At 40.7% G+C, this 144,179-nt stretch overlaps 1 protein-coding gene across 1 annotated transcript; it reads left to right on the top strand.

Annotated features, from left to right (window-relative positions):
• Positions 1-10,475: 10,475 nt before the first annotated feature.
• LOC126263526 (insulin receptor) lies at positions 10,476-113,059 on the top strand. The gene is made up of 19 exons (XM_049960620.1): positions 10,476-10,676; positions 25,927-26,125; positions 29,761-29,874; positions 30,028-30,175; positions 30,881-31,095; positions 34,957-35,137; positions 41,571-41,740; positions 54,991-55,161; positions 58,801-59,005; positions 61,971-62,149; positions 62,252-62,428; positions 71,476-71,624; positions 78,001-78,162; positions 80,638-80,803; positions 82,755-82,956; positions 88,836-89,001; positions 93,087-93,261; positions 104,159-104,295; positions 106,637-113,059. Exons 1-19 carry the CDS (start codon positions 10,476-10,478, stop codon positions 107,000-107,002), a joined length of 3,483 nt encoding a protein of 1,160 aa, XP_049816577.1. The 3' UTR covers positions 107,003-113,059.
• The last annotated feature ends 31,120 nt before the right edge of the window (positions 113,060-144,179 follow it).

Genomic DNA, 144,179 nt, shown 5'->3' on the forward strand with positions numbered 1-144,179 from the left:
ACAACCCCCCTGAAGTAGACGGAGCGACTGTTTACCGAGCAAAAAGCTATCAAACAGTTGCAAGAACATCCCGCGCTGCACTTCCTCTCACCGATATGATTTATAGTAACAACAATAATAATAATATTAAACTGAGTGTTCAATGGAAATGGAAATGAGCGTTTGGCGTCATTGGCCGGGCGGCCCCTTGCGGGGCAAGTCCGGCCGCCTTGGTGTAGCTCTTATTACATTCGACGCCACATTGGGTGACCTGCGCGCCGGATCGGGATGAATGATGATGCAGACAACACAACACCCATTCCCTGGATGATCTAGAAGCGGTGTGCTGCGACGTCCGCCAAGACCAAATGACGAGAACAATAACGAGCAAAATGGGGAAAAAAGAAAAGTACGCGCCTAGTTTCATAAGGGTGAGGTACCTGTATCGGATCTCATTAGTCCGCAGCTCGTGGTCGTGCGGTAGCGTTCTCGCTTCCCACGCCCGGGTTCCCGGGTTCGATTCCCGGCGGGGTCAGGAATTTTCTCTGCCTCGTGATGACTGGGTGTTCTGTGCTGTCCTTAGGTTAGTTAGGTTTAAGTAGTTCTAAGTTCTAGGGGACTGATGACCATAGATGTTAAAAGTCCCATAGTGCTCAGAGCCATTTGATCTCATTTCGGAGGTTCTTTTGCATGCCCACGTAATTTCATTGTGAACGTCCAGATTATCAGTATTTAATCATACGTTTATTATTTTCCTAACCTTTGTCCTGAAAAAAAAAGAAGTAAAGCTTTTTTCCTTAAGGAGATAGGAACTGAAAAAGGGATACACGCGAAAGATCAATCAAATCAATGTAGTCATTTCATTTTTATTATGTTTATTTATTTGCTACTAGTGTAATGCGCCGTCTTCGGAGCAGTGCAAGAATCAGTATAATTCTGATCCTAGATACATGAAGAACAATTCAATAATACCTGTTTGCATCGAACTGCAGTGGTGATAAAGTTTCTCGTGGCTGCAGACATCTACTCCATAGAGTAGCAACGCCGAATTTTTTGATGTGCATGTTTCTTTCAGTGTCCATTGCAAAACAAACTTCGTTTACATTCACACAATTTCGCGGTGTAGCACCCATTTCGAACCCTATCACCGAATACTGGTGCACACAACTGACAAAAAAGTTGTACCGTTAGCAAGATTCGAGCCACAGACCTCGCGCGTACGAAACTAAGCCCTTACTCGATCTGCTGCGGTCTGCTTACGTACTTGCGCCAAAAATTTTCGTAGTACATTTTATCGAAAACAGTTGAGAGTTGCGTCTTGGTGTAGTTGAAGTAGTAGTCGTGCCCCAATATCCTGTCAATATGAATTAATTCGGCGAGGGGAAGTTCGTACAGTCCCCTTGTTAGGTGAAATAACACCAACATAAATAAACGATTCCCACTTTCAGCGTAGCAAGGAGTACTGTAAATGTATACACTGATGGCGAAGTGCACCATAAATTAAGAGGGTATACACTACTGGCCATTAAAATTGCTACCCCAAGAAGAAATGCAGATGACAAACCGGTATCCAATGGACAAATATATCATACTATAAATGACATTTTCACATCAGTTTGGGTGCACAGATCCTGAGAAATCAGTACTCAGAACAACCACCTCTGGCCGTCATAACGGCCTTGATACGCATGGGCATTGAGTCAAACAGAGCTTGGATGGCTTGTACAGGTACAGCTGCCCATGCAGCTTCAACATGATACCACAGTTCATCAAGAGTAGTGACTGGCGTATTGTAACGCGCCAGTTGCTCGGCCACCATGGACCAGACGTTTTCAATTGGGGAGAGATCTGGAGAATGTGCTGGCCAGGGCAGCAGTCGAACATTTTCTGTATCCAGAAAGGCCCGTACAGGACCTGCAACATGCGGTCGCGCATTATCCTGCTGAAATGTATGGTTTCGCAGGGATCTAATGAAGGGTAGAGCCACGGGTCGCCGGCCGCGGTGGTCTAGCGGTTCTAGGCGCTCAGTCCGGAACCGCGCGACTGCTACGGTCGCAGGTTCGAATCCTGCCGCGGGCATGGATGTGTATGATGTCCTTAGGTTAGTTAGGTTTAAGTAGTTCTAAGTTCTAGGGGACTGATGACCATAGATGTTAAGTCCCATAGTGCTCAGAGCCATTTGAACCAAGCCACGGGTCGTAACACATCTGAAATGTAACGTCCACTGTTCAAAGTGCCGTCAATGTGAACAAGAGGTGATCGACACGTATAACCAATGGCACCCCAACCCATCACGCTGGGTGATACGCCAGTATGGCGATGACGAATACACGCTTCCAGTGCGCGTTCACCGCGATGTCGCCAAACACGGATGCGACCATCATGATGCTGTAACAGAACCTGGACTCATCGGAAAAAATGACGTTTTGCCATTCGTGCACCCAGGTTCGTCGTTGAATACACCATCGCAGGCGCTGCTGCCTGTGTTGCAGCGTCAAGGGTAACCGCAGCCATGGTCTCCGAGCTGATAGTCCATGCTGCTGCAAACGTCGTCGAACTGTTCGTGCAGATGGTGGTTTCTTGCAAACGTCCCCATGTGTTGACTCCGGGATCGAGACGTGGCTACACGATAAGTTACTGCCATGCGGATAAGATGCCTGTCATCTCGACTGCTAGTGATACGAGGCCGTTGGGATCCAGCACGGCGTTCCGTATTACCCTCCTGAACCCACTGATTCCATATTCTGCTAACAGCCATTGGATCTCAACCAACGCGAGCAGCAATGTCGCGATACGATAAACCGCAATCGCGATAGGCTACAATCCGACCTGTATCAAAGTCGGAAACGTGATGGTACGCATTTCTCCTCGCTACACGAGGCATCTCAACAACGTTTCACCAGGCGACGCCGGTCAGCTGCTGTTTGTGTATGAGAAATCGGTTGGAAACTTTCCTCATGTCAGCACGTTGTAGGTGTCGCCACCGGTGCCAACCTTGTGTGAATGCTCTGAAAAACTAATCATTTGCATATCACTGCATCTTCTTCCTGTCGGTTAAATTTCGCGTCTGTAGCACGTCATCTTCGTGGTGTAGTAATTTTAATGGCCAATAGTGTAGTTTACTGACGAGGAGATACACTGCAATCGGATTATCGTCATTTTTCATAGGTTTGTGGTACGTGAAGTTTAGAACTCAAATATCAAACTGCCAAAGGAATTCGATACAACGTCAAAAATTCTCTTGAAAATCGAGTTTGAAAATTCCCGCGCTTATTTAAATCACTAACTCATGGTGACTATGTTGGCGGACCGCGCGGGTCTCTGGTGGAATGTTTGCATGTAGTACCGGTGGCTCATGTTCGATTCCCGGCCGATGCAAATTTTTAAATGTAACGCATTGTCTATCAGCATTTCCATGAAGTGGAAAGTACTATTTAGAATTGTTCTGTTTGTCAAGTTTTTACTAAATATAGGTAATTAAGAATTTTTATTTTGTGTCCGGTATTTAAGTAGAAATAAAAAGAAATGCATTTTTCATAAAAAAGATAGCTAGATGTTAATTAGTATGTACTTGATGAATTTTGTATTTAAATGATGTATGTATTAGTTCTGAATGGAAACCACGAAAGAAAATAAAGATCCGAACGAGACTCGAACCAGTGATTACCAGTCTCGAACAAAAACGATTTTGTTTTTCTTCTTTTATATATTGTACAAGTCACGGAAACGCTCGTAGAACATGCACCATGATTAAAAAATTGCATTGGTCTGGAATCGGACCCAATTCGTCCACATTGCAATTGAGCATTGTACCACTTTTTCTTTAATTACAAAAAAGCTTCATTTCTATTTTTCTCAAAAAATCTGTAACCCACCATTTAATCGATTGTGCGTTGATTGTTGTTCTTCAGAGCCATGCGTTCCGTCCACAAATTTGCCGGGAATTATTGAGTAAAGGCGCTCGGAAAATTTCGAAGTCGATTTTCTAGAGAATTTTTGAGAGTTCAGCGAACACCGTTGGCGGATAATTATTTGAGTTCTAAGTCTTTTAACACTGTTATTTCATTCCCCCCCCCCCCCGCCCCCGCGGCCGGAAAGGGCAGAGGGGTGGACTGTCAGGGATACAGGCAACCACCTCCTCTTCAACCAAATGACAATAAAAAAAATGAGATGAAAGAGAAGAAACAGACAGTGGAGACATTTTCACGGAATTTAAAACTTTTTAAAGATGAAAAAGAAAATCGACGTTTTTCGATATGTGGTAGATGATTTCTTCCACTAGTAGTTAAAAACAATCTCTGGCACACTTGACAGCGTGGCTACAGTTGCCAGAGACTGCAATCGTGTGTGTGTGTGTGTTTTTTTGACGAGGGCCATACTGGCCGAAAGCTAATTTATCATAGTCTTTTTGTTGTGACTATCTGCGACTCGGCATCTCTGCTGTACGCTGAGTAGAATCTATCTTTTTCATAACATTGTTACATTCCATCCTGGATTGTTTGACACTCTCTCATATTTCTCTGTCTAAAAATTTGTGAACACCCAGAACGTGTACTGGCGAATCGCCACTGTGGGAGTCATTAAATACCGAGTAAGAAACGCAGATGGTGGAGTGATTAAAGATCTGTATAAAGGAAAGTGTGGACATCCTATTCCCCTGCGTTTGCTGCCGTCCGCTGTTCAGGATTGGTTGAAACCGCGTCACGTGACATTAGCATTAGCAGCCATCGTGGGCCCGAGCGTTACGTGTGAAGCCTAGAAAGTGTTGTGTATTTTCGAAGTTTTAAGTAGGATAATGCCCCAGTGCTGTGCTTTTGGCTGTTCGTTTCGAGACGAAAGGGGAGTAAGACTGTACAGAATTCCTTCCGAAGGGAGAGACGCAACAAGGAGGAGGATTTTGGTCGCAATGGGAAAGGTTGCAGGAACTCGACTTAACCATTCAGTTAATTTTATTCATTTCTGGCCTTTTGTCTACTTTTTGTATTTCTGTTACTTAGTTTCCAGTCCATTCGAACAGCAAAAAACGGTCAGAAGAGCTAATAGGATGGTTTAATGGTAATTTAATTACAAAACAGAAATCTTAGAAATAAAACTGCCACTGTTACCACATAAAACGGAAAAATAGTGAGTGGTACCGTACAAAGTTATCATGACTGGTAAAAAATTTGACCTGATTGACTGTACAGTATGGTTTAAACTTATATTTACGACGCTCACAGTAATAAATTGTACTTTGTTCCGCACAATATAATATATAAAAAGAAAAAAAATTGCAGTAGGCAAGTACCGAACCTGCGACCTCTCATTCAGTAGCCATTAAGGTTACCAGGAGATATTATTAAGCCGCGCGGGATTAGCCGAGCGGTCTGAGGCGCTGCAGTCATGGACTATGCGGCTGGTCTCGGCGGAGGTTCGAGTCCTCCCTCGGGCATGGGTGTGTGTGTTTGTCCTTAAGATAATTTAGGTTAAGTAGTGTGTAAGCTTAGAGACTGTTGACCTTGGTAGTTAAGTCCCATAAAACATTTTTGAAGATATTATTACTGTTGCAACCCGGCCGCTAATCTACAGTCTATTAATTCGAATATAGTTGTTCCTGTTTCCTACTGCCTACTTTTGATTGTAAGGCTAGTTTTATTCGAACAAGTTTTAAAAATATTGTATTAGACAAAATTTTATGGGATAGATCTGACAAAAATATGTAGCATTGGTAACCATATAGGCACGTTTATCAATTCATTTACTAAGGTACTGCGCATATATATTTGAATCCAATGCTTTATTTCGTATAACAAAAGAGATATTGACCGAATTTTCACATTACCGAGTAGCAGGAACAAGAAGTGAGTCAATATAGAACTTCAAATTAGCGATGGATTTTTTCCTTGCACTTGCGAACTAATATTGGTTTCCTTTTGTCATGCCGACTATTGGATAGGACCAATTTAACGCGAATTACGAAAACAGGCGTTCAAATTCGATACCGCAACAAGAACTGCGAAATCAACTTTCGCTATTAATAAAGGATAGCAGGGAAAAAATTGTGTTTTATGCTCGCCACACCGAGCGATGTGGCGCAGTGGCTAGCACACTGGACTCGTATTCGGGAGGACGACTGTTCAATCCCGCGTCCGGTCATTCTGGTTTAGGTTTTCCGTGATTTCCCTAAAATCACTCCAGGTAGATGCTGTGATGGTTCCTTTGGAAGGGATGGCCAACTTCCTTCCCCGTCCTTCCCTAATCCTATGAGACCGATGACCTCGCTGTCTGGTCTCCTCCCCCTAACAACCCCCCCCCACCCTCCCCCATGCTCGCCACAACAAATGCATTTTGTCTCATTTAGTTTAAATTTGTTGAGATTTTTTGTTGCAAAATATCCGACATGTTCCGTTTAAAGTCACTGACCAGTTTTAGCAGTGCATTAGACGGTTGACTGCACTTCTCTAATATACCGGATGATCAAAAAATCAGTATAAATTTGAAAACTTAATAAACCACGCAATAATGTAGATAGGGAGGTAAAAATTGACACACATGCTTGGAATACATGGGATTTTATTAGAACAAAAAAAAAAAGAAAAAAAACGCCATATTGCTAGACGCATGAAAGATCTCTGGCGCGCGTCGTTTGGTGATGATCGTGTGCTCAGTCGCCACTTTCGTCATGCTTGGCCTCCCAGGTCCCCAGACCTCAGTCCGTGCGATTATTGACTTTGGGGTTACCTGAAGTCGCAACTGTATCGTGATCGACCGACATCTCTAGGGATGCTGAAAGACAACATCCGACGCCAATGCCTCACCATAACTCCGCACATGCTTTACAGTGCTGTTCACAACATTATTCCTCGACTACAGCTATTTTTGAGGAATGATGGTGGACATATTGAGCATTTCCTGTAAAGAACATCATCTTTGCTTTGTCTTACTTTTTTATGCTAATTATTACTATTCTGATCAGATGAAGCGCCATCTGTCGGACATTTTTGAACGTTTGTATTTTTTTGGTTCTAATAAAACCGCATGTCATTCCAAGCATGTGTGTCAATTTGTACCTCTCTATCTACATTATTCCGTGATTTATTCAGTTTTCAAATTTGTTCTGACTTTTTGATCACCCGGCATACAGCTCAATATGCTGCAGAAGTCAATGTTTCACCTGCGGCGCAGTGGGCCCAAAATGGCGGCCACTGGCAAGTTGGCCGTACTTTCCCTATACAGGGCTTTAGGAGTGATTAGAGAGCCTATATAGGGAGAGAGTGGCTAACCGGACGATACGGCTGCCATTTTTCTGCCAAACTGCGGGCACGACTTTTGAATGGCCAGTAGTGGAGTAGTGGAGTACACACTCACCGAATCAAAAGCACAAGTCAATATAGCGAAATCATTCGTTAAATGCCTTTGTTTATAAGAATAATGTGTTATAATAATTTTCACACAGCCAATTTACAGGTCTGTTTTCAAATTTAACTATGTATATTGCAAGTTGTTTTATATGTAGAAAAAAGCACAAACGACTTACTTCGCATAGATAAGAGTACTTGGTTGGCTTCCACAAGGCTCCTGTTTGATTTATGTCAGCCCTGTTGGCTGCGACTGCCCACTGCTTTCGTCTTTCTTCATTGCGTGGAAATGCTAAGATGCGAAATCCACCTTCGCCTCTATTGGAACAACCAAATGCAGCACAACCTGGTTACTTCAAACATGTAGGCCTCCCGACTTCATCACAAAACGCTTCATTATTTCAACTCGTATTTAAGATCGCAAACGCTAATTACGTACTAAAAACGATATACAACTAAATCGAACATGCATACACAACACATAACAAGTCTTTCAATAATTCAAATACCTTTTAATCGTTTCCAAAAGTCCTCTGAACTTCAACTCAAAAGCACGGCGAACATAGGAAGCGCGAGAGACGTTTGGCGCCATTTTTCTGCCAAAGCTAATCAACCAATCACCTCTAGGAGTGATTAGAGAGGCTGTATACAGAGAGAGTGGCCATAGGTGAAGTTGCCCGTGATTGGTTGATTAGCTTTGGCGCCATTTTTCTGCCAATCGTCTCTCGCGCTTCCTATGTTCGCCGTGCTTTTGAGTTGAATTGAAGTTCAGAGGACTTTTGGAAACGATTAAAAGGTACAGTATCTGAATTATTGAGAGACTTGTTATGCGTTGTGCATGCATGTTCGATTTAGTTGTATATCGGTTTTTAAGCTATTATTTCTTTAACGGCTCGTGCATACTGGTAGCATCACAAGATTTTCTGAAGCCAATATCTTACAGCCTTGCTGGAAACGGTGACGCAGGCAAGTTTAAGCACGTTTTCCGCAGTTTTTGTGGTTGCTGAAACATTATTCGTAGTAAATAATTGTAGGTACTCTCGAAGACAGTTTTTAATAGGCCTACTTACTGTGGGGTAGAAGGGATACGGTAGTTTTCTTGTTATATTTGGTCATCATTACAGTAGCCTACATTTAACATTACCTGATTTTTTTAATCTTTTTCGTTTGTTATCTACGAGAGGTATTATATCAAAGAAAGTTGTAAGCAGTTGTTTACTTGTGACATGTAAAAAGTTTGAAGACGTGGCAAGAAGTACTAATACGTCTCACACTTTTTGCATGTCACAAGTAAACAACTGCTTACGACTTTCATTCATCTGACGTAATACAGGTACGTTAAATCTTTAGCGTTATGCACTTCCGATACGAAACAAATGGTATATACTATATTTTTTATGTACGTTATTTTCATTGCAATATGTCTAGTAAACGAACTTAAAAGGAGATAAATGCAAGTAACGAATAATTTTTACAGCCATTGTATCAAATTTTCCTGTGCTGCACGTAGTAGGCTGCTATGAGTATATTACAGCTGTAAAGAAAGGCATTTGACGAATGATTCCGCCATATTGCCTTGTGCTTTTGATTCGGTGAGTGTGTACTCCACTACTGGCCATTCAAAAGTCCCGCCCGCATTTTGGCAGAAAAATGGCCGCCGTATCGTCCGGATGGCCACTCTCTCCCTATACAGGCATTCTAGGAGTGATGGACTTGCAGCGCTCCAAGTGGCCTGGCAGAGAACCAAGGACGTATTACTGAAGGATCTATACCAGGGCTTCACAACATACGTGCTCGCGGAGCAAGCTGTGAGCAGCAAGGCGCGAGCACGGAGCAGCGCGAGCACGCTATCCCCACTACCGGACCAGAGCGGAGAGTGGGGAGAGTCACGTGGGGTACACAACAGCTGCAGCCAGTCGATGTAAATCCGCGGCCACCTGCAGGGATATCACTCACGAATTATTACTGCGACAAATGAAACAAATAGAGGAGAATGTACACGTGCCACATAATTTTGTTAGCTTAGTGTATGCCTCTACCATCTGTAGACACTGAAACTAAAGAATTCCACGACAATCCTATATTTTCAACACTTTCTTCAACACTGCTTAAAATATCACCTCCGGTTGTAGTGTTCTTCATGGCTACTACATCGAGGAGCTCCTCCCTCACCTGAAGATCTCTATTAACACCTCTAATAAATATGGCAAGCTGCGCTGTTCCAGTGATATCAACACTTTCGTCCAGAGCTAGAGAATACGCCATAAAATCTTTACAGATATTTGCAAGCTGGCTCTGACGTCGTCTGCCATGTCCTGTATGCGACGCATAATGGTCATGTTAGATAATGGCACAATCCGAAACTGTTCAACTTGAGATGGACACAAATGTTCCGCTGCAACTACCAAACATTCCTTTATTAAATCGCCATCAGTTAAGGGGCGCAGGGATTTTGCTAAAAGCAAAGCAATTTTGTAACCCACTCTGAGAGCTGCCTCAGTTGATTTTTCTTCGTCGTCCAGATCTTCTTCGGATAGCTTACTTTTAAGTTTAATAACTTCCTACGCACGATCGGGTCAATCACATTTTCCACGTCCGTAGTCTTTCGCGTGGTACGACATATAATGTCGCTGCAAATTAAATTTCGTAAAAGAATTCAGCGTTTTGTGACATACTAAACATTTTGCAACACCATCTTTTTCTGTAAACAGATACAATTCCCCCCAATTGGGGTTGAACTGCGAAAGCATGGTTGGGGTTACACAACGGCGACTTCACATGATTCCTAACCAGCGAAGTGACTGTTAAGAGCTGATCGTAGTACTTTAAACGTTACACAGTCGGCGCGAATTCAATAGGCACGCTGCGGCCCTATTCAAACGTGCGCGCGCATTTCCCCTCCCTCCCCACCCTCCCGACTCCGCGACCTTGCTGCTGCTCGCGAGCACGTGCCTGAGCAGACGCGAGTACTCGCGCTCAAAACCGGCCAGTTGTTAAGCCCTGATCTGTACAGTTGAAAATTCTCCCCCCGCCACTGCTGCGCACAATCCACGACTGCTGGACCACTCCCGCAGATGCGAGACAGCTATCACGAAAGTGTGCCGCGCTCGTAGGAACATACCTGTAGAAATGTTCGCCTAGTGCAGAGTTGGTCGGGAGATGAGCACAGAGAGTGGTGTGTGGCGTGTTGCAGGCTGCCCGGCGCAGTGCGAGGCGCGCGCGTGCGACTCGTCCGGCGGCTGCTGCCACGCCAGCTGCCTGGGCGGCTGCTCGGGGCCCAGCGACCGCGACTGCTTCGTCTGCCGGCACGTCGCCATACCGGGCCGCTGCGTCTCGCGCTGCCCGCACGGCCTCTACCAGGTGAGGGAACCCAGCCTCTGCTCCACTGTCTACTTACTGCTCACTAATCACACTCACCATTTGGTTGTACTGCTCTTGCTGATACAATTACCAAGTGCTACGTCCACCTCTTACGCAATCAACCGTAACCATTTTTTTTATACAGGATGTTACAAAAAGGTACGGCCAAACTTTCAGGAAACATTCCTCACACACAAATAAAGAAAAGATGTTATGTGGACATGTGTCTGGAAACGCTTAATTTCCATGTTAGAGCTCATTTTAGTTTCCTCAGTATGTACTGTACTTCCTCGATTCACCGCCAGTTGGCCCAATTGAAGGAAGGTAATGTTGACTTCGGTGCTTGTGTTGACGTGCGACTCATTGCTCTACAGTACTAGCATCAAGCACATCAGTGCGTAGCATCAACAGGTTAGTGTTCATCACGAACGTGGTTTTGCAGTCAGTGCAATGTTTACAAATGCGGAGTTGGCAGATGCCCATTTGATGTATGGATTAGCACGGGGCAATAGCCGTGGCGCGGTACGTTTGTATCGAGACAGATTTCCAGAACGAAGGTGTCCCGCCAGGAAGACGTTCGAAGCAATTGATCGGTGTCTTAGGGAGAACGGAACATTCCAGTCTATGACTCGCGACTGGGGAAGACCTATAACGACGAGGACACCTGCAATGTACGAGGCAATTCTTCATGCAGTTGACGATAACCCTAATATCAGCGTCAGAGAAGTTGCTGCTGTACAAGGTAACGTTGACCACGTCACTGTACGGAGAGTGCTACGGGAGAACCAGTTGTTTCCGTACCATGTACAGCGTGTACAGGCACTATCAGCAGCTGGTTGTCCTCCACGGGTACACTTCTGCGAATGGTTCATCCAACAATGTGTCAATCTTCATTTCAGTGCAAATGTTCTCTTTACGGATCAGGCTTCATTCCAACGTGATCAAATTGTAAATTTTCACAATCAACATGTGTGGGCTGACGAGAATCCGCACGCAATTGTGCAATCACGTCATCAACACAGATTTTCTGTGAACGTTTGCGCAGGCATTGTTGGTGATGTCTTGATTGGGCCCCATGTTCTTCCACCTACGCTCAATGGAGCACGTTATCATGATTTCATACGGGATACTCTACCTGTGCTGCTAGAACATGTGCCTTTACAAGTACGACATGGCCTCCACGCTCTCCTGACCTCAACCCTCTTGACTTTCATTTATGGGGGCATTTGAAAGCTCTTGTCTACGCAACCCCGGTAGCAAATCCAGAGACTCTTCGTGCTCGTATTGTGGACGGCTGTGATACAATACGCCATTCTCCAGGGCTGCATCAGCGCATCGGGGATTCCATGCGACGGAGGGTGGGTGCATGTATCCTCGCTAACGGAGGACATTTTGAACATTTCCTGTAACAAAGTGAAGTCGCGTTGGTACGTTCTGTTGCTGTGTGTTTCCATTCCATGATTAATGTGATCTGAAGAGAAGTAATAAAATGAGCTCTAACATGGAAAGTAAGCGTTTCCGGACACATGTCCACATAACATATTTTCTTTCTTTGTGTGTGAGGAATGTTTCCTGAAAGTGTGGCCGTACCTTTTTGTAACACCCTGTATACGAGGGTATTTTCGGAAAGTAAAGATACACCATACGCCAGAGGAACAGAAGAGTTTTGGCGAGCAAGTTGGCAACACTGGTGTTAACCATGAACCGTTAGCTTTCTCCTCGCGGTCGTTCGGCAGTTGAACGTTGCTTCTGATTGGAGTAGGGTGTTTAAAATGGCTCCGCCGATTCAGAATCCCGCCAAATGCGAAGTGCGCTCCGTCATACGTTTTCTTCATGCAAAAGGTCAGCGACCTGCGGATATTCACAAAGAAATTGTTTCTGTTTATGGGAACATTATGAATCGACAAAATGTAACGGAATGGTGTCGTCATTTCTCTGAAGGTAGGACCGATGTTCATGACGAACAAAGAACAGGTCGGCCGTCTGTGATCCCTGATGCCCTTCTTTGCAGAACGGAGCAAGCAGTTCGTGCGAATAGACGTCTCACATTGAAAGAATTACTTCAGATCATACCGGACGTGTCAATGACAACTCTTTATGACGTTGTGACTGTCAAGTTAGGGTACAGGAAATTGTGTGCACGCTGAGTTCCAAAACTGCTAACGGAAGAACACAAAAAGAAAAGGATGGGCTTTGCACTCGACTTCCTCACACGCTATTCTGAAGCAGGTGATGAGTTCCTTGATCACATTGTAACAGGTGACGAGATGTGGGTTTATCACCATACACCTGAATCCAAGCAACAATCAATGCAATGGCGTCATTCGAATTCACCAAAAGCCAAGAAATGCAAAACGTCGATTTCAGCGAAGAAAATCATGGCTTTTGTTTTTTGGGACAGACAAGGCATTCTTCTGTTGGAATTTATGCCTCCTGGAACGACAAAAAAAAATGCTGCTGCATATTGCCAGACATTGAAACGTCTTCGAAGGGCAATTCAAAACAAACGCAGGGGAATGCTGACAAGTGGAGTCCGCTTGCATCATGACAACGCTCGGCCTCACACAGCGCTCGTAACCAAAGCACTTCTCAAACAATTCAAATGAGACGTATTGGACCATCCACCATACAGCCCGGACCTTGTGCCCACCGACTTCCATGTCTTCCGTTACCTGAAGTCACATCTTTGTGGAAAATCATTCCACGATGATGAAGAGATCAAAGATGAAGTTGAAATGTGGTTCCGACAACAGGCGGCAGCCTTCTATGACTGTGGGATACAAAAGCTTGTGCACCGGCTTAACAAATGTTTGGATAGTGGGGGTGATTATGTCGAAAAATAACAAATAATCCAGTTAATAAGATGTAACTGACGTTTTCTAAATAAATGTTCTATTTAAGGACTGCGAGCCATTGTATCTTTACTTTTCGAAATGCCCTCGTATATCTAAACACAAACATGTTTCAGCACATTTGTGCCATGGTCATTCAGTGTACTTTAGTCAAATGTGTAAAACGTGAACATGTTTTGAGTGATAATTATTCTACGAAGAATAGGCCGAAAGCACGTTTTTGATATCTTTGTCGTTACCTTTACATTGTCGGGATCTGAGGGAACCACTGTACATTATCAGATAGCGGCAACTGCAACTACATGATGTTATCGTAAGTCTTGGTTGGAATTTTGTCTGCGAAAACATTTCGCGACTATATTTTCGATTATTTACTCTTAGATTTGAAAAATCCTTTTTAGTCTGCATTCCAATAAGTTATTGAGAAGCGACACAAAACAGTGCACATACATGGTCCAGTCACATTAATGTCACAGTCTCCTACACTATGTGATCAAAAGCATCCGGACCCCGCCAAAAACATATGTTTTTCATATTAGGTGCACTGTGCTGCCATCTACCGCCAGGTACTCCATATCAGCGATCTCAGTAGTCATTAGACATCGTGAGAGAGCAGAATGGGACGCTCCGCGGAACTCACGGACTTAGAACGTGGTCAGGTGACTGGGTGCCACATGTGTGACATGCCTGTACGCGAGATTTCCAAGCTCCTATACATCCCTAGGTCCACTGTTTCTGATGTGATGGTGAAGTGGAAACGTGAAGGGACTCTGTTGACTGACAGAGACCGCCGGCAGTTGAAGAGGGTCCAAATGTGTAATAGGCAGACCAGACCGTCACACAGCAATTCCATACTGCATCAGGATCCACAGCAAGTACTATGACAGTCAGGCGGGAGGTGAGAAAACTTGGACTTCACGGTCGAGCGACTGCTCATAAGCTCACGCCGAAACGCCAAACGACGCCTCGCTTGGTGTAAGGGGCGTAAACATTGGAACGATTGAACAGTGGAAAAAACGTAGTGTGGAGTGACAAATCACGGTACACAGTTTTGCGATCCGATGGCAGGGTGTGGGTATGGCTATTGCCCAGTGAACGTCATCTGTCAGCGTGTGTAGTGCCAACAATAAAATTCGGAGGCGGTGGTGTTATGGTGTGGTGGCGTATTTCATGGAGGGGGCTTGCACCTCTTGTTGTTTTGCGTGGCACTATCACAGCACAAGTCTTCATTCACGTTTTAAGCACCTTGTTGCTTCCCACTGTTGAAAAGCGATTGCATCGTTCAAAACGATCGATCACCTGTTCATAATGCACGGCCTGTGGCGGAGTGGCTACACAACAATGAAATCCCTGTAATGGACTGGCCCGCACGGAGTCCTGACCTGAATCCTATAGAACACCTTTGGGATGTTTTCGAACGCCGACTTCGTGCCAGGCCTCACCGACCGACATCGATACCTCTCCTCATTGCAGCACTCCGTGAAGAATGGGCTGCAATTCCCCAAGAAACCTTCCAGCACCTGATTAAATGTTTTCCTGCGACAGTGGAAGTTGTCATCAAGGTTAAGGGTGGACCAACACCATATTGAATTCCAGCATTACCGATGGAGGGCGCCACGAACTTGTAAGTCATTTTAAGCCAGGTGTCCGGATACTTTTGATCACATAATCGTACGTCGGAGACAACGTCCAATAACGACTCACAGACGGCGGGTGGAAGCACCAGCAGCGGAGAGTATATGAAGCGTATCGTGGGGATGCGATAAACAGTGCAGTCGGAGTCGTAATACGGAAACAGTGCGTTTTATCCGACGTCTAAAGGAGCACGGCCACTGGTGTTACCGTCAAATGTGGAAGCATTTCCAAAACGGCTTAATTTGTAAACTGTTCGCCTGGCACCGTGCATGCCAAAATGGCGCTGTCCAAAACCGGCGCCGAAGCAACGGTGGTGCACCACACTCCGTAAGTGTCAGGGGTGAAAGTTCGCGACTGCAGAGATGTGCAGAGGTGAACAGACGTGCAACTGTTGAGCAGCTCAACACCCACGTTAACCAAGACGATACCCAACAGTGTCACCCAACGACACTTCAGCAAACGTTTCTGCGTACGGGCCTCGCAGCAAGCACCTGGTTCGTGCACGCGTTTAAATGCGCCATCGGACAGATGACCATTGGCTTGCACAGCCCTGCAAAAATCGTTGTTTGCGTCCATAGTGCAGCTGGGAGCGTTGTTGTTGTTGTGGTCTTCAGTCCTGAGACTGGTTTGATGCAGCTCTCCATGCTACTCTATCCTGTGCAAGCTTCTTCATCTCCCAGTACCTACTGCAGACTACATCCCTCTGAATCTGCATTTGATATCCTCTCTACTTCGACCATCATCAGTTATTTTGCTCCCCAAATAGCAAAACTCCTTTACAACTTTGTCTCATTTCCTAATCTAATTCCCTCAGCATCACCCGACTTAATTCGACTACATTCCATTGTAGGTTCGAATCCTGCCTCGGTCATGGATGTGTGTGATGTCCTTAGGTTAGTTAGGTTTAAGTAGTTCTAAGTTTTGGGCGACTGATGACCTCGGAAGGTAAGTCCCATAGTGCTCAGAGCCATTTGAGCCAAAGGCACATTAAAGGAACTGTACAGATAAGACGATATATTGTGAATGTAGTATTTGTATTGTATTGAACTGGGAACCTAGAAACGACGGAGAGGGTTCGTCCCCGCCGCAGTGGTTCACAACTCCACAACAGGCTACAGCAATCCACTCACTCCACCGCCGCCCCACACCGAACCCGGGGTTATTGTGCGGTTCGGCCCACAGTGGACCCTCCGGTAACGTCTCACACCAGACGAGTGTAACCCCAATGTTTGTGTTGTAATTACACGTACATGGATGTTGCGCAGCAATCGCCGACATAGTGTAACCGAGGCGGAATAAGGGGAACCAGCCAGCATTCGCCGATGCAAATGGAAAACCACCTTAAAACCATTCACAGAGTGGCCGGCGCACCAGTCCTCGACACTAATCTGCCGGGCGGATTCGTGCCGGGGACCGGCACGCCTTCCCACGCGGAAAGCAGTGCGTTAGACCGCACGGCTAACCGGGCGGGCTGAATGTAGTAACCGAATGCTACTATTAATTCATCCCAAATATCCACAATAGCAAAAAACCCTCTATGGTTCACAGCCTTCGCACAGTAAGATTAAGTAAACACTTGCTGACAGAACACGTTATAACAGAAAAGTGGGAGCAAAATAAATAATAAAAATGACATTTATTAAGACTATGTTATAGATGTTACTTAACTTTGGCGCTGTTTGATGTGTGGCACTTGGCAATGATATCAAAATAACAGAATGAGATTTTCACTCTGCAGCGGAGTTTGCGCTAATATGAAACTTCCTGGCAGATTAAAACTGTGTGCCGGACCGAGACTCGAAAGTCGAAGGTCCGGAGTTCGAGTCTCGGTCCGGCACATAGTTTTGATCTGCCAGGAAGTTTCATGTCAGCGCACACTCCGCTGCAGAGTGAAAATCTCACTCTGGAAACATCCCCTAGGCTGTGGCTAAGCCATGTCTCCGCAATATCCTTTCTTTCAGGAGTGCTAGTCCTGCGTGGTTCGCAGGAGAGCTTCTGTAAAGTTTGAAAGGTAGGAGACGAGGTACTGGCGGAAGTAAAGCTGTGACGACGGGGCGTGTGTCGTGCTTGGGTAGCTCAGTTCGTAGAGCACTTGCCTGCGAAAGGCAAAGGTCCAGAGTTCGAGTCTCGGCCCGGCACACAGTTTTAATCTGCCAGGAAGTTTGATATCTAAATAATTTTGCCTCCTCTAGGCAGTCTCTATATTGTCACTATCCTTGATTGTAATTCGACAGGCACACTGTTACTGATTCTAGTTCTCTGTAAGTAGCAAGTGCTATGTCCGAAGGTAGTCTTCAAAGCACTGTACTGTGCGGGCTGCAGGCGCCGAACCGAATTGTCCAACTGCCGGTGCGGGACTGTCTCATTGTCCACAGCGCATCATGTGTCGGTGGAAGGATTTCCATGTCTGCCAGTACAAGTCGAAGCGTTCTCAATTGGCCATCCACACTATTGGCAGATGTGCGCGATGCACCGGAGAAATTGGCGCAGAAGCAGGAAGCGGTCCGTGCTTGTGAGCGTCTTCTGGAGTCTGCTGCACAGAATGGAGAGACTCCAGGCGAGAGGTTTGTTCCTTTGTCGTGGGAGCCTCTCGCAGTTCTTGTTGCGTGCCTCTTGCTTAGTACGCAACATCACACGCATGCACACACACACACACACACACACACACAGAGTGAGAGAAAGAGAAGGATGGGGAGAGAGAGAGAGAGAGAGAGAAAGAAAGGAAGAAAACAAAATTAAAATTCGGCGCCAAACCAACGTGAAGAGTGAACGCCAGCTGGAACTGGAAACACAAAGGCAACAGTAGCGCTCTGTTTTCTGGCGAAAACGTAACTTACGAAGTTCTGCTGGACGTGTCTAGAGTTTGCACATGCTTCTCAACAACTTATGGAGATGCAACTGAAAAAGTATTTTAGAAATCTAAACGTGAGTAATCGCAAATATAAACGCGAAATATTTCACACAAAATTACGTTTAGATATAAAATTGTTTGTTCACTCGTCAACCAAGACTCACATTAACATTATTTAGTTGCAGATGACAAACTACCAGAATCTGATGTTGTTCAGAGGGTCCTACACGACCCAATAATGAAAAAATAAGATAATGACAATCATAAAAGTATATATTTTAGGCCTAATTTTCGTAGAATAATTATCACTCAAATCATGATCACATTTAAGGGATCTGAATAAGCCTACCCGCTGACGATCGCACAAACGTGTTGAAATAAGTTTGCATTTACATGAAAAGACGGTTGTTTCTATAACAGGCGGGCCTTATATCCAGTAATTACTTACCAATGTTCTCCCACTACTTAGCTTTACTTTGGTGGCACAACTGCATTCACAATGCAGTTATGTTATTCGTGTGTACATAATACATTTGGATACCTCTAAAACGTACAAACACGGATGTTCTGTTTTCTGCTAACTAAAATTTCAGGTGGTAATCAGTTTATTACTGGTGTGACCGTTTTCGTCAATCATTTTTATGGGATGTTGCTGCTCTGGATCAGGTCGCATTGACTTGCGTGATATTGCAACAGAAGCAATAAAAAAGAAGTGTAACTTAAATTCGGAGTGCTGATTACTTTTTTACATCACCATTGTCCCGCAAAAGTGTAATCTGGTTTGTGAAGCGCATCTACAAAACTTTTTAATATCGCAGAATAAAACGTAGACCGCCGGCCGAAGTGGCCGTGCGGTTAAAGGCGCTGCAGTCTGGAACCGCAAGACCGCTACGGTCGCAGGTTCGAATCCTGCCTCGGGCATGGGTGTTTGTGATGTCCTTAGGTTTAACTAGTTCTAAGTTCTAGGGGACTAATGACCTCAGCAGTTGAGTCCCATAGTGCTCAGAGCCATTTTTGAAAACGTAGACCTCTTTGCATCCGAGCTTGGAATCATCACCACCTAGATTTTCGACGATTGAGCCATGATTTTACAACGAGACCAGCGTGGGAAACACGAAAAGATGAGTGCCTAGTTTATTCATTATTACATGAAATGACTTTTATTAACTGTGCTCTGATGACACCTGCCACATAATAACTTTGTTTTTGCCCGAAAATGCAGTATTTAGCAGCGTGAGCAACACCACACTCATTATTAAATTTTGGCCTTTGTTGTGGTAGGGTTGTTAGAAGTTGTCGGTGCCAACGGAAAGCAACACTACGTGAAGTAACCGCAGAAATCAGTGTGAGCGTATGGCGAACGTCTTCGTTAGGACAGTGCTGTGAAATTTGGCGTTAATGGGCTCTCGAGTGCCTTTTCTAGCGACACAATATCGCCTGCAGCACCTCTTCTGGGCTCGTGACCATATCAGCTGGACACTAGACGGCTGGAAAACCAAGGCCTGGTCAGATGAGTCCCAGTTTGAGTTGATGAGAGCGTATGGCTAAAGTTTGAGTGTGGTGCAGACCCCACGTAGCCAAGGACGCAAGTCGTCAACAAGGCACTGTGCAAGCTGGTGGTGGCTCCATAATGGTATGAGCTGTGTTTGCAGGGATTGGACTGACGATTGACTGGAAATGGTTATGTTCGACTACTTGTAAGACCATTTGCAGCCATTCATGGAGTTCATGTTCCCAAACAATGATGGAATTTTTATGGATGACACTGTGCTATGTCAGCGTGCCGTAATTGTTCGCGAGTAGTTTTGAAGAACATTTTGGACAATTTGAGCGAATGATATGGCCACCCGTATCGCTCGATATGAAACACATCGAACATTTATGGGACTTAATGGAGAGGCCAGTTCGTGCACAGAATCCTGCACCGGCAACACTTTCGCAATTGTGGACGGCTATAGAGGCAGCATGGCTCAATATTTCTGCAGGGGACTTCTACAGGTAGCTACTTGTTGAGTCCTTGCCACGCCAACTGCTGCACTATGTCTGGCAAAAGGAGGGCCGACACGATATTAGAAGCTGTCCCATGACTTTTGTCGCCTCAGTGTAATGTAGTACTCTCTTTTTGCCGACCGCTTGTACTGTTGGGGCAGTCAACTGGTTTTTGATAACCAATTGACCAGTCGATTGTAATTCGTTAAGTCATTTTTTTTCAGACGAAGAGAACAGCGAATGAATCTACTCTCTGCGCCCAAGTCAGCTATATGAATGTGATTCACTGACACTCCGGGTTCGAATAGTTTCATTGAATGTGAGACAACGGACTGAAACAATTATCCGACAGTTATATGAATTTTTTCACTCAGTTTCTTGGTATGAGCGATTGCATTTGAAACTTTTTTAGCGTTTTCGGTTGCCAACTTACTTCAGAGACAAATAAGGTATCTTATTTCAAGGAGAGGTGAATACAAGGTGTAGTTCCAAAAATGAAGTATTTTGAAAATGTATGTGTTTATTTACTTAAATACGAATTTTTCGTGCTTCTGGTATTTGTAACTATAGATTTGTTTGATTTTAAAAGCTTCATAACTCTCACTACATTATAAATTTATGTTTAAATAAAAAAAAACAATTTTTTAAATTTAAACTTGTGGAAGCTCAGTATCTCTCTTCCCGCTAGTTTGCACCCATCACCTGTAATTCTCTTTCGGTAAATGCTCAGATAACGTGAACAGAAGCCATATAAGATACAATTTTTAGAACTGTTTGGTGACTTCATTAGTTGCTTCTTGAGAACATACTGTCACTTGTCGGGAGTGTTTTTTGCGAGAAATATTTGTCGTCATTCGAATTTATTTCATTCAGTTAATCTTAATTTGTTAATTTCTTTAATTAACATTGTTTCATGACATGAATGCTGTACATTGCTTTGATTTGTATCCAGTCATATGATTTTTTCCAATCACATTGCCACTGTTTCAGCACTCTGAAAGACAAAGTTTCGTATTAACCCTACAGCGCTAAAAGGGGGGGGGGAGGATATATATATTGCACTGCTACTAAGACCTAGAACAATTTACTACTCCAAATTTTATTTAAACTAAGTCATAATTAAGTTTTTGAAAACAGCCACAAGTCGCACTTTGTATTTTTTATTGACCGGTTTCGCTCTTCAAATGAACAAGAGCATCATCAGAATATACAGTTTAATGTTGGCTGGCTGCGTTAAATATCGCCTTTAAAGCTGACGGACAGCTCTAAAGATTAATCTGGCTGTACCATAATACTTAAACTTACCGGTACGTTTAAAGATCAGTAGTAAATGTCATCATTTACTGCTGTACTCTACACGTAAGTTGAGCTGTCAGCCTGCTTTAAAAGCAATATTTAACGCAGTTAGACAATTTTAAACAGTATATTCTGATGACGCTGTGTTGTTCTTTGAAGTGCGAAACCGGTCAATAAAAAATACAAAGTGCGACTTGTGGATGTTTTCAGAAACTTAGTTTTGACAATCGCTCCCCCTGCAGGCAATGCCTGCTCTTGGTTTAATTGGCGAAGTCATAATTTATAGATTATGAACTAGTAACTAATTAATTAGGATTACTAGATCTGCAGTGGTATGTTAGAAACAACATAAGTACAAATTATTCCGTTTTACGCACTATAATGACAATTTTACTGCTCAAAATGTTATTGGAAAAAAAATGGTTCAAATGACTCTGAGCTCTATGGGACTTAACATCTGAGGTCATCAGCCTCCTAGAACTAACAACTACTTAAACCTAACTAACCTAAGGACATCACACACATCCAGGCCCAAGGCAGGATTCGAACCTGCGACCGTAGCGGTCGCGACCTAGCTCTGCATTCTGCACAAAGTGCTCTTGAGCAGTAGTTACTATACACGCATTATCTTCTTCAATGAAATCTTCCTATACACTAAATTCTCCATAGTCTGCGCCTGTATCAGCTTCTTTGGAAAAATCCCACAGTATAGTTGTGCCAATTTCAAAATCAGCACCATCCATATTACGCTAATTTATGTATTAAAAGAAGAGATTAGCACTGGAGAGGGCCTATCTGATATAAACTAACACTATCCCAATTTGACTGCTTGATATTTCACCGAAGATGCATCACCAAGACAAATAATAGATACTCCAGGTACGAATATCAACAATGTAGAAAAAGACGTTATTTACCGTTAAGATAACACGTCAAGTAGCACACACACACACACACACACACACACACACACACACACACACACACACACACACACTCAAAAAGAATACCACAACTTTAAAAATGTGTATTTAATGAAAGAAACATAATATAACCTTCTGTTATACATCATTACAAAGAGTATTTAAAAAGTTTTTTTTTTCACTCAAAAACAAGTTCAGAGATGTTCAATATGGCCCCCTCCAGACACACGAGCAATATCAGGCGTAACAGTTTGAATAGCTGCTGTTATTTCTCGTTTCAAATCATCAATGGTGGCTGGGAGAGGTGGCCGAAACACCATATCCTTAACATACCCCCATAAGAAAAAATCGCAGGGGGTAAGATCAGGGCTTCTTGGAGGCCAGTGATGAAGTGCTCTGTCACGGGCTGCCTGGCGGCCGATCCATCGCCTCGGGTAGTTGACGTTCAGGTAGTTACGGACAGATAAGTGCCAATGTGGTGGCGCTCCATCCTGCTGAAATATGAATTGTTGTGCTTCTTGTCAGCGTTGCCAATTTAGCGACTTTGTCGCTAGAAATGGCGACTTTTGCCTTCGTCTTAGCGACAAAAAAAACTTTTTAGCGACAAAAATTATTTAGCGACTTATATGGCGACTTTTGGAGTATTGAGGACTCAAAACTATTTTGGGCCAGTATTTTCATTAACAAAACTAAGATTTTAACTATAGAAATTCTCTGAGTCAAGTTTGTCTGAAGAAAATAAAGTTTATTTGAAGAAGATGCATTCAGTTTAGCCTGAAACTCATAAAAGAAATTCAACAAAGACTGCCAAGTAATGTTACGATCCTGAAAAAAATGTCAATGCTGAGTGTTGAAGAAACACTAAAAGAGAATAAAAATAATGCTGTAGCGGATGTAGCCAAAGAACTGGGTTCTAGTAGCGATTTCATAGACTGTATGTTGCAAGAATGGCATAATATCAACTTCATTAGGTGGAATAACACTACTAACACTGTTTTATTTTGGAGTAAGGTTTTGCAGTGTGAAAATACCGCAGGGGAGAATCCTTTTTCTTTGATTTCACAGCTAGCAATGACTGTTCTATGCCTACCGCATTAAAATGCAGAAATGGAAAGAATATTCAGTTCTATGAACATAAAAACTAAACAACGTAACAGATTATCGTTAAAGACAATTAATGCTTTGATCATATTGAGAGACCAGCTGAAGAAACAAAATAAAGATTGTGCATCTTTTGACATACCGTCGGACGTATTGGAGCTTGTTGGAACGAACAAAAGTTACCCTTTTGCGACAAAACCAGTCGAACTGCATCATCTGTTGAGCGACGTTCAACCCTCTACATCAACTACAGTTCTGTCAGAGCATGAAACAGAAGAGTTATTCGATCTTCTGAGTGACGACGATGAATAGCTGACATACCGGTATTCATATATTTTGTAACTGAATTTGTTTTCTTGCTTTCTTTTGTTACAAATATAGTTGTATATTTCTAGTATATTTGACTACTGTGATTGAAACAATTTATGTGTTGCGTCAATTATAACAACAAGTTTAATTAAACGTTAGCGTATTTTATATATATGTTGTTGCAAGCGATGCGTCGCTTAATTAAGACAATATAGCAATTACGTATGAGAGTTTTTATTAATATTTTACTCCCCCCCCCCTCCCCCACTGGCATATTGCACCATTCACAGTACGAAATTTTCAGTACACCCCTAGTAAAATCAGTTTTAGCGACTTTTGACATTGAATCTAGCGACTCGGGTTTTTTAGAGTTGGCAACACTGCTTCTTGTTCGAGCTGAGGGAACAGCCAATTCTCTAACATCTCCATATACTGTAGTCCAGTTACAGTAGCACCTTCGAAGAAAAAGGGACCAAAAACCTTATTGGCTCAAATGGCACAGAAAACGTTCACCTTAGGCGAGTCACGTTCATACTGAGTTGTTTCCCGCGGATTCTCAGTGCCTCATATACAGACATTGTGACGGTTGACTTTCCCCTTAGTGTGGAAAGTTGCTTCATCACTAAACAGAATCTTTGAAACGAAAGATTCATCTGTTTCCATTTGAGCAAGGATAAAATCACAGAAATCGATTCTTTTAATCTTATCAGCTGCAGACAGTGCTTGAACCAATTTCAGACGATAAGGTTTCATAACTAACCTTTTTCGTAGGACTCTCCATACAGTTGATTGTGGAATTTGCAGCTCTCTGCTAGTTCTGCGAGTCGATTTTCCTGGGCTGCGAACAAATGCTTGCTGGATGCGTGCTACATTTTCATCACTCGTTCTCGGCCGTCCAGAACTTTTCCCTTTGCACAAACACCCGTCCTCTGTAAACTGTTTATACCAACGTTTAATACACCACCTATCAGGAGGTTTAACACCATGCTTCGTTGGAAATGCACGCTGAACAACTGTCTTCGATTCACTTCTGCCGTACTCAATAACACAAAAAGCTTTCTGTTGAGCGGTCGCCATCTTAGCATCAACTGACGCTGACGCCTAGTCAACAGCGCCTCAAGCGAACAAATGTACAACTAAATGAAACTTTATAGCTCCCTTAATTCGCCGACAGATAGTGCTTAGCTCTGCCTTTTGTCGTTGCAGAGTTTTAGATTGCTAAAGTTGTGGTATTCTTTTTGAATCACTATATATATATGAGAGAGAAGTAAGCATACGTCACTCACACATGACCGCCATGGCGAACTGCTGAGTCAGGCAATAAATAATTCAACCATTGTTAACGAGAATGTTTGCCATGAATTTACTCGAGATGGCGTTTCGATCATTTATCAAGCCTACTGGCGCTCAGTAAAAAGCAAATATCGAAACGGCAAGAAAAGTGACGACAGGCGATAACAGAGTGCAGTCATCAGCAGTGATTAATAATAGCAAAACGAACGAATACTTCCGTTCAAACTTAATGCGCCGGTCTGCTTTACGCAAAAGAATGAACGAATAGACCAATCGATGCGTACAAAGCTACAATCGACTGATTCAATTATTTTCATTCAGTAGCTCCCATAGATTGGATTCATTCAAAGGAGCGAATGAATGATTCATCTGATACGTAAAACTATGAATGGTTCAGTAGATTGTTTTCCTTCAACCAGCTGAATCGACTGTTTTCATTCGATTGTTCCCATCACTGTGTGTGTGTGTAAATCACTATATAGAAAAAAGTGGCTTAAGACAATCACATAGAAAAAAGTGGCTTAAGACAATCACGCAAATGGAAGACAATCACCTAAATGGCCAGTTTGGAAGACAATCACCTAAATGGTCAGTTTGCTGTCATTGTTTTCATGAGCAAGTATGCTGTAATGGTAAAACTGACTCATTCGACTCATAGCGAGAGATCACGATTGTAATTAGTGGAACATGTAACAATCAACCAACTGCTTTTGACTTGAACAGCAGCACCCAGGTACTTTTGTAGTAGTTTCGAAGAATTTAATGTGATATGTCCGTAAAAATTCCGAGGGAATCATTAATGAAAATTGAACTAATAGAAAATGAAATATATGAGATGACCAATGAATCTTTGTAGGATACTTGTTTGTGTAGAAAAACTTTAATCCAAGTTCTAAGTATGTAAACTCGTCCTTATTCATAAGAGAACTGCTGCGTTTGCTCTCCAAAATAACTCCGTGTACGAGACCAGTTGACACGATCTTTTCGCTGTAATGTTACAGTACCTGAACCGGCGTTGTATCAACGAGTCGGAGTGTCGGCAGATGCCAATTCCCCCAGAGGCGGAGGGCGACCTGTCCAGTCTCAACTGGAAACCTTTCAACGTGACCGGCATGTGCCTGCTGGAATGCCCGCCTCTGTACGCCGAACATCTCGTCGACACACCCGAGGGCCGTCAGCCTGTTTGCCTGCCCTGTAAAGGTGTGTAGCGCAATCACTGCTAGCAGTTACTTCTCTAAGAAATTCGTAACTTTGCTGCCTGATAATTAGCTTACATAGAAGCTGTAGATTTTGTAGATACTTGTGTTTCTTTGTCACGATTTTATGGGGAAAATGTTCATTTCTGTTTCGACGCTCGTATAACTTCTCGTCTCTGTGCCAGATAGCCTTGTTTCAGATACAAATCTACATAAAACAGACTTTGCATAGTATTTCAAAACTTACCTCACACTGGCGGCTGTAATCATGTCTTTCCCGTAAAATAATTCTTAATAAGAGCTGTGAGCTCCATCTTAAGATCGCCAGCCAGAAAACACATGAAAATGAGATCCTATTGGGATTTTCTGCAGAGCAACGAACAAAAAAACAAATAGTTTTGTTCAAAACCTTTATTAATTTATGCGTAGACATTTACTTCCAGAAAACAATTTTTTCTGCATGCTTGTTTGGTGTAGTTTTTATAACATCAAATTTAATTTTTAACTTAAAATTTAAATGTAGACCAAATCATCTAATTTTTTTCCAACCACTAATTTGACAAAAACAATGAAGGTATGTTCTCAAGTTCTAATACATATATAATTCTTTTCACCAAGCGAGGTGGCGCAGTGGTTAACACACTCGACTCTCACTCTGGAGGACGACGGTTCAATCTCACATCCGGCCATCCTGATTTAGGTTTTCCATCATTTCCCTAGATCACTTCAGGCCCTTTCAATTCCTTTGAAAGGGCACGACCGATTTACTTCCCCATCCTTTCCTAATCTGAGCTTGTGCTCCATCTCTAATGACCTCGTTGTCAACGGGATGCTAAACTCTAATTTCCTCCTCCTTCTCCTCCTCCTCTAATTGTTTTCCTGTAAACTCTCTCGTGTGTGACCTTAACAATTAGCTTCATTGCGTCTTGGAATTAGTCTACCAAGAACATTTGTAGATTTTTATTTTGGCATTTATTTCCTACATTACACTATTGTTAAAGTATTCCACATCTTCTCGAGTGTATGTTCTTAACTCTTCTCCTCCACATTCTTACAGAATTCCCCCATAGAACTTTATAATTTTTCCAAAGGAATGCCTGTTAGCTGTAGTTATTCTGTTGGTTTTAAACAATACAAACAGCTTGTCTTTTGTAGATGCACAGTGTCCAGTAATCCATATTTGGATGCATTGCGGCCATCCTTTTAAGCAAATCCAAAGTGGGAAAGGAGATTTATAAATGGATTCTGCATGTATCCAATAATATAGTAAATGTTCTTGAACCCATCATTTGCTTCTAGTACTCTCAACATATGGTCATGTTTCTTTGGTATTTACAGGAAATGTTGGTATCTTGTATTCTCCAGATTTTTCTGTACACTGTATTTAAAGCAATATGTTAGCCTTGCTTGCACACCTGCAGTGGGGTGTTCTTTTTCCAGTGTTCCATTACACATATACAGCAGAGAGCCTGCATGTATGTTCAGAATTTCCTCCCAAGTTCCTGTGTTGATATCACCCAATTAGGCAGAGAAACATGGGGCCTCTGGAGTATCAGCACTGTGGGCTTAATAACCTCCTAGCTCGAACAGGAACACAGGTATGGGCAAAAATGTGTTTCTTTTCTAACCCTCGGTGTGTAGGCTGCCCTGCATGACAAGCAGGTTGTGTGGGAACATACTGACCTCCTAAATCGACCGGCTTTCTAGAGCAGCCAACATGTCGAGGGCAAGAAACGGTACCCAGACTCCTGACATATAGGCTGCCCTGAATGACAGGCATATTGTGTTGGATTAGTATTGCCCCACATTATCGACCTTCCGTGTGATGGGAGTTGTATCGGCCTGCTTCATTAAACTTTGTTGCATTGGCATCTTTGTGCCAATGAGCATGGCTGGGGACAGGTTGAGATGTATAGAGCAAGTGTGACAAGGAAGTTAACAGAGAGGGGAAAGGAGAGGGAGATACACGAGACAGGTAGAAGGTGTAGAATGGGAGTGGGCAGGTGGAAAAGGAAGAGGGGAGGTGGAGATGGTTAGGTGAAGGGGGGGGGGATATAGTCAGAAGGAGGGGACAGGAAGATATGGTTAGAGGGGAGGTGGAGGAAATGGACAAAGAGAGGGGAAGGAGATGATGTAGAGGTAGAGAGATTGTTGAGGATAGAGATAGAGGTGAGAGGAAGAGGAAGACAGAGAGAGAGAGAGAGAGAGGGGGGGGGAGGGAGGAAGAGGGACACAGAGAAGGAGAGATGAGGCATGTTCAGTGTATGTGTCACATGCAGACATGGGTGAAGCAACGGGGAAAAGGCTAGTAGTCTATATTCATCCTTCATGGCAGTTGTTTTCATCAAATACTCCAGTTTACATTTTTTTTCACTTTTATCTCTTCTATTTCCAGTTCTTTTTGCGTGCATGTGACACATTGACTGCATTTAAAGGAGTGATTTCTTTAATTGGGAATGGTCTCAGTACATTTGATACTTTTATCTCTTTTTCTTTAAGACCCAGACAACAACATTATTTGTGGGAAGAAATCCTAATTTGGCAACTTCTATATTTGACTTTATTGTGGAGAAAAATATGTTTCTCCAGTATTAATGTAGTACTTATATATAATACTTATGTCACATTTGCTGGCATCTTTGTTAATGATTTCCATATAGTGTACAGGTAAATAATTAAAACTATAGGCAGACAGAACATAGTTTGATATATTTTTTTCGTCATGACCGTCATGCATCAGTCAGAATTTGTGTATTCTTTTGCCATGGTAGACAAATTGTAAAACGCTGTTAAACACAACACAGCAACTGTTCTGTTATCCAATAGTTTACACTACACAGAAGTTATTGGCACAGAGTACACTGGAGCACATTATAAACATTGCTTGTTGGCATGTAATACACTTAGACACTCTTCCAAGTATCAAAAATACCATCCATTCTGAAGTTAAAAATCATAGTTTCCAGTATGGTAATACCATGTAACTTTGTCAATGAAGAGGTAAAAGTTTCTCACAGATGCATATCGTAGCACTTTATAAAATATGTAGGATGATTAATGAGAGCTGTGTTCACTCCTGGGCTTGCGATTTGACATATAAGTTTATCATGTATCCTGACTCTACATTCCAGGATGGAAACAGTAAGTAAAAACAGATAAAAGCAGATACATTCACAAAAAATAGCACACCAACACACCTGTGTGTGTGTGTGTGAGGGGGGGGGGGGGTTGTACGTGCTTGAACTGCAAAAAAGAGTAGTAGATTTCTCAAGCAGTAGTGAAATTTTTTGTGCTGTAATGAGCCTCATGTGGTATATATCAGTCAACTGCAGGAGAGTAGTTGGCTTTTATACTAGTACTGTATTTATTTAGTGCAGGGATGTAGATGTTTTGTGATTTAGCTTGTCGTTTTGACTGCTTTGTATTTCATTATTTCTTTTTACATTTTGTAAAAATATATTTTTTTCTGTAACTTCTCTCTGGTTAAAAATACCAAAACATCTATAAGATCAAGAAATTAATAATCTCCTTTTCTAACTTTTGCTCATGCTACAAAAAAATTTGTAGAAAACACAGCTTAAGTAAAGTAAACAATCAACATGAAAGAATTATTCTTTACTTTACACATTTTATTGGCAGGACCCTGTCGCAAGGAATGCAATCCGACCAATGTGGACAGTATAGCGTCTGCTCAAAGGCTGAGGGGTTGCACGTACATCAAAGGGGCCTTAGAGATCCAGATACGTGGTGGAAGTGAGTATTAAGTTTAATGTTTGCATTATTATGTTCACACGTAAAATTTGAAAAAGCAGATGATTTTATCTGTCTTACTATGAAAACTGATCTTTTTGTGATGTATTTCCTGTGATGATTATCGTATGGGAGTATTGCTTTCGTTTGTTACAGAAAATATTGTGAAGGAGTTGGAGGACAACCTTAATATGATTGAGGAAATAGAAGGTTACTTAAAAATTGTGCGGTCATTCCCACTCGTTTCCTTGAATTTTCTCAAGAGATTGCGTGTAATACGAGGAAAAATATTAGAAAGTGACAAGTGAGTTTGTGTACTCTGTATCATATCTGTTGACTGCTGAAGATATAAAATTCAGTATTAATGTTAAGAGAGGTTCCTTAAAGATACATTACAGGTAGATGGTTTTTTAACAAACATTTTGTATACCCACATTGTACCATATTGTGACTAGTTGACACTTTTCCTGTAATGTTTCTGGCACACAAGGAGAGAGGAGTAGGAGAAACTACCTGTTTCTTCATTGTATTCCATCTATGTATGTACACCCTGCATGCAAGCTTCCATATGTCTCCTCTACCTATATTACACATCTAGAACTAGAATTTGGATAGATTACTACTCACAACATGGAAAAGGAGTTGAACAGTGGTCTGATACATTCAAAAGTAGACTGTTGGACATTGTTACATTGTTAGCTAAGATTCAACAGTGTACTTATAAATGTACCTGACTGTTGTTCAACTTCTCCTCTAAAAGTAACAGTCTTTCCAATTCCTATTGTTATTCCTTTCTGCATTCTGCATTGTATTATCTCACATTTAGTACAGTCATACTAATTTACAAATAACTTTGTTCAGAGTTGACTGAAGAGTGTCAGGTTAATAAATAAATCTGTTCAGTTTGTTTCATACCAAAAGTTTGAAATAATGACACGCTCTCCTCCTTAACTTTTATAAACTTTATTTATTGTTCCTTCTGCTTATTACTGTTCAATTCATTCTTTAGGTACGCCTTGGTGGTCCTCGACAACCAGAATCTGCAGGAGCTGTGGGACTGGGACTCGAGGCCATATGCTCTGAACATTAGCAGAGGACGCCTGTTCTTTCATTTCAACCCTAAACTTTGCCTGAGCAGAATTGAGAAACTAAGGCAGGTTACCAGTCTCCCCGAGTTCTCTGACCTCGACGTTGCTCCATCGTCAAATGGTGACAAAGTTGCCTGTGAGTATTGTGCTAGATTTACGTTTTGTATTTCATTTTTCTTGTTACAACAGTTCACGTTCTCTTGAACTCATATTTCTGAGGGGCAGCCAAATACAAACAGGTCACTCTTCTGTGCATTGAAGAATCACTTTTTGGTGTAGCAGCCAGGTGTACTTTTTAGTATTATAGAAATATTTTGCCCCTCCAAAATTTGGACTCATATTGTGTTCTGTCCACTCGTCTAATACAGGGTGCCTAGGATGTTGTTTTCTCGGATTGCTAGTCAATTCAAACAAATCGTATTAATGGAGTTTATTTAACTTTGTGTATTCGAAAAGGTGTGTCACAAGCTTATGGCAATTTGCAAATAATCAATGTCATTCGGTATATAAAATTTCAATGCAAGCAAAACAGTACAATTCATAAGTCATTTCTGTAGCATTTGTATGACGGCTCATCTTCCACTCCGACCATGGCTAGGCAACATAGCGGTTGTATACTCTTTGTGTGTAGGCCGCTACTGTCTTGGTGTCATCCTAGAGAGAGGTTCGTCAGCTTATTATTGGCTGTTGTTGTCTCTCAGCCCTGTCTGCTCTTCCATCCCTGATTGTTGTGAAAGTGCTTGTTGTTATGCCTGAACATTCCCCCCCCCCCCCCCCCTGCCGCCAAAGCAGTTGACCGTCATTGTGTAGGGAGTGCAACAATGGCGGGGGAGGCAGGAGTGTGGTGGATGCTTTGCTGGACTGGAAGCTGTGGCTGCAGGGGATGTCAAACTTCCGGTCGTACCTCACCATCCGGCCTTCACTCTGGCGGAAACTCTCCCCAGAAAATGACCAGAAATGTAAACGTACCCCTCCTGAGGCCAATAACCAGGAGGAGAAGGCGTCCTGCTGCGTTCTGAGTGGGTCCAGCTCCATCGGTAGGATGAGAGGGGGTGGAGGAGGCGAAGGCTCTGTCTCTATGGGGTCGTCCCGCTGTGTTGTGATGACACCCTCTGGGTGTTGTGATGACACCCTCTGGTGGCTGCTGTGGCTACGGTGCCCTCGGGATCCGTGAATCTTGGAGAAGAGACACAGGAGGATCACTGTGCACATGACAGTGGTGAAGTTGATTGTGATGACCTGAAATGAGATCAGGCGCCAAGTTGACAGACAATCTTGCCTCATGCCCACCATCAGCTGCTGCTAAAAACACTGTAAAACACAATATCGTGTGGCGCGGAGAGATACTTGCGGCCTTCTTTCGGTGCTGCATGCCGAGGAGGATGGAACAGGTGGAGCAGTGGCTGATGGCAGATGCCCTGAAGCAGTTCCACCGGCGATGGTCCATCTCGTCTATACAAATGATAGGAGACAAGAAACAGTTGCAACATTTGATCCCAGGTGTGTGCGGAGTGAAGTTTGGCCATCTGCTGTTTGAAGGTTCTGACAAAACATTCTGCTTTGTCGTTTGACTGTGGATGGAACAGTGCACTAGTTCAATGCTGTATGACATTGTGTTCACAAAATGTTTCAAATTCATTTGATGAGAACTGAGGTCCATTGTCTGACACTATGACTTCAGGTAAACCTTCGAGGCAAAAAATAGAGGACAACACCCGAATTGTGCTACGTGACGTTGTCGAGTTCATTGGCACAGTAAAAGGAAACTTGCTATATGAGTCAACCACAATCAACCAACGAGTGTTCCAAAAAGGTACTGCAAAAAAACATGATAGGAGACTATTAAAGCAAGTAAACACCCCTGCAAAGATAAGATAAGAGAGAATTAAGGCGCCAGCAAAACAGAAAGGAAAATTCCGTCCTGTGACGCTAGACAACAATTCAAGCAAATTGTATAAATGGAGTTTCTTTCCATAAGTTAAATTGACAATACTTAACTTTGTGTATTCGCAAAGGTGTGTCACAAGCAAATAGCGACATGCAAATAATCAGTGCCCTTCGATATATACAATTTCAATAAAAGCAAAACAATACAGTTCATAAGTCAAGGCTGTAGTGTTTGTATGATGGCTTGTCTTCCACTCCAACCACAGCTAGGAGGTTACATTCTCTTCTTGATAGGCGCTCCTGTCTCATTGTCGTCCTAGAGAGGGGTTCATCAGTGTACTATTGGTTGACGTCGTCTCACAGCCTTCTCTGTTCTTCCATTCTTGATCTTTGTGCCAGCACTTGTCGTTACGCCGGAACACATTGTTTTGATTAATTTGTTTCACATTAACAAGAATGGTTCCACCTGAAGTTAAAATAGGAATAATCATGCCTCCCAAAGGCAACAAAATTCATTTATGAAACTTGATGTTATTTCAATCAAAATCTTTTGTTAATTTTCACTGGGGGTATTCCATAGAGTGTGAGAAATCTTATGATGCAGTCATGTTTGGAAGATGGGCGGAAGGATGACATCAGAAAATAGTATGTTAAGATTAATTAATCCTGTAGAACATCTGGCATTCATCTAATTCAAAACTAAAGCCAGAAGTGAAGAAAGGGACCTCAATACATCAGTGGCACTCGTTTAGCTAATATCATATCATTTGTTTATAAATTGGGTATTGAGACATATACAGAACCCTGCAAAGCTGTACGTACAGGCGGGTAGATGGCTGCTAGTGTGTTTGGCACACAGAGTCTACGGTCAGCCTATATAGAGCTCAGACATAGATCAGACATTGTCTAGAAAGTTGGAAGTTTGCGTTCATTAATCGCAATGCAACTACATTGAGATGCGTAAGTGATTCTGGCACAGGCTTCGCATTTGTGTATTTTTTGATGTTGCTTTGCTTTCGATGATGCTGATGACCTGTTGGTCACTTGATAAAGTTCAGTTTTGGTATAAGTGTTCAGCACAGATTATGTAACTGAGCAAAAGCTTGTGATGGACGGCTCAGATTACTTTCTGTTTTATGGGAACAATTTAAAGTTCCACTCGGCAGTTGGAATTGTTGTTTTGTTCAGTTACACTTACAAGGGTCATGATGTTAGTTAAATAGTCATTTAACATTGTGGTAGGGTTCTCGTTAATGGTTAATATTTCTCTCCTTGTGAGCTCTGTGCTCATGATCTATAAGTGTGATTGAGAGCCATCTCATAAAGGCATGACTGGCATTGGACATGCCTGAGGTCAACTCATTTATGTGCTCTTGCAATTGGTGTTAAGCATCTGTAGTTACTAAACCCTTGTGCACTCTTACTATTGATGGTTGTAGGACTATGCACCTCAGCCTTGGCAGCCTTATCTAAGCAGCGGACCTCCATTTTCCCAGCCCATCCCATCGTTTTGTTATATTCTACAAAGTGAACAACAACCCCATATGAACACAATCTGGGAGGCTTGAATAGTGGACAAAGCATCTCAGTGAAATTATGTAACATTATGTTCCTTGTCTGATTGTGAATGTTGTTGTCTATGTAATACATATGTTTAAACATTGTTGACATTGTTCATGCATATGTTTGTATTTGTTGTTTGGAGTGATGAGTAAAAATTCAACATTTATTGGACCATTCTTGAATACAAGTAATTGAATAGTTGTTCTTAAGTTCATATTAGATGTTTTACATTTTTTATACTTCCTTAAAAGAACTAAAAATGTGTATTTGCTTGATGTAAATTAGCTATCTATAACTAAGTTGCCTGCGGTTCTGTTATCCTTTCAAGAGCCTATTCAGTAATAAAATTGGCTATTTTGTTTCCTAAGTGACCAACCCCTAACAAACTAAGCAACATGTAACACATTTGCACAATGTAATTATTAAATATCCTTGTTATGTAACTAATGCAAGTTTTGCTGTATGCGTGGTTGTGTGTGTTTTTAGTGTATTTTAGAAATAAATGAACTGATTACATATAATTTTGTTATTCTTTGTTTCATTATAGGTAATGTTACTAATTTGGAGGTGAAAATTAAGAAAACAGATTCAAAAGGTGTGATTATTAGTTGGAAGCAATTTGACCATTATGATCCTCGCTCTCTTCTTGGCTACGTTGTCTATTATACAGAAGCTCCTTACCGAAATCTGACTCTGTACGATGGACGCGATGCCTGTGGCAGTGATGGGTAAGCTATGGCACAATCTCTTCTGTTTTGGAACAGAAAATTGAAACATAAGCAGACAAGTCAAAACATGAAATATTGAGGTTTAAAATGGACTATTTTTTTAAAAATAGGAAGAAAGCAGACACAGAGTTCAGCATTTGATTGACGTCAGTGTCGTTAAGGATGAGGTAGTACTTCATTTAGAATTGCAAAGCAGAAATTATCTTGATATTCTTGTTGATAGAAATGTCTCATTCTTTGCTCAAGCTAATTCAGGGAAAACATTATAAAACTAAATTATGCTGGCTGGACAGAGAATGATCTTCAGCTTATTTGTAAAAAGTCAGGTGAAGCAGCAATTGTTATATAAATATCTCAGAGATTTTTGCTGAGACAGTGTAATAAAGCATATTCTGGCCAGAACAGATGCTTGTAATTGGAGGATTTCCAATATAGCAGTGTTCAGTTACAGTGTTTTAAATCAAATGTTAAAGAGCTCCACAGTCTCAGAATGAAATGAGAGCAGTTTATGAGGCGAAGGTGATAGCAGATATAATGTAGTTGTATCAGAGAGAAGTGATACAATTCCTAGTACTGCTACTAGAGAAATGACTTGAGAGTTATGTCAAAGGAAATATCAGTTGTCAATCATACATTGTAGGAAAACTATTGAGACAGTACAGGTGACAGATGCTATTTACACATTGCTGTCCAGCTACTGTTGTGGAACAGCAGTTGTGTCTTGGATGGCAACATTGATCTCTGGAGTTTGTTATTAATCGCAAGAATAAATTATTTTTTAGGATGAACTGTAAAGTGCACTGCCATTAATAGACAATAGGGACAGAATTACATGATTATTAATATAAAAAACAAACAACAGTACCTTCACTTTGACAGCTGCCGTCCATTCCACAACAAACGCTCCCTTCCCTACAGCCTAGGTATTCCTGGCAAACGTATCTGCTCCAGTGACTAATCCCTCAACAATTACACCAATAACCTGACCAGTGCTTTCCTCTCCCGCAACTATCCTGCAGACCTTCTCCACAAACAGATCTCCCGAGCAATACATTCCTCCTCGTCCAACAACAATGTTCCTACACCCAGACCACACAGAAGCATCCCCCTTGTCACCCAATATTATCCTGGCCTCGAATGCATCAACAAATTACTCCGCTAGGGATATGACTTTCTCAAGTCAAGCCCTGAAATGAGATCATCCCCTGACAATATTCTCCCCACACCACCCAAAGTTGCCTTTCGTTGCCCACCTAACCTCTGTAACATCCTTGTCAAACCCTAAAATTTCCCAGACCACCTTCTCTACCCAGCGGTTCCTACCCCTGTAACCGACCCCGCTGCAAAACCTGCCCCATGCATCCCCCCCACAACCACCTACTCCAGCCCCACTACTGGTAAAAAATACACAATTCAAGGCAGGGACACGTAATTTATCAGCTGACTGCACAGCCTTTTACATCGGTATGACGACAACTATACTGGCTGAGAGCATGAACAGGCACAGACGAACTGTTTGCCTAGGAGATGTCCAATACCCTGTAGCAGAGCATGCCCTCCAGCATAATTCTAGGGACCTAGGAACCTGCTACACCGTACGTGCCAATTGGCTTCTCCCACCCAGCACCAGTTCCTCGGAACTGCGGAGATGGGAACTTGCACTCCAACACATCCTTTCATCCCGCCATCCCCCTGGACTGAACCTACATTAACCAACCTCACTCCCATTTACTCTTCTGTCTTCTCCTTTTTCCCTCTCCTCTTTAGCCATTGCATCTTTTCTTCCTACATAGTTCTGTTTATCTTTATACTATACACCTCTTTACTTCTGTATGCATCCTCTTTGGTTTGAAGCTGGCACAGTACGTACAGTAGAATATCTTTGGCTTCCTTCAGAGGACCATGCCTCCAGCCTTACTACCCTCCCTGTTTACCTTTCCCTGTTGCTTCATAACCTGGGTTGTGAGTAACTGAATCCACTTTCCCTTCTTCCCGTCTCTCCTCCCTGATGAAAGAACGGTTCCGAAAGCTAGGAATGTAAATTTTCTGTTCTGTTTTGTGTATCTATCGGCTGTACTGAGCTAAGTACTGGCCTGCCCTTCTATCTCTTTGTTAGTATTTGTTTCACATCTTTATATGAGATTTTCTATTAATGTAAACCTATTTTCAACCACAGGAAATGTTACACACACTGGCAGCCAGCCTTTCTTGTCACTGCTCTGTTCTTATCCATGCCCACTGTGCACAAGTATGAGCACCTCCTACTGGCAGTTTGCAGTTTGGAGTTCCTATGGGTAGCCTTCTAAAGTAGGGAGAAAAATCTCTGGTAAATAATGTACCCTTGTACAGAAATAAGCTTCCAGGAGAACTTAAAAAGTTAGTGATAAACTGTAGATTTTCAAGGGTTACCTCGTGGCAGACTCCTCTGATTCAGTACTGGAGTCCCTCTTAGTATCTTAGGGCCTTTCGTTGTAATTTATTACTAATTTTGACAGTCCACTGACATTATCCTGTTACTCTGTGTGCTGAATTTTGAATTATTTTGTAATTCCTCTTATCTGCATTTAGGCCAGTATATTGTAACCTGTTCAATTACAAAATAGCTTTGGATCACACTGTTCTATGGGGAGGGTTTGTATTTCATCCCTTTTTTTTCTTGCATCAACAGGATGACTTGTGGCACAAAAATATGATTAACCAGGCTTCTCTCCTCTGTTACCTCAGCAACTTCATGCAAAGCTCAATATGCTACATTGTTTCCGAGTGTGTATGTTAATTCTACTAGATTGTTTCTAGCAAGTCGCCATCATTCTAAGCTACTTAAAATCCGTTGCTAGGTAAACGGCTAGACTCTCTGTGCATTACAGTTTTCTACTCTATGGATCCGTGTTACTCCTGCACATTTCCTAATGTCATCTACCTATAATTCATTAGGTCACCACCTTGGCTTTAAATTAACCTATGTATTCCAGCATTTTATGTTTTGTGAAGTTGTTGCCCGAGCAAATTACTTTTTTGGGTCATCTACCATCCATTCACATGGCTACATATCGTGCCTACCCCATTTAATTTTCCTCATAGTCACGATTAAGTCTGTCGTCTGGTTCAGTTTGTTACTTAACCCATTTGTATCTCTTTCTGCCTCTGCTGCTATTTCCCAGTCTTTGAATGCAGTCTTTGAATGCATTCACATTCAGAATCCACATCTCACTGCTGGAAGTCCATACTGATCGTAAACATTCCATTTCAGGCACACTGCAAGCCTTGTTTTGAATACTCTCTTCAGTTTACTAAAAGCACACCGGGCCATATTTTACTGTTGTGCAGACTTTTTTTTTATCTTTTTTTCTGTCCTTCTAGTCCGTACCTTCTGCTGCCCCAAAGCTCATCACTTGATTCTACGTCATTACTATTAATTTTTACAATTTTCTCTTGAGTGTGATGATAATACATTATTTTTAGTCTTATTTAAGAAAATTTTCAAGTCTAATTTCAAACTTATCTGTATTAAAGTCCATCCATTTGTCATTGATGCTTTGATTTACCTATGCTGTGAGCAAAGGGAGATGCTGTAGTTTCAGCAAACACTGCTTAATTTAAATTTATCTGATTGTCATGCTATTCATGAATAATTATGCTGTTTCCTTAGCGCAGCAGGCAGCGAGTTCAGCATTGCCCTGCATTTGAGGAGAACACTGACCTTTACAAAAAACTCCCAAAGGAAGAGCCCCAAATCTTTTCCCTCTGACTTACTTTTACAGCCCTTACTGAGCTGTAAAGAGAGACCAGTCAGAAACCCAACACAAGAGTCCGGCACAAATTGCCAGAAAACCCCTCTGCACCCTCAACAACAGTGCATAAACACAGCTGTAATACTGTTGGCTGATATCCATCCTGCAACCCCTGACCCATGCTGTACAAATTAATGTTCAAAGAAGCTAAAACTTTTTTTTTCTGTGGGCAAACTAGACCCTTGACAGCATGCTGATTCAATTTTGCACAGCAGAGAAATTGTAAAAAAAGGGGCCATGATGTCCTGTAGTTGCATGCACGTATGTGTGTCATCTGTGGATCAAAATGTAAAACTCCAAGTATGTTTGCTAGCAGCTATAGAGGCTTTGTAATGAAATTTGCAAGAAGGCTCTTAAGAGTTTAAGGAGAAAAAACATTATTCAGGAGTAGGCAAAATAATTTTACTCATGATAGTGAAACTGAGAGAAAATGTCGGGTGATGTCTGGAAAGAATAGTACAGTACTACTACTTGTTAGTGAATGAAACATTATTTCTACAATGCAAGAAACTCCCACTGATGTAGACCATGATTTTTTAACAGTTGATGTGCTGAAGAGAGACTTCGCTCTTTGCAACCTCTCGGCACAGCCAATAATCGTTTAAGTAATGATTGAAGAGAAAAATAATTGGGACACCAGTTTTACTGGAACAATGCTGTTAAAACAATTCATACCCATTCCATGTATTTGTACTTCTTTGGTAAATGTAAACATTTTACCAGGACTGTTGCTGATATCAATTCAAGTGACAAGTTTACTCTTCTCAGTTACAATTGATTTTATTTCCACTATGTGTCTCATAAATATAAACTTCCCAAAGATGCTGACAAAGTGAGTGTGATGTATTATGACAGAAAGTGGAGCCTGTGACCACTGGAGATAGTACCACAGATTACCCCAAAGTCCAAAACACAATACTTACATGTTGTACCAATACACATCAATGATGATGGAGACTTAAGCTTCGGAAATGCATAGTGGGAATAAAAAGTAAACTGTGACTGATAACAGTAAGCTTGATGTTTCAACTGTACTTTTTTCTTAGTGGCTGCTTAGAAACACATCAAAATAAACTGCGGAATATAAGGCCATTTCTTTCACAAACACTCAACTGGCTTCAGGGAATGTCTTTTCCTGGCAAAATTGGTGAAATTTAGGACAATCTTCAGCATAACCTCCAAGGAGAGTTACAGCTCTTATCAAGGTTCGTAGCATGTGCTCAGTGCTGAAAATATATACTGAAAATGAATGAAAATAATGATGGGGTCATCAGATTTTCATAAAGTGAAAAGATGTTGTTAGAAGTGTGTTGGGATGTGGAGAACTATTTAAATGGACCAATGGGCCACCTTTCCCAACCTGATCAAGTCATTTCTAAGTAGCAATACTTGTGCTTTTTGATGTGTCGGCAGCTGGGCCAACACCTTGTAGATAGAGGTGGCTTACAAGGCACGCGAGACTAACGCAGACGGGCGTGAAGTACTGGAACAGGATACGTAATTAATGCTATGAAGAAAAGAACGGAGATTCTCATATACTTATCTTTAATGTCTTCTTGTACATCTCTATGGTGAACACAAGTGAGACTCTAATTACAATCACTGTAAGGCTAATGGCGCCTTGCTAGTTCGTAGCCATTAACTTAGCTGAAGGCTATTCTGTCTCTCGGCTAATGAGAGAGAAAGGCTTCGTACGTCTAGTCGCTAGCTCTGTCGTCCGTACAACTGGGGAGAGTTCGAGTCAGTCTCTCGAGACCTGCCTTGTGGTGGCGCTAGGTTTGCGATCACACAGTGGCGACACGCGGGTCCGACATGTACTACAGGACCGCGGCCGATTTAAGCTACCACCTAGCACGTGTGGTGTCTGGCTGTGACACCACACTTTTATCTTCAAATCTACAAGTGAGGAGATATATGAAAGGGTATAAGAAACCTTACCTCTGCCAACTAGATGTAGGAATGGTGAATGCAAGTGCCACTTACAGAACACAGAACCAAAAAGGGCTAATGTTCACAAAATTCTGGAGCAACCTACCGAGACACTCGTGAAGAATATTTCCTGCTTGACAGTCAAAACAAAGCAGCACATTTGTGAAGGTTTCAAGGCAGGAGGTGTGAAGATGTTCTAGTAAAAATAGTCTCAACTGCAAAGAAAACTGCTTGTTCTGGAAGATGTAAAATCTGCTATGACTGAGCAACAACGAGAATCCTATTATGGACAGAGAAGATTTGAAGCCATACTTCATTTGGAAATTTTTACTTCATTTGGACCCAACACAGCTTAATTATGTATCACTTTTTTGTTGTATAATGAATAACTTCATTTTTGCATAATTTGTACAAAATCAAATAGGTGAAAAGCTTGATTATATGGTGGGAAATAATCTGGATCATGCAATAATTTAAATTACATTTGAAAGCCTAAATTCGTGTGTTTTTGTAGCAGTTGGTCTCTCTCTCTCTCTCTCTCTCTCTCTCTCTCTCTCTCTCTCTCTCTCACACACACACACACACTGAGGAAATTGAAACTTTGGTTCAGTTCAAGTTTTGATCATGTTCAGTGCTGATAAAACATTGCTTTAAATTGTATTCATGTTAATGTTGACTTTATTTTCGTGTACTAATAATTAAATTTGTTACAGATGGAGAGTTGTCGATGTTTGGGTAAATGAGGACAGTCAGGAAATAGATCACTTGCTATCACGCCTGAAGCCATTCACACAGTATGCATTTTATGTCAGGACATACACGATTGCTACAGAGCGAACTGGTGCCCAGAGTGAGATACAGTACTTTGTGACACTGCCAGATGGTGAGTTCCCACCAAATAATTATTAATTGTAAAAAGAGAGATGATGTCTAAATATGAGGTACTAGCAAGTGGAACAATTTCAACTTAAAATACTGTGCTTGCTAGTGATACAGTTGATAGTTTAGGCAGAATAGAATATATCATTTGTCATTGAAATTTTGAATAATTATTTCCTGGCTCAAAGTAATTGCAACAGTTGACACTCGTCACTTACTTCTTATGGAGTGAAGCAGCAGACTCCTTTGACTAGCTATGAAATGCAGCTTGTCGGGTGAAAAAGTCTCTTTGTTTTGTGATTCACTTCACATTCTTGTCCACAGTTTCTACTGTGCCTCCCAGACACACATTACGTTAATTGTAAGGTCAGGTGCTGAGAAGAGTGCATATGTAGTACTGCTGGTAGACACACATAAAAGTATGTGGTCCTATCCTAGCCTTCTGTACTACTCGGTCATTCCTTGGGGGATGGATAGTTTTAGGATGGTTAAGAACGGAGGTCATCACCTCTGTCAGTGATACGGTAGTGTGAAAAAGGTCATTTAAAAGGCTGAAGCAAGGCAAAGGCATACAACCTACAGTAGGAGCATGCCCAGTAGAGCTCTGTCATTTTCAAAGCAACCTTTTGGTTGACAACATCTTTTTGCTCTTGGTAACTGCTGTTTAAAAGTATAGAATGGCAGATGCATGTGTATGTGACAGATGCTGTGACTGAAAAACAATTAGGTATTTGACACCCCTAGTATAGTGCTAGGATCAAATAGGTAAAAAGGCAAGACTTGGTAGTTCCTTGGAGAACACTGAACATACTGAATTTAATTCACAAGAGGAGAAAGTATAAAAATGCAGCAAGTGAAGCAGACAAAAGGCAATAAGAAAATCTAAAAAGAGTGAGGCTGACCAAAAATGCGAAATAGCTAAGTGGGAATGGCTGGACTGAGCAAGGTAGTACAGTGGCTAGTACACTGGACTTGTATTTGGGAGGAAGACAATTCACATCCCTGTCCGACAGTCTTGATATAGATTTTCTGTGATTTCCATAAATCACTTTCAAAAAGTAAGGCCGATTTCCTTCCCAATCCTTCTTTAATCTGAGCTTGTGCTCCATTTCTAATGACTTCATTGTCAATGAGTGATTAAACACTAATCTTTTTTCCTTTTCCAAGAGTCAAAGGACATGAAAGGGAGCCAGCAGTTGAGACATGAGTAAGACAGGGTTGCATCCTACTCTGATCATCTGGACAATGAGCAAGCAGTAAAGATAAATAAGGGGAAATTTGGAAGGGAATTAAAGTTAGGGAGAAGGAGTAAAAACTTTGAGCTTTGCTGATGACATTGTAATTTTCTGGGAGATGACAAATGACTTGGAAGAGCAGCTGACAAGAGTGGACATTGTCATGGAAAGATCCAGTAAGATGAACATGCATAAAAGTAAAACAAGGTTACGGAATGTGGTTGAATTAAATCAGGTTATGCTCAGGTGATTAGTTTAGCAAATAGAGACTAAAAGTAGTAGATGAGTTTTGCTATCTGTGCTGCAAAATAACTGACCTTGGCTGTAGTAGAGAGAACATAAAATGTCCACAGGCAATAACAAATGTTTTTATAAAAAACAGGAAGGTGTTAACAACTAATATAAATTTTAGGGTTAGGAATCTTTTTCTGAATCTATTTGTCTGGAGTGTAAGCTTGTACAGAAGTGGAACATGGAGAATAAGCAGTTCAGACATGAAGAGACTAGAGACTTATGAAATGTTGTACTACAAAAGGATGCTAAAGATTAGATGAGCAGCTTGAATAACTAATGAGGAGGTACTGAATCAAATTGTGGAAAAAAATAAATTTGTGACACAACTTGACTAACAGACACATCCTTAGGCATCAACGACTTATCAGCTTGGTGATGGAGAGTCTAGTATCCAATGGTGATTCAAATTTCGTGCATAGTCGAAGTATCAATAGAGAGAACACGTCAAAGATACACAGGCTCCAGAAGAAAGATCCGACTCATGGCTGTGTGGGCACTGCTGCCATGACAAGTATATAAGGTGGCACCACCCTCTGAAGACAGTTTACTGATATACCACAGTCTGGCGATTGGAGCCAGTTTCTCAGTAGCCTCTAAAGCCTGAGTATCACGCCAGATCACGTTCTGAGATTTGGATTTGCCTGTGGATTGTGCTATGTGTTTAGACATCTTGGGTACAGCTTGGACTTCTGTTGGTTATTTATTCACCCTGTGATCTCTGCTGTCATTGACCTGCATGTTTCCATTCTGCTGGTCTCCCCATTCCTACCAGTGCGATTTGTTATAAACTGTGTTGTTTATACCTATGTAGAGTAGGGTAGTGTGTGGAGTTTGCAGAGAGAGACTGAAGCATGAATATATTGAGTATGTTCAAAAGGGAAGTGGCAGTGATTATGTAGAGATGAAAGAGACACACAGGGTAGACTAGCACGAATAACTGCACTGAACTAATCTTCAGACAGAAGACCACTGCAGTGTTAATCTATGGCTCGACAGAAACTAGTTGTCTGGCAATAAATATAATTTTTGGTGGTTCTACAATGCTTTTCTTTAAAAACTTTTAAGATGTAGAGCACTGTCTACAGAAAAAATGTACTGAAGATATTTCAGTTTTGTGTGTTTTCTGGTTGTATACCTATTTCCTGTAATCTTTTTTGACACTGATGTACTCTAATACACGACACTTGTGTAATAGGTGGGACTTAGTGATAACCATGTAAGTTGAATTCTTGTAAGTTGGGGTCCAATTTTGCACACCAAGTGAAGTGGCGCAGTGGTTAGCACACTGGACTCACATTCGGGAGGAAGATGGTTCGAACCCGCATCCGGCCATCCTCATTTAGGTTTTCCACGATTTCCCTAAATAACTTTAGGCATATGGCGGGATGGTTCCTTTGAAAAGGCCACGGCCAACTTCCTTCCCCATCCTTTCTGTATCCAATGAGACCAATGACCTTGCTGTATGGCCCCCTCCCCCAAATCAACCAACCAAGCAACTGACCAGTTTTGCACATAATTACATACAAATTATGTTCAGTTGTTACCAGAGCCAAAAAAATATAATTTATAAGCAAAATGTTAAATAAAATGTTCAACAAATTACACTGAGGTGACAGAAGTCATGGGATACCTCCTAATATCATGTCGGGCTTCCTTTTGCACAGTGTAGTATAGCATCTCAATGTGGCACGGACTCAACAAGTCGCTGGAAGTCCCCTGTAGAAATATTGAGCTATGCTGTCCCCATAGTTGCCCATAACTGCACGAGTGTTACTGCTGCAGCATTTTATGCACGAACTGACCTCTCAATTATGTCCCAAAGGTTTGATCGGGATTCATGTCAGGCAATCTGGGTGGCCAAATCTTTCGTTTGAATTCTCCAGAAAGTTTTTCGTACCATTTGCAAACAGTTGTGGCTTGTTGACATTGCACATTGTCATCCACAAAAATTCCATCATTGTTTGGGAACATGAAGTTCATGAATGGCTGTAAGGGTCTCCAAGTAGCCAAACATAACCATTTCCAGTCAATGATCAGTCCTTTACATTTAAATGCAGCCCTCAGCAGCATGGAGCCACCACCAGCTTCCATAGTGCCTTTTTGACAACTTGGGTCCATCGCTTCGTGGGGTCTGGTCCACACTTGAATCCTACTATCTGATCTTAACAACTGAAATTGGGACTCATTTGATCAGGCCACAGTTTTCCAGTCATCTAGGGTCAAACCGATATGGTCACAAGCCCAGGAGAGATTCTGCAGTCAATTTCATGATGTTAGCAAAGTCACACGCATCAGTTGTCTGCTGCCACAGCCCCTAAAGCTGAATTTCACTGCACTGTCCTAGCAGATATGTTTGTTGTACGTCACACGTTGATTTCTGCAGTTATATCACACAGTGTTGCTTGTTTGTTAGCACTGACCATGCTACGCAAATACTGCTGCTCCCGGTTGTTAAGAAAAGGCCATTGGCCACTGTCCTGTCTTTGGTAAGTGGTAATGCCTAAAATTTTGTGTTCTTGGCACACTTTTGACACTTTGGATCTTGGAATATTGAATTTCCTAACAGATTCCGAAGTCGAATGTCCCATGTGCCTAACTCCAACTACCATTCCACCTTCAAAGTCTGTTAATTGTTTTCGTGCAACCATAATTATATTGCAGACTTTTCACATGAATCACCTGAGTACAAATGACAGCTCTACCAATGCACTGCCATTTTGTACTTTGTGTACGTGATACTACCATCATTTGTGTATGTGCATATCTCTATCCCATGACTTTTGTCACCTCTGTGTACATTATAATACAGTGTTATGCACTCAAACAGTGTAAACTAAAGTTATTGTGATGCAGAAGATTTCATAAAATCTAACAGTGTCATCTGGTGAGTCAATTGTTTTTTCTTCTCAATGAACATTTCCTTGTAACGGTAATAATCTTTTATTTTCTATTTTGTAACCATTTTTCAATTGAACTGAGGCCTTCTGTTAAGTCTGCAACCATAATTTGAGCTTCTGATCCAACTGGGTATAAAGAATCAAGTTGTTCAATGTTTTTTTCTTGGTCACATGTTTCTATAAGCACATCAATTGTCAGCTCCTGATTGTGCGAATCCAGTGGTTCTTGAATGTCATCACCACCCACCTCTTAAATTTAACAGCCTCGCAAGATCAACCACTTTTTAAATCGTGTTATCAATTTGATGGAGATCTGACATTGATTCCCCCTGGGTTACAATGGAGAAAAAATGGATAGAGTTTTTTCCATGCACCATTTAAAGTTTTTTTGTAAAATTTTGTTCTAAGATTGTCCGGTAATTCTCACGGCATCTGAAACATTGAATTGCTTCCAAAAGTCTTTAACAAAGAACGCCTTGTTTTGTCTCATAGCTTCATGCAGACGCACAAACAATTGTCTTTGTGTAGTAAGCTTTAAATGTTTCATTGACTCTCTGGTCCATTGGCTGATGCAAGCTGGTTGTACTTAGTGGCAAAAATACAACTTTCACACATGGGTCAAAATTAATTAGATTAGTAGGAGAATTACCTGGTGTGATGTTGATTAAAAGCATCTGTTTAAATGGAATTTGTTTTCATTGGCAATGACGTTTGACTTCAGGTATGAAATGATGACAACCAGTCATAATAAAGGGAAGCTGTCATTCAAGCTTCAGAATTTGGCTTCCAAATCACAATAAACCAGATATAAGCGTATTTTTAAAGCTCTTGGATTTCTGAGTAATAAAATAAGAGAGTTTTTAATTTCCAGTCCTCAGTTGCATTATCGCCAGCCATTCCTGTCTTTTGACCTTTGATGAATTAAAACCTGGAAAGCTTTTCTGTTCACACATGATAAAAGTCCTTTTAGGCATCTACTTCTAGAATAGAGCAGTTTCATTTGCATTGAATATGGTTTGGCTGTTATAGCCACCTTGTATTAGTGTATTGAGTTTCTCTGGATAGAATGATGTAGCCTGTTTATCAGCACTTGGTGTCTCTCCACTTTCTGCAGTGCTATGCCAATTATAACTACTTTTGAATTGGCTAAACTGACCATTACTAGCTTTAAACATTTCATCTTTGGTCAACTCCCCAGCTTCTTTTTTCAGTTCCTCAAACATCAGCTTAGCTTGAGAGCTCACCATGTTCTGATCAACAGAATTAATTTTCACTCTTACTTGATTATCTTATGATAACCTTAACATTGTTTCTATCTTACTGTTAATACCATGATCTTTACAAATGATACTTGAATTCAAAGACTGAAAATTTTTCACATTACCTTTTATAATTTTTTTGATTGTTGATTCTGGTATATTAAACTTCTTTTCCAGTTCACAAATTTTAATTTTTACCTTGAAGCCTTTGATAGTATTAAGTTTACACCAAAAGATAATGATTTTCTTCTCTTGCCTGATGCAAATGAATCAGTTCTGCTCCATTTGGATGACATAGTTAGAATATATCACTCGAGCCAGTTCTGTGGATTGAGTGATACTGCACGAAGTACCTCTGAACCTGTCATTAGCTGAACACTGTGTGGATAGAGTGGGGGCAGAACTGCGCAGTGCTCAAACAGATGAATCGCTTAACTTTGGATTTGCAAAAAATGGGGCAATATAAGTCTGCATATAACTGCACCATAGTACTATTGTTTTCAGCTTTGAAGCTGGTTGTGTTCGTTTGGAGTTTTGTGTCTGTACTTCACCTATTTTAAAATATGGTGTTGGTGCGTAAGTTTGTAGCATTTTCCCATAAGTTTTAATAAATACAACAGATACATGTTACAGAGACTCTATTCATCAGTAATATATTCTCCTTCACTGCCAATATATTCTTTAGTCTGCCAATACTGGGGTAAATTTTCAATTCTGCAACATATAATCATGTGGTTTTGATGTGAATAACTTGTCTAGCTATGTTTGGAGTGCATTTTTGCCCGGAAAGGAAATTCCTCGAAGTTTGTTTGGTAGAGAGAGGAAAAATTGAAAATCTGGGGGTGCAAGATCAGATGAATAAGGTGGGTGTGGAATGACTTCATGACTCAACTCCTGTATAGGGTTTTTTGTCAGTCTGGCGGGATTCAGGTGGTGTTATTGTGGAGTAGCATAACTTTCACGAAGTCTTCCTGGTTGTTGTTCTTGGATTGTGTCTGCAAGACATCTCAGTTGTTGAGAATAAATGTCAACAGTGATGATTACCCCTTGGGGAAGCAATTTGTAGTATGTTGTCGCTGTTCCACCAGATACACAGCATTATCGTTTGTGGATACACGCGGGTCTTTGTATGGGGGGCCGCTACTTTGTTTGGGCTCAACCATTCCATTCTTTTCCTTACGTTAGCATAAAGACGGCATTTCGTATCACCAGTAATGATAATGATAGGAGTAGTTGGTTTTGTTTGTGAACCCATTGATGATGAGCAAGCAGAGATGCACATATGGCCCATACTTTTGTGTTTTGACTTGGAGCATGCAGTACCCATACACCCAATATTTGAACTATCCCCACTGCATGCAGAGTTTCACGATGGTGGAATGATCATAGCTCATCGCAGTGCATCACATTTGTCAGTCCTCGAGTACACTGACGTGGCTCATTATGGATTAATGCATTTAAATGCTCTTCATCAAACTCTGAAAGTCTTCCCGAATGTCAAGAGTCACTAATGCCAAAACAATCCTCCTTAAAATGAGAAAACCATTTTCTTGCTGTGCCCTGTCCAAGGGCATTATCCCCATACACGGCGCAGGTGTTCCTGGCTGCCTCTGCTACTGTCACCCCTCTGTCGAACTCAAACAGAAGACTATGTCAGAAATGTTCAGATTTCTGCATCTGCACTCCCATTTTCTAGCATCCAGAGCTCCACTCACTGCCCCCAAATGACGAAAGGACAGTATGTAAACTCAAATAGCAACAGTGAGCTACAAATGAAAAATGACAATTAATAAATAAGCTCTTAGCAATCGGAATATCAATAAGCAAAACAAAAATTGTACAAAGTTATGCACTAATCTAATAGATCCAGTAGTCACAAATGAAAGTATAAGAAACTCTCCTTCCCCAAGAAAAGAACTAACAGTACCTAAAGCTACAATAGTTTCTTGTACTTTTATGTGTGTCTGTTGGCAGTCTAAAGAATTTTGCCACCTGACCATTATTTCCTCTCTTTCATTCAGATGGTCCAGAAGAACTGTGTAGTATCATCAGATGCCCTTTTTTTTGTCACCCATGGTATGTCTTAAGAAGATGTGCTTTGACACCCATTATCTTAGTTTTGTGGTGGATGAAATCAAGTTCACAGTTTTTGGTGCAGGTCCACTGACTTTCTCACCACGTGCAACTGCTGTCTCATTCCTAGTGTGATGATACACACCTGAGCCACAGTAACAAATCAGCACACAGACTATGTTGCTCTTTTTTAACATTCTATGGGCATTGTCAAAGGATTGATTTCACAATCTTCAGTCATCGTCAATAAAATGCAGCACATTTCTTGCCCAGAACATTCTCAATGTTAATCTCTCTTCATCTGTTACATACATATCTAATTCCACATCACATAGTGCTATATTGCGCACTCTCGATGCCTTCAGCCGTTGTTGCAGTATCTACGTCGTCATACTGGGTAGGTTCCCTGTGGTGTGACGTCGGACTAATAAATTACTTCATTTGGAACTACATACTACTAATTCGTATTTCTTCCCTGAAGGAAGCGTTTATTGTTCTGAAATGTAGGAATACTGAGTTTCAGTTGGCAGGCAGTGAATTGCACCTTTGGGATAAGCACTGGGCAACATTTTGTGACAAAAACATACTACCATTTATTTCAATGCTATCTCTCTGTCAAGTTAATACTTTTTCTCTTTGCTCTTGTGATGTGGCCATTGTGAACTGCTGCATCAGTTAAGAAACCAGCCTTATTACTTAATCTGGGATGTAGTGGCAGAGGCATAGCATGCAGAGACTGTGTACAAACTACTTCAGCTGGTATTTCAGATCAACTGTTGCATATTGTTCTGTTAGTTTGTGAGCTTTGACTGCCTTTACTGTTTGCCAATTAGTGATTAGGGCCGGCCGGAGTGGCTGTGCGGTTCTAGGCGCTATATTCTGGAACCGAGCAACCGCTACGGTCGCAGGTTCGAATCCTGCCTCTGGCATGGATGTGTGTGATGTCCTTAGGTTGGTTAGGTTTAATTAGTTCTAAGTTCTAGGGGACTGATGACCTCAGAAGTTAAGTTGCATAGTGCTCAGGGCCATTTGAACCATAGTGATTAGGGCAGGTGTAAGTAAAGTTTGAATGATATCAACAGTGTAAGAAGAGATTGCTACTTACCATAAAGGAGACTCATTAAGTTGCAGGCAGGCACAATAAAAAGACACTGATATAGAGCTTTCAGCCACAGCCTTCATCAGTAAAGACACACACACACACACACACACACACACACACACACAAAAAGCACGTTTCATGCACACACAACCACTAACTCCAGCATCTCGGGCCAGAACGCAACTATCACATGGGATGCAAGCAGCAATCTGGTGGGGGACAGGAAAGGGGTAGGGATAGTAGTGTACGTGTGGGGAGAGAGAGACAAATGCTGTCAGGTGGAATGTGCAGGGACTAGAATGCCGACAGCTGCAGGAGGTTGTGGGAAAGGGATGTGGGCATAAAGAAGCAAAAAAGAAAAGGAGCAGGGAAAGACAGATGGATGCGTTGGCAGAGGGCTGCAAGTAAAAGGGTGGGAAATGAGAATGGGGAGGGATGATAGGACAGAGCGGGAGGAAATTGTTGGGTGGAGGATATAGGGACAGTATGTTACCATAGATTGAGGCTGGAATAATTACGAGAGTGGAGAATGTGTTGTAAGGATAACGCCCATCCACGCAGTTTAGAAAAGCTGGTGGTGTATGGAAGGATCCAGATGGCTTGCGTAGTGAAGCAGCAATTGAAATCAAGAGCGTTATGTTCACAGTTTGGCTGTGGCCATTCCCTGGTGAACAGCTGGTTGGTAGTCATACCAATATAAAAAGCTGTGCAATGATTGCTGCAGAGCTTGTAAATGACATGGCTACTTTCACGAGCGACTCAACCCTTAATGATGACTGGAACAGGAAGTGCTGGGAGAAAGGTGGGAGGGGGGGGGGGGGGGTGGATTGGACAGGTTTTGCACCTGGCTCTTCTACAGGGTACAGGGGCATGATCCTTAACAGAGAGGGGTTGGGATTAGGAATGGCATGGAGATGGACTAGCATGCTATGGAGGTTGGGTGGGCAACAGAACGCCACTTTAGGAGGGATGGGAAGAATCTCTGGTAGGATGTCTCTCATTTCAGGGCATGGTAATAGTTAATCAAATTTTAATTGTGCCAGTCTGCAATTTACCGTTTTTACACGAATCTAAGCTGCACCCGAATCTAAGCCGCACCTGAAAAATGAGACTCGAAATCAAGGAAAAAAAATTTTCCCGAATCTAAGCTGCACCTGAAATTTGAGACTCAAAATTCAAGGGGGGGGATAAAAGTTTTAGACCACACCTCCAAATCAAAACAAAGTTGGTCCATAGTAACATGAGACACAATTTAGGTCAAATGGATGAAGCTACAGTAGTTTGGTTCGAGTCGTAAGCTTAGCAGTTAAGCTTTACCAGGTAGCCATTTGCTATGCATCAGGCTCTCCATCCACATTTATACGGGTAGGCCTACCCTTCCTTTTCCATGTGCTTCATCTGGTTTGAATCGATTGCTTATTTTGCTTTGATCTGATAAGTGCCGTTCTCTTTGTTATAGGTTTTTACGTCACTCTAAGCTGAAAATGCATTATTGTACTGTGTCATGCATTGTTTATCGCAATCTGATAATGAGTGTTTACGGCCTGTTGCCGCTCGCGGCATGACTTGCTTTTGTGCCCGCTAAAGCCGCTTACAATTAAAAAAAAAGAAAGGAATTGTCTCATTAGCGAAACAATGGCAAGAGACTGCTATTTGTTGTTACTTACACTGCTGCTTTCTTTGATAATGATCAACAAGAACCAAATAATAGACTGCATATGATAGAAGATGTTCTGAACAAGAGTTTAGCGAAAATTTTTCTCCATTTGAAAGCTTTGCAGACGCCTCTTTAGTACATTTCATTCTGCACAGAAATTATAATCATCTTAGATTTAAAAATCTATTCAGTTGCCTTGCTTCATTCTGACTGTATCAGTATTCAGCATAAGAATAATACGAATATAAACATGATATGATATGTATATTCTTCCGTGTTTGCTGTTGTCTCATGCTAGTTTCGCAGTTTATTAGGCAGACAGGATTTAAATGAGATAGCAGCAAACGTGAAAGATTATATGGCATAATGTATACATTCGTATTATTCTTATGGTGAAGAGAATACTGCATGTGATTCATGATTCATAAAAGTTCCTATTAGCAACCATCTCTAGTCACAGGTAGGAAAAAATTCAGAACGTAGAGTTGGCCGTATTGACATACATCCCAAGCAATCTTGCCAGTTGGATTTTCGTAGTAGGTTTTTAGTGATGACTTCAAATGCAGAGTGTGTTGTTGTCTTCAGCCCGTAGACTGGTTTGTTGCAGCTCTCCACACTTTTCTATCCTGTACAATGTAGAGCAGCAACACTCATAAAATAAGAATGAAAATAATTTAGAAATTAAAACACTGAAATTTAAAACAAAGTTTTATTAGGTTTGTAATACATCTTATACGAAATGTTTAAAATCTCAGTCATGATTCTGAATCATTATCATTCGATTCTTTGTTGCTCATTTCTTCATACAGAGCATCGTTCCCCATACCATCTAGTGCACTGGATATCGAACATTTTTTAAATGCTTTCTGCACAGTCTGATTTGGAACACACTTCCATGCATCATAAATCCGTTGGCACACTTGTGACAAACTTGCGCGTTTTAGATGTCATGTTGGCGTCAGTTGTCTCTCGCTTTTCGAAAGCCAGTCTGTGTACATGCATTTAAGCTTGTCCTTAAACGATTTATTCAAACAGACCTCAAGTGGTTGCAGAATTGACGTCATCCCACCTGGAATTACTGCCAAGTCCATTTTGCTTTCCTCTTATTTTCGTTTTACTGCAGGTTTTTGTATGGCCTGCGTACGCATCTAATACCAACAGACTGCGTAAACCAAGCATTGCGCCAGGACAACAATTCCACACACGCCTAATCCATTCCAGCACCATGTCCTTTGAAAACCACCCAGTTTCATTTGCTCGTACAATTACAGTTTTTGGAAACACTTCCAATTTCGGTAAATTCTTTCGTTTGAAAACTATGAATGGGGGTAATTTATGTCCATCTGCTGTGCAAGCAAGCATGACTTGAACATTCAAATAATTTGTCTCTCTGCAGTCGCCATTGCCTGACGTTGCTCTCATCAATCCTGTATCGCAGACCTGCAGCACGATTAGAACTTTGTTCTGCAAAGACACCAACAAGCACTTCACAAAATTCCATGAAGTAATAGGTGCCACTATGTGAAATCGTAATGAACTCTAGTGTATCAACTTGTGCAACAATCCTAAAGCCTTGTGCATTGTTGGTATTTTTGTGTAAAGAAAATTATTTTTGTTGCTATGAATATTTGAAAGGCTGCTACGTTTGAAGACGAACAATACGGATTTGCGGTTTACTTCGTTGGATAATGTATGAAAATGCAGTGGTCGAAACTTGGGAGTCAGAAAAAAGCTCGTCTTCTACCTTTTTTTTTTTAATTTATTTACTGACGCAAAGGTTTTGGCGCCAGTATTATCTTTGTGCCTGCAAAGCATGCCTGTGTAGCACTACATATGTTCAACGGCAGAAGTTAGTTGTGGTGGTACCTACCAACATTTTTCAGAACTTCCGCTTACTTTGCACTCGATTCTAAGCCGCAAGCGGTTTTTTGGATTGCAAAAACTGGAAAAAAGTGTGGCTTAGATTTGAGTAAATACGGTAATGTGTCTCCTTCATGGTAAGTAGCAATCCTTTTTTGAAATTCCTACCTGGATTCTCCACTGTTTGGTTTAAGGTTTGAATGAAACTGATTTGTTTACTAAACCGCTGACCTTGTTACCTCTTCATCCATTAACCAAATCATTGATTCATTCATTTAATTTGATTAGAGTGTTGTGTTTCGTAGAGTGTATCATAAAAGAGACTTTCCAGGAATGTGAAACGTGACAAGATGTAAGTTCACAGAGATCAGCACCTATGAAAATAACTTTTGTAGGTTGTTGCAACTGTAACTCTCATATAAACATTTTCAGTAAGTCATGTCTTGCAGCTCTCAAATACTGAAGAAAATACATGTTTAAATGTTTAACAGCAAAGCTGATAGTAACTTACTGGCTGACTAGTCATTGTCACGTGGATCACACCAATCTGGATAATGAAGAACCGAGATACATTTAAGTGTGATGTCATAAGTAGAATCATCCACACCAAACATATCCTAAATACAAATGAGTGGCTTGTGAAAATGGGCAAAGCGTGAAACAAGTCAGCCAGTAATTAAATAACAATTTTGGTGTTAAACATTTAAAAATGTCTTTTCCCTCATTTTTATTTCTCACTTTGTTCAACATTAGTTTTGTGCTCAGAAGGGCACCATAAAAGTATTGAACATTGTGGTGGTTCATGATGTAAATATAAAAAGAAATTAACACTAGGAGGATGTGCAGAGTCGATTCATGATATTGTTTTGTGTTTCAGTGCCAACTCCTCCACAGGTTGTCCGTGCTTTCCCTAACAGCAGCTCAGATATTGTGATTGAATGGAAGCCTCCCTTACAACCCAACGGCAATGTTACTCACTACGTCATTACTGGAGGCTGGGCGCAAGATGATCCAGACAATCTTGAACGGAGAAATTATTGCATGGAACGTAAGTGTTGTGTGCATGGAGTAAAATGCTGTAATCAAGATAATAACACAGTATTTTAAAATCTATTGGCTGTGTATTCATGCTTTTCTGAATAGTTGTAACCATCACCAAAAAAAATTATCAAAATGCTACATCTGCATTCACAAAGCTAACAAAGTTGCTAACAGTTTGAATTGTAACAGACTTTGCATACACTGCTACTATAAAATGGCTGACAGCACTGAAAAATGAAGACACTGCTCAAATATTCAGTAGAATTTTAGAGGGACTCTAGTTGAAAACATTTATAAATTATAAATCGCACAAGCATGTCAGGAGACTGGGTATAATAAAAATTATTCTGAAAAAATGTGGTAGCAGGTAACTGTTACATCAGAACATTGATGCTTAACACCACACTGTCCAGCAATGCCAGGTGGAATTTCCTTTCTGCTGAAGCACTCTGTTATTTTCTAAGAACAGAAACGGGTAGTAATTATTATCTTTTATTCTAGTGTGTAACTGTGTTAAGTAGTTGCTGTGAAGTGTATATACACTGAGGCGCCAAAGAAACAGGTATAGGCCGCTACACTGGCAGGTTATCAAGATTTAAGTGAGTATGAATGTGGTATTACAGTTGGCACACGGATAATGAAACACAGCATCTTTGAGGTAGCGATGAAGTGGGGATTTTCCCGTCGGACCATTTCACAAGTGTACCGTGAATGTTGGGAATCTGTAAAACATCAAATCTCTGACATCGCTGCGGCCAGAAAATGATCATGCAAGAATGGGACCAACACCAACTGAAGAGAATTGTCCAATGTGACAGAAGTGCAACCCTTTGGCAAATTGTGCAGATTTCAATACTGGGCCGCCAACAAGTGTCAAGGTGCGAACCATTCAATGATACATCATCGATACACTGAAAGAATGAATAGTGTTGAAAACATACTTGAGTTCTTAGCTACAAATCATCCTTAGCAAATAGGGAGCATCATGATGGATTCAGGGATTAGTGACCATAAGGTTGGTGTAGTGAGACTAAGGTTGGTGTAGTGAGACTAAATACTGTAACATCAAAACCCACCAAAAATAAACACAAAGTACATCTATTTAAAAGCTCAAGTAAAAATTCTCTTGATGCCTTCCGAAGAGCCGGTCTGCACTCCTTCCAATCTGACTATACAAGTATAGTCCAGATGTGGTTTAAATTCAGAGAAATATCAGTGGTAATTGAAAGATATGTACCATACAAACTAATAAGAGATGGTGCTGATCCCCCATGGCACACAAAACAGGTCAGAATACTGGTGCAGAAGCAATGAAAAAACATGCCAGATTTCAGTGAACAAGGTTGGCGAAGTTTTACACAAACTCGAAACATAGCGCAAACTTCATTGCGAGATGCTTTTAATAGTTTCCACAACAGAACTGTCTAGAAATCGGGCAGAAAATCCAAAGATTCTGTTGCATGTAAAGAGTACCAGTGGAAAGACACAATCAGTATCTTTATTGAACAATAACAATGGTGGTGGTATGGGGGACAGTGCTACTAAAACAGAGTTACTAAACACAGTTTTCCGAAATTCATTCATCAAAGATCATGAACTAAATAGTCCTGAATTCAAATCAGAAACAACTTCCAAAGCAAGTAACTTAGAAGTAGATTTCTTCTGTGCAGCAAAGCAGCTTAAAACACTTAATAAAGGCAAGACCTCCAGTCAAGACTGCATGCTAGTCAGGTTCCTTTCTTAGTAAGATGATACAATAGCCCCATACTTAGCAATCATATACAACTTATTGTTGGTTGAAAGATCTGCACTTAAAGAATGGAAAGTTGTGCAAGTCACATCAATACTGAAGAAAGAAAATAGGAGTAATCTGCTGAATCACAGACCCATATCACTAATGTTGATTTGCATTAGGATTTTGGAACGTCCGTGGAGTATCACCTCCGTTGTGCAACTGAATTCATGATTTCCTGTCAGAAAGGTTACAGTTCATAGTAACTGATGAAAAGTCATCAAGTAAAACCGAAGTAATATCTGGCGTTCCCCAATGAAGTGTTAGAGGTCTTCTGCTATTCCTGATCTACATAAACGATTTAGGAGACAATTGGAGCAGCTCTCATAAATTGTTTGCAGATGATGCTGTCATTTACTATCTTATAAAATGTTGAAAACAAATTGCAAAATGATTTAGATAAGATATTTGTTTAGTGTGAAAAGTGGCAATTGACTCTAAATAATGAAAAGTGTGAAGTTTCTCGCATGGATACTAAATGGAATTGGCTAAATTTCAACTACAGGATAAAACGAGCAAATCCAAAGGCTGTAAATTCAACTAAATACTTAGGGCTTACTATTATGGATAACTTAAATTGGAACAATCACATAGATAATGTTGTGGGGAAAGCTAACCAAAGACTGCGATTTATTTGCAGAACACTTAGAAAATGCAAAAGGTCTATGAAAGGGACTGCATACACTACACTTCTTGTCCATCCTCTTCTGGAGTATTGCCGTGCAGTGTGGGATCTGCATCAGATAGGGTCAATGGAGGACATCAAAAAGGTTCAAAGAAGGGCAGCTAGTTTTGTATTATTGCAAAATAGGGAAGAGAGTGCCATAGAAATGATACATGAATTGGCATGGCAATCATAAAACAAATGCATTTTTCACTACAACAGGATCTTCTCAAGAAATTTCAGTTACCAAATTTGTCCTCAGAATGTGAAAATTTTTGTTGGCAACCACCTAAATAGGGAAGAATGATCTTCATAATAAGATAGGAGAAATCAGAGCTCACACAGAAATATGTACATCTTCGTTTTCCCCTTGGACTGTTCGAGAACAGCACGGTAGAGAAACAGCTTGAAGGTGGTTCGATGAACTCTCTACCAGGCACTTAATTGTGAATTGCAGTGTAATCATGTATATGTAGCTGTAGATGTAGATCTGCAAGGAATAGTGTACCACTGATCTGCAAGGAATAGTGTACCACTGATCTGCAAGGAATAGCGTATCACTTGCAGCCATGTAACTTGGTTTATATCAAGGTTCTCACCAACATGGACTAGATATTAGTGTGGCTGCTCTCAGTGAATGCAGGTCTATCTCAACCAGATTCTGAGTAAACATTGTGAAGTGAGCTGCATGCAATGCATGTTTGAATTTGGGTTTCTCACAAAAGGTCGTTGCTCACAATTGCACATAAAGCTGCATGTCTCCATTGGCTGAATAACCACTGAAGAAATGCAGCTTTATGTGCAGACCGGAGGCACGTAGACCTGTCTGATGTGTTGTGATTTTGCCTCTTGCCCAATAAGGCATTTAAACTGCAGTGTGTGGAGGACGTACATCCAGGTAGAGGTGGTTCTGTAGCATTTTAGGGGTGTTTTTTTGTAACATGACTTGGACACACTCATACAGGTTACCATGAACATAAACCACAATGTTTTCTTCAACATTCTTGGTGACAGAGTATTGCCCTCTCTTTTTGGTCTTTTTATTATGCTGTGAACACTCAGGTATTCCAAGATAACAACACGTCTATTCACAGAGTGCTGCAGACACTGTTTATCAAAGTTCTCATGTGCTGTTTGTGTCTCTTGCACCGGGTTTTATTTGCAATGTTATAGTTTGCCTTTCATTACAGCTCTGGTGTTCTTGGATAAAAAAACGACATATCCACCACTATTGGAAGAAGAAGAATCCAAGGAAGATGATGAGAATGGGGAATGTTGTACTTGCAAGGACTCTGATCAGGATATTGAAAAGATGTCACGCAAAGCGCAAGAAGCTGCAGTTCAAGCACAAATTCACTTTGAGGATTCACTGCAAAATCAGCTATATGTCAAGAGGTAAATAGACCCTCCGCCCTTTCCTGTTGCTACCTCACAGCTGAATTTATGCTTGTTGTTGTTGTTTCGAGGTGAATTAGTTATTCCAGTTTGCACAAAATGGAATAATGAACTTGATTGGATACCTAAAAACTATCATCAGTCAATCATGCTAAATTTTGAAATCAGGTTGTTCTTGTTTTTTCAATTTTAGTCATGTGACTACAGGTACATGAATTTTGTGTAAATACTCTAGTTTCCCATCAATGAGTAAGATGCCAACAAAAATTTATGTAATACTGCAGAATCAAAGGTGAGATATAGAGAATGGACAGAGTGAAGATAACCAGTCAGTGTGTAGTGGAAGTGCTGAGTGGTAATAAAACCCATAAAAGAGAACTGGAGTACTGTAGCTCATCTTTGCCTGTAAGTTGGATTCTTCTAATGAGTGAATACAAATACACACACAATACGATGTCCTCCTTCAGAGCTAACTGACAAAACACACACACACATGGAAACACATTTTCAGTCTTGTTTATATCTCAGTCAACTGCTTAACACCTCAACTGTACAGTAGAGTGGTTGCCGTCATTTGTGCCACTGTTTGTTATTATTTTTTTATAGATTTGTTTGTCTGCTTTCTAACGACTATGAGAAAGTTTGCAACCATTACGAAAGTGCTTTTCATTTATTGTTGTATTAACTGAACCAAGACTTTTTCACCAGTTCACTGTGTTGCCTGTAGTCCGATCCACGAATGATGGTGGTTGACACATGTCGATGCATAGACAGGGATTGCATTATTGACGATTCCAAATGACAGTTGTGGTATGCCCATGCACATGCTTTCTGCTCGAAGAAAGCATGCATCCTACAGATTGTGTCTTTCACTTGCTTCTGCAGAATTTATCACCTACCACCACTATCAGCGATGACAACTCGCAACAAATGGAATAGAAATTCACTAAAGAACTCACTATGATCACTTGCATTAGTCACTGCATTAACAGCCAAGTGCTCACAGTGTTACTGAATGCTCATTGGCTTTCGGAGAATGCATGACATACTTGCACAAAGCAAGTTGCCCACCATCATTCATGACTACAACTATGGTGAGGCCATTTGTCTAACCATTAGATGCCAGTTATACAAATCCTAATGTCACTACAGCTGCTCTGAAGATGTCAGCTTTGTGTGTCTTCTGGTTGTATGCCAATTTTCTTTAGATCTTTTTTCAACATTCATGTGCCGGGATATTTTTCATGTCAGTATCAAGTAAAAAATTTTAAAGAAGCATTTCATCCATTAGGAGTCATTCATTCTTCATATGTGACCATAAAACTGGAATTATGTATGAACTTAGACTATGTGCTGATTTTCTAGATGGTTAATTTTGCTGATATCTTCTGCTACCCTTCTTGTAGACAAGTATTCCCTGCTCTTTCTTTCAACTATGAGGCACAGTATTTTTATTGAGGGCTGCACAGTACATCACAGTTAAAAGTGAGGATATAATAGAGTCGGCAAAGAAAGATCCCTGAGAGTTGCAATAGTCTCGGCACAGCAGCTGTACCCCTCTACCTCAACCAATAATGTAAAGTGATTTTGTATTATTTCTCTGTGACAATGCCTCAGTGCTGTCGCAACAGAAGTCAGTTGTTTTTGCTGCAGCCATTTGTGCTTCACAGCTGAAAGCTGATGGTACACTACTGCAGCTACTCAGTTGTGATTTCTCTAAATAATCTACCAAGGATTCCACTGGAAAAGGAAGAAAGGGAAATTAGACTTTACTGTCCCATTGACATTGATGTCATTAGAGGTGGAGCACAAGCTCAGATTACGAAAGGACGATGAAGGAAATTGGCCATGTCCTTTTCAAAGGAACCATCCTGGACCTATGTAGGGAAATCACAGAAAACCTAAATCTGGATGGCCAGTCCTTCTGAATGTGAGTTCAGTGTGATAACCTCTATGCCACCTTGCTCAGAGATTGGTTCATATGGTTCAAATGGCTCTAAGCACTATGGGACTTAACATATGAGGTCATCAGACCCCTAGACTTAGAACTACTTAAACCTAACTAACCTAAGGACATCACACACATTCATGCCAGAGGCAGGATTCGAACCTGGAACCGTAGCAGCAGCGCGGTTCCGGAATGAAGTGCCTAGAACTGCTCGGCCACAGAGCTGGTGCTCAGAGATTCCATCGGGTTCTGGAACCATGTTGAATATTCCAAACTATGATTTTTACCAGTTCTTTCATTTATGTTTCCTCTTATCTTAAAGAGAATCTGGAGTCAAGGTGATTGAGAAGAAGATTGACAAAGAGAGAAATTTCTCATCACCTGATTAGCATGTTAATCGTCTTCCCAATACCCTTACTGAGGATGATTTGTAAAATTTTTGATGGATTTTTCATTTAAAATTTGTACATGCATAATTAGTGCATGGTAAGTTACATGTTTAAGTTGTCTCTCTCTCTCTCTCTCTCTCTCTCTCTCTCTCTCTCTCTCTCTCTCTCCCTCCCCCTCTTTCTCAGTAAAGTGCACATTGGAATTTATATTGCATCAACTTAAAACTCAACTTGAAACTGAATGTTTTATGTCTTCATGAACTGACTCAAAGCTCTTTCTCAGCTCAGATTCTGCTCCAGCAATTGCAATGTGCACAAAACAAAAAAGTGTGTGATGTAAAATCTGTACAATATAAGGAAGATGCTGTGGAGTTATGTGGATAAAAATGTGAGGTGGCTGAAAGATGACAGATCAAGTCTATAGTAAGATGATGAGGATGATGATAACAAAGAATAAACGTATTTTTCTTACTATGGCAAAAAAAGAGAGAAAAAGATGCTTTTCCAGTGGTGCTAATGAAATAACACTACATTGCAGTTACTTATCAATTTTTAAGAATTGATAATCAAGATTTTGTTGTAAGATGTTTCATTAAATGCATACTTATTGCTATATCTCTCTCTGCAGGCTGCCTGCTGCATCTCCTAAAACAAAAAGGTCTGTCTCTCATTGGACTTACCATTCACAGACCTCTGACATCAAAGAAAAGGATAGCCTAAAATTTCCTAGTTTACATTATGACAATGAATACTTTGGGGCGGGTCAGTCCATGCTGATACCAAGTAATGGCAATAATAGCTCAAAGAGTAAGTACGCATTACTTACAGATAAAATTATAAGAAAATATGGAAATTAGCTTAGCTGGTGCTGTCTATGCTTTGTATATATGTATGTATGTTTTCTTCTAGATGGGCAGTTTATGTACAAAGTTTATCAAGTCAACACTCTGGTTGTACATAATCTTAAACATTTTGCTGCATATACTGTCGGTGTACAAGCTTGCCGAGAGTTGGAGGGTAATGAAACTGAGAATACTACAAACTGCAGTCCTAAGAAGATTGTTACTGTGCGAACTCATGCAAATGGTAAGATCCAAATAAGTTCAATTTCTCATTTTTCAACTTTAGTATGTGATAAAAATCAGTGATTCATATATTCAGTTTTGTGGAGATGAAATTTATGTAACACTCAGATTAGAAGAAGATGTCTGTGTCAGTTGTCTTCAGTTGATGATTTTATTTTGAATGTTCATCTGCAACTTGCTCTTCCTCACTCCCACATTTGTTTTATGTAGTAGATATAACATGACACGAGATATCTTGGAATATGGAACAAAACCTAAAATGCTCTAGAATGACGAAGAAGCTGTTACAAACTAAGCGTGTGCTTCCGGATGTTCTGCTGAGGTGTTTTCATTTTATGCACGGCTATAAATAGAGACGTAAGCCCAATAGTGTTTGGAGTCCAAGCAGCAAGTACACATAACAGCAAGACTCTCAGCACCTGGAAAATACGGCAGGGTTAGTGATCGAAATATTTTCCATAAAGTGGAAACAACAATTCAGTAGAACAAAGGGATCACACCATTAATCAGTCACACCAAGAAAACCTCAGAGAACTGTTACAAACTGCTTGTATGTGCTACTTTAAACAACAATATTTATGACAACTGGAATGGAGTTGAGACACACACGTATGTAAAAACACAGTGAGGTTCAGCTATGTTTTTAAATTTATTTGTGAATTTTTTGATTACTTTCATCTTTCTAGAGCTGTTTCAAATCTAGTGGTTGCTAACAGTGTTCCTTTTCTGTGATGAACACTGTCAACATTAGTGTTTCACTTGGATTTGGAATATATTTAGCATTCATAAAAGTTTTGCTTATACATTCCAATTAAGGTCACTTCATTTAATCTTTGATAGTTAAATGATTGTAAATGAATGTTTTACACGACAGCAGAACTTTTACAATTATGTTAATCAGTTGCTATCCACCTACCACCTGTGGACACATGCAAGTACGAATGTCGATATTTGTTAAAAGAGGTACTTCTCATCATTCTGCGAGTAAGTAGTCTTACTCTCTTAGAAATACATTCCATGTTTGTGGATAGCTTACTAAACTTATTTTGCACTAGAGTAGAAAATTCCATTCTGAAACAAATATAAGAACTCAGTCCCCATACAGAAACTGTATTTATGTACTGTATTGTGAAAGCGTAGCCCACAGTTCATTTAAAATTATTATTAGTCATTAAAGAGTTATTATAGAGTCATTTCAGTGTCTTCCAGAGTTTTCTTAAAGTTTGGTGTCTCCTTTGCATAGTATTTGTCATCATCAGCTGCTTGAAGTCCACTGCTGAATAATGGCCTCCTCCAGACTTTTGCATGCCTTATTGCCTCCAAACAATGAAAACTCCAGGTTGGAATATCAACAATATCAGGAAAAGGATAAATTGCTACTCACCTTAAATATGACGTGACGGGTTGCAGACAGGGACAACGAAAAGAATGTTACACACACACACACACACACACACACACACACACACACACACACACACACACACACACACACACACACACATATTCACAAAAGCAATCACACCTCATACACACGTGACAGTCATCTCCAGCAACTCAGACCGGAATGCAACTGTTACATTGAATGAAAGCAGCAATCTGTAGGGTTGTGGGGGGGGGGGGGGCATGGAAGGAGGAGGGATAGCAGGTTATGGATGGCGGGAGAGAAGACTGCTGTCTGATGGAGTGTGCAGAGACTGCCAGGCATCAGGAGGCTGTGGGGTGGGATGGTGCGGTGGGGAGAGGGTGGCTGTCCTGTGCAAGCCTCTTAATCTTTGCAAAACCATGGCAATCTACATCCATTTGAACCTGCTTACTACACGCATCAAAAAGAGTTTTGCAGCGCCTCGGTTCTGAGAGTCTTAGAACCTGTACAGAAAATTGGAATAGTGATCAATATAGACATCATTTCCGCCTTTTTTATTGCTCCTGAAAGCCACACATTGCATGTTGTACCATGATACAGCAAGACATTCAGAGGTGGTGGTCCAGATTGCTGTACACATCGGTACCTCTAATACCCAGCAGCATGTCCTCTTGCATTGATGATGATTCGTCATGGCATACTATCCACTAGTTCATCAAGGCACTGTTGGTCCAGATTGCCCCACACCTCAATGGTGATTGGGCGTATATCCCTCTATTGGAGTGGTTGGTGGGCCACGTTGTCCATAAACAGCCCGTTTCAATCCATCCCAGACATGTTGGGTAGAGTTCATGTCTGGAGGACTTACTGGCAACTCTAGTCCTTATCCTGAAGAAAGTCATTCACAAGATGTGCACGATGGTGGCACGTCCATGAAGACAAATGCCTCGCCAATATGCTGCTGATATGGTTGCAGTATCGATCGGAGGATGGCATTCACGTATCGTACAGCCGTTACGACGCGTTCCAAGACCACCAGCCGCATACGTTGGCCCCACATAATGCCACCCCAAAACATCAGAGAACCTCCACCTTGCTGCACTCGCTGGACAGTGTGTCTAAGGCATTCAGCCTGATCGGGTTGTCTCCGACAATTGTCTGGTTGAAGGCATATGTGACACTAATCGGTGAAGAGAATGTGATGCCAATCCTGAGTGGTCCATTCGGCATGTTGTCTGGCTCATCTGTACCATGCTGCATGGTTGCAAATATGGTCCTCACCATGGACGTCGGTTGCGCATCATGCAGCCTATTGTGCACAGTTTGAGTCATAACACAACATCCTGTGGCTGCATGAAAAGCATTATTCAACATGGTGGCATTGCTGTCAGGGTTCCTCCAAGCCATAATCCATAGGTAGCGGTCATCTATTGCAGTAGCAGCCCTTGGGCAGCCTGAACGAGGCATGTCATCGACAGTTCCTGTCTTTCTGTATCTCCTCCATTCTGAACAACATCGCTGTGGTTCACTCTGAGACGCCTGGGCACTTCCCTTGTTGAGTGCCCGTCCTGGCACAAAGTAACAATGTGGATGCGATTGAACCACGGTATTGATCGTCTAGGCATGGTTGAACTACAGACAACACGAGGTGTGTACCTCCTTCCGTGGAATGACTGGAACCGATCGGCTGTCGGACCCCCTCCATATAATAGGCGCTGCTCGTGCATGGTCGTTTACATCTATTGGCAGGTTTTGTGACATCTCAGAACAGTCAAAGGGACTGTGTCTGTGATACAATATCCACAGTCATCATCTATCTTCAGGATTATGGGAACCAGGGTGATGCACAAACTTGTTTTGATGTGTGGATATTCAAGCCTATGTATTCCTATACAATTTTTATTCACAGCACTTGCTTCAATTACCAAATTGGCACCTCCTTGATGACTCAGAATGTGTTCTGTCAACTGATCCCTTCTTCTACTCAAGTATGCCATGTATTTTTTTTTCTCGAGTTTGAATCTGTTGTGTTTGCATATCAGCAACCATTATGCCCTTGTTGCTAATGACAAATGAGTGGAAGGTGGCCAAAGGATATGGCACCTTAGGCACCTGGAAAGGCAAGCAAAAGATAGTTGACAAATATGCAGTTTAAGTAAATATATTGTACTCACCTTATTCCAAAGAACTGCTACACTGCTGTAAACTTTTACGGCCTTGGTTTGCAATTATCAGAGGTCTGGGTGTACATCTGTAATCATCAAATATTTGTCGATAGAGCTAACTACCAACAACTTGGAGTAATTTTAGGCACCAACTAACAATACAGAACCCTCACTAGGAGCATGGAACTAAAAGTAGAAGTAGTGACTGGTGTCCAGGAGGCCGCTGCTTATAACACTGTCCTGCCGTCATCATTGGTTGGTGGACTGGAGATTCTTGATTGGTGGCAGTGTTCAAAGTGCCACTCGTGGTGCCCACAGGAAACTTCAAGGTGTCCTCCCCTGTTGAACCCCTTACCATTGTTGCGTAGTGATGATTGCTTTAACAACAGTGGGGTGAGGGGGAGTGTGGATGCAGGAAAAGGAAATGCTGAGGATTATTGATCTGAAGCTGTGGCTGAAGTCAAGCCCCTGTCAGAGCCCCAGAGAAATGAGGTGGAGGGCGTGCCTCTGCATCCAGCAATTGTGCGAGGTCTTCTGCGGGTCAAACCTCAATGGCATCGGACCCCTCGCCAACTGCGGAATGGAGGGAACCGTTGCCTGTAGACATCTGCTGTCAGCTTGGTGACAAATCAGGTGTATGGTCCAGGTCTTTCAGTTCAGGGCAAGGTGCTGATGATGCTGTGCCCCAAGTAGCCGGAGGGGGTGTAGGCTGCATCATCCAGCAGGCTATGAATCTGGGAACAAAGAGTCAGTGGCAAGATCACACAGTCTACAGGTGCAAAATTGATTCAGGTGCCACCACTGCAATGTCCCTGGATCCTATATAAAAACATGGAAGTTGCTGAGCAAATTTATGACAGTGCCCCATTCCTAGCACTCCCGACCACTAATTGACCTGAAAAAAAAAAAAAAGGGACAGAAAAATAGAAACAAGAGGGAGTCATTAGGTTTGTAAAAAAAAAAAAAGAATAGACAGAAAAATAGAAACAAGAGGGAGTCATTAGGTTTGTATATTGCCTGAGCAGGCAGAGTACGTGCCGGCCGCCACAGTGGGTGCAGCAACTGGAGCAAGGTGCAGTGATTCTGTCTGTGAAGTAAGTCAGCCAGCCAGAATGAAATTTTCACTCTGCAGCAGTGTGTGCACTGATATGAAACTTCCTGGCAGATTAAAACTGTGTACCGGACTGAGACTCAAAATCGGGACCTTTGCCTTTTGCGGGCAAGTGCGCTACCAACTGAGCTCTCCAAGCACGACCCTTGACCCGTCCTCATTGTGGGGTCCTGTCCACTCATCTCTTGTAGGGTGCCAAAAGGATGCAGCTTTCTCAGATAGCTATCCAACAATTCAAGCAAATCACATTAATAGTCTTTATTGCAATAAGGAAGATTGACAATGTTTAACTTTGAATTTACAACGGTGTCGCAAGTGATGGGCAACATGGAAACAATGTCTTTCGCCATAGCCAATGTCCACACAAGCAATGGATATGAATCACTAATAACAGCTGTCGTAGCACTCTCTGCTAGGCCAGGTGTAGTACTGTGCGGACGAGGCTGGCAGGAGCGGCACTTATATTCTCTTCTTGTAGAGGCAGTTCCTGTCATGGCATGGTCCTAGTCAGCGGGCTATTGGCTGACGTTGTGTCACAGTCTTCTCTGCTCTTGCTTTCTTCTTCTTCGTGCCAGTGCTTGTGGCTATGCCGGAACACTCACAGCTTTACTTCTGCTAGTACCTCATCTCCTTACCTTTCAAACCTAACAGAAGTTCTGCTGTGAACCCTGCAAGACTAGCACTTCTGGAAGAAAGGATATTGCGCAGACAAGGCTTACCCATGTGAAGGTGGCAGAAGTAAAGCTGTGAGGATGGGTCATGAGTCGTGCTTGGATAGCTCAGTCAATAGAGCACTTGCCCGTGAAAGGCAAAGGTCCCGAGTTCGAGTCTCGTTCCATCACACAGTTGTAATCTCTCAAGAAGTTTCATTTCTGCTGGTGATGCACCATTGTGAAGCTTGGAATTGCAGTGCAACAAGAAGAGCAGCAAAGCTTGGTCCCATATATGGTGCGTGCAAAGTTTATCCATCTGCTGCTTAAAAGTGTGAATGAAGCATTCCACTTCTCCATTGGAATGTGGACAAAAAGGCATGCTTGTGTGTGACAAATCTCGTTGGCTGTACGTAAGTCTTTGAATCCTGCAGGTGTAAATTTTGATCCATTGTCAGTCACAAGCAACTCTTGTTGATCCTCAAGAGAAAATACGTATTGCAAGGCTTGAAGAGTGCAACATGTTGTCGTAGAGTGCAGAGGAACCACAAGAGGAAACTCTCTACAGAGTGCAGAACATAAAACTAGCCTGTCCTATACAGTGATAATGTTGTAGTGCATGCACGTCAGTAATAATGGAAAGCATGGAAAACGAAAAATGTCTACCAAGCAGTTGCACATGAACTAACCATTTCCTCTAATGTACCGACACTGTGCAGAACTTTTTTGTTATGTAAGACAGCTTCAGCTGCAGACAGTGAAACTTGTCAAAAGCAGTTGAGAAAAAGGTTTTGTTGTGTGAAGGTGGGTTAGTGAGAGTGTGTGATAATGCCATGTTTGTTATCTAGGTGGGTTGCCATTGTTGAAGCGTTCATTCGCACTGAATCTTTGATGGAAACAAAGAATTTGATTCAGGAGAAATTTCCAGGACGTTCTGTGCCAGCAAAAAAGGATCATACATGAGTTGATTGAAAAGTGGTGGCGTAGAGTATCAGTTCAAAATGCTGCCAGGAACAGATCACAAGCTGTCTGCACACCTGAATTAAAGAGGCAGGTGCAGAAGGTAATGACAAGAAGTCCTCACGAATCAACCAGGAAATTGAGTCAGCAGGTTCTTGCAAGTGAGAGAAGTTGCAGATGTGTGTTAAGGAGATGGAAGATAAAACCATACCAGATAAGTGTTGTGCAAGAATTGAAGGAGCCTGACCTACAGAAGAGAGTGTATTTATGTTCATGGCTGTTGAGAAGTGTTGCCAGTGGTGTCTTAAGGCTCATCATGAGTGACGAGACATGGTTTCACCTGTTTGGCTACATAAATTTCCAAAACAACTGGTACTGGTCTACAGAAAATCCACACATAATCCACCAGGTACCCTTGCAAGTCGAGAACATTGGTGTTTGCTGTGCCATTTCCACCAGATGGGTTAGGGGTCCCGTATTGTTTGAGACGACAGTGAGCAGTGACGTGTGTTTGGGAATCCTGGAGGAGTTTTATTTAGACCTGACAGAAGAGGAGCATCAGGGGACAGTTTTACGGGTGCACCCGGTATATACGCTGAGGACAATCAGCCAATGAGTGTTCCATTAGGGTCCATCAAAATCCAAATGCAAGCATTGCTGAGGCCCTTCAGGCTTCAACCAATCAAATAGTCATAAAAGAGGGGCTGCCTCCATGCATGAGCATGGCACTGTGCCATCATCTGCTTTATTTGTGAGTCCTTGTCAAACCATGTGCAATGTTGATAAGCTGATCGGGGGAGGGGGGGGGGGGGGGGGTGGACCACTCCACAGAGACCCTGATGAATCAAACTATGAACATGCCTGTGAAGAACCTTTGGAATGACCGCATGTAGTTGTTCAGATTCAGTACATAGCAGTAGGACACCTTGTAGCACAGACAAGTAATGCTGACGTGCAAAGTACGGGCAAACAATTTATTTGACATGTGAGGTCAACCAGTGTGGATGTAATGTAACAGAATCTGCAAGTCCAGATCCACTGCTATTGCCTGGCAACCTTCTAGAGATCTTTTGGAAACTGGTGCAGCATGTCTTGAGTCATGTGCATCCATGTGGAAAGAAGATGCTTCTGATCTGTCAAAGTCTGGATCTGGTTCCAAGGGAAGACAGTAAAGCATGTCTGCATTGCCATGCTTGTATGTGGGCCTGTACATTATCTCATATTGATAGTGTGATAAGATGAAAGCCAGTATTGCAGTTTCTGCGCAGTGTGATTCACGATTGGCTTGGCCGAATTGAAAAGTGACTGCAAAGGCTCATGGTCAGTAACTAAGTAGAACTTTCTTCCATACAAATACTAATGAAATTTTATCACTGCATAGATGATGGCAAGAGCCTCCTTTTGTGTTTGTCAATAATTTCTCTGAAAGCTATTGGTCTGTCAGCAGGACCAATCCTGTATGATAGTATAGTGCCAATGCCATACAAAGAGGCATCCACAACCAAGACCACACGTTCGGAAGAATCAAAATGAACTAGGCAACGATCACTGAGGAAAGAGTCTTTGAGTCATCAAAAAGCAATGTCACATTCATGGGACCACACAAAAGCTATTTTCTTGCAGCAAAGGATTTGTAGTGGTGCCACAGCCTGAACTGCACTTGGAATGAGGTGGATGTAATACACCAGCTTCACTAGCATTGAATGCAGTTCAGTAAAGTTCTCTGGAGGTTTGAGGTCAAAAATGGCATGCAAGTGCGAATGTGTCAGATGAACACCCCGAGAATCAATTACATGCTCCAAGTAGTCAACTTCAGTTTGAAAGAACATACACTTGTCTCTATTGTATTTAAGGCCTGCCTCTGATGACATTTGGAACATGGTGCAGAAATTACTAAGGTGCTTGTTTGCTGAGCAGCCTAACACCACTATATCATCTAAATAATTTGTGCACGAAGGCAGAGATGCAATTAATTGATGTGAATAGTGCTGGAGAATTCCTGGTGTGGATGCACTACTGAAAGGTAACTGCTGGACTTCAACAGCTGCTTAAAACCTGTGCCATGTGGTTTCTTACCCCCAATGCAAGCTTCTCTGAATTACACACTCTGATCGCAAAATCTTCGTGGCCTGAATCTACAATAGCCCTGTCCCGCAACTGCTTTAATCCCTGTCACTGTGCCTGTTCTCTACTGTCTCCCTCTTCGTCTGTTCTGTTTTCTCCTCCTGGTCCCCTTCTCCATGTCATTGTGCACATTGCCTGTGGCCTACAGTGAGCCAAACTTCCCTCCTGCTCTCCACCTCCTTTTCTCTCCCTTTGCCCCCTCCACCTGATATGAACCCTCACCACATTTGAGCTGCAATGCCATCAAAATGCCAGGGAAATGTAGTTGTGCAGGTGTGAATGTTCTTATGTATCCTGTTATGAAGAAGTATTCATCTTAAAGCTTAGCAATGCCCTCAGTCTTGTTATGTGCCTCTTGGTGACTAAACAGCTCAACTATAAAGTGAGTCATTTACCTTTTCTTTTCCGTTACCTGTACTTATTTATATCCCATTAGGGACTTGCAGTTACCATCTTCATTTTATAAAAATATATTCTGTGAATGAATGAAAGAAGAAGTGATGTAACTGTGTCACAAATGTTAGTTTCTGTTGAATATGTCCTGTGAGATTGTTAAAATTTTGTAGAAATCTAAATTTACTAGTTTGGATGTTTCATTCTTTCATACACTGTTGGTGTGCTTATTCCCCTCACTTTCTACATGTTGCTAGAACATTGTTCTAAATTTTTCAGAGACAGCAGATAACATCAACCCTCAAACTCTTACTGCAGAAGTGAATCAAACTGTAGGCACTGTCAAACTGAGGTGGGAAGAGCCCAAACAACCTAATGGAATAATTGTGACATACCAGATTGAGTATGGACGTGTTGATAGAGTCCCGGTAAGTACGCATTTTGGCTATCCAAAAATTTTCTTGCACAAGTACAGTATTTTTAAAAAAAGTATTTCTTTGTGTGTCTGATGAGTGAGGAATGTATCTGAAATGTTGCTAAACTGTTACAATTTCCACCATTTCTGCAGTGTGTTTTTCTGGTTCTGCAAACTGTACGTTGGGTCCTCTCATCCTGGGGTTAAGTGATCTGCCTTTCTGCTTTAACCTTTGCCAACATATCCCTCTCTCCTCCATGGAGTGGAAACTAACATTTCCGAAAGCTAGGATAGCAACAACAATTTTACTTTCACCTGTCTTTTGGCAGAACTGTATATTACATCTCTTGAAGATAAGTGTTGGTCAGCAGTTCTATTTCGCAATATGTTAAGATGTATGTTTTAAGTTTAGTGTAATTAAGTTACAAAACTTTTCAAACACAAGAAACAGCATGTTTCACATGAAATCTGATATCTCTTGTCAATATGTTTGGAAAACAACCAGCCACTAATTTCACGACATTTAGTTTCCCATGTATAGTTTTATTGTTGGACAATCAAAGGCTTTCTCTTGTTTATATGAACTAGAACTTTAATAGCGAGTCATTCATGTATGTCTTTTCCTGTAGTAAAATCTTCTACAAAAACTAAACAGTGAAGTAGTTATGAAAGGAAGGGAAGGGGAGTCAGCATCCTAGTGTGACTGACCTCTCTCTCTCTCTCTCTCTTATTTTTCTTACGAAATACTGGAAGGAGATAATCTTCTTCTGTTAGACAGGGAGTTTCAAGAGGAATATACCTATTACAAAGTATTATGTTGTCAAAACTGTACCATGGCTAATTTATTGGAGGAGTGAATACATTTATGCTCATTGGCGCTAGATGTTGGGTGTCTTCTGTTTACTTGTTTACCATCAGAGGTTGCAAAATGGCTACTCTACAGCAGAAATCACTTTGTTTTCTCGAGTTTGTGAAGTGTGATTCCATGATGTCAGTGCAAAGACTGATCTTCCAAAAGGCTGGACCATTCACAGGTGGTATCGATAATTTGTAGACACAGGATGTGTATGTAAAGGAAGGAGCTCTGGCCACTCTTGTGTTTCTAGAAAAAATGTTGCATGAATTCTAACTGCTTTCCAGTGTAGTCCTAAAAAAGCAACACGACCAGCTGGTCGGGAGTTACAACTCCCTACAACAACATTTGTCATATTTTAAATTACAGGCTCTACATCATGATGACAAACACAAAAGTGTGTCATTTTCGAACAAGCTTCAGAATGCTATTGACAGTGATGATTATGCTTCTATGCAATGCATTGTGTTCAGTGATGGAATTGACTTACTACCTTTATGGGAAAGTAAACAAACAAATTCAGGACCTACAGAAAACAATGTACACAATGAACATGTAGAAGATTCACCCAAAGTCAGTGTGTTTTGTGTGCTATCTGATCCACCTGTTTACGGCCCATTGTTCTTTGATTGAAACACTGTTAACAGTCAGCAATACTTTGCTGTGTTACAAAACTGTTTGTTTCTAAGGCTAAACAAGAGCAACTTCATTTTTCAATGAGGCAGGTTACCCCCTTACTGGTGTAGCCAAGTTCATGAATTTCTGAATGAAATACTCCCGGGCCATGGGATTGGTTGTCAGACAGCCAGCAACTGAGCACTTCTCTACTGGCCTCCATGGTCACCAGATTTGATGCCCTGTGACTTCTTCCTGTGGGGTTTCATTACAGATAATGCGTGTACACACCAACACTACCACAGAACCTAGATCAGTACTGACACAGCATCGGTGACGATGGACATGTTTACCTGGGTAACACAGGAATTAGAGTATCAATTGATATTATTCATGTCGCTGCTAATCTAAACTTGAGAGATTCTTAAATATGTGTCCAAAGTGTCATAGTTTTATGTCTCACAGTTTCATAAATATAAGTGTCTGAAATACATATATTCTCTTTGAAACGCCATAATCTTCCATAAAAATTTGTTGAACCGAGCTCCAAGATACCCACTAGCCTCTGACAGTCGATCAGTTGTCTGTCGATGATCTTTGAGCACAAGCTGTAAAACTTATTCAATATTTTTATCAGTTCGGGCAGTTGATGGATGTCCAGAACGAGGTTTGTCATCAGTCGACATGTCGCCATTTTTAAATCGAGCAAATCACTCGTACACTTGAGTTTTTCACATAGCATCATATTGATAAGCTGTTTTCATCATTAAAACAGTTTCAGAAGCATTTTTACCCAGCAGAAAACAAAATTTCACAGCTGCACATTGTTCACGTAAGCTTGCAATCGTAAAAAACAAAACATAAACAAAACAGCACTAGCAAAAACAATCACTGCATATGAAGCCAAGTTGACAACACAGATGGCACTGAACTGGCAATGAGTTGCATTATATTGGCAGCAGAAATATGTACCACACAAGCTCCGCCCATGGCAATGTTAGTCCGTTTTTTTGGTAGGTGTATAGGCTGCCCTGCATGACAGGTAGCTTGTGTGGAAGTAATATCAGTCTGCCATACCACCCTGCTTTGCAGTGCAACCTACACATCAGGGACGAGAAATAATATCTTTTTGCGGCCCCCAAAGTGTAGGCTGCCATGCACAACAAGTGTCCTGTGTTAGGGGTAGTATCGACCTGCTTCATCAACCTCTTTTGTGCGGAATACACGTGTAGATGGGCAAGGCAGAGCAGAGAGATGGGGGGTAGGAAATGGGTAGTGAGAGATGGGGAGGATGAGATGGACAGAGAAAAGTAGGAGGAGCAGGAGGAGGAGATCGACAGAGGGGTTGGAAGGGATGGGCAGAGAGAGAGGGAGAGAGAGAGAGAGAGAGAGAGAGAGAGAGAGAGAGGACAGCAAGTGTGGGGAGAAGGAGATACTCATTGAGAGGGTGAGATGCAGAAGGCGGTAGGTGGAAGGGGGGAGAGGGATAGTGGACAGGTGGAAAAGGAGGAGGGGTGGGACGATATGGATAGAGGGAGGGGAGGAGAACATTGACAGAGGGAGGGGAGAAGATGATGTAGTTGGAGAGAAAGGTGGAGGAGATTGACAAGGAGAGGAGGGGGAGGAGATGAAGAGACAGAGTGGGGAGTACGCAATCGACACATAGAGATGAGAGGATGAGGAAGAAGAGACGTCTGCAACATATGTGTCAAACACTTACGTAAACATAGCTGACTTGTATGTAAATACATATAAGATTGTAGGTGTTGTTTTTATAAATGGCGGTATTAAATGCTCCTATTGGAGCCCAAAAAATGTGACGATGTTTCTGATTATTTAAAAGACTGACTGGGAAGTGTGATATCAGCTGCTTCATGCTTCCTTCAAAAATGTGACTTATGTTTCTGACTATTTAAAAGACTCTGACTAAGAAGTGTGGTACCAGCTGCTTCATTCTACCTTCCTCAGCACTTTTAAAAATTTCCCCAAAAATTTTAGCCTGTGAACATATTCATTTTTTTTTTTTTTTTTTTTTTTTTTTTTTTTTTTTTTTTTTTAAACATGCAGCTCACCACAGACTCCCACAAGCTCCTGTAACTGTAACTCACTCACAACCACAAGTCATTGCTGTACATTGCTCATACCCATCCACTCTGTTGCACTTTCTTCACTCACTCATGTTGCCCAACTTGTCATTATCTCTTCTTGTCTCTCTGTCATTGTTTCCCGTGTCACAGCCACAGCCCCTTCATTCTATCCTACTGCTACAGTCTCCTCTCACTTCCACTGCCTCCTACTTCCTCTCTCATACTGCTAATATCTCATTCCTTTCTTTCTCACTGTCACTATCTCTCTCTTTCTCATTGTGATTGTCAGATACTTGGTCCCTCATTATCACTGGCTCCCCCTCACTCCCACATTCTCCTTTTCTCTATGCGTCCCTCCCTGGCACTGTCTCCTTCACCCTTTTTCTAGTACAGTTCTGTCATCGTCAGCTATGTTCCACTGCCACTGTGTTTCTCTCTTTCTCTCACACTGCCATTGTCTCTTTCATTCATAAACACAGCCACTGTCTGCTATCTTCCAGTATTTATTACTTTTCCGTCTCTTTGCAACTGCCACTGCCGCTGTCTTCTTCTGTCTCAGCATAAAATAGCAAGAATAAGTTTGCATGCAACAACTTTTGGGAAAATTTTCAAAGGTGTTGAGGAGGTAGAATGAGGCAGCTGGTGCCTCATGTTTCAGTCAGAATCTTTTAAATAAACAGGAACATATTCACATTTCTTGTGCTCTGATTGGAGCATTTTTCCACTGGCTTCCTTCTTTTCCCTGCTGCAGGAGGGCATGTAACTCATATGGAAAGAAATGTATTGGCCAGTAAAATTTAGACACTTTACTTACGTGAAACTTAAGTAATGCAGAACTAATTTGGCACCTCAGATCGGATTTGACGTGTAAAAAATTTTGCATGTGCTTCAGTACTACAGTGGTTCCCAGATGATAACAGAGACACTGTGCAACATGTTTGTACATGCTACATCACCTTATAAACTACATTTTCACATCACACCAGATTTTTCACTCATATTTTACTAGTACATGTAGGGTAACTTTAAACCTCTGTATCTTGGAAGAGGATACAGATATGAAGAAAATTTTCAAGGTTGTTCGATATCACGATCTTAGGAATACACCAGAAAAATTACAGCCATTTGCTATGCTTAGCTGTCTGGGAATCCAAGGATGGGTTTCAATAACAGATAAAGATTTCTGAAAATGGGGAGATAGCTCTTCTAGATAAATGTCTAGAGAATACATCATTAAATTTGAACATTTTGCTGCAGTTATTTATTATTTAGATTTCACCTATACTGGACTTTACATGTAGAAGTTGGGTAACTCCAAACCTCTATATCTTGGAAACAGATAAGGGTATCAAGAAAATTTCCAGGGATGTTTGAGATCAGAAATATAGTGCAAAAAGTTTCAGTCACTTGCTGAGACGACTTGAAATCCTTGGCTGAGTTTTGCTCTGCTAGTGACAGTGAAAATATAGGTTTTTTTCCTGGATTTTACAAAGAACCACTCACGAACTAATGGTGTGTCTGTAAGTCCCATCAAGCCCACCATAGACCACACACAGTGCAAAAAGAACCAACCAGTTTGCTCCATTTGCCTAAGCAGGAGGATGTGTGTAAAATTTGACCCTGTACTGCAGGATTGTGACACTAAAACAATACTTCTGTTGAGTATACGAATGGTCCCTAGCCCAAGGGCTGTCCAAAACATTTGACCCTACCTTTTTATCAACAATATAACCTGAGGTATGAGTACCAGAATATCACATTTTAATGCTCAGCGTTTTGGAACATATTAGGTACACATGCATACCAATAACTAAGCACAAGATTTCAGTTTTCTAGTAAAAATGCAGTCGTAGTCATAAGAGTTACTAGGCTTTACCAGTTTAATGATTTTTGTAAACTCTTTAGGAGTTGCAATTTTAAATTGAAATATTTAAGTGGTGGTAAAATGTCTGCTGCAGTAAATGTAATAGCTCTGCATTTGATTAATTATAATTTGTTATCATGTTTTCTCCAACAGTTACAAAGTAATCATTGGATTTGATGGCTAATGGCATCAGTATGTCATCAGTTATGTTGCTGTTATTTTCTGGAAACTGATTTCAAAATCAGCAAGATACGATACTTCAAATAATCTGTGTTTTCCATATTACACTCACTGTTTCATTATTTTAGTTTTAAAATTGTTCATAATGTATTTTTTTATGTTCTAAATATTTGATGGGCCTCTTCTCAAATGTTTCTTCAAATGGCATGTGCTCTCTCTCTTTGTGATGTTTCAGAGAGGTTTAAAATTTAATCCAGGATGTTTCTGCAAATTCTTGTAATCAACAATTGTTCGTCACCACTTCTCTCCCCTTGTCAGTCTAATACATTTGGTGAACATTTATTCCCCCAACATGATTTGATCCAGCTTCCTTAGTCATGTGTCCCCTAACAGTTGCACATTAGGTAACTCAGCGATGCGGGTGCGTGGGATGAAACAAATGACGATAGATGGATGGAGAGATAGAGATAGATAGATAAAGAGAGAGAGAGAGAGAGAGAGAGAGAGAAGAAAGAGATGTATAGAGAAAGAGAGAAACAAGAAGATATTAACTGTTAGTTAAAATTTCTGCGCATTATTTTAATTTTCATTTTATTTTAACCATTAGGGTTTCAGTAATTTTGTAATCTTGTTTCAGTAATACTTAGGTATTATTTTGCACCCTTACTCAGTCCCATGAAGTATAACTGTAGCTACTGTTAATGATTTGATCCTTAATCTCGTGAACTACCAATAAGATGATGATATAGAAAACAGTAACTGTAATGATGAAGTTTTATATTTCTTGCAGCCCAAGACGATTGTTGAATGTACACCTAGGAGTGAGTTTATTAGGAACAACCGCTCATACATGCTTGTGAATCTGTCACCTGGGAACTACAGCCTTAGAGTGAGAGCTACATCTCTGGCTGGCAATGGAAACTACACAGAAACCAGATACTTCTATATACAGGTATGTATGTACATATATAGTGTAGAGAACCTTTGTTTAGTTCTTTCCCAAGCAATATATGAAGGTAGTATCTGTTCCCGAAAGAACGGATACCATTGATGACCGTGCAGCTTCTCTAGAATGAAATGATAATTAAATTGACACCCTAGCTGTAAACAAGCGTTGATATACATCATTGGGGACATGTTGAAAATGTGTGCCCTGACCGGGACTCGAACCGAGGATCTCCTTCTTACATGGCAGACACTCTATCCATCTGAGCCACTGAGGGCACCGAGGATAGTGCGCCTGCAGGGACTTAACCCTTGCACGCTCCCCGTGAGACCCACATTCCCAACATGAGTAATGAGTGTGAAGGGCAAACATCTATTAGGCGCACTACGAATGTAGTGGAGTGGACATGTTGGGAATGTGGGTCTCACGGGGAGCGTGCAAGAGATAAGTCTCTGCAGGCGCACTGTACTCTGTGCCCTCGGTGGCTCAGATGGATAGAGCGTCTGCCATGTAAGCAGGAGATCCCGGGTTCGGGTCCTGGTCAGGGCACACATTTTCACCTGTCCCTGTTGATATATATCAACGCCCATTAGCAGCTGAGGGTATTAATATATAATTCTAAACATGAGATAATACAGTAATGGTACTCCAAGAAAAGTGGCATCCCGAAAACCACACTGAAAAACGGTAGCAGAATTGTACATACCTGCCTTCCATGAAACACAATGTTTCCCAATCATAAGACATGTTTTGACACTTGTTTGGTTGCTCCTCTGGGCTTGACATTATTTATTAATTTGTATTCTTTACATCTTAAATTTACAGAATGTCATTCTTCAGTAAATTATAGAATGGCGGCACACCAAGTTTTATCATTTAAATCCTTACAAGGCTTTATATAAGAATCTCTGTTAAAGTCATCACAGAGCAAAACATTAGGGTACTTTGAGTTGTATAGTTTTGAAATGAATATTGTGCCAAGGACTGCCTTCTGATTTCGCATTTGTTATGTAGATAACAATTTCCCTGAGTACAATAACTCCATACATCTCCTCCAAATAACATGCCACACTGCTGTTCATGATCATGTGATGCCCCACTACACATGAAATTCCAAACAGAAATGCGGCAAAAGGTGTAAGAGCAGAGCAGACACCTCACACAGGCTTCCTACATCATCGTAGCTACACATGCATAGTAACATCTGTCTGCTGGTGCTCTCCGGCAACTGCTCAAATGAACCTATGTCTAAGAGGTCGCGGGAAAATATTGCAAATGGTGGTTTGAGAAGTGTTACTTTCAAAGTAAATTTCCTCTTACACAAGATTAATTATGTTACACGTGAGAATGTGCAATGAATTTCTTAAATCACAGAGCGTTTGACTCTTATTCAAAACTTAACACTCTGAGGACCAACTACTTAGAAAAATTTCAGTCCTGAAAGACCAGACATTTACATCTTCCTTTAATTTTTTACTGGCACATTTGTGTTTGTGATATCTTAAAGGGTAGCCTATGAAAAAAAAAATTATATGTGAAAACTTATCTTTGCTTGTAACTGTACTATACTTAATTTAAACATGACCTTTTCCTGTGTGTGTGTTTGTCCTACTTAACAGTGATGTTGCTATTGACTGACTACAGTGTGTCCTTTGTTCTGAATATCTGCTGTCATTTGCTGGCAAGATAATGTGCTGTGAGCTATGATTGGCTGAGAAAAGTACATTGCAATCTCGATTTCAGTGCTTTGGTAACTAATGTGCTGTGTTTGATGGAATTCATATTTATATTTAATATGAGAGTATGTTGTGTACATTTTGCTGCACATCAAAGATCTTTCCGAAACACATTATTTTTTTTCCTGGGTTTCATTTCCTAATGTGCCTTGAAGGTCAATGCCACTGAATAAAACCTTTACCATTCAAAGGAGTGATAAGTTTTACACTTCCGAGGGGGAGTATACTGTCACTTAACATGAAGAAAGTGTATTTTCACCCAGGAAGAAGTGTATTTTTAACTGGGGCAGCCAGGGATTTTTTTGTCTTGTCCATGTACACATCCTGATGACCATGCAAATCCATCCACCCCCACAAACAGTGTTACTTTAAGGTTGTGTCTGCTGGAAATGGTTGTTGGACTTAATTGACGTAAAAAAAGCTGTCTTACTTTGCTGTCGTGTCATATCATACTTTATTTTTGGATAACTGTAGAAACTAAGATAGGGTTTCCAAGTTGGCAATGGCATAATATGAATTATTTGTGAACCGAATTAAGAAAATTCTGTTAAAACACGTTCAAAAAAACTAACTACATTAAGTACTGCATTTCATTACATTTATTCCTTTGAGAAACTACTTATAAATAATAAATCCCTTTCTACAGCTGACAGTTTCATTCATAGAATCTGTGCTATCAATAAAAACAATATATAGGAGGTTTTGGAACCAGTATTTGAAATACAGTAAAATGTTTGTGTCACAGGACTTGCCGTCGTCGTCGAGTGTCAAGGTGCTCGTGGGCGGCCTGGTCAGCGCACTCCTGCTGCTTGCAGTCGTGTGTGCTGTCGGTATTTACATGCGACGCAGGTACCTGTCTCAGGTTCCGAGCATGTTGATTGCTTCTGTGAATCCCGAATATGTACAAACAAGTGAGTCATTAATGCTATATTCTGCTTAGAGATAATTTGTATTGCTGTAAATACCAAATGGCTACAGAATATTTAACCATACACATAGCACACGGTACATTCACCATTAACAGCAACACCAGCATCTCCAAAAGCACTTAATGTGCTTTTACTATCAAAGAATTTGTATTGCGTTTGATGTATATAAGGATTTTTAAAACCAATGTTTAATGATGCAACAGCCATTATTTACCAGCCTCCAGCACATTACCCTCTGAAATCCAGAAACGTTTAATTTTCTTTCACATACTAACCAACAGGTCCATTACAAGATACTCAAATGGAACAACTACTATTGTGTGAGATGGTAGACTTGTAATATTTTGTATGAAAACCCGAGGGGGAGGGGGGGGGGGGGGACATAATGTGCACATAAACAGTAAGTTGGCTAAAATGTATGTTATCACAATGAATTTCTTATGCATACTGTAATGCAGGGTGTATACACCCTGGGACAAATAGGAAATCTGGGATAAATGTAGGAACTTTTTCATCTGGGTAAGACCCAAGTATTTTTTAGAATTCTGGGAGTTTTTCATTGTTTTGGTTTTCTGTTAAATTTTTGTATTTGGACTGGTATGAATTGATACTCTAACAAAGAATTTTACTTCAGCCCACTACTTTAGAATAATATGCAACAATAGAACATAAAAAAGAGAATAACATCAAAATGAAACTTTATTTTCAAATAAAATGTGCCATTTACAACAACAAAACACAGTGCACACGCAAGCAACTACTGATAGCAAAATGTTTCAAAGACTTTAGGATGAAGACTATACAGTACTTAGTAACAACAAACTACTTTCATTGGGTGTGATGTCACAACTTTACACATTTCTAACAGGCGCCAGGAAAATATTACAAATTGTGGTTTAAAATCATTACTTACATAGTAAATTTCCTTTTATGCAAAGTAAATTATACTATGTTACTGCCTAACCACACCCTCGGGAAAAAGCAGCAAAGACTTTATGACAACCAAGATTATATGTGAAAGCTTACCTTTCTTTTAGCTACACCGCATGTATATTAATTTAAACCATTAAATTTTCCTAGTTGTATGTTTGCGCTACTTAACAGTGATATTACTATTGGCTGACCACGTCATGTGTCCTGTGCTCTGAATATCTGCTGTCATTGGCTGGTAAGGACGACGGTTCAATCCCGCGTCCGGCCATCCTGATTTAGGTTTTCCGTGATTTCCCTAAATCACTCCAGGCAAATTCCGGGATGGTTCCTCTGAAAGGGCACGGCCGACTTCCTTCCCCATCCTTCCCTAATCCGATGAGACCGATGACCACGCTGTCTGGTCTCCTTCTCCAAAAAACCAACCAACTTGGCTGGTAAGATCACATGAGCTATGATTGGCTCACAAAAGCACATCATGCAGTGTAGTCTTGATTACAGTGCTGTGTAAGCTACCATGTAGTATTTGGTGAAATTCATATTTATACTTTTGTAATAGAAAAATATGTACTATACACGGTGCTGTGCGCCAAAGATATTTTTCCAAAACGCATTGCTTTTTTAAGTCTTTATTATTCAAAGGATTAAGTTTTACAGCTTCAACAGAAAGTATATTGTCACCCAAGATGGAAAAAATAGACTTTCACCCCAAGTATGGGGTATTTTCACCCAGAAAAAAGTGTAATTCTTTTTACAAGGAAATCTGGGAAAAATCCAGGATTTCTTTTTCCTTGTCTGCTATGCATTTTTTACATTTTTTTCTTTAATGACTGTTAACACTGACATCAAGTAGGATTGTTTGCTTCTTTTTCTTTTGAATGTCTGATTCCATAATCTTATTAAGTTTATAAAGTTCACTTGTGCTTTCAGTTTTATGTGTCATATTTCTGTAAGACTTTAAATCAGTAAAAGGAACCATGTTCTTGTTTGTCTCAAATTTCAGCATATGTGCCAGATGAGTGGGAAGTGCCACGTGAAAAGATAAAATTAGTCCGAGAACTGGGCCAGGGTTCATTTGGTATGGTGTGGGAAGGCATCTACTGCCACAAGACTGAAAATGAGAGGCGTTGTGCTGTCAAGACTGTGAATGAGCATGCCACTGACCGTGAACGGTCAGAGTTCCTAAATGAAGCATCTGTCATGAAGTAAGTTGTGCTGAAAGTTTGAAATGTGAATACAAATTTATAAAATTAAGGATTATAAAATAACTTAATTTTAAAAAAGTCAAACCACAATAGAAAACAGCAGAAACGAAACAGAAAAGTCTTTTTTTCTCATCGCAGAAGTGGGGAACTGTTCTTCTCGTTGTAAAATTGAGTAACTTAGAAATTATATTATAAGCATGATTGACGTGCACACTAGATGAAGAGTGTAAAATAAGAGTTTGTTGCTAATTACGTATCTCTGCTGTTTCTACTATCCACAGTCCTCTTTCTCTCATAATGACTACAAGTGATAGGAGAACATTGTGTGTTTAGTTTGCTATAAAATTAAATATAAAAGATATGATGCTAAGATGTAATTGCAAAATATCGCACACAGCTGAAGCTGCCAAGAAGTAATAAAAATCAATGAAACATCAAAGATATGTGTTTGATTCTCAGCATCAGCACAATGACAGCTATGCTCACAAGTACAGGTTTATTTAGACTTAGAACTCATTGGCAATATGTAAAAAAATACTTATACACTTGGTTTATTTCCAGTGTCTTATAACATCCAAACATTAGAGGTGCCACCTTACTCCAGTCAATTCTGTAGTTTAAAAATTGATACCAAGCTGTTAGGCAGGAAATCATAAATATATATAATTAGAATTTATTTAATGTGTAATATTAGGTATTAATATAATTAAACCAACCAGTCACTTATTTTATAACCTAGTAAATACTTAAAACTGTATTTTATAGCTTCTCTAAATCCTAAGACATATAATGTCAGGAAGTGAGAGACTGCCTGAAAAATGACAGGTCTCTGATACAGCCATGGTAGTTGTGGCTTGCTTTCAAGGCGGAAATGAGTCTTGAAATGAAAATCTCTTTGATGGCAGTTTCAATCAGGTGGAAACGATGGCTTACTAGTTGAAGCTAGAACCAAAAACAGACCCATCTGCAGTATTGTGGCTTAAACATCCTCAGATTGAGAAATAAAATTGAAGAACTGACTTAGGGGAAAGAGAGAGTTTTTTACCACAGAAGTTAATGGGACATAGTGTAAGAAAACTGAAATCAGGAATGTACGAGGTGTGATAAAAAAGTAACAGTAATTTTTTTAATTCACGGGCTTTATACATCCAATTCTCAAATTTTTATATCTCGTTGGTACACATGTTCCTCATGTATGTTTGCATTTTCAGCTGTTTCGAATATTTGGTATACTGCTGACACTCGAAAATGTTATAAGTGTTTTCGAGTGCTCAATGAATTTTTATTTTTGAGAAAGACACATCAAAGAATTTTTTGAGAAAGATGGATCAGAGAATTTGCATCAATTTTTGCTTGAAAAAGGAATAAAGTACAGCACTGCATTCAAAATGTTGACTGTGGCCTTTGGCGAATCTACTATGAGTGGGGCAAGAATTTACAAGTGATGTAAATGTTTGAAAGAAGGTCAAGAAGACGTTGAAGATGACGTCCACCCAGGATACCCTACATCAATTACTGATGACGATGTGGAAGAAGTAAAGAACATTATTATGGGAAATTGGTGAATCACTATCAGAGAGGTTGCTGATAATCGAAGTCGACAGTGATCCAGAACATCTAAAGAAGGTTACAACAGGTGATGAAATGTGGGTATGAAAACTGCCTGGAGAGCCAAGGCCGAAAAAAATTTGACAAGTTTGATCACAGGTGAAGGTTCTTCCACTGTTTACTTCAATTACATTGGGGTAGTGCATCATGAGTCCATACCTTATGGTCGTACAATCAATAAGGAATACTACCTGCAAGTTACTTGCCATTTGTGTGAAGCAGTCTGGAAAATGACTAGAATTGTGGTAAAACCACTCGTTGAAATTACATTACAGTAATGCTACCGCTCATGCCTCACTGCTTGTGTGTGATTTCTTGGCAGAAAGCAAAACTGTTATGCTGTGTCAGCCACCATATTCACCGTCATGTCCGCCCGATACTTCTTTTTATTCCCGAGGCTGAATAGAACCGTGAAAGGCCGTTGTTTTGCCCCCATTGATGAGATAAAAACAGAATTGCTGAGGAGCTAAGCACCATAATGAAAAATGAGTTCCAGAAAAAGTACTGGCACACGTGCATTATATCTCATGGGGATTTATTTGTAGGAGACAAAGTTGATGTCAATGAATACATAAAAATTCTTTAAGAAAAACTAGAATTCCTATTACTTTTTGATAACACATCATATGCCTTAAATATATGTTTTACTTGTGTGGAAACCCTTAAGAGTCAATACATGGAGCTGTGTTCTCCACAAAGATTTAGATGCTTGCTGTGGATTCTAGTTTGTTGGTAACAAAATAATTAAGCTGCCATTGAATTGGAATGGGAACAAATATTGTATGAGCCAGGTAACTTGTGAGCAGGATGCACCAAAGAAGAAAAAGCAGACTTTCTGAATGGCTCAGAAGAAAATATGGACTATGTTGGATTGCAAAGAATGGAATATGAGCTTACACTGGCTCCGCATAGATGCCGTTAAAGAAATTTGTTGGGTGATCCCTCCCCTTATATTTTGATATGAGAAACAAGCTAGTTGTAGGTAACATTTAGTTCAAGAAATGGGATGCAAAACCACCCACTTTAGTCATTGACTGTATTCTGTAAAAATGAACATTTGCATGAGAAAACTACAAAATTATAAATCAGAATTGCTGGCTATTACTGACCTTCAAGGGGTGAAATATCAGTACCGCCGATAGACAGGTATAAAATTACACCACACTATCTTAGCTTTCAGAATAATAATGGTCTTGCAGAAGAGAGTGGTATAGGCTGGGGATGCATAAAGAGGAAGGGCAGGCCACTCAAATCACAGGATGAAAGGGATTCACTTGTTTTGAGGACCTCATCCTCTTTAACTTTCGCCCAACCTATCCTCTTCTCCTCAAGGAAGGAGCTGTTATTATGAAAACTAGGATACCATCATGTATTTTTATGCCCACATATGGGCAGTACTGATGTAGACTATATTCTGTCAGATCTAAACATTTAAAAGAGTATCAGTTGTATCAGTGTAACCACAGGTTAACACCTAGATGGAAATCACAGATATGGCAATGAGAAGACCTCAGGCTGTCTACAATAAAAGAGTACGAAAAATTAAAACTAGTTGCCTTCCTCAATAGAAGAATTCAAAGATCAGATTCAGATGTTTTTGCCTAAAGAGGAACTGAAATCTACAAATGAGAAATGAGCTCACAAAATGTTTAGTGTATCACAAGACATAATACTTCCATGAAGTTCAATTTACAAATGCATCAAAGAATATCGAAATGGAAAACTTGAAGGACTTGAGGTTGTACAAGAGGTTATAAAACTTGAAAGGAAGTCCTCTGAGGAGAAAGAAGAAGAAAAAGAAAAATCAAGTGATGGTGCTGCTCAGAGGAGCTATAAAACTGCACAACTTTTGCCAATGCCCTTGTGCCCTTTCACGTAGGGTGGTCTAATAAATGAACACTTGGCAGTTGCAGCTGATCATTCATGTACTCTTCAGGCAGAAGAGTTTCACACGTGAATTTATCAGACGCGACAGTCGTGTGTCCCACATGGGCCGTGGCAGACGATGTTCAGAGCCAGTGTGCAAAACCTTTGTAAATAGTTTGCTGCATGCTTCACAGCACAGCATTCTGTGAAAGTGCAGAAAGCTCAGGCACGTAGTTGGCACGTGACATTCTTAGCAGTGTTGAAGAAAGTGTTGAAAATATAGGTTTGTCATGGAATTTATTGGTTTTTGTGTTTGCAGCCAAAGCACCAGTCATGTTGAGAAATAAATCGGGATTTGTGGGGCAATGAATGGGAAAAAGCTCCAGTACCCAAGTCACTGATCTGTAAAGTAATTGATCTGCAGTGTGACAGGGAATATAATGTCATTTTAGATTTCTTGAGGCATTTCCCTCAAGACTGACTTTCTCATTTACATACACTATGAGTTCAAAAGTTTACGGACAAACCCAAAAACATACGTTTTTCATATTGATGTATTGTGCTACCACCTACTGCCAGCTACTCCATATCAGTGACCTCAGTAGTCATTAGACATCGTGAGAGAGCAGAGTGGGGCGCTCCACGGAACTCACGGACTTTGAAAGTGGTCAGGTTTTTCATATTGATGTATTGTGCTACCACCTACTGCCAGCTACTCCATATCAGTGACCTCAGTAGTCATTAGACATCGTGAGAGAGCAGAGTGGGGCGCTCCACGGAACTCACGGACTTTGAAAGTGGTTGGGTGCCACTTGTGTCGTACATCTGTACTCGAGATTTCCACACTTCTGAACATCCCTGGATCCACTGTTTCTGATGTGATAGTGAAGTTGAAGTTGAAAGGTGAAGGGACATGTGCAGTACAAAAGCGTACAGGCCGACTTTGCCTGTTAACTGACAGAGACCGCTGACAGTTGAAGAGTGTCATAATGTGTAATAAGCAGACATCTGTCCAGACCATCACACAGGTATTCCAAACTGCATCAGGATCCACTGCAAGTACTATGACAGTTAGGTGGGAGACGAGAAAACTTGGATTTCATGGTCGAACGGCTGCTTATAAGCCACGCATCATGCTGGTAAGTGCCAAACAACACCTCACTCGGTGTAAGGAGCATAAACATTGGATGATTGAACAGTGTAAAAAGTTGTGTGGAGTGATGAATCATGGTACACAATGTGGCGATCCGATGGAAGTGTGTGGGTATGGTGAATGCCCAGTGAACGTAATCTGCCAGGGTGTGTAGTGCCAGCTGTAAAATTCGGAGATGGTGGTGTTATGGTGTGGTTGTGTTTCTCATGGAGGGGGCTTGCACCCGTTGTTGTTTTGCTTTTGCGTGGCACTATCACAGCACAGGCCTACTTTGATGTTTTAAGCGCCTTCTTGCTTCCCACTGTTGAAGATCGATTCAGAGATGGCAATTGCATCTTTCAACAGGATTGAGCACCTGTTCATAATGCACAGCCTATGGTGGAGTGGTTACATGACAGTAACATACCTGTAATGGACTGGCCTGCACATAGTCCTGACCTGAACGCTGTAGAACACCTTTGGGATGTTTTGAAATGCCAACTTCGTGACAGGCCTCATCGACCGACATCGATACCTCTTCTCAGTGCAGCGGTCCGTGAAGAAAGGGCTTCCAGCACCTGACTGAACATACACTTATGAGAGTGGAAGTTGTCATCAAGGCTAAGGGCGGGCCAACACCATAATGAATTTCAGCATTACCGATGGAGGGCGGCACGAACTTGTAAGTCATTTTCAGCCAGGTGTCCGGATACTTTTGATCACATAGTGTAAGTCTTCACACGACTCCCCACTTTATACCCTGTCACAGTGGAAAGGGTGTTATACATGCCACTCACAGACTGGAGCTCACCATCTGCGGACCACGTTTTCTGTGAAGTATCATTGAAGTTAAACATTTTGTCAGTTTGTATTCATTTGAAGTCCTCTGATCAATCTTCTTTTTTTTTTTTTTTTTTTTTATATATATATATGACTCATCTGATAAAAGAAGCAAGAGTTCAAATCATATGCTGTAATGGTGGCTTTGAAAACATTTTGAACAGTTTCCTTCTTCACCGTTCTGAGCTTGAGCTCCATTTCTGTTGACTTTGTAACTGATGAGATATTGAACCCAAATCTCCCTTTTTTATTCAACTTATTAAGAACCCATTTTCTTGTCACATGAGATCTACAACATTATTGTACCTTAGTTCTGTCTTTTCTGATGTCAGTTTTGAGCAAAAATGTTTTTTATTTACATTTCATATCAAATGCTTAACAAGAAATTGATATGTGCCATTAATTTTTTTAATGCAGTGAAAATTTTTTGCAGGGCGTTCAACACACATCATGTGGTTCAATTGTTGGGTGTAGTCTCCAAAGGACAACCTGTTTTAGTTGTCATGGAACTCATGGCCAATGGTGATCTGAAAACGTATCTGCGCTCTCACAGACCAGATGTAAATATGGACCCATCACGGCAGCCACCTACTCTAAAGGTAGAGCCAGATTTTTTTCAGAATGATCATCGCAACAGTTGTTTCAAATTGGCAATAATAACTCAAATATCAGCAAGCAATGCTGAACGTAAATTTATATGCATAGCATTGAAGAGTAATACGTGATACCAGAAAATTAGTAATGAAACTGACTGTGGTGTGTGATTCTGTGTGGACATTTGTTATGAAATTTTCTAACTATTAATTTAGTTGTTGTATTCTGTCATGTAATTGTTTCTGTCACAAATGACTGGAAATGAAGGTTATCAGCTGTACTCCAGAGTGACTGTCTATTGAGGACATTACTAAAAAAAATATACATTTGCTGTAAAAGAATGCACATGTATGTGCAATATTTTCCCTCACTTATAAACTTACATTTTCAATTTACCTGTGACACCAACATAAACTGCTTGGTCTTCTAACATATGAAAATATGTCACTAAATGAATTGTCTATAGTGTTATTTTTTCCTCCATCCCATCAATGTCCAATCCATATTAATATCCACACCTATATCCATTCTCTGCAAACTGCTGTGAAGTGCATGGAAGAGGATAGTTCTCATTGCACTCCTTACTAGGGCTTCTTCATACTCCATTCACATATGGAATGTGGGAAGAACGATTGCTTAAATGCCTCTGTGTGTACTGTAATTATATTAATCTTGTCTCTGTGATCTGTATGACAATGATATAAAGTAGGTTTTTCAGTAGATTTCTCTCTTAAAGCTGCATCTTGAAACTTTATAAATAAGCTTCCAAGGGATAGTTCACATCTGTTTTTCAGTGCCAACCAATTCAGGATTTTCAGCATCTCTGTGACACTTTTCCATTTATCTAACAAATCTTTGACCCTTATTGGAAGTCAAGAAATACTGGATCTCCTTGACTACATTAAACCATGGCTTTCAGGATATCAAGTGAGAAAAATGTGAGTTGAGTTTCACATGATCGATGTTTTTGGAATCCATGCTGGCTGGCATGGAGGAGGTCATTCTCTTTGAGATACTTTATTACATATATTTTCAGAATGTGTTCTAAGGTTCTACAAAAGATAGGAATCAAAGTATTGGATTGTAGTTTTGTGGTACCCTTTTTGTTGATGGGAGTGACCTGCAGTTTCTTCCAACAATTGGCCACAGATTTTTGTTCAGGGTACCTTCAGTATACCATTGTTGAAACAGGGGCTAAATCTGCTCCAAAGTCTGTGCAGAATCAGCCCTCATTACCTCATTCAAGTTCAGTGATTTCAGCTGTTTCACAACTCCACTGACATCAATACCTACAACATTCAGCTTTGCAGTGAAGCTAAAGTGAAAGTGAGCAATGTTCGTGAATTTTTCTTTCTAAAAGACCATTTCAAAACCTAATTCAGATTTCTGATTTTGCATGATGACCCTCAATTTCGTTTTCTCTCTTATCCCTGAATGTCTGGACATAAACTTTGCTGTAGGTGACTGCATTTCTGTAAGAGCAGAATATCTTTGGATTTTGTGAGAGATCTTTTGGTAAGATTCTGCTATGTTAGGCATTGAGGGCTTCATAAATATCCCTTTTGGCAGCCAAATGTAGTGGACACTTAACTCTATACTGTTTTTTATACCCATTGTACAGAAGGTGATGCTTCTCTAGAAGTTTCTTTACAGAGATACTATAAGACGAAGAATCCTTTCTGTCACAAGCTGTTCTGCTAGGTACATGCACTGATCAGCCAGAACATTATGACCACCAACCTACTATTGATATAAACCCGTCCAGGCAATAGCAGCGTTACCTGGTGTAATGGAACTGACAAATAGACGTCATTTTATTTTATTATACACTAAAGTCGTGTTATAAAAGCTTTTGCTTAAGATAATACTAAGTTAGGTGTTGCGATCAACAATCGATATTGGAATTGTATGTTCTTTGTAGCTTATGACCGTGATCTTTGGTCTACAATGGGTTTTCGGCCACTTGTGTGTTGGCCGCGGTTGAGTGTAGTTGTGCATATAGTTTTTGCAATAAATGTGTTTTGATACAAAGAAACCGTGGAATACTGCGTCATTTTTCGATAGTCCAGTAATAATTAAAAAACCCGCACCTTTTCTTGGACCCAAAGCAGCAAGGGAATCATCGCCTAGACAACAAGAAGCCACAGGGACAACGCAGACACAGCAGCATCAACAAAGGAGACATCACGACCAGCTCTACTAAAGTACTATACAACCATTAGCCACACCGTAACGGTGTCCTTATGGAGTTAACATTTCCTGCAAAGTAGAGCCGGGTTCGTGACACTGGCGAGGAATGACTGCTAGTCAGATACACGCCCCGGTGCATGTAGTATGAGTGAGAGTGCTGTCTGTGTGGAGAATGGGGAAGGTGCACAATCTATCTGAGTTTGACGAAGGGCAGCTTGTGAGGTCCTGGAGGCTCGGTATGAGCATTTCAGAAATTACATGACTTGTTGGGTATTAGAGGAATGCTGTCTTTGACACGTGGTGAAACCTAGATGGAACCTCATTCACATGTCATAGGGTTGGGCAGTCACTCCTCATTATGGGTGTCAGATGTCATAAGCTGGACAGACTGGTAAAACAGGACAGGTGGCAAACTGAGGTGGAACTAACATTGGACTTTAATGCTGGGCATAGAACAAGTGTGTTTGAGCACACAGTGCACTGAACACCCCTAACAATGTGCCTTTGCAGCTGACAACCCATGATTGTGCCAATGTTAACACCAGGACATTGGCAACTACGACTGGAATGGGCACATGACAGTCGGCACTGTACATTGGCACAGTGGCAGAGATTGGGGAACATTCATGTGGACACCCGTGAGTTCAGTGGAACTCATAAAAGGCACCATAACGGTCAAGGAGTATCGTACACTGGTGGCAGACACGAACACCCCTTCTTGACGATCATGTGTCTCAACGGGAGTAGCATATTTCAACTAGATAATGCACCATGTCACAAGGTCAGTAGTCTGATGGTGTGGTTCAAAAACTCAATGGCAAGTTCCAATTGATGTGCTGACCTCCAGCTCGCCAGATCTGAACCCAGCCAAACACATGTGGGGTGTAACTGAATGTGGCATCAGAGCTTATCATCATCTCCCTGGAATTTATGGGAGTTGGGTGATTTGTGTGTGCAGATGTGATACCAGCTCTCTTCAGCAACCTACCAAGGCTTCATTGCTTCATGCCATGACACACCATCGCTGTTATCTATGCCAAAGGTGGCAATATCTACTGGCTAGTAAGCAGGTGGTCTCAATGTTCTGGCTGATCAACATATGTATCCAGCGTTTGGTCAGCTATTCTTATAAATTTGAGCCACAGTTCCTTTTCATGTTCCTGCCCAGAGCTCAGTGGTTTAAGTTCCTCGCAGAGGTATGGCACTGCACCCTCTTTATCAGTTTGCTGAACATATAGATCTCTGTACTTGTTTTAGTTGCACTTTGCACTTTGGTAACTATTGTTGGTATAACTGTCTCATGGAACTGATACCAATTTCAACATGGACATCCCAGAAAAGGTCATGTGTAATTGTTGTCATTTGATCCAGTATATTTCCATCATGAGTGGGCTAGAAGCAGATGTAGTCCACTGGCCTGCAATAACTGGTGCCCCAGGCTGCAAGAGCCTGTAGCTTTCCTCGCAGTTCACATTAAATGGCCAGTTTTCTATCTTGATGTGGCTACTAATTAGTACAGGCTAAATAAAGATTATTTTTATACAAAAATTTAGGATTTTGATGAGAATTCTTGAAATGTTTAAAGCTGTACAGGCAGTCCCAGGAGGATTAGTTCTTGTTCAGTTGAAGAGAGGTGTTTTACAGTAGCGAAGATGAAGTAGTGCTTACAGCTCTGAAGCTACGCATTTTTGTGCCCATGTTTACTAGATTTTTTTGCTTTGAGTGCTCGTTCCTGTGACACCCTTAAATATTGACCATTTCTCCTGGACACCCTAGCTAATTGTATTACTATATGGCAGTACTAAAAATTTTGTGTTCGGCTAAAAATTTATTTTGTATTAGTTTAAAATAAAATATGTTGAAATGCATTATTTAGTTTTTCTTAATGTTTCATTTTCAGCGCATATTACAAATGGCAATAGAAATAGCTGATGGTATGGCATATCTCTCAGCAAAGAAGTTTGTGCATCGTGATCTCGCAGCCCGTAACTGTATGGTTGCAGAGGATCTCACTGTAAAAATTGGTGACTTTGGAATGACAAGGGACATCTACGAGACTGATTATTATCGAAAAGGTATGTGTAGTATTCAGAGTATATATATACTGCAGTTTTGGATCACACTTATGTAGTATCATATTCATTTTTGTATAGTGGATCATGAGAAGAAAGTATACATTTAGTTATTTTTTGACAGTATATATATATATATATTCTAGTTCTCATTTAAAATTACCTTTTGGTGACAAAGGAACATAAGCACAGATTGCCTTGTTTCTGCCATCATCGTCATCATCATCATAGCAGAAGATCCTGCCAAGAACCCGAGAAAATTCTGATCCTGTGTAATATCACTAAGCAATGCTAAGTCTTCTATCCAGTCAGTCGTTGATCAGCCTGGTGTGCCAGTAGAAGATAACAAAAGGAAAGTTGAAGTTTTAAATTTTGCATTTAGGAATCGTTCATGCAGAAAAACCATGCAAACATACCATCATTTGACCATTGCACAGACTCCCATATGGAGGACACAGTACTAAACACCACTGGTGTAGAGAAACAACTGCAGGAGTTGCAAGAAAATAAGTCACCAGGTCCTGTGGAATCCTAGTTCAGTGTTACAAAGAGTACTCTATGGCATTGGCCCCTTACTTAGCTTGCACTTATCCTGAATCTCTTACTCAGTGCAAGCCCCCAAGTGACTGGAATAAAGTGCAGGTGACTCCTGTGTTAAAAAAAATAAATTATAGACCAGTATCCCTACATTGATTTGCAGCATAGTTCTTGAACATATTCACAGTCTGAATATAAAAAATTTCCTTGAGATGGAAAAACTCCTATCCACGATTAAGCAAGGTTTTGGGAAGTATTGCTCGCACAAAATTCATTTTGCCCTTTTCTCACATGATATCCTGTGAACTATGGATGAAGGGCAACATTCAGATCCCATATTTTTAGATTTTCGAAAAGCATATTGACACATGGTGCCTGACTGCAGACTGTTAACGAAGGTATGAGTGTACAGAATAGGTTTCCAGATATATTAGTGGCTCCAATACTTTTTAAGTAATAGAACCCAGTACATTGTCCTTGACGACGTCAGAGACAAGGGTATCGTTAGGAGTGCCCCATGGAAGTGTAATAGGACCACTGTTATTCTCTATTTACATAAATGATCTGGAGGATAGGGCAGGTAGCAGTCTGTGGCTGTTTGCTAATGAGGCAACGGTGTATGGAAAGGTGTCATTGTTGATTGGCTGTAAAAAGATACAATATGACTTACACAAAATTTCTAGTTGATGTGATGAATGGCAGCTAGCTCTAAATATAGAAAAATGCAGATGAGTTGGAGAAACAAACCTATGATGTAGTAGCATGCTGCTTTACACAGTCACTTTGATTAAATATCTAGGTGTAATGTTACAAAGTGATATGAAATAGAACGAGCGTGTAAGGATTGTAGTAGAGAAGGTGAATGTTGATCTTGGTTTATTGGGAGAATTTTAGGAAAGTGTGGTTCATTTGTAAAGGAGATCGCATACAAGACACTAGTGCAACCCATTTTTGAGTACTGCTCGAGTGTTTGGGATCCGCACCAGGTTCAGATTAGAGGAAGATATTGAAGCCGTTCAGAGGCGGGCTACAAGATTTGTCACCAGTGTGTTTGAGTAACATGCAAGTACTACAGAGATGTTGCAGCAACTCAGATGGGAATGCCTGGAATGAAAGTAGCTTTCTTTTCAAGGAACACTGTTGAGAAAATTTAAACAGTCAGCTTTTCAAGCTGACTGCAGAATGAATCTACTACTGCCAACCAACATTTCGCATGAGGACCACAAGTATGAGAGAAATTAGGGTTTGTATGAAGGCATACAGTCAGTCATTTTTCTCTCACTCTATTTGTGACTAGGATAGGAAAGGAAATTACCAACTGTGGTACAGGGTCCCCTCCACCATGCACTGTATCATGGCTTGTGGAGTATGTATGTAGATGTATGTAGATCATCATCATCATCCATATGAAAACCACTGCTGCATAATGACTCCATTAGAGTTACCTCTGTAAAACATGCTTCAGAACTGTATATATTTTTGTTTGCTCCTATATTTTTCTTAGTACCATCTGTTGTGTTATTATCTCTTATCTATAGAAATCCATCAAATAACATCCTTTGTCCGCTACCATCAAATTGCTGAACAAGTCTACCTCAAATTAATTTTAGTTGCATTCGTAATTATGTTTTCCACTCTCATCTGTACCTGTTCCATTAGTCTGATTTGATGTCTCTCCTACTTATTCCTAGCATATACCACCTCATTACTGACTCAGCAACCCCTAGTTTTCGAATGATTTTCACATTCAAAGTCCATGCCTCATTGCCAAGACTCAGTTTCTGCAATACGCACAGACTGTACACTTTCTGTTTCAAACACATTAAAATGTTTGTTTTGAAAACACTATTTAGTTTTCAGAAGCAGTCCACTGCTTTTTTACTCTTCTGTTGATTTATTTTTCTGTCCCTCCAGCCATTGTCTCCAAATGACCTAAACACAAACACCTGTGGATTCTATTAACATCTATTTTTGATGTGTTGATTATGCATTATTTAAGTGTTGCTACAATTGATTTTCAGTCTGACTTTCAAATTTGCTCTATTTAGGTCTTCTATTCATTACTGAATTTTATTTGCAGTTGTAAAAAAGCATCAGCATAACCAAGACAGTTGAAACAATACACATTAACACAAATTCTTTTTATTATCTTTTCCATTCTGGGCACAAAACACTGCAGTTATTATTGAAATAGTGGATGCACCCTGTGTGAACTGCAACTGGTCACTTTATGTTTCAAAACTATGGTGACCACTGACAGGAATTTTTTCTTTTCCACCCCAGTGCGACCAGTTTCAGAGTTGTGGGGGCATCATTTAATCTTTTGAGTTGTTATTGTGACTCTTTAAATACTCCATTATTTACAAGAATGGAAAATACAGCACTTAGACACATGGGGTTGTAGCATGCTGCAATTAATTTAATTTGACTGTTACAGGTCAGCATAAAATTTTGTTAACAACTGTTGTGATGTCTAAAGATCTGGATGCATACTTCACACTGTGAATGAAATTTATGTGCATGAGAATAGGTTTGATTAATCCAGACATTGTATTTGAATGGAGCCCATTCTCAGTTCCTTTCAGAATCAACTGATTCAGTGCACGTGGGGTGCAAGCAAAACTGACTGTTTGTAGCATCACTGAAATACTGAATTATGTCTTCCAATGAGACAGTAAAAACGAACAGGTCATTCCCTTTTTCAGGAAGGGTTGTAGGACAGATACACGTAACTGCGGATCATCATAACATGGCCCTCATTTCAATCATTGTATAGCCATCAAAATGGCAGATATTGAAATAATCGAACACAGAATAGAAGAGCAATTAAAATTGCTTTGTGGTGGAAAAGCATCAGGACCAGAAGAGATATCTCTAAGATTCTACAAAGATTATGCAAAAGAACTTGCTCCCTTCTAGCAGCAGTTTCTCGTAGATTACAGTAGCAACGAAGAGTAGCTAGTGACTGGAAAAAAGTGCAGGTCATTCCCATTTTCATGAAGGGCCGTAAGACATACACATATAATTATAGGCCTATATCGTCAGTGTAAATCTGCTGTAGAATTATGGAACATGTTCTGTGCTCACATATTATGATGTTTCCAGAGAACAAAAATCTCCTCTATAAAAACCAACATGGAATCCGCAAACAGAGATCTTGGTGAAACTCAGCTCACTAAGAACTGAATTTCCTAGTGTTACCTGTCATATTTATTGCATTCCATCAAATTAAGTGAAACATTGTACCAAATTTTAAAGAGATTGCAGAGGTAAAAATGCATTCCGTGAACTTTGCGTGTTGTTGATCTTATGGCTCACACATTGCAATGAATGAAACAGGCAAGATACTGACATTTTATTCAAAACTGAAGGCAGATATCTCATCTCCTTCTCGAGTTATTGGGTATTATACACGAAGGACGTTCATGTGCAACACACCCATTTCTGTCCGTGTGGACTTCTGACTGCTACGAAATACTTATCATCTGACTTCAAGAAAACTATTAGGGGAAAAAATTTTATTTTTATATATCTTACAATCTGATATCTTCACTCAAAGAACTGATTTATTTCCATTATATGTCATATAGTTACTGTGCAGCATCAAATTAAGTAAAACAATGTGCAGAATTTTAAAGATTTTGCAGAGGTAAAAACACATTGCGTAAATTTGCGAGTAGAATGCCTTATTTCATTCTTGAGTTATTGGGTTGTCCAATGGATGGTCGAATGTGATGTGCCCATTCACATCCGTGCACATTGCAAATCATGTGGTCATAATAATTGTCATACCAGTTTCATAAACACTTTTTTTTTTCAAATGATAGCACACAATGAGGCATGTATGTCATTTTATTTTATTTTATTTACACTTCAAGTTCTGTAGGACTAAATTGAGGAGCAAATCTCCAAGATCATAAAATGTGTTAGTACATGAAATTACAACATGAAAGTAATAACAGATAAAAATAAAGTGTTTATGAACCCAAAAAAAGTCAAGCCATAAGTTTCAGTAAACACAGTCAACAATATAACATAAGAATCAGCTTAATTTTTCAAGAAACTCCTCAACAGAATAGAAGGAGTGACCAATGAGAAAACTCTTCAGTTTCGATTTGAAAGTGCGTGGATTGCTGCTAAGATTTTTGAATTCTTGTGGTAGCTTATTGAAAATGGATACAGCAGTATACTGCACACCTTTCTGCACAGAGTTACAGAAATCCGATCCAAATGGTGGTTGGATTTCTGCCGAGTATTAACTGAGTGAAAGCCGCTTATTCTTGGGAATAAACTGATATTGCTAACAAGAAATGACAGTAAACATTCCACGTGGGAAAAATATATCTAAAAACACAGATGTTGTGACTTACCGAACGAAAGTGCTGGCAGGTCGATAGACACACAAACATACACACGAAATTCAAGCTTTCGCAACAAACTGTTGCCTTATCAGGAAAGAGGGAAGGAGAGGGAAAGACGAAAGGATGTGGGTTTTAAGGGAGAGGGTAAGGAGTCATTCCAATCCCGGGAGCGGAAAGACTTACCTTAGGGGGAAAAAAGGACAGGTATACACTCGCACACACACACACAATCCATCCGCACATACACAGACACATATATTAAAAAATGCTGTGACTTACCAAGCGAGAAAGTGCTGGTAGATATAGACACAATAAAAAAAACACAAACACACACACACAAATTTCAAGCTTTCGCAACCCACGGTTGCTTCATCAGGAAAGTGTGTTTGTGTGTTTTTTATTGTGTCTATCTACCAGCGCTTTCTCGCTTGGTAAGTCACAGCATTTTTTAATATATTTTTCCCATGTGGAATGTTTCTTTCTAATATATATATAAACAAAGATGATGTAACTTACCAAACGAAAGCGTTGGTATGTTGATAGAGACACTAATAAACACAAACACACATACAAAATTCAAGCTTTCGCAACCCACGTTTGCTTCATCAGGAAAGAGGGAAGGAGAGGGAAAGGAAAAAGGATATGGGTTTTAAGGGAGAGGGTAAGGAGTCATTCCAATTCCGGGAGCGGAAAGACTTACCTTAGGGGGATGGATCCATCCTTCACGAAATCCTCCCCACTCCACCAAGAGTGTCTTTCCGCCATCCACCTAACCTTTTGTAACCTCTTGGTTCATCCCTATGAAATCCCCAAACCACCTTCCCTACCCTCTGGCTCCTACCCTTGTAACCGCCCCCGGTGTAAAACCTGTCCCATGCACCCTCCCACCACCACATACTCCAGTCCTGTAACCCGGAAGGTGTACACGATCAAAGGCAGAGCCACGTGTGACAGCACCCACATGATTTACCAACTGACCTTCCTACACTGTGAAGCTTTCTATGTGGGAATGACCAGCAACAAACTGTCCATTCGCATGAACGGACACAGGCAGACAGTGTTTGTTGGTAATGAGGATCACCTTGTGGCTAAACGTGCCTTGGTGCACGGCCAGCACATCTTGGCACAGTGTTATACCGTCCGGGTTATCTGGATACTTCCCACTGACACTAACCTATCAGAACTCCGGAGATGGGAACTTGCCCTTCAATATATCCTCTCTTCCCGTTACCCACCAGGCCTCAACCTCCGCTAATTTCAAGTTGCCACCACTCATACCTCACCTGTCATTCAATAACATCTTTGCCTCTGTACTTCCGCCTCGACTGACATCTCTACCCAAACTCTTTGCCTTTACATATGTCTGCTTGTGTCTGTTATGTGCGGATGGATGTGTGTGTGTGTGTGTGTGTGTGTGTGTGTGTGTGTGTGTGTGCGCGCGCGCGCGAGTGTATACCTGTCCCTTTTTCCCCCCAAGGTAAGTCATTCCGCTCCCGGGATTGGAATGACTCCTTCGCTCTCCCTTAAAACCCACATCCTTTCGTCGTTCCCTCTCCTTCCCTCTTTCCCGATGAAGCAACCGTTGGTTGCAAAAGCTTGAATTTTGTGTGTATGTTTGTGTTTGTTTGTGTGTCTATCAACCTGCCAGTGCTTTCGTTTGGTAAGTCACAATATCAAAATACCCAGGATACTGAACAGGGGTCAACAAGAGGTTCGCAAACTTACACACTTATTGCCCGAACTGCCCGTTTCTCAACCAAAAATATCCTTTTAGAATGGGAAGATTTACCCCAAAATATAATACCATATGACATAAGTGAATGAAAATAAGCAAAGTAGACTAATTTTCATGTTGAACGATCACTTACTTCAGATACTGTTCGGATAGTAAAAATGACAGCATTAAGTCTTTGAACAAAATCCTGAACGTGGGCTTTCCATGACAGTTTACTGTCTATCTGAACACCTAGAAATTTGAACTGTTCAGTTTCAGTAATCATATGCCCATTCCGTGAAATTAAAATGTTAGGTTTTTGTGAATTATTTGTTAGAAACTATAGAAACTTAGTCTTACTGTCATTGTATGATAAATGCTCGAAACCTTTTTATTCACTGAGATTTGGAGGTAACTTGACTGCAGCAGTGAAAGATTGGCAGCTCAAGAACCATACACACATCAGTAGCATCACAGAAAAACCCAAGTGGCATGTGAATACACATCCACAGCACATGGGGATTGACGTAGCAGGACAGGAACACATGTGCACAGCAGCGAAAAGGTTAATAGTAACATGATTTTTGCTGAAGATGCAACTATTTATAATGAAGCATTGTCTAAAAAAAGTTGTAGAAATATTCGGGCAGATCTTGTAAAAGTTTCAAAGCATTGGGAATTCTGGCAACTAGCTTTAAATTGTCAGTATCATTGATTACAACAGCAACTGTAATCAGTGAACTCACACAAATACTTGGGTGATATAACTTGTAGCGATACAATATAAAATTATCACATAGGCTGTGTTGTAGGTAATGCAGGTTGCAGACTTTGGTTCATTGGTAGGATGCTGGGAAATTGCAGTCAGACTATAAAGGAGATTGCTGAGAAACCAATTGTCTTGCTCATCCCAGAACATTGCTCAGGTATGTGTGACCTGAACGAAAAAGTGCAGAGGACATTGAACATACACAGAGAACGGTAACATGGTCATATTTGTTTGGCCACAGGAGAGCCTCATGGAGAGGTATTTCCTATTCTTCAGAAACACTGGCACCTTTCTTTCACAAAGTATGAGAGTTGGAGAGTTGTGCGTTTGAGTGTCTGTGGTAAGTTTAGGTGACTGTAGTGTGTGTGTGTGTGTGTGTGTGTGTGTGTGTGTGTGGTGTCATGATTGTGTTGGATCATGATGATGATGATGATGATGTGTCACACACCCTCAGTTCGTGAGACACTGTGGAGAGGTCTGGAATTTAATCCAGGTCATCAGTGCAAAGTCTGGTGGTCAGGTACTTTATACAACCACCCCTCCTCCTCTTTGATGTAAAGGCAAAGGGAAAGCAGCCACCAGTGTGGTGTACCCATCCAAGTACTGGCAATGCTTGATGTTTCACAAGATTTGACTAACTGTATCTTTCACAGAGGCATTTAGGTAATCATTACTGCATACTCCAATGGAACAGGTATATGTCCTAGTAAGTGGTACATTTTCAAGTACCAGACACCATGCACTTCCCAGTGGTACTGCAGCGTATAGATGTGGAAGTACACATGCCGATTCCTTCACTTTAAAGTTTTTTTCTGTGGTATATTTGTGAAGGATGTGACATGGTGGATGCATGCACGAGGAAAGCAGTTACATGGCTATACTGATTAAAGTTAACAATGAAGGACATCATAGACAGTGACATTATTGTTGTGAATGTTCGTTGAAAGAAATTGAAGTGTGGACAAGCAATTCAGTAAGCTGAACCTTGGACTAGGAGGGAAGATTACATTCCAGTACCTATTCCGTCGACAGAGGAATGCATAAAATACTGCAGCCAAGTACCGGATTACTGAAACAACAGGCAGCATTGTTAATGCTTATTGGCTTAACATCATGGTAGCACAATGAGGCATATTGCAACTCCTGGAATTGTAAATACTATTATAAATTAGAAATGATTGTCAATAATATAAGGAAAAGATAGATTGTTGCTTCCCACAAAGAGAAAGTTGCAGACAGGGATGACTAAAAGACATATACATGTTAGCTTTCGGCCCTAGCCTTCATCAGAAGAGGAAACACACACACATTCATCCACAAAAGCAAGTACACTTCATGCACACATAACTGCCATCTCCAGCAGCTCAGACTGGAATGCAGCTGTCATGTAGATTGGAAACAGAAATCTGGAGGAGGCGGGAAAATGGAAAATAGCACTGCATGGGTGCAGGGAGAGAAGAGTGCTGTCTGGTAAAGTGTATACGAAGTACACTGCCAACAGGCACGGCAGCAGGAAGCTGAGGGGCAGGGCGTTGGTTATTGGAAGGGGGGAACAACGAGTGAAAAAGGAAAAGAATGGAAAAGATGGGCATATACATTGGCAGAGGACAACACACAAAGATGGTGCGAGACAAGAATGGAGAGGTAATGATAGGACAGAGGGGGTGGATACTGTCGGGTGGAGGGTGTGGGAACATTATGTTACTGTAGGTTGAGGCCAGTATAAATTTAGGAGGGGAGAATGTGTCATAAGAATACTCTCATTTGCGCAGTTCAAAGAAGCCGGTGGTGGAAGGAAGGATCCAGATGGCTCGGGTAGTGAAGCAGTCATTGAAATCAAGCATTTTATGTTCAGCTGCATATTGTTCCACAGTGTAGTCTACTTTGCTCTTGGCCACAAGAGCTGCACAATAATTGCAGCAGAGCTGGTGTATAAACTGGCTGCTTTCACGGGTAGCCCGGCCTCTGATGGGTAAGATAAGCTTGTGACAGTACTAGAATAGGATGTGCTGGGTGGGTGGATTAGGCAGGTCTTGCATCTGGGTATTCCACAGGTATATAATCTTTGTGGTAAGGAGTTAGGTTGGGCTAGGATGTAGTAGAGGTTGGATGGGCAATGGAATACCGCTTTAGAAAGAATGGGAAGGATCTTGGGTAGGATGCCCCTCATTTTTGGGTCTGATGATAGGTAATTAAAGCTTTCATGTGATGTGTTTAAAATTTTCCAGTTTGGGGCGGTACTGGGTGACGAAGGGGGCACTCCTTGGTGGCTGGTTTTTGGGGGTGTTAGGGAAAATGGCAAGGGAGATCTGTTTGTAGATTAGGTCTGGAGGATAGTGCCTGTCTGTGAAAGCCTTGGTGAGGCCCTCAGCATACTGGGCAAGGGTGTTCTTGTCACTGCAGATATGCTATCATCAGGTGGTCAGGCTGTATGGGAGGGATTTTTTGGTGTGGAAATGCAGGTACTGTTGGTGGGTTTAATATGGACACAAATGTGGGTGGAGACATCAGAGAGGAGGTCAACATCCAGGGAGGTGACATGCAGGATTGAGGAAGACCAGGTGAAGTGGAGAGAATGTGTTAAAGTTGTGAAGAATGAAGATAGAATGTCTTGGCTCTGAGTCCTGATCATGAAGATATTGTCAGTGAACCTGAAGGACACCACTAGGGGTCTGGAATTTTGGAAGGCTAGGAAGGTCTCCTCTAGATGGCCCCTAAACAGGTTTACATAGGAGGGTACCATGCGGGTACCCACGGCTGTGATGCGGATTTGTTTCCTTTCAAACGAGTTGTTGTTGGGAGTTAGGATAAAATTAGTAAAACGTATGAGGAATGAGGTTTGGGGCCTGAAGCATGTTGGGAAATGTATTCAATAGCGGTAATGCCATGGGCATGGGGGATGTTGCTGAATAGGAAGGTGATATCTACAGTGATGAGTAGGGATCCAGGAAGTGAAGGCGTGGGGATGAAGGGGAATCGGTGAAGGAAGTGGCTGGTGTCTTTGATGTGGGAGGATCTTTGATATGGGAGGCTAGATTACAGGCAAGTGGTTGGAGGTGTTGGTCAATGAGGGCTGACATTCCTTCAGTGGGGGCACAATAACCAGTCTCACTGGGGTGTCCAGGATTGTTAGATTTGTGGAATTTGGGGAGTATGATAAGGTGGGTTTGCAGGGTGTCATAGGACTGGGGAGGGAAATGGATTCAGGGGAGAGGTTCTGGGAAGGGCCTAAGGCTTTAAGCAGGGATTAGAGGTTAGAAATGGCATCTGATTATTGTAATCCAGACCATGTTCTTAGACATAATTTTCCAATCTATTTTTTCTAATCATACTGAATTCTATTTAAAATCAGGACATAATTACTAGAAACCGTATATCACTAAGGAAGTCATCATTGAACACTACAGCCTGTAGTTACAGAAAAAGGGCAATAACTACCTTTTTTGAAACTGTGCTTACATGATTAGAAATTTGTTTGTTAAGAAAAGGAAAAGAATAAGAAACACGTGTCTATTACAGGTTCCAAAGGACTTCTTCCAGTACGGTGGATGGCACCAGAAAGCTTGAAAGATGGTGTTTTTACCAGTAGTTCTGATGTCTGGAGCTACGGTGTAGTGCTGTGGGAAATGGCCACACTTGCTTCCCAACCCTACCAGGTAAGCAAGCTGAACAGTTTCACCAATCTGACAGTTCATTTTCAAAGCATGTCCATTACCGTTTTCACATTTAGGCTGTATGTTACCTTTTCTGTACAACTGGACTTTTATACTGCTTCACAAGATCTACTTATGTTTTTTAAATTCCATCGAATCATCTAGCCCTTCATTATTATTACTATTATTTCCTTCATATCATCTTTTGTTGTTGTTGCTATTAACTTCTTCTTGTCATTTAAAATTGTTAATCAATAAAGATGTTACATTTCTTGTAGACTGCGCATAAATTTTTCATTTCATCATGGCAGACCGAGTTGAATAACACAATATATGATATATCCAGTCTTTAGGTTATGGTCACTGTAAATCTGAAGGTGCATTTCTTTGTCATTAGTTCAAGTTTCTTCTCTATTCACTCTAAATTCTGAACTACCATCCAGTCCAGAGCAGTACATCTGTGTGGACAAGCTTACTCACTTTCACGCGGGTGAGTGCTCACCTCGTGTGACCCCACAGCTGTGTTGCCTTTCCGTGCATCTAAGAAGACGTGCCAATTTGCTACCTCACAGTGCAGTGCGAGGCATAGGGGGAATAAAGGAAGCCTGCACACACTGCAGGTTCATGGCCTTCGCACAAGGAGTGAAATCCACACGGCTGTGCCGAGCAGGCAGCTGAGTCATTAGGCGACGTAGTATTGCTCTTCTTCAGCAACTTCCACAAAGCTACGTGATGTTTAATCGACTTTTTCCCTGCACACTCCAGCAGAGTAAACACAACTCAGATTGGCCACGAGTCTATAGTGCTTTAACCCAGATGCTCTATGCTTCCTAGACTTTGCTGTGCTGCCATAGTTCCCATGCAAGGGTCTTGTACACCCCTCTGTGCTGTCTGTATATTTCATACTACAATTCCTAATTGTGTTCTCTCTGTACAGCAGACCTTATCTTATCTAATTGCAACCATTCATGAGACCCAAATATAGTTCTCTTTTCATGTTTTACAAGTTGTATTAGCCACATGTACTGCTTTAATATTTTTTTATCATTCTGAGAAGTTTTGCTAAATAGTACAACTCATTTGAAAGGAAGAAAATGTACAGTTCTAGGAAAGGTGGAATGCCATACAAATTACAGATTACAAGGTAGGTGGTTATTAATAAAATGGCATTTTCAGCCTCCAATTCGCCTCTCTTCAGTCTATATAGTTGTCTTACCAAGGCACGTGCCAGGAGTGCCACCAGGTGGCACTCAAGTCTTGTTGTGGGCATTCATCATTATGTTTTGGGTCACCATTATGTATTGGATTGCATACTGTGAGAAGTAATCTGAAACTCTGCCCCCCCCCCCCCCCCCCCAACATCAACATCACTGAGTGTCCTCTTGGCAGAAAGGCAGAAAACAAACATTCTGTTTAGCCATTCTTTTATTGTACTGGTATTAGACGTTCATGGAGGCTTTCCTTTTAACTCTAACAAGTTATTCTGTGACCCTTCATTCAGTTTTTCTCTGTAACCACATTCAGTATACAGGTACACCATATTTCTGTATGTTCCTTCTCAAGTGTGTTAAAGCAGATAGGTTTCAAGTTACTTATTTGCACCGAGCAAGGTGGCACAGTGGTTAGACACTGGACTCGCATTCTGGAGGACGACGGTTCAATCCCGCGTTCGGCCATCCCGATTTAGGTTTTCCGTGATTCCCCTAAATCGCTCCAGGCAAATGCCGGGATGGTTCCTTTGAAAGGGCACGGCCGACTTCCTTCCCCCTCCTTCCCTAGCCCGATGAGACTGATGACCTCGCTGTCTGGTCTCCTTCCCCAAACAACCCCCAACCCAACTGGTTTGCATTTCGAATTATAACTAATATCATAACATGTACAAATCTTAATTCTCTCTGTGGAGTGAAATACATGTATCTTCCTTTTCTTTACTCATGTTGGCTTCGGGGTTATCCATTGTTTGTAGATAATTAAGATTTAAATGCAGGTCTTTGATATGCCTTTCAGTTTTATTGTGTATTTTCATGGTATTGGACTTCTCAGTATTGACAGATGAGTTTTGAACTATGAGATTCATATTACTCAATTCCAAAAACCGAGTGAGGTACTACTGTGGTTAAGACATCCTGATCTGGCCATCTGGTTTTAGTTTTCCTCAGTTTCCCTAAATCACTTAAGAGAAATGCTGGGATGATTCAATTTTAAAGGAATTTCCTTCGCTAATCTCAATGTATGCTTCATCTGTAATGACCGCGTTTTCTCTAGTCCTACAGCTCCAATATTTCAATTAAGTTAATGTGTACTTTAAAGAGTTATATTCTAAAAATATATTTCTCATTTCCAGGGACTTTCAAATGATCAAGTTTTACGTTACGTTATTGACGGAGGGGTGATGGAACGCCCTGAAAACTGCCCTGACAAACTTTATGAACTTATGCGACTGTGTTGGGAGTACAGTCCAAATGAACGTCCTGCATTTGTAGACCTCGTATACATGCTGCTCCCTGATGTCTCAGAATCATTTGCAAAGGTGTCATTCTACCACAGTCCTGAGGGTTGTGAACTAAGACAGCACCGCATGGATGTGGAGAAGGCTGAAGATGATCCGGCCACCCCACTACGCGAAGACTTCCACGCCAACGGAAATGGCGGTAACGGCGTCAACGGCTGGATCGTATCATCTCCTACGACTCGCACCACGCAGTGTTGACCGAGGAGGACAGTAGTAGCCTCTCTTAGTGGTCTGTTGGGAATTGAACTTTGATGAAAGCCTATTTTAGGTACATACTTTGCCACAAGTAGTTCCCCACACAGACATGCTAAAAACGTTGTGAATTATGCCAGGTGATACAAAAATTGAATTATAAAATTATAGGTTGTGCCTTTGTGTGACCTGGTTGCACAGGAATTGAAATTTGAACTGTGAATTTAACACGAAGCTGCAGGTTTTGACTCTTGGATGAGTGATTACCTGTTCCCACGGATGGCATCTAATCTGTGATTATAACAAATTACTGCAATAGAGACTGATAGGAGAATTGTTCCCAGTGTATTTTATGTACTGCACAAAGTCTGGAAAACTGCCCATTTCTAGACACATCATCAAAGGCAGTGCTTCTAAACTGGCTGTGAGCATTTTAACATAAGTAGATGTTAGTAAAAAATACGACTGCTGTCACACTGGACTGATTGTAAAAATAAGAATAGGTTTAATTTAATGTAATGAGTGAATTGCAAGTGGTGCATATGACAAACAAAACTTAGCTCAGCTTGTGACAGACTGACATGATTTTTTTCATGGTATCTTTGCAGTTAGAACCAAAGATGTCAGTCCGTGTGTGGCTTCCAGAATCAACTGACATATAAGTGACTGTTATGGAAGTGACATATACACTGATATTGGTGATGTCTTACATAATAAAATGCACTCTTCATTCCTGTTTGATCCAGTGAGGTGGCCTTTTCACTGCAGAAGTGTAGTCCTGTGTGTTTGTGAGTTATCGTATTCTATTAAAGTGTGAGTGATAATGGTTATAGGACGTGTGAACACCATGGTAGTGTGCACATTATCTGTTTCCGAAAAGGAGTGAAGAGTTACGAAGGGCTGGTCTGGTGGATATATATCAGTGTCCCCCAGGTCTGATTTTAGCCAGTGTTACTGTCAGTATTTATGTTAGTTCATAAAAATTTTCAGTTTGTTTGTTAATAGTATTTATTCCTAATATGGAACTACATTACTAATGTAAATTTTTTGTAATTTTTATTGCTCTATCATTTCCAGTGATCAGTTCCTATCTCTAGAACATGATATCTTTTCAGTGTCTTTGTAGTGTATTTTAATATAGGCTGTTCAACACTGGTCGTGTTGTTGTATACTGATTCAGGTGTTATTCCATTGTAATGTAAATACGTAAAGAACTTCTGGGCAATGTCTAGTGAATTGTGTATTGTGTACTGCATAAAACAGCTCACTACATCTCAGCTCTGTTAAGTTATTGAACATTCTCTTTTTTGCAGGTGTTGTTGTACCTTTAGAAAAAGGTCATTCAGTGCCTAGAAACTTGTTTCAGTAAGTTGAGAAGTAGTGCGCATATATACGTGTGTGTGTGTCTGTGAGTGAGTGAGTGAGAGAGAGAGAGAGAGAGAGAGAGAGAGAGAGAGAGAGAGGAGGGGGGGATTTCATTCCATGTGATGTAAATTATGAAACTGCATATCAGCAATTTTAAGTTCTGTTCAATTTCACTTGAGTGAAAACAACTGTAGATTAATTCTTAATCACAAAGTGTTAGCACATTGTGTTCTGTTGGACACCTGTGTGAATGCTAAAAGACAAATAAGATGATTACTTGCATTAATGGTATTAGTGGAGCATATTGTGACAATGGGAAAGATTTCATTTGGCACAATGAGTTTAGTTGTTTACTTCTGTTTCCATTGAGAGAAACAGGCAAAAGAACTTGCAGGATGTATGTAAAATCGTAACTATACCGTCAGAAGAAGCTGCACAATGATTCTTGGTGGTAACTAAAGCTTTCAATACCCATGAGATGTTTTTTCAGGTAACTGAAGTGTGTAGATTATGACTAAGAGGTACCGGTATGATAAATGGTCCATTACCTCCAAAGCTCTAGGACTTTGTGGAAACCTATTCATTTGTTTTAAACAACGGAAAGTCCAGGATGTGATAACAATAATATGAGGAAAATAGGTTGTTTTTCACCACGTAGGGGAGGTGCTGAATGAAAGCAATGCTAGAAATATTTCAGCTCCTGTGCAAGGTACTTTTTCAGAAATGGAAAACTCTCACACATTCACACAACAACAACTCACACACGACCACTGCCTCTGGGTGTTAATGCCAGGTTACGACTGCACCTGAATGGAGCAGAAATCTAACTGGGGTGGGTAGTGGGGGTAAGGAAGAGGTGTGGGGTTGGGAGAGAGAGAGAGAGCAGGATAGGGGTGAGAGTGTGCTGGGAGATTGTGGGGACAGGATTGGCTGCTGAGTGCAACATCATGAGGCCGTGCTGTGGAGAGTGAGAGGGAAAGGCAGGGCAGAGATGAGAATAGAGAAGTAGAGAAGAGGAAAGCACTGTGTAGGTGCGCTGACAACATAGAAGTGTAGTACTGAAGTGGGAGCAGGGAAAGGCGATGGGCAGGTGGAGGGCAGGGTTTTTTGTGTAGATAGAATGAAATTGACAGTCAGTGGCATTATTAACTTTCATATATATGTTCACTCACTCATGTCTTAAAAAAAAATGGAAATTTGTCTACACACAAATACACATACACACATGACTTTTCTGTTTGCTTTTGGAGAACTCAGACAGAAATGAGCTGTGTAGGAAATTAATTTTAGCAGAATAGCTGTTAAGTTCCTTCATGTAGGGCATGATTGTTCTTGCAGAGAGGAACATTCATGAATCTTGAACTTTTTTCTGATGCACTGAATACTCGCTGATACTCTGGGATTAGAGCCGGTTATTATTTGCTATCACACATGATATTTCATCTGAGTAACTGCCAGACATCTTCAGGTGAAGCATTGTAGACTGACATCAGCTACCCACATCACTAACATCTCGTACGCGGCTTCGATGATGCCTGACTAGAAGATAATTGGCAGATCCCTGGTGAAATAGCATGCATGATTGTGAACAAAGAATGGGACATACTGAAGAACATTCTTGCTGGGGAGTGAAATACTTTTTAAGAGTATTGATTTTTAGGCTTTGCAGCACACCAATATAGTATTTGAAATTACGAGCTTTTTCCCTCTCACAATCAGTAATATCTGTCCCTGGGCTGTTTCTGGGAAATTCCCAAATCAGGGCACTGCCAGCCAGCCAGTAGCCAGATGTGTCATCACATTATCGAGCTTTCTGTCATTCCTTATTTTTGCCAAGAGACTATTTATTTATTAATTTTTTTCAGCTTCTTTGCCACAGGAGTAAACTGTTATATCCATATATTTTCTGTCACTGTCAAAACTTGTTAAAGATTGTCATTATGATCTTATCATTGTTGTGATTAGATGCTTACCATACTTTCTATTCATGTAACTTGAGCACTTGCCCGCGAGAGGCAAAAGTCCCGAGTTCGAGACTCAGTTGGGCATACAGTTTTGATCTGCCAGGAAGTTTCATAACAGCGCACACTCTGCTGGAGAGTGAAAATCTCAATCTGGGAACCTATTCATTATCGTCTCAGCTACAGCTAATAATGCTGCATCATATGTAAATCAAGTACACCTCATCTTTACAGCACTTATTGTTAGTGCAACCCTGTGTTTTTTCTTCAAATCAGTTTTATATCTCTTCTTAAAGATAAATTTTTGACAATCTTTCTGCTTAATACACTGGTGTCATTTACTAACTCCATCTGCTATTTCTTTCAAAATTTGAACTTTTATTTCTTGTTCAAGAAGCATATTGTCTCACAACAGTTTTTTTGATGTGTGTGACGAATATGTGTAGACTCTACAAAGGCTTTATACAGTACACTTTTGCAAAAACTTTTTCCAAGTGTGCAGTAATTATGCACACAGGTTTGACATCCTTATTGTGTTTAAAACAATTTTGGGTGACCGAAACAATGCCATAAACTGTGTCAAAAGGATAATTAAAATGTGAAAACTGTAAAGTGGCATTGACACAGATTGTCTGGCCAGTACTTACATTTATGAATTGAAATTTCAAGTACTTGCTAACAGAAACAACTTAGGAAAAATATGCTTGTTTCCCGAGTACAAAAGTAACAAAAACTAGGTGTAGTTCTTTTCTAGTTTTGTTTCTATCGAAAATACTTGAAGTTTCACTTCCTGAAGGTAAGTATCGGCCAATGTTTATGTATCATAGTAATCTTAAAAGTTTTAATTCAGACTGAAGTCTGAAAAACAGTTTTCCCTTAACGTGGAAGAGGAATGTATTTTTTTTTTTTTCACACAGTTATCATCTTGGTTGACTTATTACAAAATATTGCCATTCACACCTTAAGCCCAGGACATAGGTGACAGTAAAAACTGAATGAGATACCACCATTGAAGAAGCTGTGGTCTCTCACATAAGGTGGAGTGAGTTCCAGTCCCCAAGCAGCTAATAATCCATCCTAATCAAATAGTGAGATCCTATTTTTGAAAATAGCCATAGGAAGACAAAAATGCCATTGTTTTGGTTGACAAAATCAAACCTGCAAAAACACGATAATTACACAATTCTTGTTTGAAGTCTGTTGCAAGTTATTTAGGCCAAATGATTTCAAAGGATCATAGGTACAGTAAAAGGCAAACCTACAGTGACACTTGTTATAAATATTCCATAACCATTTTACAATCTGTAAAATCAGGTTTCATCTACAATTCTAAGTTCTCTGTCTTATACACAACTGTAATCAGAATTTGCTGGTTTTATGCTCAGGTATCTTCACGCATTTTATTAAACTCCCTGACATAATACACTCTTCTTTATTGTAGAAAACATCAGTGCAAAGTAGAATGTCTCTTTGAGGTTTGGGAAACCCATTACTTAGCTCACTGGAGTGTTTGATTGTATGTGTTGATATGTTATCATATATTATGTTGGTTTCTTTGCTACTTATCTTTATGGCTTCAACAGCTTTGCATAGAATATATAGTCAATATTGTTAATTTTGGATGTAAATGAAGTGTATGACAATTTATATTGCCATTATTATTTTTATTACACTTCACCAAAAGTGAAATCTAGGAGATGATGAAATATGACTGTATTGAATGGTGTTCATGATGATATCTTGTAATAGTGAAGAGATTCATTTAAAGTAATGTCTTTAAATCACTAAATTGGTCTGAATCACTGTTTGCTTGGAATTTGCAGACTTGGATTCAAAGAGGTGTACTATGCCATTGTATTCCAGCCTCTTTTTAGTTTTCCTCATAGGCCATGATCTTGCCTTTCTGTCAGTACAGGGACAGATTTCATTTCTACTTCATTTTCTATATGCCAACAGAATTTGTTACAAAAACATTACGGTAAAAGGTTAGAGACTTTTAACTATCCATCATACCTCAGTATTACAGCTTGCTGGGGACAGCACAATAATATGCCACACATTGGCTGACAGTGCTGTCATTCAACTTAATCATACAGTGGAAAGGACAGGTGTTAATAATTCAGAAAACACAGTTCATGAACTTCTGATTTCGCTAGTAACAATAATTTTATCACTCATTGTATGCCAAATATTATTATATCAATAAAACTGGCAGCAGAAACAGTAATTATGAGAACTGTATCATATGACAGTGATTGTATTTCATTAGAGAGATAAGAATGTGCCAGTTATTTTGCATTTATAACCAAAATTTCGCTTTGTTTGAAATTTTTTGTGCTGTATTTTTATGTAACCTGCAATGGAAGTAATCATCTTGTTTTTCCAGAAGGCTTGACACTTAAGATATTTTTAGTGTATCAGTATTGAAAAAGACTCAGAAGTTCCATGTGTAGTTGTTGTAATAAAATAATTTTAAGAAAATTATCTCTGAATGCTCCATTACTCTCCCAGATCTGCTACAGAACTGATTTCTCTGTCAGTTAAGCCTGTCAGATAAACTGCCACATTAAAAAGTGTTTCAATGTTTGATGCAAATTGCATTTGATTAAAAATGTATGTGTGTACTTAATAATGAGACTTTTATTCCTGTTTCTTTTTCCTTTTCTTTTTCTTTTTTACTTTTGTACTCACATGATGTACAAATATTTATAAGGAAAAAAAAGCCTTGGTACCGTGACAGTGATGTTGACTTTATTTTTCCCTGAATTTTAGAACTGATATAAAACTTTTTTTTTCATTGCAAGACTTAATCAACCTTTTACACTATAAGAGAGTTTTCAAATGATAAGAGAGAAGACAAAACAAATAAGATGGATGACTATGTAATCATCGGTAACTGATACCACAGTATAGTTGTGAGTAACAGCAATAAAATGAGGTCGGGGGGAGTCACTCATTTACACATCATGTTCCACAAAAAGAGGAGTGAGAGATTGATATAACAATTAATTTTTTATACACAGGTACATTACAGTATACAGGGCATGTCAGTTTGTATGTTGAAAAATGTCATGATCAGTGCACATTTTCATATAATATTATTGGTATATACTTTACAAGAAAGTAACATGAAATAGTTTTACATTATTTTAACAGTACATCATGTCAGTCAGATAGATATTGGGGTAAAATATTATATGACAAACACCAGCAAAGATTATTATTTTCTTTACCTTAGAAAAACATTTACTCAGTTTTTTCCTGAAATTCAGGTAGTGGATATTCTCCATATATTGCTAGAATGCCTCTACAAAAGGTTACCTGAATTTTCATAAGCCTTTTAAAATTAATTTGTAAATGTGATACCTCAGTGAATTTATTAGTACTATACAAGTAGCAATGTCTGTGCCACTTTTGAAATTTTTAAAGGAAATCAGAATTTAATTTCTAAGAGCAACCCATTACAATACCTTTTTACCACAATATACAGTTCCTCTTGGGTGAAGGATAATTTTTACCCTGTGGTGAAGGATAATTTTTACCCTGCTGGATGCAGAAAGTATTTTTTCCACATGTTGTATCAAGGAAACGTTTATTTCTGTTGTAAGGAAGTTCTTGTAGGGTGTAAATACAGGATGTTCATGAAGTCTGGGAACACTTTGAATTATTTATTGCACAAGAACTAAACATTGTACAGATGTTATGCGTATTGCATTTTGAAGAGAAACTCTGAAAGTTTTTTTTACAAATATTCAATATGGCAACCATCAGTGACCTGGCAGATGTCAGTATGGTAATCGAATTCTTGCCATACCTGTCCCAGCATGGCATCATCGACTGTGGTAGTCTCTTTCTGTATTCTCTCTCAGAGCTCTGCTACATCACGTGGTAGAGGTGGTATATACACCAGATCTTTAATGTGTCCCCACAGAAAAGAGTCACACAAAGTGAGATATGGTGATGGGGGAGGCCATTTCATGAAACAGCTGTCCCCTTCTGTAGCATGGCTGATCCATTGATGCGGCAGCTCCACGTTCATGTACCCACGAACTTCACGATGAAAATGGGGTGGAGCCCCACCATGCTGAAAGATGAATGGAGAGTCTGATGCATTTGAGGCATCAGCTATTGCTGCAATGTGTCCAAGTAGGAATGTCCAGTGACTGCTCTCAGCGAAGAAGAATGGCCCATACAGTTTTCGACGTGACAAGGCACAAAAAACATTTATCTTTGGGAATCACGCTCAAATTCATTGCATTCGTGTGGATGCTTTGTACCTCAGATTTGACAATTATGCCTGTTCACTTTCCCATTAGTGTGAAAAGTGGCTTTGTTGTTAAAAATTAAGCGATCAACAATGCCGTCTCCATCCTCATTCACTTGTTGCAACTGTTAGCAAAACTCAAAATGCTTGTCTTTGTCGTCATCATTGAGCTTCTCCAGTAGCTGCAATATGAATGGTTTCATAGACAGCTTCTGTCGCAGGACTTTCCACACTGTCATTGGAGCTATTTCGAGTTCACGGGATGCATGATGCACCAGTTTCTTTGGGCTCCTTATGAATGTCTCTGTACACGCTCCACATTTACTTCACTCACACTGGGGTGTCCGCTTCCCTTTGCTGGGCACAAGCAACCCAACCCATCGTAATGAATTTGTTGTGCCAGTGGTAAATGACCTTCCTTGTTGGTGGCTTCTTATTGTACTTGGTTCAAAACATACGTTGAACAGCTGCAGCACACTGGTTTTTATTGAACTCCAACACACAGAAAGATTGCTCCGCACCTGAACTCACCATGTTTGCGATTAGCACTGACTATCGGCAAATTACCAAACTACGCTGTCGCGATACATGAAAAAAAAAAAAAATCTTTCAGGGTTTCTCTTCAAAACAGTCATTTTATTAGAGCTTTTTCCCCATTCCATTCACTTATGAAGCATGGGAAAAAGATTGTTTAAATGCCTCTGTGCATGCTGCAATTAATCTAATCTAATCTTGTCCTCATGAACTCTATTCGAGCAATATGTAGTGGGTTGCAGTATATTCAAAGAGTCATTATATTCAGCCAGTTCTTGGAGCTTAGTTTTAGACCTGTGACCAATCATGCTGCCCTTCTCTATATGTATTCAATATCCCATGCTAGTCCTATTTGGTATAGGTTCCAAACACCTGAACAGTATTCTAGGATGGGTCACACGAGTGACTTGTAAGCAATCTCTGTTGTAGATTGCTTGTATTTCCCTAGTGTCCCACCAATAAACCAAAGTATGCTACCTGCATTATGTGATCATTGCATTTCATGTCTCTAGTAACAGTGGGAGGGTCTGACATGTGGATCACTGATTTTGATCTAGTTTTGCAGCAAATTTCTACACTGAAAATGAAGAGACATGTATTTTGGCTCCCTAGCGTTTGAAGAAACCGAGGTCAAAACTGATGACGGAAAGTCGAATTTTCAGTGCTATATTCACTGAAATATCATCTAAAAATAGAATATTTTATTAATATAATACAGCATCCAAAGTTAATAAAGTTTCAATTATTAATGTTTCTGTGCTTTCATGCTGTAGCTTGGGCACATGTCATTCTATGTATCCAGCAGAGTGAGGTCGACAGTCGAGCAGCATTGGCCTACAAGTCTGCTGGTCTGTGTTCAATTGTTGGTCCTGAAATTTTTTTAATTCAATATTTTTTTATGTATCTGGCAATATTATGGTAATTGGAATACATTTCTTTCCCTTTTTGGAAGTAAATCACCTGGAGGTGTGATTTATAATCATAATGTATCGACAATTAGTTTCATCATGATACTTTGGTATCCCAGCATGATGAGTATGAAAGCCCTCCAGAATGCATGGACCTAGATGACAGGTGCTAGGTGCCACTTGTAATATTTGTGAGTGCTGCTTTCACTGCCTCAGCGCTATGTGTGGGCCACATCCCATGTGCCAGACTATCGGTATCAGCGACTGCATTACAAAGCTAGCAGTGCAGGGGCCTAGACCTCAGTGATGTTCTGACTGCAGTTACATACTATTCATTGTAGTCTGCGTTCCTTGGTTCGTGATATTGCTATGTCTAGACTCTTTATTTGGTTCATTCTCCAGACTTGTCATTCTGCCATGTTGTCTTCATTGTTCATCCATCACTGTTGTCTTTGTATGGTTTTTTAGTGATTCACCGTTGATGCTCTCATCTGGTTAGCCAGTGTCTTGTGGCTGTATCTGATTTCAGTTACTATAATTCACGACGAGGGGAGAGGTAGCAGTGTATTATGGAAGCGAAACTAGTGCAGCTTGTGGAACAGCAAGAGCAGCAACTGCAACAGCCATTCCAACAGCAGTTGCAGCAACAAGAGGAGATGTGTTCATTGCTTTCGAACTATTATTTGCAATGTTTTCATGCAGTTGCTTGTGGGTGGTGGATTTGCAGCGACTGAGTCCATGTTGTGATTTCACTTTCACAAAACTGTCTTGCAAAACCTCATATGTGAATTCCTTGATTTGAGACATAGTGGTCCAATTGTCTCCCAGTCCAGAAGTCCACATTGCAGCACTCAAGCTGGACAATCCTTCCTTGCACGATATTTTGAAAATCACACACTATTTTGAGATCTTGCAGGCAGCAAATGAACACCTTATGGCTCGTCCTAAAGTGGCAGACGTTGATCTGCCACCAAAATGTTGAAGTTCTCATAAGTCCTTTTCCGGATGGCAGTGTCATGATTCATCAATTTTGGACATGTCAGTGGCCTCTGAGCAGCCAGTAACATGATGTTAGTGTAAGCAATGGGATCTCCCATGTTACCCTGACTGTTTCACGATGCATCAACATGCAGACTGTCCAGATCACTGGGGTCACTGCACTCACTGTGGAAAGGATGGGCATCCTCGAATTGTCTGCCGTCAAGCATCGGTACAGTCAAACACAACTCCACACATGCATCAAGTGATGGTGCATGAACTCCTGGCCATTGTCCCCCAGGGCAATTCTCCCACCACCAAGTTGATTCCTGATCTCAAAATTGTGCATCAGAACGTTTGTTTCCAAGTAGACACAGGAGTGATGGTTTTCCTGGTGAACCTCCCAACATATGCTTATCAGGGCTACCCAGGACTGGCCACACCATCCTGCAAGGTTGTATCATGTGGTGACAGCTCAGACTCCCTCGGGATCATCTCACAACTATGGCTCCGAACAAGAAGGTTACACAGCTGATAATGCTGTTTGCCGTCAGTGGTCTCTCAGCTAGCAACATGGCCTGGATGCCTTCTCGCTGTTTGGGTTTTTCATCATCAACAAAGTTCAGATCATCTCAAGACACGGTTCCCTTCCAGGGACTTGAAAACCTTTGTGCCTCTTTCACGTATTTGTTTGAACCTGGCCTGAGGTGCGTTACCAATATCATGACACATATATATCTAATCCAGGTGCAGTGCCCCTCTCCTATTGGGCATGTCCGCCTTCCGGTCTCCCTGCAGATGGCAGTTAAGCTTGAACTCTATCACCTTCATGAAGCTGGGGTAATTGAATTGTCATAAATAGTGCTTGGGCCACACCCCTGCAGATCTTGGGGAAAAAAATTAAGCCCATATCACATCTGGAGAACCTCCTCACAAAGGTTGTTGGCAGTGAATATTTTTATAAAGCAGACCTTGGTGATGCATGTTTACAGGCCCCACTGGATGAAGAATTCCAACAGAACAGTTAACCATGTTCATTCCCACTTGTACCAATTACCTAATAACTAAATTCTGTCTGAACAGGCCATGAAGGCCCAATGGTACCAACTGGTCATCCTCAGCCCACAGTTCTCACTGTGGGATGCGGATGATGAGGGGCATGTGGTCAGCACACCACTCTCCCGGTCGTATGTCAGTTTGTGAGACCGGAGCCACTACTTCTCAACCAAATAGATCCTCAGTTTGCCTCACAAGGGCTGAGCACACCCCGCTTGCCAACAGCATTCGGCAGATCAAAGTTCTAGCCCAACTCGACAGCGCTTAACGTCGGGGATCGGACAGGAACTTTGTTACCACTGAGGCAAGGCCATTCACTGTACCAGTTACCTAGGTGATGTAATAGTTACAGCTGCTATGTGTGAAGACTATCTGTGCAACCTCTGCACCGAGCAAGGTGGCACGTGGTTAGCACACTGGACTCACATTTGGAAGGACAACAGTTCAAACCTGTGTCCAGCCATCCTGACTTAGGCTTTCTGTGATTTCCCTAAATCGCTTCAGGCAAATGCCAGTATGGTTTCTTTGAAAGAGCATGACCAACATTCTTCTCGACCCTTCCCTCATCCAATGGGACCGATGAGCTCACTGTTTGGTCCCCTCTCCCAAATCGACCAACCAACCTACCTCTGCAGCCTCTTTACTACACCACAAGATGCAGAGCTCAAGTGCCACCTATACAAAAACCAGTCTTATCAGGAGCATGTGGAATACCTTGGACACTGCTTAACGAAGACAGGATTCATCCCACTGACTGCATCATTTAGGCTGTTGACTCTTTCCCAATCTCCAAACTACAGGAGCTGCAGGCTTGGGTAAAGTGAATCATTATTCTAAGTTCCTCCTACATGCAGCACACATTATGCACCAACTTAACCAGTTGTGGTAGAAGGGTGTTCAGTTCCAGTGCTCGTGAGCATGCTTTCACTGAGCTGAAGCTTATGTTACGCTTGACGCTCTGTCTTACACCCTTTTCTCAATCGTGTCCCTTTGTTTCGGCTGTTGATGCTTCCCTCTATGGCACTTGTTCAGTGCTGGCGCATCGTAATCATGATGGTACTGAGCAACCCATCACTTGTGCATCGAAGACACTGATGCTTGCTTAAAGAAATTGCTCACAGATCGAGAAAGAGGCTTTGGCAGTCATCTTTTCCATTAAGAAATTCCATGTGTACCTCTTTGGGACTAAGTTTACCTTATTACTGATCACAAACCATTGGTAGTGCTCTTTGGACCACATGCTTGGCCTCCAGAACAAACAGCTCAAAGGCTCCAATGTTGAGCTCATTTCCTTAGTTCTTACAATTACGCCATTAAGTAGAAGCCTATCCCACGCTGCACCCAAACACGGATGTGCTCCCCATCTACCCCCGGGCCCAGACCCAGCATTTGACCAACAGGAGATCTGTTTCCACATTGACATAAAATGTGATGCAGCTTGGATGGGTTTCCTACTCGTATACAGAATATGTGCCATGACCCTATCTTACAGCATGTGCCACACTATGTGCTACATGGGTGGCCCACTTATTTTTTCAAATCTGTTGACCCAGAACTGCGGGATTGGGCTCATCTTTCTCATCATGTGCATGTTATCTCTTGATGTTCTCCTGTTGGATGCAGAGGCAGATACGCACAATGTTGTCTTCCTGACTGCCTTATGCCTTCACATACCGGAACTCCTTCATTGTGAGCATTGGTGTATGATGCAGATGAAAGTCTTTGCCAGGTGACATGCCTACTGGCCAGGAGTGCACAAAGACATGGAGATGATGGTGTGCAGCTGTTCTGTTTGTGCCTAACGCCAGACTGCTCAGTCTTCAATGACTAGCATAGCAGAATATTGTCAAATGATACTTCATAAAATGCAAAGAAATTTTGGTCATAAAAGCCCATTAGTTGCACAAAAGTTAGTGTCACTTTTTGAATGTTGCTTCACAAAGGAAAACCCAGAATTGCCTCAATTTAATCTGTGTACCAATGAAAAAATGGACGAAATAGACATTAGTGTCAGCGGTGCTGAGAAACAGCTGAAATCCTTAAAATTGAACAAAGCTCCAAGGCATGAGGGAATCACTTTCAGATTCTATACCGAATTTGTGGCTGAGCTATGCCCTCTTCTAATTATAATCTATTGTAGAGCCCTCAAACAAAAGACCGTACCCAATTCTTCGAAAAAAGCATTGTCACACCTGTCTACAAGAAGTATAATAGAAGCGATCCACAAAACTACCTTCCTACATCCTGAACACTGACTTGTTGTAGAATCTTAAAATGTATTCTGAGCTCCAATGTAATGAGGTATGTTGAACAGAATGATCTCCTCGATGTCAACCAGCATGGATTCTGAAAACATCAATTATGTAAAACTCAACTTGCACTTTCCTCACATGACATGCTGAAAGCTTTGGATGAAAGCAGTCAGGTAGATGCAGTATTTCTTGATTTCTGGAAAGCATTTGACTCAGTGCCACATCTACACTTATTGTCAGAAGTATGATCGTATGGGGTATCACGTGAAATTTGTGACTGGATTTAGGACTTTTTGGTAGGGAGGACACAGCATGTTTATCTTGGATAGAGAATCATCATCAGATGTAGAAGTAACTTCAGGTGTGCCCCAGAGAAGGGTATTGGGACATTTGCTGTTCATGTTGTGTATGAATGACCTTGCAGACAATGTTAATAGTAGCCTCAGACTTTTTGCAGATATAATGAAGTACTGTCTGAAAGAAGCTGCATAAATATTAGTCAGATCTTGATAAGATTTCAAAGTTTTGCAAAGATTGGCAACTTGTTTTAAATATTCATAAATGCAAAATTGTGCATTTCACAAAATGAAAAAAATGAAGTACCATTGACTATAATATCAATGACTCACTGTTGAAATCTTCAACTCTTACAAATACTGGGAGGTAACACTTTGTAGGGATATGAAATGGTATGATCGCATAGGCTCAGTCATGGGTAAAGCAAGTGGTAGACTTTTGTTTTTGGTAAAATAATGGGAAAGTGAAATCAGTCTACAAAGTAGATTGCTTACAAATCACTAGTGCAACTGATTCTAGAATATTGCTATAGTGTGTGAGAGCCATACCAAATAGAACTAACAGGGAACATTGAATGTATACAGAGAAGGGCAGCACGAATGGTAACAGGTTTGTTTGCCCCATGAGAGAGAGTCACAGAGATACCGAAGGAAGTGAACTGGAAGACTCTTCAAGAAGTAACTATCCCGAGAAAGTCTGTTAACAAAGTTTCAAGTAACAGCTTTAAATGAAATGCTAGGAATTTACTATAGTCCCCTATATATTTCTCATATAAGAATCATAAGAATAAGATTAGAGTAATTACTGCATGCACAGAGGCATTCAGTCAATCATTCTTCCCTTGCATCATAGGTGAATGGAATGGGAAGATACCCTAATAACTGGTACAATGGGACATACCCTCTGCCATGCCCCTAACAGTGGTGTGCAGAGCATAGATTTAGATACTCTGAGGGGTTAGGAGTGTCGACACACCAAACAACTCCGTTCCTGCGTCCTGATTGTGCCACCATCGATGAGTCACTTAGACTTGGAGCACCCGCCCATGCCAACCCCACATCCACATGGGTATAATTTGTGCTCCAGGGCACCACCGACAGTTCCCGTGGATGCATCCCTCCACTCAATAGTTGCCTTCCATGCCGTGGTTCCCCAGCATATTTCCCAATGTCCAGTGTTCCTTCTTCCAGCTGGAGGGCTGTTCTGCCAGGACACCAACTGTGCCACCCGTTCACCCTCCAAAACATTGTCCAGGGCACTTCAGGCCCTACATGCCCATTTTTTTGGTGGGGAGGGGGAGGGGGAGGGGGGGAGGATCTGGTATTTCTGCCCAACGCATTTGAAAGCCTGCCAGAATGCAGACAACAGCTGCTAGGCAGTGCTCCTAATATTTGCAAGCTGTGCTGTTGCCACCTCAGTGCTACGCGTGGGCCATACACCATGTGCCAGTCTACTGGTGTCCCAGTGTCCATGGCTGTGTTACAAAGCTCCAACTCCACTTACATACTGTTCATCGTACTCCACGTTGCTTGGTTTGGGATATTCTTATTTCTATGCTCTCAATTCAGTTCACTCTCTGGACTTGACATTGTGTCATTTTGTCTTCATTGTTCATCCATCACTGTTGTTATCTTTCCGTGGTTTTTGGGAACTCGTGTCCTCAGTCGGTCGGTCAGTGTTTCCTGGTTGTGTCCGATTCTGGTTACTGTAGATTCATAGTACCAAAATACATCTAAAGTATATTATTGCATAATCCTAACTTGATCATCTCCTCGTGAGTGTTTTCACAATCAGTGAGGTGACACTTAATACACAAACAAAATCTTACCACACTGACATTTTTCCAGACACTGTCTTGGAAAACAAATCTGATTCACATTGCTAAAAATAGATCCATCATATATCAATTTGGATGTGTACCAAGTGTATGAAAGCATACCTTGAAAGGCGGGCATGGACAATTGGCTATGGACCAAAGCATGAATTTTGATAGCATCTGGCTGATCCTGCTCTGCTGTGATATCACATGATTCTGAAGTTGTGCAATGAAATTCTTCTCTGTTGGAAGAATTAAATGTCACACAGTCAACAAAGAGATGTACATTTCAGTGGTATCATTTTCACAGTGCATGTCGGTTGAGTGTCGTCATCTACAAAAGTGCCATGTATCACAATGAAAATAACTTATTTCATTATTAATTACACCTCCCAAATTTTACTTAAAAAAAGGAAAGAAAGATATTCCCATTATGAAAATATTTATCAGATACACTGAAAAAAATATTGAGTGAAAAAAAGTTGCGGCCAAGAATCGAATATGGACCGGCAGTTTGGTAGTTTAATGCCTCAACCACTTGACTATTAACCTCACTCTGCTAGACATGTAGAATTACGGGTGCCAAAGTTATAGCATGAAAACACAAAAATGTTAATAACTTGAACATTATTAACTTTGGATGCAATATTATAGTAATAAAAAATGTTTGTTTGTAACGATCTTTCGATGTATAGCATTAAAAATACGATTTTCCGGCAGCAACTTTGGCCTCAATGTTTTTTCAAAAACTGGGGAATGTCTAGGAAAAGCCAAAACACATGTATATTTTCATTACAGAATATCCTTGAAAAATTTGATCAAAATCAGTGACCCACGTACCAGACCCTTGTAAGTGTTACACTCAAGTATTTGGATGAGTTTACAGAGTCCATCTGTGATTCACTGATATTATATTCATAAGCTTCTATGCTTTTTCATTTTGTGAAGTCTACACTTTTACATTACTGCACGTTTAAAGGAAGTTGCCAGTCTTTGCACCACTTAGAAATATTATCAAGATCCAACTGAATATTCGTAAAGCTTCATTCAGACTGTACTTCTCTGTAGATAACTAAGTGATGTGCAAAAAGTCTGAGGTACTATTAATACTCTCCACAATATCAGTAATAAACAACATGAACAGCAGGGCACCCAATATACTTCCCTGTGGTACACCTGAAGTTACTTCTACATCTGTCGATGACTCTCCATCCAAGATAACATGCTTCATCCTCCCTACCAATAAATCCTCAGTCCAGTCACAATTTTTTTCTGATACTCCATATGATTGTACTTTTGATAGTAGGCATAGGTGTGGTACAAGTCAAATGCTTTTCAGAAATTGAGAAATACTGAATCTTCGTGACTGCCTTGATCCTCAGCTTTCAGAAAGTTATGTGAGAAAAGTGGGAGTTGGGTTTCATATGAGTGATGTTTTTGAAATCTGTGAAAAGTGGGAGTTGGGTTTCATATCAGTGATGTTTTTGAAATTTGTGCTGGCTGGCATGGATGAGGTTGTTCTGTTCAAGATACCTCGTTGTGTTTGAGATCAAAAATATGTTCTATGATTCTACACCAAATTAATGTCAGGGATATTGAATGATAGTTTTGTGGATCACTTATGCTATCCTTCTTGTAGACAGATGTGACTATGTTTTCTTCCAGCTACTGAGCACACTTTTTTTGTGAGAGATCTACAATAAATTATAGTTAGAAGAGGGGCTAGCTCAGCCATAAATTCAGTATAGAATCTGAAAGGGATTCCATCGGGCCCTGGAGCTTTGTTTGATTTTAATGATTTCAGCTATTTCTGAACACCACTGATGCTAATACTTTTTTCATTCATCGTTTCAGTGGTACGAGGATTAAATTGGGGCAATTCTTTTGGGTTTTCCTTTGATAAAGGAACATTTGAAAACAGAGTTAAGCAATTCTACTTTTGCTTTGCTACTCTCAGTTTTAATTCCTACATTGTCTGTGAGTGACTGGACACTAACTGTGATGCCATTAACAGTTTTTACATACAAACAGAATTTATTTGGGTGTTATGAAAGATCTTTCAACAATATTCTGCTATGGTAATCAATGAAGGCTTCATGCATGCTTTCTTGACTACCAAACATGTTTCATTCAGCATCTCTCCATCTATAGGCTTTGTGTTGTACCTATCATGGTACAGTTGTCTCTGTTTCTTTAGAAGTTTATTTCTAGTGACTGTATACTGCAGAGGATCTGTCTCATCATGAACTATTCTACTTGGAACATATTATCTATCCAGTGCATGGTTAACTATTCTTTTCAACCTGAGCCATAATAGTTCCTCTACCTCAGTGGTAGTCAACCCTACTGCTCACTAATGGGTGTTACAGCTTTCATGATGGATTGTCTGTGGTACTAGCTTTTCATGAAATTTTAACATAATATTTTGGTAAGTAATAATTGTTAAATGCTTGAGGTTGCTGTTACTTTGCTTTATAAATTCCATAAAGCAAAGTTAGCTCCCTACTTTATAAATCATCATTACTGTGAAACTGATGGGCAGTTAAAAAATTTTTACTGCTAACAGAGATAGAAAAGTGTGTGGTAGGTAAAAGAGATTGACTAAATGCTCTTGTCCTGAGCTAAAAGTTTCAAGTTCCTCATTGAGATGTGACATTAACGCTTCTCTTATCTAGTTTGCTGAACATTCCTGAAACTGCCTCATGGTCACTGATACCAGTTTCAATGAGGACTTCCTCGAATAGTTCAGGTCTGTTTGTTGCCATTAGATCTAAAATATTTTAATCATGAATTGGGTTCGAACTATCTGTTCTCGGTAAGTTTTCAGAGGAGACATTTAGTAACATTTCACAGGATGTCTTGTCTCACCCATCACTAACAAAGCCATAACTATCCCATCTGACTGTCAGCTGATTAAAGTATCCTCCAGTGATTAATTTATGATTAGGGAACTTCCGTACAAGTGAAGTGAGGTTTTCTCTAAAAGTTTTCAGGTTTGGCAGGTAAGTCTGGTGGTTGATAAACGGACACTATTTTAATTTTTTGTCCATTTTTGATACTGAGTTTTGCTCAAACAATCTCACATGCAGTTTGAATTTCTATAGTTGGATATGAGTTTCTTGTCTCGATTAAAGGAGACCACTCACTGACGAGCAGAAGCATTGCGTTGTCAATAGGTGCATACAAAAGAAAACTTGCTAGCTTTTGGAGTTATCCTTTGATGGCCTAGAATGAAATGCACCCCCCCCCCCCCCCCCAATCTCTCTCTCTCTCTCTCTCTCTCTCTCTCTCTCTCTCTCTCTCTGACCCAAGCATACAAATGCCTGTGTCCTACGTATAGTGCCAATGCTGTATTTCGGCAGGTGGACTGTTTCTAGTCGGGGTAGTGTGAGTGGTGTGGGTAGAGGGAGAGGGGCTGGGGGTGGATGGCTAGCAACTCAGAGGAGTATGGAGGAAGGTGAAACTATTGGGGGAATGGTGTTGAGGACAGAGTTATCTGAGACTTGAGGCCAGGATGTGTACGTGAGTGGAGGATATGTTGTAAGGATAACTCCTATCTGCATAGTTCAGAGAAGCTGGTGGCGGAGGGAAGGAGCCAGATGGTTCAGGCTGTGAAGCAGCCACTGAAACTGAGTATGTTTGCTCAGCTGGGATGTGATCCCTATGGGTGGGATGTCTCTCGTTTTGGGGCAGGATAAGAGAAAAACGTATTGAGTTTTATTATGCCTATTACTAAAAAAAGTGCATCTGCATCATAACTGTAAATTATTACTTTGCTGAAAATCAGTTTGCAAGACTTTATCCTGTTACTCCTCCCTTTAACCTTAAAAGTATTTTGTGCACCAGAAGAGCCTTCTTACTGAATGATGCAGTGTGCAAAGCATTATATTATTTTTTAACATAAAGTGAACAAAAGAAAAGTAGATGGCTTTCAGAGAGTATTTGTGACAGGAAGAACTTTCATTCAGAAACATGTTGAACTTAATGTATTTCATACATTTTCTATGTGTGTGCAACATCTACACTGGCCTAGGCCAAATACCTCGAATTGTGTGCTATTTACAGACTGAATACAGGTGAAGTGCAAAAGCGAAAGCTCTGTACTAACCACTGATGTAAACAAATTTGTATGATTATATTAAAACCATGTATTATGTATTTTATTTTTATTATTATTAAACTCCTAGGCATCAGTCTTACATTAAATATAGGTGTGGTTGTAAGTTACATGTGGGGGATGTGGAGGAGGGAAAGAAAGTAAAGGACTGTGACATCCCACCTCCCTGCCCCCGAACAGAAAACTGGATCTGTGCCTAAAATATATCTGTAACACCCTCATGCATTTATTTCTAACAGTTTCCATAATGAAATTTTGCCTAAAAATCTGGCATAAAATCCAAAGAGATTCTAATCGTATGTAAAGCAGAGTAGTGCAACAAACAATCAGTACCTTCACTGTGCCGTATAGTTACTGATGATAGCACCATTAAAGAAGCATTACTAAACACAATTTTCTGAAATTTCTTCGTGAAAGATGATGCATCAAATATTCCAGAATTCATATTAAGAACAATTGCCAACACAAGTAACTTAGAAGTAGACACTCTCAGTGGAGCAAGCAACTTAAGCCATTTAACAAAGGTACAATTGTATAAAATTAGGTTCCTTTTGGAGTATGCAGACAATAGCTCCGTATTTCACAATCTTCTACAACTGCTTCCTCTATGAATGATATGTACCTGAAGACTGGAAAGTTGCACAGGTCACACCAATAAACAGAAAAAGGAAATAGAGATAATCCACTTAATTATAGACTCATATCACTGACATCAATTTGTTGTAAGGATTCAGCAAATATCATTCTTATGAAATGCAATTGACATGTTGTTCACACAAAGTAATGTGTGCTAATGACAAGACATCTCAAGTTGACTCCATATTTCTACATGGCTTTTGACACTGCCTCATAAGCTACTTGTAGTTAAACTGTGTGCCTAGGGAGTATCGTCTCAGTTGTACAACTGGATTCATGCTTTCCTATCATGAAGGCCACTGTTTGTATTAATTGACAGGAAGTCATAGAGTGAATCAGAAGTGATCTGTGACGTTCCCAAAGGATGTGATATAGCACCTCTGCTGTTTATAATGTACGAGTATGTACATGATTAGGGAAACAATGTGAACAGCCCTTTTAGATTATTTGCAGATGATGCTGTTGTTTACCTTCTATTAACGTCATCAGAAGATCAACACAAATTGCAAAATGATATAAACAAGAAGTAAGAAAACTTACAGTTGACCCTGCACAATAAAAAGTGTGAGATTGTCGACATGAGTACTATAAAGAATCAGTTAAATTTCAATTACATGAAAAATAATATATATTTAAAAGTTATAGATTCATAAAACTACCTAGGGATTACAATTACAAAAAATTAAATTGGAACTGACATATATAAAATGTTGTGAGAAAGGCGCACCAAATATAGGGCATTATTGGCAGAACACTTGGAAGATGTAACAACTCTACTAAAGAGGCTGCCTACACTTACACTTTCCTGTCCTCTGTAAGGTATTGCTGCACAGTATTGTATCCTTCCACGTGGGACTGACGAAGGACACCAAAAATGTTCAAGGAAGGGCAGCTTATTCTGTATTATTGCAAAATAGGGGGGAGAGTTCACTCATATGACACACAAGCTAGGCTTACAGTCGTTGAAAAAAGATATTTCTCATTGCAGAGCTTTTCACAAATTTTTGATCATCATCTTTCTCTGCCGACAGCAAAAATATTTTATTCATCTACATAGGGAAAAATGACCACCATAATAAAGAGAAATCAGAGCTCACACAGAAAGATTCAGGTGTCCATTTTTCCCATTTGAGAGAGGAATGGTCAGGAAATAGTCTGAAATTGCTTCTGTCAACCCTCTGCCAAACACTTGTATGTTAACTGCATAGTATGATGTAGATAGATGTGTTCCTCATGCTTTGCTCAGACATTCTTCTTGTGTTACTTAAGTTAAGTAATTCTGTTTTGCTTTTAATTGAGTGGTCTAATCCACCTTTTCATCAAGTAACTTCTTCATTCAGTTGACTTTACTCAAATGGAATCATATTTCTGATTTTGAATGAGTGAGCGGTTTGAGTTACAGTGCCTGTAAAATTACTCTCTGTTGACCCTATATCCAGATATATACTGTGCCTCCACTACTGAAGGATACCTTGTACCAACAATAGTGATTTTCTTCTATTCTATTTATGTATTCAGGGCACTGCGTAGATGCGCACTGTAACCTGCTTTGTCTTATTCTCCTGATCACGTCATGAGATATGGGATGGAGACAGCAGAATTGTCACACAGCCTTCTACAGACACCATGTGTCTAAATTTATCCAGTGGGGTTTCAGATAAACAATAGTTAGCTCCTTAAATCATATCCACAATAAAAATTATGAAAAATGCATCATCAGGACAAACATAGAACTAGCACCCATTATCATTTCGGTGGGCAAGCTCTTGGTGCTCGGTTCCTATTTGAGCTAAGAACATAGGTTTTGGTTTAGCCTGGGCCAGTGGCCATTTGTATAGCCATCCAAACATCTTTTTACTGTAGCTGTATTATGATATATTAAGCAGGGTTTGAATGATGAACCAGGCAAATTGTGCAGACTGATTAATACCTTTTACAAATGATTTTAATTGGGCTGAAATTAATGATAAGCTGATGGCATAATTTGTATGTTCACCGTTCGGATTGCACATGCAAAAACAGTCACCCCCGTTCAGATTTTACGTCCAATAACAGTCTCCCTTAAATAACTCCAGACAGGAGCAAGACTGATGGTTCAAATTTGGTTCATCGGTATATCAGATCTTCAAATCTTGGTTTGTTTGGAGCTTGTGTGGAAAAAAACACATTTTTCTGGCATGTTTTTGAAGCATACCACTTTGATATTTTAAACTTGTAACTTTGCATAAATATAGGTGAATGAGTAAAGTCAACATGATTTTTTTTATCAAATAATCTTTATCTGTTTTTGAGATAAGCTGAGCTAAATGTAGCACATAAAATTCATTCTTACATGAATTGAATGTGCAGAAACAGTTTAAAATTAATGAAATAAATTAAAAAATGCATTCTTAGAATAAAATTGAAAGCTTGCTTTCAAAAATCTATTTTCATTTGGATTTTACATGTAAATAACTCATTTTTGTGAGTGTTTTTTTTTTTTTTTTTTTACCCGACTCTATGTTTCAGACTTGTGAGAATCAGTTCAAATTTTGTAAGAAGGTAGACACATACATGCCATTAATAGGCTCCTGTTGTTTTGTGAAAGCTTTATATGTTGCTGCAATATAAGCAACATGATTCGAAAGACAATTTAAAAAATCTGTTCTGGAACGGTCACCACTTGAGTCAACAAAAATCTACATCGATTGCCAACATGTGGCAGTCTAACATCAAAATTACGGTAGAGTAAAAATTGGGAACCAGAACTAAAAATGCTACTACCATAGCGCAAAAAAGGTGAATATTCTTGGGCAGAGTTAGGGATGTAAAAGAAGGGAACTAGCTTTTGTCTGATCTGGCAGCTTCAGTGACATTTAAATCAAAATATCTTGGCATATTTGTGCTTTTTTATGAGTTAACCATACTTCCCCAGCACAGCTGGCGCTCTTAGCTGCAAGATGTTGGCACACTTTCTTCACATCTTTCAATTTATAGGCTGAAGCCCTCATCCTGTGCACAGAATCCAGAATTTGGTAGCCATAGTAAACGATATACAGGGTGAAGTGAAATTCACGCAGTTGGGCTTCGCAGCGTGACTACTCACATGCCAGTGATAAAAAAATGTCTCTCAAAATTTTGTCCTGCGAGTACATCTAGCAGGTGATGATATTTGGCACGTAGGATGCTCAACTGCGTGGTCATCAGTGCCCATAAAAAGTCCCAATTTCTTCACAGTCCAATTTTTACACAATCCAATTTAGTCACTGTGACAGATGATCATGATGATGAAATGATTAGGACAATACAATCGCCCTGTCCTCAGGCAGAGAAAATCCCCAACCTGGCCAGGAATCGAACCCAGGACTCCGTGATCCAGAGGCAGCAACACTAGCCACTAGACGATGAGCTGCAGACAACGTTAAAGAGTGGCAATTTCGCAACACCATAACCATATGTATGGTAACCACATTTGTCAGCAGATATTAGTCATGCTGTACAGCTGGTGCAGGGGAAGGAGTTTTGGGCTAGAATGCAGGAGGTCGATGGTTTGATCCTGGGTTGAGGCATATGTTTTTTCTTTGGTAAATATAGTCCAGGTGGTACAGTATCTGGCATCTCAATCATCAACAGTGATTGCAGCGGGTCCTCTAGAAAACATTTGTACTTACATACTACAGTCGTCGAAATGGAAGATTGGTCAGCTTTGAAAGAAGCCCTTTCCAAGTTGTGGGCATGAATTTATTCGCTCCACTTCATCTACTAGATCTGAAACCTGTTTTCCTTGTACCCTCCTCCAATGGTCCCATAGATTAGTACCAACTATTATTCTTGCCTCGTTCAGGTCCATTACATTTCGTTACGGCCTTACGTTACCAGTAGGACTAGCAACATGCTTTGCGAATAATGTCAAAATTCTGTTACTATTTGTATGGGTTATCACCATGGTCTCACTAATTATGCATTTCAACACTGAGTCTGGTAACTGCATGCTGTTTAGTATGTATCTCAATGCATTATTATTATTATTTCGTCTGTTATCATTAGGGAAACAGCATAATTTGAAACCGAACATACTACAGTTAGCTGTGTCAGGATGAATCATACAGAACAATATCTGTTAGAGGGGTAATGCACGTTCGGTGGAACAGCGCGAAGGGCTGATTGCACGTTTATACTGTATGCACTCTCTACTGGACAGGTACTAGTTGTGAACAGAGTAACGCTTTCATGACAGACTCCAATGTACATGCGTACACGCATCGAATTTTCACATTGTAAACCTCTAAACCAGTGTGGCAGATATATGGCATACACAAATGATGAATATGTGGATATGCTTCTGGCCCTTGGTGAATCTGATAATTAGGCTGGTGTCGGCACTCGTGAGTATGCTGCTAGATATCCTCCTTAATGCCATCCAGATAAAAGTGTGTTTCGTCATCTGGAGCTGCGTCTTCAGGAGTCAGGTTCTCTCCTTCTCTCATCGCTTGACAGAGCCAGGGCCGGAATATTGGGTGACAGGTGTTTGGGTCCCTACATGTTGCCTGACCAGCTGACTGCATGAAGGTATCATACATTCCTCTCAAACTATCTGCCTGATCCGCTATAAGATGTTGCACTACATGTTCGACTGAGGGTATGGTTTCAACATGATGGTGCACCTCCACACTCTGGAATTAATGTGCAACAGTATCTGGACAGAACATTTCTAGGGAAATGGCTCAGACTTGGAGGTCTAGTTGTGTGGCCACTGCGTTCACCTGACCTAAATCCCCTGGATTTCTTCCTGTGGGGACACCTGAAGGAGCACGTGTACTCTACTCCGCCGACAAATGTGGAAGAACTGGTAGGGCGTGCCGATGCTTCTCTTGTTACTGTGGACACAGCTTTGCTGTGAAGGGTCCAGAGCTGTATGATCTGGCAGGTTGCGCAATGTTTGGATGTGCAGGAGGTCGCTTTGAGCATCTGTTGTTCTGGAGACAATGTATTCTGTTGTGTAGGTCATGGGTCATTAATATGGACATTATTATTGTCACTGGTTGCTGATGTGCAACATCTGAATGCTCACATTACATGTAGTATAAATGACATATAGATGTTGTGTTATTGTACTGTGCTATCATCTTTAGCATTTCGAAATTGATATTGTTTTTGTAGTTGTTCTGTCCTAAGACAGGTCATTTGTTTGAACTGTCTATTTCTTATTTGTCTAACCACATATTTGTTATGTTCAGTGTTACAAAATGTTGTAAATTTAGGATACATGTGACCTAAGAAATGGTGTATATTACAGTATGAAATGTCAGAATGAAATTAGTAAATAAAAAAAATGCACTCCAACCCAGTATCAAACCCTTGACCTCCTGCTTGCTAACTCAAAGCTCTATCCACTGCACCTACTGTGCAGCACAACTTATATGTGTGGACAGAGGTAGTTACCATACACGTGGTTACAGTGTTGCCATATTGCCACTCTTTAAAGTCCTTTTTCTTCTGAATGTACTCACCGGATGAAATTTTGTGAGAGACATTTTTTATTGCTGGAACGTGAGAAGTTGCGCTGTGAAACCCGAGGGTACGAATTTCACTTCACCTAGAATAACAGCAATCCTGGATGCCCCATTGTGGCTGGTGACAGTGCCCCCACCGAAAGAATCTCGGGCCTTGTTGACCAACATCTCCAACCAACTGTCTGAAACCTAGCCTCCAACATTAAAGATACCAACCACGTCATGCACCAGCTCTCCACCATCCCCACACCCTTACCTCCCAGGTCTCTACTCATCACTCTTGATGCAACCTCCCTACACACCAACAACCCTCATACCCAAGGCCTTGACGTGCTTGAACACTGTCTCTTCCAACGCGCTACAGGTTCAAACCCACCACTTCATTCCTTGTGCACCTAAACAACTACATCCTAATCCACAACTACTTCACCTTTGAAGGGAAGGTGAACAAACAAATACATAGCACAGCTGTGGGCACTCGCATGGCACTCTCCTATGCCAACTTCTTCATGGGCCACCTAGAGGAAACATTACTTGCTTCGAAAAATCCAAACCCCTTGTTTGGCTCAGGTTTACTGATGACATCTTTATAATCTGGACCCAAAGCCGAGATATCTTATCCTCATTCCTCCACAACCTCAACACCTTTCCATCCACTTTACCAGGTCATCCTCCACCCATTGTGCCATCTTCCTAGATGTTGATATCCTCCTTTCAGATGGCTCCATCTACACCTCAGTCCCTATCAAATTCAGCAATCACCAATGTACCTGCACTTTGACAGTTGCCACCCTTTCCACAGCAATAGATCCCTCCCATACAGCCTGGCCACCTGTGGTAGACACAACTGTTGTGGTGAGAACTTCATCACCCAGTCTGCTGAAGGCTTCACAAAGGCCTTCACAGACAGTCAATACTCTCCAGACCTAATTCACAAACAGACCTCTGGTGCCATATCCTCTCTCACACACATACACACCTGATCCTCATATCCACTCTAAGAACCAACCACAAAGAAGTGACCCCTTGGTCACCCCAGATTGAAACGACTGAATCACGTCCTTTGTCAGGGCCTTGATTATCTATCATCAAGCCTTGAAATGAGGAACATCCTACTCTCCACAATATCCTAGTCCATCCCCTGTGGAAGACCCAGATGCAAGACCTTCCAAATCCACCCACCCAGCACCATCTACTCCAGTCCCATCACAGGCTTATCCTACCCTATCAGAGACTGGGGCACATGTGAAAGCAGCCATGTTATAGACCAGCTCTGCTGCGACCATTTCACAGCATTTTACATTGGCAGGACAACCGACCAGTGGTCAACTAGAATGAACAGCCACTACCAAACTGTTGCCAAAAACAAGGTGGACCACACAGTGACACAACATATGAGATTTCAATTGCCGCTTCACAACCTGTGGATCCTCCCCACCATCGCCACCTTTTCTAAGTCGCACAGATGGGAGCTATCCTTACAGCACATCCTTTGCTCCCATAACCCTGCTGGCCTAAATCTAAGGTAACGTGCTGCCTCCCACCCCCCGCCCAGTAGTATGTGTGTGTGTCCCCTGTCCCAATATCCCTGCACAATTTGTGTCCCCACATTGACTAGCTGCATGGTGTTATCTCATGCCCTATTCTATGAAATCACATGCTCAGTCATCTGCCACCTGTATCCCTAGCCCACCTGTATCCCTAGCTAGCCCAAAGATGGCACCCCACTCTCCCACCAGTCGCTAGATGCTTCCCCCCAAGCACCTCCTTCCTGCCTCCCACCTCTCTTCATACCTCACTCCACCCCACTCCACACTCCCAGCTCACCACACTCACCGCGGGCCAGGAAAGAGATGACAGTTGACTGAGCACAATCTAAAGAGACAGACATGAGCATGGTGTGTGTGTGTGCGTTTAGTACAGCTAGAAAAAGGAAGTGCATTCCAAAAGCTAGCCAAGCTCTTTACGTTTTGTTTGTGTATGTATCGATGATGCAGTGCTTCTGCCTTCTGATGAGTCATCTCCTTTATTCCTAAATAATTCATAACAGTTAAAAATGTTTCCTGGTGGGGGTGGATTAAAGGCACAAATGCTTTGGTTTAAATGCCTTTGAAGCTGCCTGATAAAACTAGTTCCCTTCTGTTATATTTATAATTCTTCCCAGGCCATATTCGCCTTTTTGTTTTGTGATATAAGCAGTTTTCATTCTGGTATATATTGTTATTCCATCCTGGACTTTCCATTATTAAATAAATAAAGTATTTAAGTGGCTACACACTGGCCATCTTTCCCAGAAAAAATGATTAGTTATTTCTATTCGAGTATTCCACTACAGTATAGTTGAGCTGTTAAGAAGAAACATCTCTAACCTACATTTGAAAACGCTTTTGCTTTGCTTTTCTTCTATGAATTCATTCAGTGTCTGCTGTCATGCATTCATATAAGGCCTACAGATGTTGGAATAGTTATAGTAATAATTGTTATTACTTCTGTTGTGGTCTTCAGTCAGAACACTGGTTTGATGCAGCTCTCCATTAATAGTCTTTCATGAGCAAGCCTCTGCATCTCTGCACCTAGTTCAAGTTTGAACCTTTTTACTGTATTCATTCCTTGGTCTCCCTCTACAATTTTTACCTCCCACACTTCTCTCCAGTATCAAATTGATGATTCTTTGGTGCCTCAGGATGTGCCTTATCAACCAATCCTCCTTTTAGCCAAGTTGTGCCATAAATTTCAGTTTTAACCAAAAGGATTCAGTATCTTCTCATTAATTACTAAATCTATCCATCTAATCTTCAGCATTCTTCTGTGTGGTGTCACCGCCAGACACCACACTTGCTAGGTGGTAGCCTTTAAATCAGCCGCGGTCCGTTAGTATACGTCGGACCCGCGTGTCGCCACTATCAGTGATTGCAGACCGAGCGCCGCCACACGGCAGGTCTAGAGAGACTTCCTAGCACTCGCCCCAGTTGTACAGCCGACTTTGCTAGCGATGGTTCACTGACAAATTACGCTCTCATTTGCCGAGACGATAGTTAGCATAGCCTTCAGCTACGTCATTTGCTACGACCTAGCAAGGCGCCATTACCAGTCCCTATTGATGCTGTAAAACATGTACCGTCAAGAGTGATGTTCACCAATTATGTATTAAAGTTAAGTATTCCAGCAGCTACGTACGTTTTTGGCTATTCTCATTTCCGTGTCCTGTTCCAGACCTCACGCCAGCCTCCTAGTGGATTGGTTGTCTTGCCAATCCACAACATTCTGTATCACCACATTTAAAAAGGTCTTAACTGTTTATTGTGCACTATAGTCAGTCTGTATTTTATATCCTCTCTATTTCAGCCATCATTAGCTTTTTGCTGCATAGATAGCAAGACTAATCTACTTTCTGCATCTCATTTTCAACCCTAATTCCCTCAGCATAGCCTGATGTAATTTGACCACACCCCATTACCCTTGTTTTTACTTTCATTGATATCAATTTTATAACCTCCTTTCAAGGCACTATTAAGTCCATGCAACTGCTCTCTCAAGCCCTTTTCTCTTTCTTATAGGATTGCACTGTCATCAGCAAACCTCAAAGTTTGTATATCATTTCCCTGACTTTGAATTCCTCTTCCAAACTTCTACTTCCTTTCCTTTACTGCTTGCTCAATGTACAGACTGAATGAGATTGGGGATAGTCTGCAACTCTATCTCACTCTCTTCTCCACTCCTGCTTCCCTTTCACATTCTATGACTTGTATAACTTAAGTCAAGTTTTTATACATGTTATAAGTACCTTTTTTCATTGTCTTTTATATCTGTTACCTTTAGAATTTCAAAATATTGCCTTCAGAATTTCAAAGAGTGTATTCCACTCAGCATATCCAAAAGCTTTCTCTGAATCTACAAATGCTACAAATGTAGGTTGCCTTTCTTTACCTTATCTTCTAGGTAAGTTGTAGGTTCAGTGTTGGCTCACATGTTCTACATTTCTGCAGAATCCAAACTGATATTTGTCAGAGTTGGCTTCTACAAGTTTTCCATTCTTCTGTAAAAAAACATTTGTCATTATTTTGCAGGCTGCAGTACTCATAGAATTGGTTGCACTAGCATCTCGCACTGATTTCATATATAGGGGTACAACCCTTCCACAAAACCTTCCTACGAATCTAAGCCTTCTGTTCATCTTCCTTATTGCTACATGTTCATACCACAACATAATATTACCCATAAATATTTAATCAAGTTCTTCCACTTTGTTATGGGCGTTATCTTGTACTTACTCACATTCAAAGAGAACTTCCCATCACTACACAAAATGAAAATTTCGCCCAAGTCTTTTCGTATTTCTTTACAACCTTCCTTTGGAAATTATTACACTGTAGACTACAGCATCATAATAAACAGTCTGAGGGTGTTGATGAATGTATCTAACAAACCATTGATGTGTATTGAGAAAACAAGGAGTACTATATCATTTCCTTGGGGCACATCTGATGTAATTTCCTTTGTTTTGGAGTTGTGTCAGTGAAACACATTTTGAGCCAAGAGTATACTCATGTAGATACTGCTTATGTTTACTGAGCCAAGTGGCTATGTGATTAGACACTGGTCTTGCATTTGGAAGGATAATGGTTCAAGTTTTCCACTTCAAATCTGCATCTGGCCATCCTATTTAATTTTTTCAGAGTTTCTCTTCTCTCTGAAGGCCTTTGTAAGAGATGAAGCCGATGTCCTTACCCAAACTCTAAGCTTCCTTCCTTCTTCAGTGTGTCAGTAGAGACACAATTATTCAAATACTGAACATCACGGTTCATGAGCTTGAAAGTATAGAGCAGCAGTCAGTGTACAGACATTAAAAAGAAAGGCAGCTATATCTTTTGGTGCCATATCCAGCAGAGTGAGTGATACAGATTTTATATAAAGGTTAGGATATGTTTGGCATCAAACATTTAATTGTGTCTCTCATATTGATAGTAATTGATGTTGCAGCAGGAATGGCTGCTGGAAGGCAACAGTAACTTCTGAAAAAGTAACTGGAATTCAGTCACCTGCATTCCATTTCAAATACATAATTGAGGTCCCTTAAATTGTCTGTTGAATGTAAGTCTACAAAATTAGAAGACATCTGCTTCAGATGCTACAATATAAACGGAATCTTTCAAAGCAGATACTTCAGTCAGCAAATGTGCAAAGATTGCCATTTTGCCTTAGAGGTCTATACATAGTAGGGTGCACTAAAGTGCTCTACATCTACAGGGTGGTTCACAAATGTTGCGACAAAGTTCTAGGGGAGCTGGGGCACATCATAAGGATTGAGAATTGCATAGCAACCAATGGCAACAAACATTATAGGATAGTGGTAAAAGATGTCAAAGATTGGAAAGATTACACATGGTGTATGACATGAGTACAGCTGTAATGTTACAACAGATGCTCGGATGCCATGCATGCTTGAGACCGACAGATCACTGACTTGCGGACATACTACTTTGATTGCAGCAGCTATGCAGACAGTTCTTGCAACGATATCCACTTCAGATTTCACAGGATACGTGAGAGATTTCATGGCACCCAACAGAATAGACCGAGCGAGGTGGCGCAGTGGTTAGCACACTGGACTCGCATTCAGGAGGACGACGGTTCAATCCCGCGTCCGGCCATCCTGATTTAGGTTTTCCGTGATTTCTCTAAATCGCTTCAGGCAAATGCCAGGATGGTTCCTTTGAAAGGGCACAGCCAACTTCTTTCCCCATCCTTCCCTAATCCGATGTGACCGATGACCTTGCAGTTTGGTCTCCTCCCCCACAACAGCCAACCAACCAACCCAACAGAATAATTCAAGCCTCGATAAATCTGGTGAGCAAGGGGGCCGGGGAACAGGTCCACCACATGCAATCCATTGATGAGGGAATGACCTGTTCAAATTCTTGCAAAGAGCCAGTCCAAAATAAGCAGGTGCCCCATCCATACCTCAAAGTTGCTGCAACATGTTCAAGTATGCTGGGAAGAAATGTTCAAGAAAGGTCTGACAATTCATTGAAATCAAGTGTGATGGTAAAGGCACAACCTAACTAAGCAGTTGCAACGAAAACCTGCCCACACATTAGCTGCGATGTGATGATGTGCTGTGTGTTGCCGCACACTGTGGGAGTTTTCTGGTGCCCACAGCTGCTCATTGTGATGACTGAATACGCCATCCCCAGTGAATGTGACTTCATCAGCGAACAACACATAAGCTTGGGAAGGCACAATGTGGCCACTTTGTTGCAGAAACCACCTTGTGAAATGCACGCATGCACGAGGCTCATCAGGGTGCAGTAACAGCATCCTTCAGAGATGACAGGCGTGTAAGGACTCAGCATCCAAAACAGCATGTACACTGAAATGAGACAATCTTAGGTCTGAGGTAATGACTCATCTGTTGGTGCTCAGAGTAGTCTCCGTGGCATCCGACACACTTTATTCCCTAATGGCCAAATACACCAACCATAGCCCGCCCTCAATAGCCCTGCCACTTCTTAATGATCTATACTTGCAGGAATATCGAAACATATGTGCAAAAAAAACGTGGTGCAGTTAATGCCCATTTGGGAAGTGTTCTCTATAAATGCATCTAGCAATCTGGCAACTCATCCATTGTATTCAGCCATTCCATGTGCATGTCTGCAAGTTTACCAACTGTATACTGTTTGATGCTCCTCATATACATATACATATACATATAACTAAAAACAAAGATGATGTGACTTACCATACGAAAGCGCTGGCAGGTCGATAGATACACAAATAAACACATACATACACACAAAATTCAAGCTTTCGCAACCAATGGATGCTTCGTCAGGAAAGAGGGAAGGAGAGGGAAAGACGAAAGGATGTGGGTTTTAAGGGAGAGGGTAAGGAGTCATTCCAATCCCAGGAGTGGAAAGACTTACCTTAGGGGGAAAAAAGGACAGGTATACACTCGCACACACACACACACATATCCATCCATCCATTTTGTGTGTATGTATGTGTTTGTTTGTGTATCTATCGACCTGCCAGCGCTTTCGTATGGTAAGTCACATCATCTTTGTTTTTAGATATATTTTTCCCATGTGGAATTTTCCCTCTATTATTTTCATTATACATATACATGTACATACATACTCTGCAAATCACTGCGAAGTGTGTTGCAGATGGTACTTAGCATTCTAGCAGATGTTCAGCATTCTTACCATTCCAATTACATATGGAAGCCACAGAAGAATGCTCCTGAGTGCACTGGAATTAGTCTAATCTTGTCATCACAGTCTCTTCAGATGTGATGGTCAGGAGGTTGAAAGATATATCCAGATTCTTCATCTAATACTGGCACTTGAAACAGTATGAGCAGGCTTCAACATGATAACTGGCATACTGGCACTCAAAACAGTATGAGCAGGCTTCAACATGATAACTGTCATCTGTTTAAGTGTTAGTCATTTCAGAATTTTCAGCATTTCTGTGACACTGTTCCATGAGTTAAACAAACCTGTGACCATCTGTGGTGCCCTTCTTTGAATAGCCTACATTCAACATCCCCTGTTGGCCCTGCTTAGTATGGGTCCCTCACACTTCAGCAATATTCATGATGGAAAGCATAAGTGTTTTTTAAGCTGTTTCCTTTGCAGACTAATCCATTTTTCCATTATCCTAGCAATGAACTGATGAAGCTTTGCCTTTACATACTGTAATAAATGTCATCTCTGCATTGTTGTTGTTGTGGTCTTCAGTCCTGAGACTGGTTTGATGCAGCTCTCCATGCTACTCTATCCTGTGCAAGCTTCTTCATCTCCCAGTACCTACTGCAACCTACATCCTTCTGAATCTGCTTAGTGTATTCATCTCTTGGTCTCCCTCTATGACTTTTACCCTCCACGCTGCCCTCCAATACTAAATTCGTAATCCCTTGATGCCTCAGAACATGTCCTACCAACCGATCCCTTCTTCCAGTCAAGTTGTGCCACAAACTTCTCGTCTCCCCAATCCTATTCAATATCTCCTCATTAGTTATGTGATCTACCCATCTAATCTTCAGCATTCTTTTGTAGCACCACATTTCGAAAGCTTCTATTCTCTTCTTGTCTAAACTAGTTATCGTCCACGTTTCACTTCCATACATGGCTACTTTCCATACAAATACTTTCAAAAACGACTTCCTGACACTTAAATCTATACTCAATGTTAACAAATTTCTCTTCTTCGGAAACACTTTCCCTGCCATTGCCAGTCTACATTTTATATTATCTCTACTTCGACCATCATCAGTTATTTTGCTCCCCAAATAGCAAAACTCCTTTACTACTTTAAGTGTCTCATTTCCTAATCTAATCCCCTCAGCACCACCCGACGTAATTTGACTGCATTCCATTATCCTTATTTTGCTTTTGTTGATGTTCATTTTATACCCTCCTTTCATGACATTGTCCATTCCGTTCAACTGCTCTTCCAAGTCCTTTGCTGTCTCTGACAGAATTACAATGTCATCGGCGAACCTCAAAGTTTTTATTTCTTCTCCATGGATTTTAATACCTACTCTGAATTTTTCTTTTGTTTCCTTCACTGCTTGCTCAATATACAGATTGAATAACATCGGGGATAGGCTACAACCCTGTTTCACTCCCTTCCCAACCACTGCTTCTCTTTCATGCCCCTCGACTCTTATAACTGCCATCTGGTTCAAAAATGGTTCAAATGGCTCTGAGCACTATGGGACTCAACTGCTGTGGTTATCAGTCCCCTAGAACTTAGAACTACTTAAACCTAACTAACCGAAGGACATCACACACATCCATGCCCGAGGCAGGATTCGAACCTGCGACCGTAGCAGTCCCACTGTTCCGGACTGCGCGCCTAGAACCGCGAGACCACCGCGGCCGGCCCATCTGGTTTCTGTACAAATTGTAAATAGCCTTTTGCTCCCTGTATTTTACCCCTGCCACATTCAGAATTTGAAAGAGAGTATTCCAGCCACCATTGTCAAAAGCTTTCTCTAAGTCTACAAATGCTAGAAACGTAGGTTTGCCTTTCCTTAATCTGGCTTCTAAGGTAAGTTATAGGGTCAGTATTGCGTCATGTGTTCCAATATTTCTACAGAATCCAAACTGATCTTCCCTGAGGTCGACTTCTACCAGTTTTTCCATTCGTCTGTAAAGAATTCATGTTAGTATTTTGCAGCCGTGGCTTATTAAGCAGATAGTTTGGTAATTTTCACATCTGTCAACACCTGCTTTCTTTGGGATTGGAATTATTATATTCTTCTTGAAGTCTGAGGGTATTTCGCCTGTCTCATACATCTTGCTAACTAGATGGTAGAGTTTTGTTAGGCCTGGTCCTCCAAAGGCTGTCAGTAGTTCTAATGGAATGTTGTCTAGTCTCGGGGCCTTGTTTCGACTCAGGTCTTTCAGTGCTCTGTCAAACTCTTCACGCAGTATCATATCTCCCATTTCATCTTCATCCTCTTCCATTTCCATAATATTGTCCTCAAGTACATTGCCCTTATATAGACCGTCTATATACTCCCTCCACCTTTCTGCTTTCCTTTCTTTGCTTAATACTGGGTTTCCATCTGAGCTCTTGATATTCTCCCAAGGTCTCTTTAATTTTCCTGTAGGCAGTATCTATCTTACCCCTAGTGAGATAAGCCTCTACATCCTGACATTTGTCCTCTAGCCATGCTGCTTAGCCATTTTGCACTTCCTGTCGATCTCATTTTTGAGACGTTTGTATTCCTTTTTGCCTGCTTCATTTACTGCATTTTTATTTTTTCTCCTTTCATCAATTAAATTCAATATTTCTTCTGTTAAGGATTTTTACTAGCCCTCGTCTTTTTACCTACTAGGTCCTCTGGTGCCTTCACTACTTCATCTCGCAAAGCTACCCATTCTTCTTCTACTGTATTTCTTTCCCCCATTCCTGTCAGTTGTTCCCTTATGGTCTCCCTGAAACTCTGTACAACCTCTGGTTTAGTCAGTTTATTCAAGTCCCATCTCCTTAAATTCCCACATTTTTGCAGTTTCTTCTGTTTTAATCTACAGTTCATAACCAATAGATTGTAATCAGAGTCCACATCTGCCCCTGGAAATGTCTTACAATTTAAAACCTGGTTCCTAAATCTCTATCTTACCATTATGTAATCTATCTGAAACCTGTCAGTATCTCCAGGCTTCTTCCAGGTATACAACCTTCTTTTATGATTCTTGAACCAAATGTTAGCTGTGATTAAGTTGTGCTCTGTGCAAAATTCTATCAGGTGGCTTTCTCTTTCGTTTCTTAGCCCCAATCCATATTCACCTAATACGTTTCCTTCTCTCCCTTTTCCTACTACTGAATTCCAGTCACCCATGACTATTAAATTTTCGTCTCCCTTCACTATCTGAATAATTTCTTTTATTTCATCATACATTTCTTCAATTTCTTCGTCATCTGCAGAGATAGTTGGCATATAAACTTGTACTACTGTAGTAGGTGTGGGCTTCATGTCTATCTTGGCAACAATAATGCGTTCGCTATGCTGTTTGTAGTAGCTTACCCGCACTCCTATTTTTTTTCATTATTAAACTGACTCCTACATTACCCCTATTTGATTTTGTATTTATAACCCTGTATTCGCCTGACCAAAAGTCTTGTTCCTCCTGCCACCGAACTTCACTAATTCCTACTGTATCTAACTTTAACCTATCCATTTCCCTTTTTAAGTTTTCTAACCTACCTGCTCGATTAAGGGATGTGACATTCCACGCTCCGACCCGTAGAACGCCAGTTTTCTTTCTCCTGATAACGACATCCTCCCGAGTAGTCCCCGCCCGGAGATCCGAATGGGGAACTATTTTACCTCCGGAATATTTTACCCAAGAGGACGCCATCATCATTAAACCATATAGTAAAGCTGCATGCCCTCGGGAAAAATTACGGCTTTAGTTTCCCCTTGCTTTCAGCCGTCCGCAGTACCAGCACAGCAAGGCCGTTTTGGTTAGTGTTACAAGGCCAGATCAGTCAATCATCCAGACTGTTGCCCCTGCAACTACTGAAAAGGCTGCTGCCCCTCTTCAGGAACCACACGTTGGTCTGGCCTCTCAACAGATATCCCTCCGTTGTGGTTGCACCTACAGTACGGCTATGTGTATCGCTGATGCACGCAAGCCTCCCCACCAATGGCAAGGTCCATGGTTCTGGGTGAGGGGGGGGGGGGAGAAGGAGGATCTCTGCATTATGTTTAACAAATAGCTCACGTTTTGAGTTTCTGTTAGGAGTGACTTCTGTGTAACGTTTTTGTTTGCATATGTCTGATGTAACATAGCTGATGCTGGTAGCACAGCCAACACATTGTTGGAGGTTACATTCTTTTTATATTAAATTAAACACAATACATAACATTCCTTTTGTTTTGCATATTTAAGTATTTTTTAGATATTTGTATGACCACAAGTGGAAAGTGTGGGCACTGTCACAGGAAACAATAAGTGGTTTCATTGGGTCCATGTAGAGGGTAGAGC

The sequence above is a fragment of the Schistocerca nitens genome, chromosome 6 (assembly GCF_023898315.1).
Source record: "Schistocerca nitens isolate TAMUIC-IGC-003100 chromosome 6, iqSchNite1.1, whole genome shotgun sequence".
NCBI lineage: Eukaryota > Metazoa > Arthropoda > Insecta > Orthoptera > Acrididae > Schistocerca > Schistocerca nitens.

Bases quoted from the DNA above. Each gene is read 5' to 3' on its own strand.
- LOC126263526 (XM_049960620.1), top strand. From the start codon at position 10,476: ATGAGCACAGAGAGTGGTGTGTGGCGTGTTGCAGGCTGCCCGGCGCAG. The intron at 35,138-41,570 runs GTAAGCTATGGC...AATTTGTTACAG, and splicing joins GATGCCTGTGGCAGTGATGG to ATGGAGAGTTGTCGATGTTT. The intron at 78,163-80,637 runs GTATGTATGTAC...TTTGTGTCACAG, and splicing joins CCAGATACTTCTATATACAG to GACTTGCCGTCGTCGTCGAG.